This window comes from Tetrao urogallus, assembly GCF_951394365.1.
Source record: "Tetrao urogallus genome assembly, chromosome: 6".
In the NCBI taxonomy this organism is placed as follows: Eukaryota; Metazoa; Chordata; class Aves; order Galliformes; family Phasianidae; genus Tetrao; species Tetrao urogallus.
The window spans coordinates 21,877,312-22,021,490 of record NC_136819.1 but is presented as its reverse complement, the minus strand read 5'-3'; the positions used below and the strand labels follow the sequence as shown (position 1 = coordinate 22,021,490).

Genomic DNA, 144,179 nt, shown 5'->3' with positions numbered 1-144,179 from the left:
AGCAGAGTCAAGAGTCATCTCTTGCAGTATGCACTCTGGCTGGGAAATGTTCTGTCACATCTGGATGTTCCACCACCTATCCATGGGGTTTCTTCCTTTCTCAGTGGAATGCGTGGACTTTGAGCTGGTGAAAGTGAAGGACTGGTGGCTTCACAGATAAGCAGGTGCTCTGAGAGGTTCAGATATTTCTGCCATTTACCTCAGACATAACTGACTCTACCCCTAGTGTTCTGGCCTTGTGTTACGTGGCCAAGATTCAATTTGTAACTTCCAGACTGCTGTCTCAACCTCAAGCCCCCAGAATTCTCAGTCCCAATGTGGAACTTTGCTTGACACAAGTACAGCTCCCTGGGGTGCTGTTCAAATGTGCCAGGGAAGAAGGACATAATGAGAACCCACGGCAGGACATCTGCTATTTAAGCCAGGACTGGAGCCTAGACCTTGGCAGATGTCTAGGAGAATCTTGCCCAAGTGTGCTTGTTTTCCTCCTTTCTTTTTCCAAGTGTTTGTTTCCCAGTTTGCACTAAATTTTATTGAAAACATCAGGCTAATAGCAATGGGGAGAGTGGTTGAGTAGATTTTGCCTCTTTTTCCCTTTTCTTTCTGGAATGCAGCCATCAAAATAAACATTAAATACAAAATCCTGGGGCTTGAGTTATTACTTGTGAGGGTGCTGGGAGGGAAATTTATAGCAACATTACTGTGTTTTGCTAGAAATCTCTTAATGCACCAAAGTGGAGAGGTGTGTGTGTTTTTTATTAAAATGTTACACTCTATAAATCTGAGCAGCAGGGAGGACACAGGTGGCCCTGGGGCTCAGCTGAGTGGACTGTCACTGCTGATGGGAAGTTCTGGCTGTCCATCCAAGCATCGGTGCAGCCACAGTTCCTGGGATGCAGTGGCTGTGGAGGCACTGCTTTTGTTTCATAGACATTATCATTTTTGCTGTTGGTTGTGCTTCTTTTTTTTTCCATCCTTCTGGTCTGTAAGCCACCAGAACGCAACAGTTCATAGCAAGTCATTGTTCCTGCTTTGGAGGTGGGTTCGCTGGTGGTGTCACTCAGGCTTTCCCTCCCCAGGCCTTTTTAGTTCCCTCTTTAGATGATGGGGAGATTTCATGGGTGGATGATCCCTATGAGCTGATGGTGGCTACTGATGGACAGAAGTCACTCATTCCCTGTGGCTGAGTGAGATTTCTGGCTATGCAGTTCGGAGGTCAGCTGCACATAACCAAGGTTTCTGACTCAGCAGTATAAACCAGTGTCCAGCCATCCGTCTGAACTGCTGCAGCTTTCTCAGTCTCTAGGAGAAGTTCTGGACCTGGGGAAATCCCAGCCTTCTGTGTTCCTGCGAGTCTCAGTGCTCTTACACCCAAAACTCACCTGTGAGAACAGTTGATGCTGTTTGCTCATGGGATGGAGCTGGCAGAGACCAGCAGGACTCCGAAGAGATTTTCCCAGCAGACAGCAAACTCTGTGGCTCTGTGTGGGTTTGAGCAATTGCTTGCCTGAGCTTCACTTTCCCTGCCTCAAAACGAGGGCATGAGATTTTCCAGTAACTGTCATCCCCACGCAATGTACATCCAGGCAATCTCACTGCCTGCCTCACTGCCAGCAACATTTACTGGGTGCTTTCCGTAAGAAAGAGAAATCCTGAAGCATCCTGTGGAGAGGATCTGAGAGCCTTGCAGATCCACATCCCCCCATTCAGCACAGTACTGACACTATCAGCACTGATTGGATTTTTTTTTTTTTTTTTTTTTTTTTTTTTTGTGGGAGCTCAAAAACAAAACAAAACAAAAAAACGGAAAAGCAGCGTTCCTGGAAGGCTTAAAAAAATAAGCAAGCAAACGAGTAACAGAAAAGCGAAGGTCGTAGCTTTGGTCAGAAGGCTCCAGGAGCGGCAGCGAGCCTCGCTAGGAACCCGTCTTGGGACGGGATGGGGAAGGGGGCGGCAGCTGGGCAGCAGAGTGTCCCGAGAGGAGCCGAGAGGAGAAGTCGAGCACGTTATTTCCAAACGCCCTTTGCATCCTGGCGCTGCTCCTCTCCCTTGTCGGGACATTCTTGGACGGGGCTTTTCGACGCCTCTCCTGACCTCCTTCCCACGCAAAAAAAAAAAAAAAACAAAAGTCCCTAAAAAATAATTCCTCTCTATTTATTCCCTCCCCGATTGAGCCCGATGGGAACCTCGAAGAAGCGGGCGATCCCTCCGGGGCTGCTCCGTGGATCGGCGCTGCCCGCAGAGGGGTGAGAGCAGCACAGTGCCGCACGGAGCGGGCCCGGGCCGTGTGTGGGAGCTGCTGTGGCCGCTGTGGCCTCCCTGAGTCCAAGCTCCGGCTCAAATCGCACAGAAAATTGTTTGCCCTGGCAGCCTGGTATGTTGCTGTGATTTCTCTTATGGGAATAGAATTATAATAAGAAAAAGAGAAGAAAAAAAAAAAAAAAAAAGGCTTAACGGTTAATATTCTTAGCAGCGGGTTGAAAATTTCTTTATTCGTCGGGCTCCCGTCGTGTTTGTTCTCGGGATGATTTTCGGTAGTTATTCGGAGATTACAAGAAGAAAGGCGGATTTTTTGCGAACGACCCGGGAGGAAATAACGGTGCGAGATGGGGGTCAGGGGAGCCGCGAAAGAGACCGCCGGCCGAGGGGATGCAGCCGGGGCTCCGAGCGGGGCAGCACGGCAGCGGGGAGGATCTCCACGAAGCCCGGGCTCTCCTCCCCTACCTGCCTCTCCGGGAGAGCTTTCCGTCCACCCCACAGCGGGCACCGGCTGCTCCCGGCCGAGGGATGCGGGTGGTGGGCGGCGGCGCAGGGGCCGAAGCAGAGCTCCCTCCCCGCTGCCCCTCCACGCTTCTCCCTCACTCGGCCTCTTCTCCCGTCCCGTCCCGTCCTCCCCCCGCCGCGGGTCGTCCCGGCTCTGCCCGGCTTGGAAAGGTCAGGGGGAGCCGCGCTGACAGGTGCGCCGAGTGCCGCCGGCTGCCTTGCGCTCGGAACCCCGTCCTCCGCGACCTCTTTGTTTCGTGCGCAGGGCAAAGAGGACATTCCCATGAGGGGAAACGCCTCACACACGATACATCGCGGCCCCTTCGGGGGCTGCCCTCGCCCCGTGCCCGGGACTCCGTGCCGAGGGTCCTGAGGAACCCAAGGCGGTTCCGTGCCACACATGGGCTGAGGATTCGATCAAAAAATAACCCCTGACTTCAGAGAGAGGTCTGACGAGGTCACGCGCCAGTGGAAAGTGTCGAGGAAATTAATAGCAAGTGGATTTTTGCCTGCGGGAAGGAATTTGCAGATAGCCACTGATAATTCCGCTCCTGCGATGCCCTCCCAGCTGACGGGCATTGGTGCTCGGCAGCGCACTTTGGCTCCCCAGGCCGAGCCCTGCGCTGCCCACCCGCGTCCCGCAGCGCGGAGAGGGGCGCGGGGCCGCCCCTACGAGGCTCTACCATTGGCTCCCTCCTGATGGCGTCATCGGGGGCCCCGTGATGCCAAAGGCGCTGATTTTCGGTTCCGTGATTTTCTGAGAATAATGGAGGTGGGGAAAAAGGGATGGAACGTTCGGGCTGGGCCCGGGCACGGCATCCCGGGAGCAGAGCGTAGAGAAGGGTCCATAGTTTCACCCTAGAGCGACTCGGCCTTGAATTGAAAACGAACAAGCAAAAAAAACAAACAAGAAAAAAAAAAGAAGAAAAAAAAAAAAAAAAAAGGAAGACTCAAATAAATTATCATTATTAATAATATATATTTTTTAAGTTTTGCTAGGAACCGGGGCGGGGCGGGGCTGGGGGCCGTGCCCGAGGGCTCAGGCAGGTGCCAGGTTCGGATGCACACAACGCAGACCCGGAGATCAGTCCGGAGCACGGAGCTGAGATGCAGCGGAGGGACTTCGGAGTGATGAGGCACTGTGTCTGCACGACCCCAGGGGGGCAGGGGCAGCTCGGCCCGGCCCGAGCCTTCTCTTGCTCTTTCCCTGGGGTCAGCTCTATTCCAATATAAACTCCCTCATGCCGCTAGGAACGCGTTTTAATAATGATCGACATTGCACGGATAGAGGCAATGTGTGTATTTTACGTGTACCTCCGAGCACAGCCCCGCCCGGAGCCGGGTGCGCTGCAGAGCCGAGAGGTGCAGCGGGGCTGTTGCTGGGCAAAATCCGCTCCTGAAATAAAGACTCGACCTTCGCCCCTCTGGAAAAATAATAATAATAACACTAATAATACAAATAACACTTTGGGAAGCCTAGCACAAGGACTTTTTCCCCTCTCTCCTCCTTCTCAGTGCCGTTATAAATAGGCCACCTTCAGATCTCGGTCCGGTACAAAAGGAGCCCGCAGCTCTGAAGTGACCACGCCAAATAACTCAATGAGAAAATAAACCAGAGACGCGGTTTCCAAGAGCGAGGCTCTGACAAAAGGCGGGGGAGAGGGGTGAAAGGTGCCCGCGTCTCTGCAGTCCTTCCGGCGAGGTGAGCCCGCTCCTCGCACACCGCGAGGGGCTCCAGGAGGGAGCAGTGGTCCCGGAGCGGCCCCCCGACCCCCGCGGTGCCTCACCCTGGGATTCCCCCGGCGTGAGCTGGGAAAGCGGAGGAGCGCATTCCGGGCTTCTCCCCACTTACGCGGCGGCACCGGCGGGCACTGCGGCCTGCGGCCGGCCCGTGGCACACGCCGGGGTGGTTGAGTGGCAGGAGACGGGCTGGGGTCGTTTTCGCAGAGGTCGCGGTGTAACATCCACCCGCCATCGCCCGCCATCGCCCGCCCCTCGCCCTGCGCCTCACCCCGAGCTGTACCCGCTCCTGCACCCACGGAAAGCGAACGGCCCTCGGGAAGGATCCTGCGGGGCTGCCCCCGGCAGCCCGCTTCTTTCGGAGGTTTTGCCGGGAGGGGATCACGCACGGTCTCCGAGGAGGACGCGGTGAATGGTCCCGACACGGACCGGTCTGGGGACCGCTGCCGCTCGGAGCCGGATCGCTCCTACCTGGGCGTCCCCGTGCGGGAGGTGACCCTCGGGAGTGCCGCCTCCCAAACCAGCAGCGGTTATGCCCGATCTAAAGCACACACAAAAGCACGCTTCGTGAATAGCCCAGCGGAGCTCAGACTTTTCGGCCGCTCTTCCGCTTTTCCCTCTTGTACGTATTCTTTGTAGGGACAAAGCAGATTCGGAGATACTCGAAGGAAGAACGATGGGATGGGGTCGCGTCCCTCCCGCCCCGCGCCACCTCTCGGAGCCCCGCACAGGGCCGTCCCGTGCGGGATGGGCGGCGGCAGGGAGAGGCGCCCGGCGGCCGAGCGTCGCGATTCTGTTTGCGGGGCTCAGCGCACAGGAACGGGGCTGGCGGGTCTTCCTCAAAAATAGCCGGGGGGGGGGCTTCAGAGAAAACTCACCTCGGGAGAAGGAGAACTCTCGGGATAAGCGGTTTCCCGTTATTCCCCACCACCACCACTCTGCCAGGTATTGGCGTACGCCTTTTCTCTCGGTAACGATTCCCGTGGTAACCGCCCGCTCCCAGAGGCACAAATCGGCCATTAGAGAGAGGGGTTTATTGCATTCCTTTCCGTGCGCTGCGGATCAACCTCCGTCGGGACCCAATTTAGTTTTCGTTGCAGCCCGGGGCTAGGAGGGGCCGCGCAGCGTTCCCCGAACCGACCCGTCGGTAGCCCCGGAACCCGCACCCTGGCGCTGACGAAAAGATAATAATAAAGGAAAATTCATTTCCATCGTTTCCCGCTCCATCCTGGAATCTCCCCCTCTCTCATTTGTTGCTGTTATTTCAGCATCAGCTTCGCTGAACAGAAATCGCCACAGATCTGCACGGTTTCTTTCGCAGAGCGGTGTCTCCAGAGCCGCACAGCCCTCACTGCCCGCACAGCCCTCACTGCCCACACCGCCTGCACTGCCCGCACGCAGCGCGCACGGCGGCCCAGGAGGTGCTCGGGGCTCCTCCGGCTGCGGGCAGCGGGCATCGGGAGCGCCCCGCTGCCGCCCGGCTCCAGGGCTGCCTGGCAGTGGGGAAAAAACGGCGTGCGTTACGCTGCTTTGCTTTTTATTAAGTCGTGGAGAGGAAGAGAGGGAGCTGCAGTGGGGGAAAAACCGGGAGGTAAAGAGAAAAGCGGAAAAACGAGGAAAGAATTAAGCAGGTAATAAAGAGAATAAGGAGGGAAAATCCTCTGGAAGCTGTCTTGGAACAGAAACCTGAGGGAGCCCGGGGCGGACGCACGGCTCTGAGAGAGAGGAATGATTCGGGACCAAGCGCGGGTGGCGCGGGGGGAGCTCCGTTCTGTCAAGGGCAGCGTCGAGCGGTGACCCCCCGGCTCGCTCCGTCCCCTCGACTGCTGCCTCCCCACAAACACCCCGGGGGAGGCGGTTGCCTCAGCCCGCCGGCCCCCCGAGCCGCCCCCCGCTCCCCAAATACATACAAAGAGATGAAAGCCGAGGGGCTGCCCCTCTCCGCGCTGGGAAATGAGCCGGGGGCAGCGGGGGGACACGCGGGCTGGGCTCGGGGGGGACTGCTGGGGACAGGGAACCGCCGGAGCCCCCGATCCCAAAGGAGTTAAGGGCCTTCTTCTCCTTCCTTTCCTTTTTTCCTGTCTTTTTTTCTTTCTTTCTTTTTCTTTTTTCTTTTTTCCTTTTTTTTTTCTTTTTTTTTTTTCTTTTTTTTTTTGACTGAAGAACTGTGGATGCAGTTTGCGTAATATCTTTATTACCGAGAACTTCAAGGTAAGTGGGCAATAGGAACCAGATGTGGGGCCGGGAGGAAGGCAGGGCGAGGGGACGTGCGAGGGGCAGCGGGAGGTACCCGGGGGAGGGGGCATCGCTTTGGCTGCTGGGGGGGGGGGGGGGGGGGGGCGGAAGGTGCGCACTGATTTATTTGTAAGCCCCTTTTGGGCCGCCATTGACCTCTCGGAGAAGTAAGGCCCCTTCCAGACTCCGCTCCTTTGCAAGTTCACGTCTGACCATCCCAAAGCCTATTCTGTGCTCTCGGAGGCCCCGTTGCAGCCCCTCCCTGCCCACCGCTTCCCCCCCCCCCTCCCCCCCCCCCCCCAGTTAGTTACACCTGGAGAGAGCGCGGATGTCCGGAGGTAAAAAACCACGGCCGGGTACCCGCTGCCAGGAGACGGAAAGATTCCAGGAGAGCAGGGAAGGGGTTAACGGGGCTAGAGGAGGCCCAGAGGCCCGCGGGGACCTGCTGTAAGGAGCCCAAGGGGGTGGGGGGGCGTGGGTTAGGGTTGGGGGTCCCTCAGCTGCGCCGCTCGGCCCAGGGTAGGAACAAATGGAGCGTGGCAGCAGCGCGAAGCCCCGCGCATCCCCGCTCCCGTCCCGAACCGCGTTAATGCCATGTCCTCGTCTGCTTCGTTTTCTATTTTTTAAACATAAATAGCTTTATTTTTTCTAATGAGAAAGATACGACCCCCACCCCCCTCTGCCTCCACACCCCCATCCGCATCCACGCACACCCCTACCCGGGCCCCCTCCCCTCCACTGTCATCATCTCCATATTAATTGGGGGAGAGGTCTCTCTTTTTTTTTTCTTTTTTTTTTTTTCTTTTTTTTTTTTTTTTCCTGTGCGTGGGGGGGAAAGCGACGAGAAGAGCCTCTTTGGGCGGCGGAGAGTTCGGAGGGAGAGAGAGTGTGGGAGAGAGGGAGGGATAGAGGGAGGCAGAGCCCCTCTGAGAACGGATCGGGGCCGGGCGGCAGCGGCTGAGCCCTCTTACAGCTCCCGGCCCCGCTGTGGGTGTGCGCGTATGCGGGAGGGGGAGAAAGAGAGGCTCCTGGTGCCCCTCCAAGCGCATTAAGGACACTCGGGCCTTTTAATTTTAGGAATGAATGCTGATACTTGTGTTTCTTATTGTGATCCGGCTGCCATGGATTCCTACTACAACGCAGCCTCCCAGGGCGCAGACGGCTCCTCGCCTTTTAGGGCATTTCAAGCGAGTGACAAGTTCGGCCCCGCTTTCCTGGCCGCCAAAGGACAGAGCTTCGGTGACAGCGGCGCGAAGTGCCGGAGCCGCTACAGCCCGCAGGAATGCCCGTCCCTGGACGGCAGCGGGCAGGCGCCGGGCCCCGCCGCGCCCCCGCCCGCCTTTAGCAAATACCCGCAGCCCCAGCAGCAGCCGCCGCACCTCTACATGCAGCGCGGCCCCTGCAAGACCCCACCGGAGAGCAATCTCAAGCTGCAGGAGAGCGGCAGCCACAACGGAGCCTTGCAGGTCTCCTGTTACGGTGAGTGCGGGCCGCGCGATGGGGCCGGGCCGAAGAAGGGCTCCCGGGGCCGGGGGGGCTCCGGGGGCGGCCGCGGCTACCCCTCGCCTCGTTTTGCCGTGGTTTTGCGGCGAGCGCCGGGGCGGGAAGAGGCAGAGGCTCGAGGAAATTCTGGTAAATGGAAGAGAAAAGCAATGCGGAGAGCCGCTCCTTGCCGAATGCCACCGCGGGATGGCTGCGCTGGGGCAGAACTTGGGGCGAATGTCTCCGCGCTCTGCCCACGCCGCCACCCCGTCCCTCTCCCCCCACGCTGCTGCCCAACGCGGCCGTGAGCCGGCCGGAGCCCTGGGGCCGCTCCTCGCGCGTGTCCCGAGGGCTCTCCGGAGGGGTCGAGCTGTGCCCGGGAGGTCGGGGAGCGGAAAAATAGGAAAGAAAAAAATAGGAATAAAAAGAAATCAAATCCGCGACCCTCTATTTTTTCAGAAGAAGGGAAGGTGGAAATGAACTTCTTTCCCGGCCTCTCGGTGCGCTGCGGGCGGAGCGGGGCTGCGGTGCCCCTGTCCAGGTGCGCCCGCCGTGACCCTGCCGGGCAGGCACGGGGACGGTGACACGGACAGACCCTTCCGGGTGCGCTGGGAGCACAGGGAGGGAAGCGGGGAGGGGTGGGGGAACGGTATTATTGAGCGGAACTCAGAGATTCCAGGTCCCGCTTTCCCGTCTCCCGCCGCCACATCTACGGCGACTTCTGTACCCTCTTTGCTTTCTCTTTCTCCCCCACGCACCTTCCTTTCCCTCTGTGCAGGTGTACGAGCGCGCAGACTGACCTCCCCAGCCCCATTCACCCTGAGTAAAGCTGAAGGGATCCCCGCACCCCTCGCCCCATGGCCCCGGGCACAGCTCCCCTCTCAGCTGCTCCCCCGTTATTTACTCTGCGCCAGGACCGGCTCCCTGGTGCCAGCCGGGGCCGCTCCCGTCACCCCATTTTGGGGCTGCACGCCTTCCCGTGGGAATGGGCCGAGACCGGCGGGTGGCCATTCCACATCCGCGGAGGAGCAAAGCGGGGCGCGGGGGAAGGCCGGTGCCGCCCCACCACTAACCGGCTCTCTTGTTTCCGTAGGCTGAAAAAGCCCCGGGCGCCAGCTCAGCTCGCGAGGGCGTTTTGCAGCCCAGGGCAGAGCCGCCCGAATCTGCCCCCGCCGTCACACTAGCGGGCGGCCTCAATACATCTCTTAAGGGGACTTCGGATGGAGCCCCGGGTCGGGAGCTGATGGCCCGGCGCGGCCCCGAGCGCAGTGTGGTGCGACCGGGATCGGTGGGGCTGTAATAGGAGCCACATGGCTCCTCGAGCATAATTAACAGCAACACTAATAACGAGGGCTAACGATTTAGGAGGGCGTCTCGTTAATAGTAGCCACGTTCAGCTTCCTCGGAGCGAAAGCAGCGATGGCGGCAGCGGGCTGAGCTCCGCCGGGCGCGCACCGCGCCGGGACCCTCGGGGCGGAGGCGGAGGCGGCTGCTCTGCTCCCGCGGATCGCAGAGGACGTCGGAGCGGCGGCGGTTCGCTCGGGATGGCCGGGATAGGCCGAGGCCCCGCGGCTGCTCCGGCACTTGTCCGGCTCTCCGAGCCGCCCACTGGGGCTCGGTTCTCTATTAAAATAACCCCACTCAAAATAAAATAAAATAAATAAATATATGTACGCATATATATAATAACAGAGCGAGAAAAGCACGAGGCCGTGGAAAACGGAGCCTCTCCCCGGCGGTGCTCTCAGCCTGCTCCTCCCAGCTCTCGTTGTACTGGGGCCGATGCCCGTTCGAGCCTCTCAAACCAGCCGGGGGATTTCTTCTTTAATTTTAATTCCTTAATAAACACGTTCCGAGCTATAAAAAGCCCCCGCCTGCCGTTTATAGCTCCCGGCGTCTATTTCCAGATCGAATCCCTTCCATTGCATTGTACGGATAAATATAGGCAGGGAGGGCAGCGGCCGCACATCGGCGCAGGAAGCGAGCGGCGGTTCTCGGGGTGCTCCGCGGGGCTCCCCCCGCTGCGGACGGCCGCGCTCGGCTCCAGCTGGCACCGCCCTAACGGGGGGCTGCGGGTCGGCCTGCGGACCGGCAATTAAAGAGAAATCTTCAATAAAGCCCCGGAGCGGGATACATATCGCGGTTCTCAGATGATTGATGCGCCGCGGTGATTGAGCTGCTATTTCTACAGCGCGGAACCGGAGTTAAGTTGTGTGTCCTGAACTTATGTGCGTCTATACCCGTACACGGCAACGCGCGCGGAAGTACGGGCTGGAAAAAAAGCTACGGGCGGTGGAATATGATGGGAATATGATGGGGACGTGTACCCGCGGGAGGCAGAGAGAGGAAACGGCCTTCTTCGTGCTGAGGAAATCTGTAAGTGCGGGGTTAAGCACATAACGAGCATTTCTTGTCTTTAGAGAGCGGCAAAAAGCGCAGTCTGGAACGCGTTGTTGTTAGCAGAAAGCGAGTGCCGTAGGAATTATTTGTCCGCTGCGCACTTTATTACTGTTGCTATTATTTTAATTGACACTTCTAATGTTTTTCTCCTCCCCTCCTCCCCCCGGTGCACACGGCAGGCCCCCCGCCTCCGGGACACGTCGTGCCCGGTGCCCGCCTCCGCTACCGCGGTGGCACCGCTCTCCCGGTGCTCCCTTCGCCGGCTCCAAGCGGGGCGATGCCGCGCCCCCGCCCCGAGCCTGGTTCCGTCGGACCACCGCCCGCCCCGGTGCGCGCAGGGCGTACGGTACCGCGGGGTTCGGGGTGCGCCGCCGCCCCCGTCCCGGCTTCTGCCCCGCGGCCGAAGGGAGGCGGGCGGGGAGAGGGGGAGCTGCCCGCACCCCAGGGGCCGGGAGGGGTGGGGAGGTGCTGCCCCGGCCCCCCGCTATAAAGGGATGCCGTCGGGACGCGCGGCGCGGCGCCAGCGGAGCGGGGACGGAGGAAGGAGGACGGAACCCCGGGGAGGAGAAGGGCGAGCGGCCGCGCCGGCGCTCTCCTCCCCGCAATAGGATCAACAAATCCGCCGCTCAGGGAGAGGAGGGAGCTCCCGCCGGGAGTCAGGCCGAGGCGCTCGGCGGTGCGGGGTCTCCTCCGCGGGAGCTGCGGGACCCCCTCGGCCAGCGGCACGCCAAGGTAGGGCCCCGCTCGTCTATCGCCCTCAGAGGGGCTCGGTCACCGCTTTTCGCGGAGCTGCGGCGCGCTTCGCGTGGCTCGGTCGGAGAGCTGGCTGTGGAGACCTCGGTAAAGATCCCGGCCCGGGTTGTTTATACCGCTCGTGTGTCAGCGGAGAGGAGCTCCCCCCGGGAAGGTCTGTTTTCACGGGAGCGCTGTTTGTTTTCCATTTGTCCGCTGCCGAGCGGATTTAGCTCCGCTTTGGCCCCGCGCTGCTGTTGCGCACAGTTGTAACCTTACCGGAGACGGGACGGGTGCGGAGAGAGAGAAAAAAAGACTTCGACTCGTCCTTGTCTGAATTGTTTCGAAACAAGATGGGAAAAATACCGATGGGGAGAGAGATTTGGAGATGCTTACTGCGTGCGTCTTTTCCTAAGGGTTTGATGTGTTATTAACAATATATGCTGATGCCAGATAGCGCAAACGAGCTGCTTGTGTGTTATCTGGGGCTGCAGGCTGTTTATTTTGTGCTCCCTTTGAGTGCGCTCTTGGTGCGGTTGCATGACTAACCGGCTGCAGTGATTCACTGGCTGCTTTCTGGGTGATTGCTCCAAACAAGTTGTGAATCAAAAGAGAGTTCCCTGGCTGTGGTTTCTAACCTCCCAAGTCAAAACCCGGAGCGGGTTTAAGGGGAGCTGATGAGCAGTCTTCAGTCCTTCAGATCTTGAAGATTTATCCCCCTTCCAAGCCCTGCATTCAGAATCGTGATGAGTTTCCCTTGTAAGAGAGAGGTGGTGTCTGGGAGGCTCGTAGCCAAGCTCTGCGCTGGAGGACATCTCCAGCCACAGCCCTTCAGCCCAGTTTGAATCTGTTCAGAGTCTTTCAGCAGCTGTATAATTCTCAGGTAAGAAGCATGGTGCACTTTGGGCAGCAAGTGACTTCTCATCCCATTTTTCAGCTGGAAGAACTGAGGTTCAGGATGCATGAACAGCTCGTGCAAGGCCAGGCTGCCACCACGCAGTGGCATCAGTGCAGTCTTCCTCAGGCCCAGCTCCAGCAGCAGGACTTTCCCACAGCTGGGGAAGGATTGGTGGAGTTACTGCGAAAACTCAGCAGGAAGAGGTCCCTCAGTTTGATTTTGGAGGGGGTGAGCTTGGCTTTCCTGAGCCAGGCCCTTGTTTGGTGCAAGCAGTTGTAGCAGTCGGTGTGTTCTCATGTGTCTGGGTGCCTCAGCACAGAGCAGAGGCTCAGCCTGCCAACCTACATGAATGGGCTCAGCTTGGGCAGCTCAACGAGAGATGGGTTGGTCACTGCTTTTCAGAAAAAGCGGAGAGATCCCTGCCCCAAGAGCAATGTGTTTCTAAGGCATTTCTCCTATGCCCCTGGAGGGGAAAAAAAAAAAAAAAAAAAAAAAAAGAAAAAAAAGAAAAAAGAAATCCTGATGTAACTGTTAATCGGTTTGGAAAGTAAAGGTCTTACATATACATAGAGATATGCCTCCAAAAGGAAAACAGGCAGCTCTGGATGAGGAGAAGACTGAGCTGTGACACAGCTCATAGAGGATGCTGTGATTTGAGAATCATTTACAGAGGGGTGGATAGGAAGAGTTCATATGAATAAAATGTAATTTACAGTTTATTTACAGTTGACAAATTCACAGCTGTTCTGTGTCTGTCTGCTACCCCAGCTTCTTAAGTAAAAGTTCTGAAGTAAAAGAGGAAAGCTAACATATATATGAAATGGACAACCTCCTCTTTATTTTCTGCGTGAGTTCAGGCAGATCAGCATTATTACACACATTGACTCTGCTGGGCTGTGCTTTTGTTTGTGCTCACACACAGCCTTTGCATTTTGACTGTCACTGCTACAGGCACAGTGTGAAAGAGAACTTCTGGTCAGCGTAGTGTTTTAGGGGCACTTTTCTGTTGAAGAGAGATGGAGGGAGAAGGGATCAGAGACAGAAGAAAGGAGGCAGGGAAGGGGGAGCTGGGAAAATTCAGAGGAGTGGTGTGTGGTGGCAGACAGCTCTGTGCAGAAGGTGGCCTGGGACTGATTTTATAGAGAACACAAACCCATCAGCGTCAAATTCTTTATCTCTCCATTGGGGATAGCTGTGATTCAGCAGTCAGTAGCTGCTGCACTTGGGTCCCTGCAGGGTCTGACTATGACAAGCTGATATGTCATAAACTGTGGTCTAGCTTTGTTTGCTAAAGACTTAGCTCAGTGGTTTAAATGCCTGTTGAATCTGATAGTTACTTTTTGGGGGAAAATGTGAATTAAGGTTTTACCCTGTCAATGTTTATCTGCTTGGTGGAATCAGTACCATTTCTAGGTATGTTCCTTATTAGCAAGATCTGTATTCATTAGGTGTGAGGCAAGTGCTTTAGCAGGTACCAGAGCTGGAAGGGCAAGCTTTTTCAGTCAATGATAGGCGTGCTGTACGCTGAGGTGGTGTGAAAATGTCATGCTACCTTGAAGACAGCATCTGCCTTTGTTTGGTAAAAGTCTGTGAGCAGGGATGTTGCTGCAGGAGGGAGGGACTCAGCAATGAGAGCCACCATGCCAAGCAGAGCCACAGAGGGCTGTGGGGGCCTTGAGATGAGGAGGTACAGCAGTGCAATGAGAAAGCTCATGCAAATCCTCCACACAGTTCCACACGGTGAGATATATGCATGCATATAGGGCAGAGGGATCACAACCAAAACCAAATTTGAGGAGTCAAAGCAAGACAAGGATGATTATTCAATGGAAAATGAGGAAACTGAGAGGACAGAACACTTTGGGCAGGCTTCTATCTGGGGAAAATAACAGGCACTTGTAATATCACGCCTAGAAATGACTCCTGTTCATTCCTCTTGCATTTAAGGAGACAGACAGGGCTTTGCGTGCAAACACCACTGCACTGAAGAAGTACCTCAGGTCTCACCAGTTTCTCCCTGCACAGAAGCAGCCTCCACAGGCCCTCAGATGCTGCTGACTGCTTCAGCTGAGACTGCTAATGCTGGTATCAGGGTAGGGCTTGGTTTCCTAAGGGGGAAACAGGGAGCTGCATATTATTCTGGTGCGAGAAGGATCAGGTAACGAAGGTGCATACTGAAAGCCGAGCTAGTCGGAAGCAATAGGAAGTGAAAGGAATCCAAACAAGAATAAAAACAAAACAAAGCTGTAAACTTCAGCGAGTGAAGGGCAATGTTGGGAGATTTCCCAGCAGTGGTTGAAGACAATGTGAGAATGATGTTCTGCAGGGACAGTGTGCAGGGAGACCCGTGGGCCCGGCTGCAGGACTCCAGTTTTCAAGGTGATGTGGAACTTGGGGAAGGGGGGAGGTTTTAATGGGACAGAAGAAAGAGAAAAGTGCTGTTCAGCCTCAACCACAGCAAGGGCTTCTGAAGGAATGGGAAACTATCTCACACTGCAAATTGAAGGATCACCAAGATACCGGTGTGCTGGTATTGGCTGCTGGCCCAGTGCCACTGGGCTGTCATGTAGGGGTTGGTCACCCATAGGATCATCCATTTCCAGCATGTGTGCTCTGTAACACAGGGAAACATCAGGGATTTCCAGCCCCAGCAATGCTACTGGCAAAAGGACTCTGTAGGAGGTTATCACATGTCTATTCTCCAGCTGGATGGAGCCTGGCCTGGCAGCACTGATCCACAAGGAGAGCATGAGGCTGAGCACTGAGCAGGTGTGAGCTGCAGCCCAGCCCGCGTGCTGATGTCTGGGTCAGAAGGCTGCAAGCCCTCCTAGAGCACTGAGTGGTTCTGTTCCAGCCTCTCCTCTGATGGTGCATGCCCAGACCTCATCCTGGAGTGGAGTCAGGAGCACAGCTGTGGCAAGGACCCATACCTGAGAGCTGAGAAGCACTCAGTTATAGACATAACCTGGCTTATCAAGATTTGCTCTGAACTTTTGTAAGCAGATTGGAGCCAGATATCAGTCTGAGCTAGACAGGACACAGCCAAATGCTAGAAGGCAAGAGGAAGAGGAGACCCACCTACATTGGCAAAAGACCTGCAGACATTTTGTGCTCCCCACGTCTCCAGATGCCAGTGAGGACTTCCAAGATAAATAGCCGGTGGACCAATTGCTAGACATTTAGGCAGATTGTGGAGAAGGAGGAGGCCAGAAACACTCCGTGAAGCTGTGGGATTTATGGCAGTTAAATATTGCATTTCAGCCCTTCAGCAGGAGTCAGAAAGCTGCTACTGGAAGAGAGGGAAGCTGGTTTCTTTAAGTCATGCAATGTCCTGTGCTGGGGAGAAGAGTATTTTCATCCAGCTCATACCACTTCAAACTATTAGAAGGACTTTTGCAGGATAGAGAGCAATGGGAGGATTGGCTGCAACATCAAACATGAGTGCAGCGGCTGGGTTAAGTGTGGCTCTGGTAGGGAGTGGAAATATGGGGAGGCTTGTTGTAAATATATAGCTAGTCAGGACAGAGCCTCGTAAAACCTACTGAAAGGCCTAAACTCCGCTCAGGAAGCAGGGGCACCTGGAGCTGTGCATACTGAGCTGGGTGATGCTGCTTTTAAGTTAAGGCTGAGGCTGCAGCAAGGCTTTGTGGTGCCCAGGGCCGGATATTAAGTTTGTGTTCAGACCAACCCTCTTTTAATTTCCTTTTAGGAGGGGTACATTTGTGGCTGATTCTATGAAAAATCCCCTTTTCCTTGGCCTTGGTGGCAAAAAGTGGTGTTCTTGATAGTATATCCAATTTGCCTGCATTTGGCAGTGGTCCACTTGAGAGGGAGGTCCATGCAGGAACCCAATCTGCTGTAGCAAGAGAAGGACTGCTGCGTGTGTGTAATGTACGGGCATTGCAGATGCTTGTTCAGGTTCTGCAGTTGTTAACCCAAACTAGACAGTGGGAGACAATGGGGCAACCCAAAATGGAGCAATTCATGGGTGGAGGAGAAATTCCAACGGGAGACTGAGCCTGTGGGCTCCAAGAGAGATCCCAGCAATGCTCAGAGTGTGGAGTGCTGAGGGTGGTGTCTGATCACAGAGCCTTTCAATGCCTAAAGACATTGCTCGTGTGAAAGAAAGAGGTTTGGGCAATGTTTGTAATGCTTGCTTCTGTGGGCAGATCCCTGAGCTGTCTCTTTGAGCTACCAGCCAGTTCTTGGGCCTTGTTTCTTGTCCTCATTGGGAGAAAGGCCAGCAAAAACTTCAATGTGTAAATTATGTTAATCAAAGGATGCTTGTGCCTTGCCATTAATAGATAATATCTGGGATGTGCTGTACTGGGTTCATTTTGGTTTTCACAGTGGATCTGTGGAGGTGAAAATGGCTTTCATGCTGGGACAAGTGCATAGCAAAACTGTGGCATGGGTTCCCCAGCACCTGTGTGTGCTCAAGAGACTAGCAGAGCAGGAAATGCATGGCTGGCCACACTGTTTCTGAGAAAACTGAGGGCATCTCTGTAAATGGTGACCTTCCAGGGGAAATCCCCAGTGTGAGAGAAGAGCGACATGGCACTGGATATTTCCCCAGCCTTCACAGCCCTCTTGGGCACCAACCCAGCTGCCAGGGTGTCATCTGCAGGCCTACAAGAGTCACAGAACACCACATACTTCTTGCAAGAGGGGAGTTTCTGCTGCACACAGATTGGGACAGGCACTGCGCTGACATGAGACAAAGTGTATCTGACTGCAGGTATGGAAGTGAACTCGTGTCCTGGCATCGCATGGAAATACGAAGTATTCTTATTTCTCCTTTCTTTCACAATCTACAGAAAACTCTTCTGCTTCATCCAGTAGATGTAGGATTACAAGGAGGTTCAAGGAGCTACAAACAGCCCTCAGAAATGCTCCCAGTATCAAAGCAGGGTGCGATGCAAAAAAGATTCATTCAGCAGACAAGCCTGCTTTGTTGCGTCTATTCTCTTCAGAGTAGCTGAGGAGAACCTCTCTGGGAAAGCTTAGAATTTGAAGACAAAATATTGTATAGGAGACAGGGAAATTGAAAACCGAATGATGAGTGCTCATGAGAGCTCATTGTATTGGAAACTGCCCAAAAATAAGAGGTTCTGAGGTTTTGTTATGATATCAATACCACTACATCCCTTGAGGTTGTGTTCTCTCTTAGGCCAAGAGATAACTGGTTGCAGCAGAAATGCTAAATCAGAGCCCGAACCAACGATTGAGCACCTGGTGGAAGGGAGGGCCAACCCAGGGAAGCTCAGGTGAATGCAATACCCCTGAATGACTGCACCCTTCCCAGACCCCATTTAAGGGTTGGTAGTGGAGGCAAGAGTATCTTGGAGGTTCCTGCATACCTGAGGTCTTCTGTAGGTAAGCAGTGGCTTTCCTTTGTTTCTGTAACCACGGCAGTTGCATTTGAGCACATCTTCACTTGTTGCAGCCTAGAGTTGTGCTACTATGCTGTTATTGCTGCCCATTCCATTGCATTACACTAGTTTTGGGGAAAGCATAGAGAGATAATGGATAAATGCTACAGGAAATGTGATGAGTTTCTTGGAAGGGCTGTATCTCAAAATAGGTTTCTAAAGATGAGGAGAAATCCTATTGAGCTGTAACTTCTGGGTGCATCACTGCCATTTGTTGCTGTTGATGTTGTTGGGCTTTTGCCTGAGATTGAATCTGACAGACAATATTTGTTGGTAGCTATGGATTTCTTTAGAAAATGTCCTGAAGCTTACCCAAAAAGGAACCAACAGGCTATGATAGCAACCAGGCTTCTAAGGGATGCATTTTTCACCGTATTTGGGGGTATGGACATGAAGAACATGGAGCAAAGCTGATGCTTTTTGGCCAAAGTATTTCATCAGGTTTGTTAGATGCTTAAAAATGTAGTAGGAGTATTCTATGGCTGGAGGCTTGGGGAAGATTTGGCTAGTGCTGGGAGGAGACACTGATTCTGGCTGCAAGTTCCTCATGCTGGCACAGATGTCCCCTTGTACGCTGCCTGGACTTCTGGTGCTGATCTTAAAAGGTCTGGGTTATCTTGCATAGTACTAGGAACCCAGGAGTGGGTTACCTGAGTACTTCACAGAAGAACAATAGAAGAACCAGGACTAACCCAGTCCTTGGTCTGTTCTGTTTGTTTTAATGACTTTCAGAGAAGTAGAAGGGAAAAGCACAGCCTGATCCCAACTGTCCTCTTCAACCATTACCCAGGAACCATAGCATGCTCCTTACAAGCAGTTCCTGAATTTGGGCCATTTGGCATGCCAGTCTGGCCTACCTAGACTTGCAAAAATCTCCCAGTGGAATGGTTTGGGTATTTCCAGAGGAAAAAGTGAGTTCTACCTGGGGTAGAATAAACAGTCTCTGAGGTAGGTTCATATGTGGACACCTGGTTGATCCCTTCCCATCCCTGGAGATAGACAGCTCATAACTTCATTTGAGCTGGAAGGGACCCTTTAAAGGCCATCTAGCCCAACTCCCTGCAATGAACAGGGATACCCACAGCTACATCAGGGTGCTCAGAGCCCTGTCCAGCCTGACCTTGAGCCTCTCCAGGGAGGAGGGGAGGGGCCTCCTGGCCCAGGAGGATCTGTCAGAGGGTGCTGGGTGTCCCCTCCAAGCCATGAATGTTGAGTCTGATGGGAATTATTTCCTTGCTGAGGGGATAATGAGGAATGGCCAGGTTCATCTAGGGAGATAACAGAGAACAGTGATTTTTCTTTTCTGTTTAGCTGAGGTTATGTTCTTGACAAATTGCACTCTCACACACCATCTCTCTCAGCTGGTAGTTATTTACAAACAGTTATTACAGGGGAAGGTTATTTATTCCAGTATGCACTACAGCCTAAGTGAACTGGACTCCATAGCAGTTGTGAGATCCATGTTTATAGGCACCAGCTTCATCTGCTGTAGGAAATGACTGTGGGGTTTGACTTAAGCTAATTCAGAAAGCTGCGGGCCCAGCCAAAGGGCTTTTTGACCCCTTCTTTGGGTTGGAGAGCTCTTACTGCTTTTGCTTGTCACTAATGCCTTAATGCTAAAGCCCCAGCTTCTTGCAATCCACAGGAGTTTTGTTGCTTGGAGAACCACTATTTACATCTGTGTCTTTTCCTGAGAGTTTTAAGAACGAAACAAGTTGCTTCAGCAATTGCATGTGCCTCTTATGCGTGCTGCAATGTTATGACCAAAATATGCAGTCAGATAGCAAATCTGAGAAGGTGTTTTGTAGGAAGCTGAATTTGAGATGAGAAGGAAGAAGAAAGTAACCTGCTGTGGCCCAGCAAGGTCTCCTCGCAGACATCTTTTCTCATCCAACCCAAAGGTTAGAGATGCCCCAGGAGATGAAGAACAGCCAGTTCTGTTCCCTGTAGCAGATGCCCTGAGTCCTTGAATGTTGGAAACTGAAGTGATCCTGGCTCTACTCAGCAGTTAGCACATTAGTGTTGATGGGTTTCTGACTCATGCAGCCAGAAGGTGATTTGTATTGGTAAGCTGAAGGTGGGGATGTGATGGACTCATGGAGTCTTTTGCCTGGGTGGGTAAGCATCACTGCTGGAAATAGATTTCTGGGGCAAATTCTCCTTTTCACAAGTTCCTAAAAACAATTTCTGTAAATATCTGCTAATGTTTACTTGACATTTACAGTCACGCATGACAGTATGATCCTATTCTGGAATGTTAACTGGAAACAAGCACGAAAATGGGCATGAGCACCGTTGATGTGAGTGCAGTTTTTAATTTAGGCTGATTTTCATGGTCATCATCTTTCATATAATGACCCACTTCTGCTGAGAATTAGTGGTGCTGCAGGAGTTTTGCTGTTTTGAGGTGCTGTGATTTTTGTTGTTGTTGTTCTCTGTTCAGAAGCACGATACCAGAGTCTCTGTGTCTACTGTCTGATACTTCCTATAAAAAGCTGCCTCCAAGTTGCCTCTAACTTAATCTAAACTTTTTTGATTTAGGCTAAAATACTCCCACAGTATGTTTGCCTCTGCCTTTTTTTTTTTTTTTTTTTTTTTTTATAATACTGAAGTTTTTAAATTTCATCTGAATCTACTAAGCTTTTTCCAAGAACATAGCTAAAATTAAGTGTATTTTTGTTTTCTCCATGTCAAAAAAAAAAAAAGGAAAAAAAAAAATCTGACACTGCCTTTTGTCAAATGTGGTACATGGTGCTGTGGAGCACAGTGTAGCTGGGATTTGGGTAGACTGTGTGCCTTCTGCCTTTCCTCTGAAAAGCTGTCCAGGAACAAGACTGAAAGAGCTGTGGTTCTCACTGGCCTAGTAATGACTGATCTTTGACTCTCACACCTAAATACACAGCAGGTTTCACGTGCTCTGGACAGGGTTACAGCCAGCTCTGAGTGTACTATTCTTGTAATGGCCATTTCCTCCTGTAGACGGTCCAACCTTCCTCAGGCCTGGGTGTTGTAGGGGAGCAGGTGAAAAAAGCTGTCCCTGGGGAAGCAGCAGAAGACCTGGGATATAAGATTTTATGGAAAAAGCTTGGTCTGAAGGCTGGGGAGTGTACTGCATTGAATGGGGGCTTTTTTCCCCTCCTATGGCTTGGGTTGTGCAGTGCTCTGAGTTATGTGATATGAGGAGTTTACCCTTTCAACAATTTGTGGCTCCCCTTTCATAAGTAAGAAACATTTCTGTTGAGGCTTTCCTTGTTCAGCATTACCTAATGGATTTTTTTCCTTAATAACTGTCATTTGCCCTGCGCCTTGCTATTCTCAAATGAAAATGAAAAATGTCAGTTGCCAGCTGCGAACAGCATTCATTATTCATTTGCTAAAGGAATCTCAGGCCCATTCATCCAATTTCCTCTGAATGTCTCATCAATAAACCTTTACCTTGCTGCTTCTATAAATCATTTTCATCCCTTTGCTTTGCAAGCTATGTGCTTGAGGTCTTGCACAAGCATCTCACGAGTTGTGGGTCACATCGGTGGTGGTGGTGTTTCTACTCCTTGGTCAGCTGGTAAAACTTCATGAAGAGGAAATCATTGGGCTGCACATACATATGGATGACGAAAGCATTGTACTGAAGCAAGCAGAGAAGTTGGGCAAAAGTTTCATCCATCCTTGCCTTTCTCTTCATGACCCCAGTGCGAAATTTGTGTGGCTGATGTTGTAGCAGCCTTCTTGGCTGAAGGCACGGTTCTTCCTCCATGGAAGGCTGAGTGCTGCTGCCGTGTCCCTGCTGCAGTAGATACTCTTGGTAGAGGATGCTGTTGTGGTACATAGGTACTGATGTCAGGGTGAGGCAGGGCTGGCAGCCACAGAGGCCAAGATCTTATTAAACTTCAGTCAGAGCTGAAATACGTTCTTCTTGTGCTGGGTAGCAGAGGTTAATGGAGCCCTTCTCATAGATGGTTTTATGACACTCTTTTGGGATGCACGTAAAAGGACTGAGACTTTTGGAGCAATTTAACTAAATATTTGCTTAGGCTGTGTAAGGAGCAGCTTGAGTTTCCAGGCAGGTCAGACATAAATGGATGTTCGTTTATCTCCCCTCACCTCTAGGAGCTGGGGTGACCGGTCACTGTTGTGCCTGTAGCACCATCCCCTGATCCCATGGAAGGGAAGATGTTTGGCAGTGGGTGAGCCAAGCAAGGAGGGGTCTGGAAGCAATCGACCTTTGCTGCCAGGCTTACTGTTATTTCATCTTCATTCTTGGTCAGCAAGTTCCCATTCCAGCTATACTGCTTTTTGCTTCAGTTTGTGATTTTGCTGCCCTGCTCCTCTCTGCCAATAGAATTGATCCTTGCCTGCCTCCCATCCCCACTGACTGTGAATTTTGGTTTGGTAGCCAGAATTCTAATTTCATTCTGGAGTGCCTACAAAAGCCTGGTGGAACGTTAGCAATTCCCAGACCTGGCTGGCCCTGAGTTTTGTGATGTGCGGTGAGAATGGAAATAAGTTCTAGTTGTGCTTCCAAGAACAGGCATGTTTGGTAAGGGCCGAATGTTTTCCTTCCCTCATCTGTGCCTTTCTTTACTAATCAGCTGTATAAAATTGAGAAGCAGCAGAGCTGTTATGCTGAAGAACCTGGCCCACACTTTGGTCCAAAATTTAAATTCAGCCTTTTCTGTGGTTCAGTGAGGTTCAGCCAGCTTTGGGTGTTTTCTGTTTTTATTTCGGCTTTCCAGTTTCCAAGCATCTCACAAACTGGGGAGCCCAGCTCACCTCACACTGGGGTGCCTCACTTACCTCTGAGGGTCTGTGGACCCTTTGGGGATGAAATCCAAATAGCTACTGGTGGGTGTGCAGGCATGAGTCTATGACTGAAACAGTGTGGAAATGCTTTGGAAGAAGGAGACCATTTCTACAGGTATCAAATTCAGGGCCAAAAGGAATCTGCAAGTCTTTCCAAACTGTCTGCAGGTCTTTGTCTGCCTTATCTCCCTTCCTGAGCAAACATTTGTTGGTGATGGATAGGTTTAGAGTGGCAGGGTAGATTTTGCTACAGGTGCATACTTCTTGGAGGAGATTGCAAGTAGGATGTAGCACAAATCCACAGACATTCCAGTTGGACTTTGCTTATAGCCTGGAATACTGGGGATGTGGGTTAATGGACATGATGGTGAGGGATTGATGGTTGGACTAGGGGATCCTAGTGGTCTTTCCCAACCATTATGATTGTACAATTGATAGCCTTCATCATTCTAAGCACTGAGCTGTCTCTGTGGGATCACCTGGGTCTGGCTGCCCAGAGCCACACACTGTTGACTGTCACTTCCCTCCACTGCCACTTGAAAAGCCATCCTTCCTGCCCCTGACAAGGCAGAGCAGCATGTCCCCAGGGTGCTTTTGTCACTGCCATCAGTGTAGGTGTTCCAACACTAAAGATAAGAGAGCCTGGTCAATGAGAATACACGGACTCATGAAGGAGAGGCAAGATCCCCAGCTCCAGTATCTAGCATATACCTTCATCTCCTTTCACCATCAGAGGTGAAGCAGCTGGCAGGCAGCCCAGCAGTTTCATACGCTCCCAGCAAGGGCAATGGCTGTGCATTCTCTTGCCTCCAGTTCTTTTCCTGTGCTGCATTCTGGTAGCCAGTAGGAGAGCTGCAATGGCGGCAGAACCATTTCTGCGCTTTCCAAATCTGCTGTCAGCTCTTTCCTGCTCTTCAGATGGGTGTGCCTCACAGAGAAGGATTTGGGGCATAAACTGTGCCTTTTTGCTCCAGCCACAGCTTCCATTCAGAGGTGATGGAATAGATTTATTTCTGTAAAAGCCAGTTTTGTTAGTGTCCTTTAAATATCATGAGAGAGGAGCAGGCAGTGCGTGGTGCACTCTTGGAGCTTATGCTGAGCTCTGTGTATGTAGCCAAGGGGTGTGCAAATTCATCTGCTCAGGGAATAAAGCACTGTACTCACATGCAAGGCTCTGGTCTGTGTGATAGGTGGGTATACACATGGGGACTGCTCAGCTTCATGCAGGCTCCAGGGACCTGCAGGCAGGCTGGGCATAAGGTGCTGCGCTTGTCCTTATCTGGAGTGGGAATGGAGGTGTTCCACTCAGTTCCCACCAGTAGCAAGGGCACTGCAGTTGTTATAGTGGTAACTCCTCATGTGGACTTCCACCTCTTGCATTTAGGAGAGGGATGATGCTTAGTGTTCCACCTGTGACCCAGTGTGGAGGTTTGGTTACTTGCTCACTGCTAATAAAATCAGTGATTCTAGAGCCAGACACAAAATTCTGCATCTTCTCTCCATCTTTGAATCCATCTTTCTATCTGTAGACCTCAGAGTGCTTGCTCCCTTACAGGAATAAACCTCAAGATTCCTTCCTCCTAATGAAGGATAAAAAAGAGCAGCTGGGCTTCTTTATTCATATCTAACCCCAAATGTGAATATTTTTTTAAATGATAGCCTTGTGCTTCTTGGGCTGCAGCAGCAGGCAGGAGGCTGCAACAGCCAACCTGGAAAAGCAGCAGAGCAGTTTCACCATGTGTGGAGAAAGATACCAGGATTGTAGCATTGCTGCTGCTGCTGGGGTCCTGAAGGTTTGCAGTCTGAATGGTATTGCAGCTCCTCCTCAGTAAGAGATGCAGCCAGTGCTGCCAATGCTAGGACTGAACTTCAGGGCTGCTACTGAAGCATCAAACCACATGCTGCCAACAGAGTGCACTAGGGAAACAGCCATGTGCCAGCAGTGTTTGTGGGTTGTGCTGAACATGTAGGTGTCTTGCAGCCTTGTGGGGTGCTTTGCTGTTTCCCCTTGTGGGGATCTGCCTTTGCTCAGAGAAATCCCAGCAGATGCTGTGTGAAGGAGACACTGCTTTGAGCTGAGCCCAATGCTGCTGTGCACACTGGAGACGCCCTGCTCTCCCCTGCCATGTGGATGTGCCAAGCTGAATTGACTTCAAATTAAATTTCATGGTTCTGTTTGTATACAGAGAAGACTTTACATCCTCATCTTTCCAAAACAGCCAGTTAGGAACAATCCAGATACGTGCTGTGAACCCACAGTGTGGCTAGAAGCCTGTTCCTTGTGGGGAGGGATCAATGGACATACTGGGATCATTGCAGGGTCACCTGGCCACCACAGTGTCCAAGCACACAGTGTGCTATGGGTTCTCCCACCTGAGGTCCCATAAAAATATGTGCTGGCACCAAAAAGACATTTCCCTTTGTGCAGGGATCCAGAAAGAAACTATGGCAGAGCATCTCAATGCTGGGAACACACAAGCCTGGCTCTCCCATGCTGCCTGCTGGTACCTCTGGTGGGTGACTCAGGCATGGCAGTACTGGTGGCACTGCAGATAGATGAGGCACTGGGAGAAGACAGCAAGTTTCCTTCCACCACAGTGAGAGTGAGGGAGGAGCCAAGAGTAGCAGAGGAGGCACTGAGCAGTTCTGTCAGGCTTGTAATGGTATAGCAATGCACGCATTACCTTCTTGTCATGGAGATCTTCATAATATGTAACTCAAGGTCTCGTTAGATTTGATTAGAAACAGACACCCCGGACTTTGCATTGAAACTTTGAGGCCATCTCCAGTTACAGGAAGTCTGGACATATCCATATGCAGATGTATGCAATTTGTTTCACTTCAGCATTTAGCATGACTGGTTTGAGGTCAGGGATCCTGTTCCCAGGGAATGGCAGTTGCTCCTCTGGATGTGGAGCAAAGGGAGATGCATGCCATCCCTGTGGGCCACCTCCTGCCCATCTTCTGCCTGTGGACAGCCAGTGGCTGAGCACTAGAGGTGAGAAATAGTGGGGAGCCACCAAGGGTTGGCATCAGGGCACGTGTTTCTGCTGCAGGGGTCTGGGGAGCACTGGAGGCAGCCAGCACAAAGGCATGGATGGAAATGCGCCCAGCTTCATGACCTACTAAATTAAAAAAAGAAATGAAGGTGACAGTGGCAGTATGAGAGAGAATGACTTCAAGTTGTGACAGGGGAGGTTGAGGTTGTATGTTAAGAAAACCTCTTCAGAAAGAGAAGTGAGGCATTGGAACAGGCTGCTCAGGGAGGTGGTGGAGTCACCTGGAGGTGCTCAAGAAACATGTAGGTGTGTCACTGAGGGATCTTGTTAGTGGGCACAGTTGCGATGGGCTGACTGTTGGACTTGGTGATCTTAGTGGTCTTCTCAGGCCTTAATGATTTTGTGATTCTATGAATTAACAAGTAACATTGGTATAGCATGTGACTGATAGACTCAGTGCCCAGCATGATGAATCCTCCTAAGAACCAGACCAAAGCACGGAGGATGACAGACAACATGAAGCTTGTTTAAGCAACTCAAGAGTCTGAGAGAGCAGCGATAAATCCTTCTTCTGAAAATCCATTACAGTGGTAGAGGCAAATAGCTCCTACACCTCCACCATCAGTGCCAGTCCTGGCCACTTTTCTGCACTAATTAGGCAATTTCTTTCTCAAAGTCCTTTCATGTCTTATCCTCCCATACTCAACTTTCTGCCTTTATGCCCAAGAGCATTAGCCACATTTAATCCCAAACAGCAAAACTACACATAAGTGATGAATTAGGCTGAACGAAGTTATAACAGAAGATAAATGCTGGAAAAAAAAAAAAAAAAAAAATAGGGATTTCCAGACACTTTGGCAAAGATTTCTGGATAAATGACCTTGGAAGTGACACTGCAAAATTATCCCAAAGGAAAGCTCCTCATAGGGTGGAATTGTTTCCCAGAAAGGTTGTTCCTGGGCACATTTAAAAGCAAGCTAATACAAAATCTTAAAAAGAAAAACAAGCAAGGTGTTGTGTTCTTTCATTGGTAAGGAGGGTTTGAGCAGAAAGCATTCCTGCAGCCTTTCTCTGTAGGTTCTGCAGGAGATGAAGGTGAAGGCAGTGTTTCTCTATCTTGCACCAGACTGGGGCTTTCTGCAGGTGTCCTACATTAGCCCTCTGTGTAGTGATGGGCGCTGCTTTGCCAGTGGCAGTGTGAGTCCTCACAGCAGGTTGTGGGGTTGCCTGGTGTGCAACCAGGATGTGGGGACATGTGGGGACATATGCTCATAGTGTAGCACCCCTTGTATCCTGTCCCAAACGCAGACTCTAATTTTCCCTGTGTCTTCTCCCTCTCACCTTCTGTTCATTTCTATTAAAGGCTTTTCCCGTTGTTGGAGCTCTCAGTCGAAACAGTCAATCAGCCATAAGGTTTATACACATTTTCTCCTCTTTCTCCCTCCAAACAGGTAAGGAGAGCAGCTTGGGAGAGGCTGACTTGCAGCCCAACGCTGACCCCTCGGGCATGGACAGCAGCTACCTCAGCGTGAAGGAGGCTGGAGTGAAAGTCCCTCAGGACAGGGCCAACACGGACCTCCCCAGCCCCATGGACAAGGCGGACTCGGAGAGCAACAAGGGCAAAAAAAGGAGGAACCGTACCACCTTCACCAGCTACCAGCTTGAGGAGTTGGAAAAAGTCTTCCAGAAGACCCACTACCCAGATGTGTATGCCAGGGAGCAGCTAGCCATGAGGACAGACCTCACTGAGGCCCGAGTACAGGTAACAGCAATGCCTCGGGCTGGGATAGGGGTAGGTGAGCCTTGAGCCCCTTGTCTTTGAGCTGAAGGGGCAATGGGCTGGGTGAATCCCTCTGCCTCAGAGGGCCAGGAAAGATGAGTGGCTGTGATGCAGTCTCACAGCTGCCACCAGCAAGGTGTCAGCACCCTGCTGCTAACCTGGGTGTCCAACCCAGCCAAACCCCGAAACAATAGAGTTTAAGTGCTTCTCTTTCCCTTGAACTAATATTAACCCAAAGGCTTAGCAGAGCTTAGAAGCATAGGCAAAACAGAGAACCACTGCTCAGAGCAGGTATCTATAACTCATGTTTTGATGGCCACCTAAGGCTGCTGGGAAGCTGGGACATCATTTTGTCATCTGGTTAACTCTGTGACTCCTGTATTCAGGTGTTCATTGCACCACCACTTCTACAACTCACATTAGCATCAGGAATATCTGGAGTGGGAAGAAATCTGGTTATACCTCTCAAACCTGGAATCCTGCTTGCTTTCTGCTCTGAACCCTGCAAGCACTTGTCACAAACAAAGCAGCTGGGCCAGCATCCCTGTGCATATTAATTCTAGGTTCATTCCTAGCTGCAGGACTCTTCTCACCCACTTGTCCAGACCAATCTGCAGGGCTCCATGTTCTTCCCTACAGCTGTTTCTCCTCATATCAGCTGTGGCTGTGTCTCAACAGAATGCGGAGAGGCTCCTGTTAGTTCTATGGGCTGGGGTGGGCACGTAGCAGCATCCCCATACTTGGCTTTCCTCCATATCCAGGCAGTGCTGTCCCTCCCCAGCAGCACCATTCAGAGCCCTGGCAGAAGGGATGGGGCAGGATGAGATGATGGGGATTCGTGCCTGGGGAATGCAATGCATCCACTACCTCCCTTCAGAGCCAGCACTCCCATTGCTAGGACTGCTAAGGAGATGTTTTCAGTGGTGCCCCTGTGATGCGGCAGGGGCTTGAAAGTGAGAGGGAAATGTCAAACTTGGCTGTAGCGAAATCACTGCCTTGGAGAAGAAAAAAAAGAAAAAAGAAAAAGCAAAGCAAGAAGTAATATATCTTGATCCCTTTTCCCCCATAAAACCCTGGGAGGCTGGTGGAAGGAGCGGAAAGACTGAGCTAAGCCTGCAGGAAATTAAACATGAAATGAAAACAAGCTCAAGTTATTCAGTTCTCTCATCCCAGGCTCCAATTTCCCATTCCAGGCCACTGATAAAATGGTGTCCAGTTTCAGCACTCAGAGATGAATTCTGGCTCTGTTCTTGCAGGCTGGAAGGCAAAGGGCTGGTGACCATCTCTGGCAAGAGAGCACACAGCCTGGCCATCAGCACTGGGATAGGCCTGGAGACAGACAAACAGCAGAGGCAGGAAAGGGTAGAGATGGGATAATGGCCACTGAAAGGGGAAAATAGGAGGGAGGGTAGCTTGCTTTAATCTTTCACTTGGCATTAGGACTGAAGCAATGGGCAGCTGTGGGGAACTCCCAGGCACTAAGTGGTGTTGTGGCTCCAGCAGCCCAGGGGGCAGCCACACAGCAGCACCAGCTGGGCAGTGGGGAGAGCAATGCATTTCATTTCTGCTGTGCTGCCTCCATGGAGTGTCAGAGTGCATGCATATGGAGTGAGGTACCAGCATATGGCCGCATGTTTATGGAGACACAAAACATTTTCTGTTCTGTAGATCTTTATAGGACTGATTGGATACATTGGGGCTTATCAAAGCACTATCTGCAGGAGTCAGATCCATGACGCTTGCCCACAGTCCCTCCCTACTCGTTCACACCAGGGTGCAGTACAAAAGGAGCATTCTCGCAAGCACCCTCTCCCCACTCATAGACATAGCCCCAGCCACTGCGCCCCTTGGTGCAGGACCATCTCTCAGCTGAAGGTGACAGGTAATGAACAGAAAATGCACACTTGGTGTTTTTCAGTTTTTTTTCTAGATTTCTTCTTTTGGTACCTTCTGAATTCAAGGAAGCCAGGGGAAATCCTACAGGAAGATACCAAGCAGCCTGAAAATCATTTATTCTCAAGGAAAAATGATAGCTTTTAAAAGTGGAACAACTGTTTGGAGCAGTTGATTGCAAGAAGCAGTGGGGCAGAGAGGGCAGGGAGCATCTCCATGCCCTGAGCCCCCAGCACCTTGCCTGCAGGTGCCCTTCAGCCTCACGGGGTCGGGCAGATATTTTGCCCTAGCCTCCCAGCTTGCACTTTGAGCCTGGTTTAAACCACTTTGCCTGGCCATTGCTGGCCCCTGCTGGGGTCAGTCCCTAGCAGGGCAGTGCAGGTGAGTGTGCTTGCCAGGAGGGATCCGGCCACATATGCTGGGCATATGTCAGCCCCAGCACCGTGCACAGCCCACGCCACGCTGCCTACCTGCAGGCACCCGCTGTGCACAGCAGGGCCCCGCCGCCCTGGGAAGAGCCAGGTCAGCACTGCTGGCTGTGAGCCTACAGATCAAAGCGGAACGATCCCAGCCAGCCCTGGGACTGGCTCGCAGCTGGGCTGGGGTGGCCGTGCCAAGATGAGGCAGAGGAAAAGCAGACGGATGGATGCCTGGGGCACCAGTGTGCTCCTGCAGGATGCTCTTCATGTGCAGCGCTCTCAGCTGGCGTGATATTAGGACTGTTCTGCTGAACTGCACCCTCTGGAAATCCTTGCGGGGTGGAAATTGCACTCATAGGCCATCCTCAGAAAGCACAAATCCTTGTGCTGGTTTCTTCCTAGACTAGTTTCTAGATGAGCTGACACTGCAAATGCTGTTCTAGTCTGAAAGCTGCACCATGCTCATTGCCCGGCTCACTGAGCACAGGAGCAGCCCAGAGGGGCTCCTCTGTGCTATCACTGAAGTGAGATGCCAGTCCCCCAGCTCCAGTCACCGTGCAAAACTTGAAGCAGAAGCAAGAAGCTTCCTTCATGCGCTGGCGTGACCTGCACACCCCAGCCCCTGGTGATCGCATGCATCGCTCGGTGCCTTCAAAGCAGCTCGTGATTGATGTGTTTCCCTGACTCACAGGCTTCAAGAGGCTTTGAAGACACTGGGCCAGGCTCTGATCTTTCTTATGCTGATGCAAATCAGGAGCAATGCTGCTGACAACAGTGCAATAATCCACACTGATGTCAAGCCAGTAAAAATAAGAGCAGAAACAGAGTTTTGGTCTTTCCACTGCCTCAAAGGCATCTGAGCAGTGCTGTGAAGAGCTACAAGACCTGCAAAGCAGAGGACATGCAACTCATAGAAGTGCACTTGTTTCCAGAAGCTAAGATGGAAAGGAGCACTGAAAACCCTTTTTTTTTCTTCTTTTTTTCAACAGTTAATGAAGACTGAGAGTTCAGTAGTAAATAGGAGTTCTCAGCCAACAGCATCTTCACAGCCAGGACTGAACCTGGGGAAAGCCCCAGTGCCGCAGGTCCCAGCCTGGCACAAGCACACACAGATGTGTTTGCTCCTTGTCTGAGCATGGGGGAGCTGGGTCATCCCAGGGCAGAGCTGGCTGCAGGGCAGAGGCCAAGGCTGGGCTCCTCCTTTAGACCAGGCTGCTCAAAGCTCCTGGCCCCATGGGCTCCCATGCCCTGTGCTCACAGCCCCACACCCCTATCTCCCCACAGGTCTGGTTCCAGAACCGACGAGCCAAATGGCGCAAGCGGGAGCGGTTTGGCCAGATGCAGCAGGTCCGGACCCACTTCTCCACTGCCTATGAGCTGCCTTTGCTCACCCGTGCTGAGAACTATGCCCAGGTGAGCACATCTCCTGCCCAAATCCATCTGTCTGTCTGTTCATCACTGCCCTGCTCCTGGAGCCCCCGAAGCCATGCTTTGCTCCTGGGGTTCATCCCCTTCCCTTGGGTTGGGATGCAGGAGCATGGGGTTGTGCCATTGAGCAGCAAATGCACAGCAGTTGTTCAGGTGAGTGCCTTGTAGTGCTCCTTTGAGCCCCATTGGATCACAGCTACCACAGCAGCCACCAAGCCCTGTTGGGCTTCAGATCCACTGTGCAATGTGTTTTCCAAACATCCCATAAGGTCCAGGGTGTTGTCCTTCTCACACCCTGATGCATCTCTTTCCCCACAGATCCAGAACCCCTCCTGGATTGGCAACAACGGAGCAGCCTCCCCTGTGCCCGCTTGCGTCGTCCCCTGTGAGCCGGTGCCCTCCTGCATGTCCCCCCACGCACATCCCCACACAGCTGGCGGTGTCTCCGACTTCCTCGGTGTCTCCAGTGCCGGCGGCCACGTGGGCCAGACTCACGTGGGTGGCCTCTTTGGCACAGCCGGCATCGGCCCCGGCCTCAATGGCTACGAGCTGAACAGCGAGCCGGACCGCAAGAGCTCCAGCATCGCGGCCCTGCGGATGAAGGCGAAGGAGCACAGCGCCGCGATCTCCTGGGCGACATGACAGGGCTGCCGTCCAGCGCCTCGGCACACCGCGAGAGCCAGTGGGGAAGCTGGGAGACCTCCAGCTGGGATTCCAGCCAGCCCTTGCCTCCTCGGGGATGTGAACGCAGCACTTTGAGCTACCCTAGGTGTATAGAGGACGTGTGTGAACGTAAGTGGCGTGTGCCCAGCACGAACATGGGAGGTCCCAGCCTCCCGGCACTGGGTCAGGGCTGTGGGGCAGCGCTGCTGTCCCCTGCTCTGGGGGTGTCCTCTGCTATCGCCACCCGCCTCCCCGGGGACTTGGATGCCTTTTCTCCCTGCTCCTTTTTCTGACACCAGATCTGCCTTTCCGGAGAGCAAGAGCCCATCAGCATCTCCAGCAGCTGCCCCGTCCCTCCACATGTACAGCTCTACCCTTCTCAGAACCCATCTGCCTTGCACAGGGGACAGGATGGGGACTCTGGCACCAGCAAAGAGACACTCTTCAGACTGCTCCTGCCTCATGGGAGCCATGGCTGAATGGGGCGAGGGGATATTCAAGGCCAGAAAGGTGGCAGTGCTATCCCACTTCCTTCCACCCAGCAGGAGCTGAAGTACGAAGCTTAGGGGCCTCTTGTGTAGGCACAGTGCCACCACTCTGCTGTCTTTGATGGCTCCCTAGCATATCCCTGTGCATATGAAGTGATGGCACCTTGCAGAAGTCACACCCCCATGAGCACTTAGAGTTTGCTCTGTTATAGTTGTGGCTGTTGCGTCGTAGCAAAATGTCTTCCCTGGCTTTTACAGGGCTAGGAGTCACTACCCTCTGCTCTCAAGTCCAACAGGGCCCCCAACGAGGAACAGCTTGAGCAGAGCACTCAGCCAGGGCTGTGTGAGGGCATCCTCACATTGTCCCTAGCCTGCCCCATGTAGCAAAGTCTCTTCCCATCGCCTCTCATTCTCTGCTTCCCCAAAGCCACCTGCCAGCACCTGCCTACACCTCCTCCAGGGGCAGGGGAGGGCTGGGGATCAAGGGTAGTGGCACTGCCCCATCTCCGGCCACTCCAGTTCACCCTCACCTAGCAAAGTGAAGGAAACACCAGAACTTGTTCTCTCTCCTAAAGTCCCACTAATGGTTTTCTCCCCATGTGCTCCCTCTTGCACAACTCTGTTTAGTACAGTCTCCTCTCCAAGGCCAAAGCTCTCTCAAGCCATTCAGTGGCGTCATAGCACCAAGAATAATTTCAGAGTTTCCTTCTGCCCCACCGCAGGTCACCAGCAGCCATAGAACTCAGCTCACATGCTGAGCTCCAGCTCAGTGAGCAAGAGAAGTACAGGGTTTTGCCCCATACAGCCATCGCATCATGCTCCATCCACTCTAGGTCCAGAGAGATTTGCAGCAAAGGGTTGCAAAAAGGCTACAACCAAATGCCATGATGCAGGTTAACTGCATGCCATATAAAAATATTTCTACAGTGCCTAGGCATTACCATACACAACATAGATGATTATATCAATGCTAGATCAAATGTAACACGTACTTATTGCAATATGGAAAGACCTGTAGTGCTGTGTCTTGTCTCAGAAAACACACTGAGATGCCTGGCTTGGTGCTCCTCAGGAACAATTTGCAGTCAAGCAGATTATGCAGATGACCTGGGCTTTTCCACAGAAGCAAACCAGACTCACGTCCCGGCCTGAATGTTCAGCTGAGTTATAAGACTAAAATGTGCTTCAGGTGCTGATTACTGAATGGCTCTGGATCACTGCCCTAATATCTCTTTTCTGCATGCACTGGCAATAATGTTTAAACTGCAATGAATACCACCTTGTACCTTACCCCAGACTTCCTCGCCCAGAGCCCTTTTCCCACAGTGCAGAGGGAAAGGCATCATTCCACTGCAGTGCTCAGCCCCCAGAACTGAGCAGGGTGCAGCAGGTTGAGAGGGTGCATGGGGATGGATGCTGCAAGGGCGTGGGTACTGCTGGCTGTCCCACTGTGTGGCAATGGGCCATGCTGGGGCTTTGCTATGCTCTACTGAAGCTGAAGGGCATTCCTGCCTCACAGGGCCAGGATTTCATCCAGGCTGCATAACGGCTCATGAGATGAAGAGCTGCTTCCTTTCCTCCTCGTGAATTGGCCTCAGACAACCCTAATCACTGCCACGCATGCCCAGCCCTGAGCTGCTGGGTGCACTGCAAGTGCAGAGCTCTGCTCCCGTGCCCCACTCTGCTGCCATTCACCAGCATAGCCCCTCTGCATCTGCCATTCTGCTGCATCGTCCTGCCAGCAACAGCCTGGACATGCAGCGACGCAGGCAGGTCTCCAGCTGTGTGCATCTGTAGTTACACATATTTTTTAATTAATTTAATAGTTTTTTTTAAACTAGCTGTTAAATTAATAAGAAAACCTGTACAAATATATATATACACACACTTAAATATATGTGTGTATAAATATATATATTTTAATCTAGCCAAACTGCAGCCAATGCATTTTTAAGGGTCACAGGGTCAGTGCTGTTCTCGCAATTTCAAGCTACCACAAGGATGCCTTTTTAAATAATAATTATTATTATTTTAATACCTTTCAACTCTATTTATGACTTTCTTCTCTATTTATTTCTTCTTTAGTATTTCACTCCTGTCCATACACAGAATTGCAGTTCCCTGGCTGGGATTTAGATGCCTGTGAAGCTGCAAGTTTTGCACCCCTCCTCCCCAGCCATGCTGTATCCTGCATGGTGCAGCACTGCAGCCTCAGCACCCTGAGCTCCCCTGCTCTCAAGCTGCCCTTTCCAGCCTTGCAGAGGGAGCAAAGGAGGCTGGCTTACATTGCCCAGGGCTAGAAACACATGCGACATCCCAGATTTTGGGGCTAAGAAAGGCAAGCAGGGAGAGCAGCACAGTTTCCAACAGGGGCTGATCGGTAGATGTGTGCTGCAGGCTGCCAAGTGCTCAGAGCAGTTGTGCATGTATTGGCAGCAGCTGCAAACCAGTGGTGAACATCCCACAGCTCCCCCAGTTGCTGTCCCCTCAGCCCTTTGACTCCTCTGAGCATCTCCTGCTGTGTGTGCTGGAGCACATGTGGCCCTGGGATACGGGCAGGGGCACTGCAGTAAAGCCACCCGCACGGACACCTCTGTGCGTGAGGAGGCAGAGCTGCTGCACACGTGCGTGGCACCCCCTGCAGCACTCCCCTGGGGAGAGGGATGCGGGGGGCACTTTGGCAACGGGGGCTTTCTGGGGGTGGGGAGGCCGGGTTCCATCTCACAGAGCAGAGCAGCGCCTTGTAAAACGTTCTCCAAACAAACAAAGCCAAAAAGGTAGTTTCCTGGAAAAGGATTTAAAAAACAATCAGGCAGACACAGAGATCTGTGTTTATTTTGCTGCTCTGACTGACACAACAGAAAGCAAACAGACCGAATTAGAAATTAAACCCAAATGGGAACAGGGGGAGGAATTGGGCTGAAAGTCATCCCCAGCCCTTGTTGGGCTGAGGAGGAGGCAGCCTGGTGCAGCCTGGCAACCCGCTAGCTCTTTGCTGGTGCCCCACTCCCCACATTGCTAGGTAGGTAGGTAGAGCTAGGACTTTCGTACTACTGATTTTTTGAAGGACAGTTTTCAATGTGTAATAATATATCGGTTTAGGTGTGCAGTGTTTGAAAGAGAGACTGGGAGAAAGAAAGAAAAAAAACCTCAATCAATATTATTGTTTTTGTTGTAAGATATTGTAACCTTGTATAAACACAAACTTTTTTTTTTTTTTCCTTTAGCTTAAAGGCCTGGGGTAGAACGTATTAAAACAAAATTTAAAAGTTTTTAAAAGTTCAGGAAAAAAAAAAGAATAAAAAAAAAATCATTAAAAACATTGCCATGAGAGGTTTGTGCCATGCAATGTTAATGCCTATGCAGCCGTGTATTAGCAGTTCATTACAGTGGAACATTAAAAAAAGAACAAACAGACTTGCAGCTTGGTCCTTTCCATGTTTTTTTTTCAAAGTAAGTTATTGCACTTGCAGCTTCCATTTTATTTTGTTTGTTTGTTTGTTTGGGGGGAGGGAAGGGCTGGGATTTCCGGGCACTAATTTTTATTTTTCCAGTTTTTTAAAGGGGTGCAATTGCTGGGAAGGCCCCCACTCCCGAGCCCCCGTGGCCGCGGAGGTACAAGCACTGTTGTTGTTGTTTTGGTTTGCAATAAACTCCTTCTCTTCTCTCCTCTCAACTGGAATCTGTCTGTTTTGTTCCTGACTCATGACAGATGAAACGCGATCAGAGGGGCCTCCAAAATCTCACGTTAATTGAAGTTGGCAAAAAATACTAACAGTGCCCTTTTGAACTGCTGACACAGTGCAGAATGGATTAGCCGGGGGTAGATTAACAACAGGTGGCAGCTCACGGGCCCGCTGTCCCTGCCCTACAAAGAGATGGCCGCCAGCCCGTAGCCTGGTGCGGCAGCATCCCAACAGCCTCCCCACGTCCACACCAGCCCACATGGGGACTTGCTGGGCTGTAGGCAGGTTGAACCCCCGGGCTTGGCCTCTCCCTCAGCCCCAGAGGTTCTCCGCACCCATTCCTATGTCCCACACCTCATCCTCAGGTGGGGAAAACTCCACAGCACTGGCAGAAGCAGATTGGGTAAAAGCTCAGGCCCCCGCATCCAGCTGTGTACCAGAATGTGCCCCCTGCGCAGGCAGAGCTGAGGAGGCACCCAGCAAACACCAGCAACCCACTGAGAATAGCCGAGCTTTCCATCAGCTGGTGGGGAGCTCCAGCTCAGTTCAGCTGGAACAGGACTGTTTTCCATCTCACAGAGAAGCGAATAACGCAGGTGCTGTTGCAAGCTTATCCATTCCTCTCACTTGCAGAAGAAAAATTCCTTCCCTCCCCAAGCACTCAAAGACAGATTCTCCAGATGTTGGCAAAGCTCTGACTATTGAGAGAATAAAGCCAGTTTCAGTAACATCCTGCTTGTATGGGTTTACATCAGAAATCGCTCCTGGCCTGAATGCTGCCAAAGAACTAAAAAGTCACCTCATTAACTCTACAGATGAGAAGCCCACCACCTTTTGCTGCAGCTACATTTTCCCACTAGCTTTACAGAAGAAGTTGCTTATAACACACGGCAACATTTCTTGCTGGGAGATGTGGCTACAGCACCCAGGTTAACACGTTCCTTACCTGCTGAAGAATATGACTTTGAGGCAGGGCAAAGTTCAGGCAGTTTTAATGAAAAACAATTCTTTCTTCCTGTAAACTAAACAGATTTGCCATTTTTTTCTTCCTTTTTTTTAAAAGCGGGTTATTAACCTTTAAGCAGATGTATGTACAATAATCTTCTCCGGCATGAAAGGTAACAGCCATGCAAGGTGCACCTATTTATGGCCAGATGGAGCCCACATGTAAAGGTGTTGCATTTAATCTGAGGCAAACAAGTGTTTATTATTTGTGAAAGGATCTTCCACTTTCGCCTGCTTGTCAGTTCGTAACTTACTCACAGGGCAAAGACACATGCTCTGAGTTAGCAATGAGCTCCTTCTGCTGCAGCCTCGCTGAATTCCTGGATCTCATTTCATGGTCCTTTCTGCTTCCAACCTTTTCCCCTGTCTGTCTTTGTATGAAATGTGGCAAATGGGGTATTGCTCCCCGCCAGTCCTCAGCTGTAGGCACCCAGAACTATCTATAGCATGCAGCTGAGACCTGGCCCTCTCTTCTGAAGAAAGGTGTCACAAAGAAAGGCCAGTGACTTTTCAGATGGCCAGACCATCAGGCAAGAAGCAGCATTTCTCTGGACTATCATCTTTCTAAGGGACTCATCACCCAGATGAGCGGTAGAAAGTGAGATGTTCATCCTGGGCAGGTGAATATCCATGAGCAGCACTTTACCATCGGTCCAAGCTTTGTCATTAACTTTCCAGGTTCTCACTGCTGCACAGAATAGGGGCGGGGGTAAAAGAGCTAAGATTCATCCTTAAAAGCAACATTAACAGCAACAAACCTCAATCACACACCAGAAAAAAACTTACATGGTTCTGTATATTCTAAGCATTTCACATCTGCCTGTCAAATGATCCAGCTTTCATCTTTTTCCAACCCTTCAACCAACTGATATTTAGGCTACAAATCCAACAGATGATATCATAATTCTTCTAGTATTTTCTTATAATTCTGCAGAAATAGTCACAACACCAATTATTTCTCTTTACAGATACTTTATTCCCACCTGCCCATCTTACCTGCTGTCTTTCCTGTTCACACAGCCTAGTACTGAGCACTGATTCAAGATTATAGACTTAATGAAACCATGACCAAGTTGCATTGATCTTAGACTACAGTTATTGTAGAGCTGTTATTCTAGACTGAACAGGAACACTTCCTATTTAGGCAAGAAAACAGGCAAGTGGAACAAGTAAGAGAAATTTGAAGTGGAATTACTGGATCCTTTTCCAGACAAATGAAAACAGCAAATAGGCAACTTTGCAGGGAATAACTTTGAGCTGTGCTGTCTGTTTTCAGTCGGAAAACTCCCTGTGTTCTGCTAGCTCCACGCCGCTCCACTTAATTGCATCAATTGTCACTGTTATCCTTTAATGGGAAACATAACTCACGTTCAAAGCAACCATGAGAAGCTGCAGACAGGGGAATCCTGAAGATCAGCAGAGGTGGGACTGCATTACAGCCTTTTCCATCAGGCTGAAATTACACAGAGTGCAGCAGGAATGTCTTTAAATGGCTTTAAGCCAGAACAGGCTGAAGCATGCTGACACTCTAAGTCAAGGCTAGCGGTCCACTACCTTGGTATTAAGCTACTCAAAACTCTAAACAAACATCCCAGACACTGTAGCAAATTTGCTAAAACAGAGGCTTAGGATACTGGTGTTCAACTCTGTTTTTACCCACACAACCTCCTAAGGCCATGGGTACACAACCACTTCTCTCCATTTGCTTATCTACAATACTAAGATACTGGTCTTATTCAAGCAGGAGGAGCGCGATGCTCCATTTGTCGTTCTGCTCATACAGCAGTGATGTGCATCGCAGAAACAGCTTACTTACACCGTGTATTTGTATGCTCACAACAGCATCAGATACAACCAAAACACTTTCAACTCATCAGTAAACCAGAAGGTTTCTGTTTCTGCTAAGCAAATGCACGTCTCCATGTATACCAAGGTTTGCAAGAGGGTTGAAGTGACCACGTGCTCACAGGATAACTTTCAGGTGCTACAGAAAGACACAAAGTCAGAAACACATATTCTGAGCCTAATAGTTGAAAAAAGAAGTCAATATAGGTGGAATACTGTCTAGTATTTACTCTGCTCTTCTCAACTTTTCAAAGGCAGTTAGCAATTGGACTATCTCAGTTTCCAGCACACATTTCTTCTATAATGGCTTTGCAGAACTTTCTTTTTCCTTGCTCTGAGTACATGGAAGAGACTCTATGACAGCAAGAACTACCTGTACAGCACAGATGGAGCTAAACTTGTTTACAAACAAATTAGCGTGCTTTGCAGTAGCTCCAGCAAAATTTTAACATGTGAATCATTAAGAATTGTGAAGAAAGTCTTATCACTGGCTAAGGCATTTAAAATCCTTCCTCTCATTGGTACTGTCAGTTTGTTTTTCTTTCTTGTGCTGTAGTCTTGTTACAACAGTAGCTTCCATGTGAAAGGGCTGAACAGGAGACTTATGCAGTACTAATTAACCATTCTGAGATTCTTCCTGATCAAAACATGTTCTACCTGTTGTAAGTATGCAAGTTACAAGACACTCATTATGGAGCTTCCAATACAGGGAAGAACTAGTTGCTGCAGTAAGGCAACTAGTGTTTGAACTGCACCACCAGAAACAAGATAGGCAGCAGGACATCCAAGAGCAGGAGATGGCAAAAGAGAACAATGCATGTTAGGGCTTGAATTGGCACATCCTGCAACGAGTCAGTGGGGCTGTGAGGAAGGAAAGAGTCAATACAGCACAGGGAGAGCTGGTGATGCTACACATATACTCTTAAGACTTACCATGACTAGGAGGGCACACGGGGCTGTCCATCATACCCCCCCTCTACGCACAGGTAGGAGGGGTGTTTCATTCATAGGCCATTTTGCACTATGCTCAGTACAGAATGTGATGGAACAAAGTGCTGCTACCACACCAGTGAATTCCACCATTATGATGATTCAGTCAAAGCTCTATTCTTGAAATCACAACTCTTCGAAATTTGCTGTCTCTCTTCACAAAAAGAGAAAGGGTCTGTTCCCTATTTCTTTAAGATAAATGCTACTGTCAAATCTTGGCAGAAAATCAGAGTAACAATGATTTGTTCAAAGAAGGTGACGGGGATATATTCATGCAGAGCAAACTTCTGCTTCAAAGAACCATCCATTCTGCTTATGGGCAAGACAAAATACCAACAGGTCTTGACGACATACATGGTGGAAATTCAAGTTCAACATAGACTTGTGTAGCAAATTAGCTCAGCACTGCAATTCTCCATTGTAAATGCATTCATACTTCCTTATATATACCAGTGCAGCTCTGAAAGTGAAATACAACAAATGCTCCTTGGATTTACCTTTTAATATATCAATATTAAACTCTTTTGATAAAATATATACAATGAAAAGTTAACAGTGATCTTAATTTAATGACTAGCAATAAAACCATTCCAGTTATGTAGGTACATCTTACCTTTATAGGTTTAGCATCAAGAACAAGAAAACAATTATAAATGAAATGAGGAAGTAGGTAATTTTACACCTTTTTTTTGTCTTCAGTCAATTGCCCGATTTTCTCCATGGCATCAGCAGAGAAAAACTACCATTTAAGTGAGATAGAGTTACTGGGCATTTCAAGGACAGAGAATCCACTCTGACACTCTGCGATGCAGACACAAATACCTGCTTCCTTTTAACTGACCTGAGACCATAGACCAGTTTAGAAGGGTTGGTTAGGTTGTCCCCACCCAAAAATATCTGACCAACCAGCTGAAATCCTCCATGTCTTTTTACACTTTGAGCAAAATGTGTAATATTGGCATTCCTTAAGAAAAACCAAAAAATCACAGCTCCACAACTCTGTACAATGTGCAGTTACACTGCTAAGCTGAGATCCAAGCCCCAAAAGAAAGACTAAAATTCAAGTCACCACTACACTGTCACAGCCACCCTTTTGAAGAAAATTTCTCAGAGGAAATATGCTGTTATCTCTTGATGCTCAAGCACCACGACATAAACAGACAGAAAGATGCAGAAAGAAACTTCAGAACACACAAGACTGCAAAGAAGAAATAGAGAACAACAGACATTCCTGTATCTTGTGATACCCACTGTGCAGCAGCAGATGTTGTCACTGCTAAAGCTATCCTCCTAACTCCCTAACATCCCTCTCACAGCAAGTCAGGAATGAAACAAAGACTACAGTGAAAAACATTTACTAGTAATTAAACGTTCCCAGAGATTTGGACGATGCAGTTTACAGGCACGTCCCAGCAGAGTTATGAAGTGAAGCATCCCCTCAGAGCTATTGTTCCAATATGATTTTCATTCACAGCATATCCACTGCGTTGGGCAATAAGATAAGTCTTAGTGGGGGTGAGACAAATAGGAGCAGATGTTTCCTGTTTCTTGCCTGACTTTCATTTGGTTTCTGTCATTGCTGCCTACCCAGCTTAGGAGAGGGGGTGAACTGTGATGCCTAACACTTGTCCTATTGTTTGAGGTTTGGCAAAATCTGAGAAATAAGGTTGTTCACAGTGGAATGGAAAAATGGCCCAAAGAGTAGGCTAACCCTGTAACTGGCAGCAGTGGACATTTCAAAAAAAAAAACAGTTAAATCACCCTTATCTGCTAACAGACATTTTATCTGTGGAGCTGGAAAAGAGATTCTTTTCTCAGCCCAACTTGAGATTATCTTTAATATCAAAGGACAAGAGGCAATAGTCCAGGCAATTTTATTTCTAATTTTACTGAATTTAGTTTTCTAATTCAAGTTAATTTCAGTGTTGAGAAATATTGCCAAGGCTTGCAAGAAAGGTAAGGGATCTCCAAAGCTCTATGTTTCAATGGCAGCCTGCAGCAGTGGGTTCCTTAGTTAAATTACAAACTAAGATCCAGCAATTTTTTTCCAGCAGGTTACAGTGTGCGTTAATAGTACCTTGCACATGCACATAACCCTGCACATTAAAGCTGTAAGTGAGAATTTCTGAAAATTGAAGTGGTTTACAAATCAGTATTAAAACAGACTGTTTGCTGAAGAGAATCCAAACATTAAACCTTTACTTTATAGCTGCTGTTGCAACATATGACCGTGATGTAAAATTGTTACCTGGCTGCTCTGATGAATAATGAAAAACAAACATAGAGAAAGACACGTTTCTTTCTGTACAATACAACTAGTTTTGACATAGACTCCCAGTCTCTTGCATTGATGCAGCAGAAAACCTGAGATTTATGCAGAAAGGAAGGCTACAGCAAGTGGAGTTGTATCCTGCAGCTCTCTGCATTAACGACCATCCTGCTGCGTGCCTCAATTTGCATAAAAAAGTAAGAAAATGCTTTTTTAAACCACGTAGCAAAATACTGATTTTTGTTGTTGACATTGTAAAAAAAATAAACATTTGTCCCACTAACCAGAAAAAAAACGTTTGTTACGTAGGTACGTAAGACCAAAATTAAGCAGAAGTCCACCAATCACCCAGAAAATAGGCTCTCCCAAAAAAGCACTACACATGCAGAGACAGTTGCTTCAGATGGATGGATGCTTACAAACCAGAGGGCCATAGCACACTGAATTGAAGAAGACAGTCACACCACAGAGAGAAACTCAGTTTTATTCTCCCAGGTGCACAGCCTCCTTTGCTGTTTGTTTGACAGTTCTGATAGGACTTGTCAATAGATTCAATCCTCTACGAGCAACAGAGAAGGAGTTGTCCAGCTTTCCACTACATCTTAGTGCAATATAAAAGGAGGACAGTGCACCAGAATACATTAATTGCCATCTCCCTCAGATGTAACCCACTCTCTAGCTTTTTTTTTTTTCCTTTTCTTTCTTTCAGAGCCTTATATTCTTCTTAGTACCTCTTCTGCTGGTGTTTTCAGTGCTCAGGTTTGTCTCACAGCTGCCTTTACAAGCTGCCGATATTGGGAAAGCTCTTCAGTTTCTCAGGAAAGTCATCTTTATACAGAACAGGATCAGCACGGTGCTCCACCACTTTCAGAGGCATGGTCCCAAAGACAGAGGCAAACTTATTGATGCATTCAGATCTGGTAAAAGGGAAAGCAGTGTGATTAAGAACCGCAACAACCAGGCTGGTTACCAGCTCCCACACCAACATAACTTGTAGAAAAATAACTCGGTAACCTTCCCTCATGTGTTTCGAAGTATTTTAGCCATGTTGGCTATCAGTTCTCTCATCACAGAGAGAACCGAAGAGAAGCTGGTGTTTTTTGATTTATCCATTTAATCACAGAGAAGAGCAAGGGGATGCCGGCAGCAGCACATGTGCACATGGAGGTCAAAGCTTCCCCTTTCCCTCCCCCTAGAATTCCAGTCATTCTTCAAGCCATGTACATGCTGTAAACCAGAACAGATTAACTGCCAACATGTCTCTTAAAGGGCCACTATTGGGTTGGTTTGGCTCCTAACGAGAGTTTTGCAAAAAAAACAAGTCTCCCTGAAAATGAATTTCTACAAGAAATCTCATTTTTTTCAGACTTCTTCAGAAGCTTCCCAGAAAAATAAGCATGCTGTATTCTATATGTGGCATTGATTATACTGCAACTCAAAGGTAAAGCTGAATAAAAACTAAAACAAAATCAACTAGCTTATTTTCCTTGTCTAAATAATGACATTGAGCAGTGAGGCACCACATTAGCACAAAGGAGATCAGATCACTGACAATACTTCCAGTTTTAACAATTTTAGGTGTCAGTAATGCTGTGAAAGGGAGCAGCCATGTGTTCCAAAAGCCAAGCAAACAGATGTTTAACCTTACAGTGCTCCTTTAGCTCTTTCACTGAAAGACGTGCTACCTGTGGCAGCAAGGCAAGGAAAATGTGGCTAATCTCACCTCAGTCGGCACTCAGCTAACATTACCTGCCTACTTCATAATGAAGCTGTTAAAAAATTCAGACACTGAGAACCATGACGACAGTCCCCAAGATGTAATACTACAACAACATTTCTGCTGCTGTTCGGAAACGAAGAGAGAGGAGTGCTCTGATTCAGCTGGAGAGGCTGCTGTGCTGCAGGCATCCTGGAGCAGGCCTCTCTCTCTGGAATCACTGCTTTCCCTTCCCGACCCCTTCGGAGGGTTAGGGGGTCACGATGGCTCCGAGATCACTTTCTTGAGCAGACCCAGTCAATCACACCAACTGAGTGTGACAGTTTTGTGATGGAGACTGCTCAACACTGATCCAAACACTCTTTTGAAGTAGATTGGGACAGCAAAAATGCTTTTCAAAATTAATTCCTCTGCCTCTCAGCCATTCCATGGCTCTCTCCTTAGCTAGAGCAAATGACTGAAAAACACAGAGTTCAAGTTGTTGAAGAGCTACATCTCCACACAGCTATTTTTAATCTCCTCCCTGGCCTGAGGAGAGTCAGAAAACGACGCAATGGGCGACACATGAATAAAACACTTAATACAAACAAATACAGATATTTCCCTTTCTGTTATCTTCTCGTGTCCTCACACTTCTTCCTACTCTACCTCTGGGTTCAAATCCTTGTGCTAAGAAATAACCAAAAAGGAGCTCAGAGAGGAAGAGGAAACCATGCAGTGGCAAACTGCAGTCAGAGCTGTTTCATAACAGGAAAGCCCAGACTTCACAGGCTAGGAGGTAGATGTGCATATGAGAAGCCTGCACAGCTGCTGTGCCTCACTGGTTTCTGGAATACAAGGCCTTTTACTTCTACTCCACTGGTTCAAATCTGCCTCTGCCAAGAATGACTGAAAGACATTGTAATGTAACAGCTGCTTGGTGGCCTGTGTGAAATGAATTAGTTATCTCAGCCTGCTGCCAGGTTGGCAGGTGTCCATGTCACAGCCAACATTGTCACAGGCGGAACTAAGCAGCATCCTCTGAGCAGAACATAAAACCAATTAGACAGTGGAGATCCAACTGTTCTCCCAGAGGTCACAAAACTAAATTGAATTTGAGGTCTTGGAGAAATACTAAGATGGACACCCTCTACAGCCAAAGTCATTTCATGGTAAGACCAGGCATACCAGTACAACATCTTTCACCAATGAGAAATCAACACTTGGTTGTTAAAGAAATGTTAAAATGAAAAAATGGCAAAATAACTACATTCTAATCAGAAAAGTTAGTCCTCAAGAAACATCAAACTCAAATAGCAGAGGCAGTTTTTTGGGTGGAAGAAACGTCGCACACAAACCACAACATGTGTTTGAAGGAAAGTTGCCTCTTTCAAGAAAAATTCATCTCCTTCACTGAACTAAACCACTTGAATGCTCAAGTATTTGCCACTTTCAGATAATATAAAACAGAAAGGACATCTAGCACATTAAACATTCAGAAACAGGAAGCCAAAAAAACATAATATGTTGTCTTATATGGAGTGTAGGTGTTTTTCTTGGCTGTGTTGTTAGCTCTGCAAATTCACACTAACAGAGGCATCTTTTCTTCCCACAATTATTCATTTTTCCCTTGCTCTGCTGACAAGGTGCAGTTGCACTCAACAAGGAATTCAGTTAGTGTGAACCAAGAAACTGGGAGCCCTGTTGTCCCTGTCAGACTGGATCAACTTCGTACCTGTTAAGGTCTCCCAGCTTCCTCAACTTTGCAACTCAAACATTTTTGGTGAGGGTAACTCCACAGCCACACTCTTTGGGTCTACTATCTGCTCAGTTTGCCTCTTGAGGGAACGCTGTACTATTTTGACTTCAATAAATAGAACACCACAGTCATCTTTGCTGCAGAAGCAGCTCAACTCTTTGCTACATTTACTGTACATACAGTCACCATCTAAGCTGCATTTTATAAAGTTCTTAATTTTTTTTGAAAACCAGGTGCAAAAATGCTAAATGCAGAAAACTTGCTGCTGTTTAAACAGCACCTGTACGTACAGGGATTAAAAGATCTTTCTAAAGCTTCTTCTTCGATCTGATGTAGAGGCCAACCTAGGGCAAGCAGGTGACTTGTTGTTCAAAGCTTTCTTGAGCTAAAGTATTTTAAGATGGAGCTCAATAACCCTGTGGTCTGAAGTCTTTTATTTATTGCAGAGAAATTACATAGCAGGAAGAATAGCTGTGTTGCCTTTCCAGTTATTCACTGTTAACAGCCATCTGTATTAGTGGAAAGAAAAAAATTTAAAAAAGAGAAAGTTCGTCTGTTGCCATCTTTCCTTTGTCTCTGCTGGGAGCGACAAAGCACTCAACAGAACCGACCTTCCTGGACAGATCTCCACAACTAAAATCTCAGCCCTTTCTTCACTTACAAAACAAATCACCAGGCAGTTGCTGTGCATCTCTTGCTATTTCAGAAACAAAAACCCATTTGTTTCGCAAACAGCAGGATGATCCCTGGATATCTGGGCAAGAAACTAGCTCAGGCTACTCACAATCTGCGAATGATAATAAACAAGAGCCAGGCATTTGGAGAAGCTGCAAGTGAAGCTGATAACTGCTCTTTGCCTGATGCCCCAGGCATTGTTCTGGGTATCCAACATTGTAATGTACCAAGTTATTGTTTCATAATATGACAAGTATTCCCTGACACATATACCTTTTCCATTTACCCTCTCAACTAATAGCAGAAATAATGTATTTATATGAACATTACTTAGGAAATTAGCTATTAGGAAAATTTGCTTTAGAAGTCACTACCATTTTTATGCACTTTAAATGAATAGTTAGCATAGAAGATGAAAGAAAAATATAAGAAAAAAAGGAAAAAAAAAACATTTCAAATTTTCAAATAACTTGCACAAGTTGAAGGCAGGTAAAAACAGCAATATGGGATGAAAAGCTGCTAGGTGTAGCGTGTACCCTTGGAATTTATGATTTTCACAATGAAGCATGAATACATAAACCGTATACCACCAGCTTTTCTCCTGCACCCAGACCCCATGGCAGTATTTGCACCTTTGAAAGGACGAATAAAACATGTGGTTGTGCAGTCAGTGTAACATTTCAGTTACATCTCAGTTACTGTCACTGTCAGAAACTACGGTGGAGAAGCAATGCAACAGTTTAAACATGGTCTGGATAAACTGTCAAAGATACTTTACTTTGAGAACACAAGAATTGTCGGAGACATGGAAAAATGACCTTTACCCTGCATCATAATGCACTCTGAGGAAAGATCGCTTTTTCATCTTCTGTTTTTATAGTGCTAACCTTAATGAGAACCTAATTCATGACTGAAATTCCTACACACTGTTGTAATGCTAATAGCATGATCATAGGAAAGCTTACCTGGGTTCTGGGAGTCTATTCTGCAAGCCAGCACAGAGCAGCTAGATAAATGACATCCTCCTGTTCTTCTTTCAGCTAGCATTTAAGAGCCTCCTGATCCTTTCTAAAGGAGTTCACTGCAGAATAATGTTTACTATCTCCATGGGTACCTTTTACAACTGACTTCCAGATTTTTATTATTTTTTTTTTTAAGCTAGCCTTATTATACATCCAGTCCAAATATCTAGGCACTAACTGTGGTAGTTACAGTCTTCAGCACCTGGCACCACGCTTGGTTATTAACCAGCCAAACTACGTTTGTACTTGTGTGCGCTGTGCAATGCGTGTTTATACATTAAACAGATGCATGCATATACTCTTCATACAAACAGGCCTCCAGCCTACCAACCAGTTTTACATTAGTTCACTGGACACATTTCAATATGTATCAATTCTATATCCATGACAAGTAGAATAAACTACTTGTTTCACAAAGAGCAGGATGGTCCCTGGATATCAGCACACGTAACTAGCTCAGCCTACCTGCTCACAATTCCCCCAGCAATTGTATGGCTGCACGAAATTTTTCCACAAAGCTTGTGGAGGAGATGCTACAGGCTAAGAAGCTTGAGGGGAAAAGCCTTTGTCAGCTGCTGGTTAATTTTACCTAATAATAATTAATATACATCTATTCTCAGCTCTTTTCAAACAGCAACTCAAAGAGCGTCGTGAAAGGGAGCGATGTTTTCCTGATTTCAAGTATTTAGTAGCCAGTGTAGAGGGAAGCTTAGTGCTTGGCCATGGTTAGGAAGCCATTTTACTATAAAGACAGAAATGGAACTCTTACAGTTATCCGTTTTCTTTATCTTATTTCACTAAGCATTCGCTGCCCTTTGCAAACACATACTTCATTTCAAAATAAAATTCTCACAAAATATAATATTACTGCCATTGTTAGAAAACACCACATGCAATTGTGCAGACAAGTGCCTTTCATTAATGGAAACAATGCAATTCAGAAAGATAATGTACAAACAACAATGCAAATAACATTATTAGCAATTTATATCCTTGTTAGTCAACCATTCTTCAGTAAGCAAGCAAACTGGCTGGATTAAAAAAAAAAACACCTCATATTCATTACTGCTCCATGATACAATTACATTCCGTGATAAAACAGAAACGTGACATTACTGAAAACACTGCAAACAACCTGTATTTCATATACGACCAATACACTTTACAGCAAATCTGCTAAAAATAGTACCCTTCCTAAGGTTCTTTCTTGCATTACTCCACTTTTCAGTGCCCCATTATGCACTGTGGGAATGACTTACGTTGATCAAATCCAGGAGACATTCTTTAAAAATAGTATTTTACAGAAATACAATCAGCGAGTGTTTTTGATCCTAATTTAATGCAACTTTGGATAAGATTCTAGCAATCAGAGGAAGAAACAGTGGTCACTCACCTTTCCACCATGTGTGTCTGGTCCAGCGATAACCCATCGATTGCTGTGCATTCTGGACATTTGAACTTCTTCCGTGGGGTCACCTGCATAAAGGCATGCCAGATACCATCAAATATCAACAGAAGGGACATTAATCTCCTTGCACAGAGAGCAGTGCAATACTTCTGAACATGCCTGCAGTGTAAACTGAGCTGTCTCATAAAGGGAGGGGGGAGGGGGGGGGAATTAAAAAAAAAAGAAAGAAAAAAAAAGAAAAAAAAGAAAAAAAGAACCACTCCATTCCCCCATTCAGCTCCATCTGGCCTGGCTGACTGCAAAATTCACAGGGGCCCAATAAAAACGGCTTGGAGGGGTTTTTCCTTCTGTAACTGAAAAGAAGTGGCGATGACAAGCTCCTTAATTCCTGTTTAATGACTGTTTTCTCACTGCCAAGGTCCCTGTATAAACACCATTTGTTCTTGCAGCCATAACAGCGATGAAATATAGCTTCCCATACTTCACCGTAACGTTAATCCAACAGACGCTCTTTTGCTCACTCCAGTTAATAGCTGACTGGCAAACTCTGCAAGGCTCTCCAAATCGCACAGAGGTGCCAAATTACTCTGCTGTGCCCTCATACAGCTCAAAAACTTTTTTCAGCAAAAACGCACGCTTTATCTTCTAAAGACTTTTCTAGGAAATGCAGCCACCAGTCCCAGTAAATGATGATGGACAGAAGGGAAAGCAGACCCTGCTAATTGAAGTAACGCCTGGTGGCCTCTAAATCTCATTCCAGGTTGACACACTTTGAAATGAACGTACAGAGTGAATGTCCAGACTTGAAAACGTGTCGAAACATGTCAGGAAATTAATTCAGGGATAAAAAGTTCATTTAAAGCTGATCTTGCAATTAACATTCTTGCAATTAACATTCCTATAAATCAGCTGTCGCTAGACCAGGACAGAGAGCTGCGGACAGTTGGCTGTTTTTTTCCTTCAGTGACCTCAAATAGTTAAATTGCACGCATGTTGGCTGGTGTGTATGTATATATATAGCTATCATTTAAATTACCTTCTTCATACCTCATCTGGTTGTTCAAAATAACCACCAGAAGCAAATGGTAAAAAAGAATTCTATGTTTCCAGTTAGCATAAATTTTTTACTAAAAACAGCCTTTCCTGCTATGGAAGTAGAATCAGGAACCATATCACAGGCAAAGGAGAGAAGAAGATTGAGTAATATACTCAAATTTCCTAAATAAACTAAGAATCACAGAAACTTTTGAGTTGGAAGGGATATTTAAAGGTCATCTAGTGCAACTTCGCTGGAATGAACAGGGACACCGACAGGTAGATTAGGGTGGTCAGAGCCCTGCCCAGCCTGACCTTGAACATCTCCAAGGATGGAGCTTCCATCACCTCTCTGGGCAAGCTGTTCCAGTGCCTCACCACCCTTATTGTAGAAAAACTTCTTTATTAAGTCCAATGTAAATCTCCCCTCATTTAGTTTGGAACCATTTCTCCTTGTCCTACCACAACAGCCCTGCTAAAGATTTTGTCCCCTTTCTTCTTACAGCCCCCCTCTAGATACTGAAAGGCCACTATCAGGTCTCCCCAGAGCCTTCTCTTCTCCAGGCTCCAGACAGCTCTCTCAGCTTGTCCATGCAGAAGGGAGGTGTTCTATCCCTTGGACCATTTTTTCTGGATGTGCTCTAACAGATCCTCAGTACGTACTGAGAGCTCCCCCTCTGGACACAGTACTCCAGGTGAGGTCTCACCAGCACAGAGCAGAAATGCGGTATCACCTCCTTCACCCTGCTCATCACACTTATTTTGATGTAACCCAGGATATCACTGGCTTTCTGGGCTGCAAGGGCACATTGCTAGCTCATGTCCCACTCACCATCTACCAATACCCCCAAGTCCTTTTCAGCAGAACTATGCTCTATCCTTACATCTCCCAGCCTGTACTGACAGAGGGGATTGCCATGACCCAGGTGCAAGACTCTGCACTTGGATTTATTGAACCTCATGAAGTTCACTCGGACCCACAGCTCCAGCATGTCTAGGTCTCACTGAATGGCATTCTGTCCCTCAAATGCGTTGCACCACACAGTTTGGCATCATCCAAGGTGCACTTGATCCCACTGTCAGTGTCATTGACGAAGATGTTGAAGAGTACTGGTTTCAGGACTGATCCCTGAGGGACACCACTTGTCACCGATCTTCATCCAGACATTGAGCCATAGACCACTACTCTCTGGGAACATCTCACAATCAGTTCCTCATCCGTCAAACAGTCCACCATCAAATCCATATCTTTCTAACATGGAGAGAAGGATTTATGAGGAACCAGTTGAAAAAACAGAAAAGAGTTCTGCTTCTCTGCTCATTTCCATGAGTGCCTGAGCTCAGAGCCTCAGCCTCTTTGTTCTACTGTGAAGGCTGCTGTTTTTTTTAATAATCAATCTCAAAGATTTAAGTTAGATATAGAGAAAAAATCTTTTACAGTGAGAGTGGTAAGTCACAGGAACAGGTTGCCTAGTCATGTCGTTGATGCTCCATCCCCAGACACATTCAAGGCGAGGCCGATAAGGCCCTGGGCAACCTGATCTAGCTGCGGTGTCCCTGATCACTGCAGAGGAGCTGGACTAGATGGCCTTTAGAGGACTCTTTCAACTCTAAGGATTCCAGGAAGGACCATGTCAAAGGCCTTACTGAAGTTCAGGCTCCTCTCTTGTCCACTGACACAGTTAACACCATCATAAAAAGCATTAAGTTTGGTCGGGCAGAACCTACCCTTGATGCAGCAGCTATGCTGGTTATCCCATATCACCTTCCTCTCTTCTGTTTATCAAGCATAGCTTCCAGGAGGATCTTCTCCATTATTTTCCATGATCTTCATTTACATGACTATGTACATGTTTTTGAACTTTATAGAGTTAAACTGTGGAATAGTCTTACCTTAATGACTGATTTGCCAGTGACATTTGCCACTAGGAAATTCATGGCAATATCTTCACAGTTCATATGGGCATCCACCCAATTCTTGATATCTCCAGGCATTTTGTAGGTGTAAAGATAGTTGAAATACTGCAGAACAGATGGAAAAGGAGAGAAGATAATTTTAAATACAGATGAAGTAACTATGAGACACTAAATCTTTCAGTCTCTCAAACAGCAGGCAGCTAAGGATGGATTATGGACAAACTGTGATACTGCCTTCAGCCAAGGACTGCTCTAGCAGATGAGAAACATTTTTGGATGTTTTAGGTTCATAATTATTCCATTCCTGAGCAGCACACTGATTCCTGTACAATTAATTGTGGGGTGGCAGTTGTGTGTGTTTTCTTTCCTTAAACTCCTAGTTACAAAGCTACATTCATTGCAAAATATGTTATATTCTTACTGGTCAGGCAAACCAACAACAGTTCTTCTGTATCTGTCTGAAAGTAACAGTTGTTTTTTTCACAGAAACAAACCAGTTGTTTCCACAGGAAGAGTAGCAGTCTTAGGAAAAGATGGCAACTGGTTTTCTGTTTGTTGCAGAACACTGTTATGGCACCACAAGACACAGAATACAGTTAAGGGGTGGTTCATGTTGTATACCATGAGCTGCATGTTACAGATACCTTGTGATAAAATGCTGCCCCAGTGAGCACCATTGAGACTTCATTGGTCCATTCAGATTCATATTTCCATTTGTTCATCTCATGGTCCCAAAGATGCAGTCGACCTGGATATCCAACCAACCTATCTGGGAACTCACGCCAAACCTAAAGAGAACAAGAAGAGAAGAACAACACTGTAGTAAATTTTCTTGCATAGCAAATGTGAATGTCCAGATGAAAATGTCTACTTCTGGGAGGGTGCCAGTACCGTGGGGCAAAGACCATTTCAAATCTCATAAGTCCTAATTCTTGAAATCAGAAGATGACTGGAAAAAGTACAAAAATCCCAGAGCTTGCTCTGGAAGGACCCAGCACTTCAGGGATGCTGTAGTTCAGAGCAAACAACCTCTAAGCCATATGACTTTCTTCTCGTAGAGAAATACAACCAATTATTCAAAAAGATTTTAACACTAATTAAAACCAAGCACGACTAAAATGGAACTTCTGATGTTAAAATCAGTAGATATGGCTGCAGTCTAACTACTTTCACAGCTGGCTTTGGATCTAACCAACCTGCTTCCTTTAATAGGAATAGGCTTAAAATCAACTTATGTTTTAATATTTCTGGTGTTCTTTAATGGGTGCTTGGATGGATCTACTGCTACATGGAGGGCCTCTTTGCCCTTGACTTGTTCCAAACAGCTGGATACAATCAAAATACCATCCTTGTCACTTCATACATTATTTTGAAGCTGACTACAGGATCAAACACAGTAGACAAGAACAAGGAGAAGGGCATCATTAATGCAACCTCAGTTCTCTACACTTCTGGCCACATTAAATAATGGATAATTTTTGCATAAGAAAAAAGAGAGAAAGGATTATAATTATTAAGAGGAGTCTGAATGCTGATTGCTTCCTAAATACACTGCATGCCTTTTAATAATCAATAGCAGAGTCAATATTTATCTGCATTATTTGTAGACAAATTATTCAAAACATGCCCTTTATTTTGATCCAAAGAACTGCTAGATTTGTTGGAAAAATGTGTGTCTGGACTCTTCAACACGCAGTGTTAAGCCACAAGAGTTTCTGTTTCAGATTGGTAATGCGTAAGTAAACAAACACATATCCAAATTTCACTGAGTATGCCAGATCAACAATAACAATTCCCAAGAGTCACTTTACATGCAAATTTTTTTTTTCTCTGAACAAAACACCAAGAAACCCTACAGTTGAATTTGTGGTAGAGAAAGCGTCATCTGGAATTCCACAATACTGCAAACCTAATTTTGCCCGCACAGTTCACTGAGGGCACTTGCCATGTGCCAGTATGTTTCAGCTAGAAGCCTGGATTGTATAGGACTCTGTGCAAGCGTATCCAGTCAAAGCAACACAATAATCAGCATTAATTTACTGCTTCTGTATCTATGTTTCTATGCTTCTGCATTAATATATACCTTTTCATCTACACATCTCAACACATTTTTATTGCTGTCAGTTAATATAGCTTCAGAATCCCGTGATGAGAGAGTTTATTATTTCAAACATACAGATGAGGAAACCTGCCAAAAATTGCATGGGAAACAAGAATGGGAACCAGATCTTCTGACTCTTTGTCTTGTACTTTAACCAGAAATCAATCTTTCTGGACAGTTCTAGGGCACAGGTACTGGGACAGTATTTAGATAGGGCAATCATCTAACAGATGGCTCTTAAAAGCAGAGACGATCTGGAACTCAAGAAACATTGTTATGTTGTTATGAATTGTTGCCACCAACTAATCATAAACCAAGAAACAATAATAAAAAAGAAATCCAGAGAAGACAGTGAGGACTTGAGATACCTATTGTGACAAGACATGACACTAACAAAGAGCAAAAAGACAAAGGTATAGCCACTCTCTTTTTCGAGATTTTATTCCTTACTCTCTAGGTCTAAAAATTTAATGGTTATATTTTGCTGGTTTTATTATTATTGATTTACTATTAAAACCCTCATTTCACAGCTGTTAGAAGACACCACCACCAAAGCTACTGAGGATCAGCAAAGAATTTGACAGAACACTACAGATCTGTACCACACCGGGCTAAGAATCCTCGTAAAGGGAATGACACGCATATTAAATGCAGCTGAAGGAAAGATTAAACTCAGCTACTGCTCCCCAAGGGACTTCAGTGCCTTCACAACACTCAACAGCAGATTCATATTCTTTCCAGTTTTAGCTCTCAGTGTCATCTCAAAGAGTCCAAACAACATAAAATAAAAGCCAATAAAATGCATGTTACTAATACAGATTCCTTTGTATCACCATAAAGCTCAACATTACCCCAGCTCTGGCCTCTGAAAATTGTCAGTTTGATGCACTTTAAAATAACTTAGTTGTATTAAACAAAGATTCCTTTTAAAAGTAATGCTATCTAAGTCAGTGGAAAAGCTTGGCTTCTTCTTAATGCTCATCACTGGCTCATTCAAAGCTAACTCTGGGAAAGGCTCCAAATAGCTGCATCCAGCTCACTGCCCAAACCCATACAAATGTTTTGTGCCAAAATTATTATGTACGGCTACTGCTTATAAGAAAGCTTTCAGAATAGGAAAAGTGGTAATTTTTCTTATACTACTCCCTTTTTTGCAGTTAATTTCCTTGTTTGATGGTTGCCTATAAATTTTTAGTCTGTTAGGAATACATTCCATGGCAGACAGTGATCTTATTAGCTTTCACAGGCTAAAGAAGGATGGCTTGAGTTAATACTGCTAAGGGACACAGCCAGGGAAGAACATATTGCCAAGTGAAGAGGAGGTATACTTCTTTGCAGACAGTGCTATTCAAAGACTCTGCTGGACAACAGCAAAATCAAATATTTTTGGATGAACCATCTCCCAGATTAAAAAAAAAAACAACAAACAATAGCAAAAAAAAAAACCTAATTGAAATTCTTAAATTTTCTAGTTGTATAAACTGAACACAGTCACTGTTTCCAACGCTACCCAGCAACACTTTAAGAATGGAACACTGGCTATCCTCCACAATTTAAAGAAAAATTGAGCTCTGAGACAGATAAGATCACTGAACGGTTTTGAACTAAAAGAGGGGTGATCCAGGTTAGATGTCAGGGGAAATTTTTCAGTCAGAGGGCTGTGAGGCCCTGGCTCTGCTGCCCAGAGAGCTGTGGGTGCCCCATTCCTGGAGGTGCTTTAGGCCAGGCTGGATGCAGCCCTAGGCAGCCTAACTTAGTGGTTGGCAAACTTTCCCTTGGAAGGGGGTTGGAACTGGATGATCTTTGAGGTCCATTCAGTGATTCTACTCACAGTAGGCAAAATGTTTCCAACAACAACAACAAAAAAAAAACACCAGAAATGTAGTAATGCACTAAACTATTTTCTCTACAAGGAAAACACACTCAACAATCCCAATTTAGATTTTTTTTTTTAAATATTGTTTTAATAAAAATACTTCGTAAGAATACCAAACAATAGCTTTGTAACTACCTAATAAGATATCTTCATGAACTTCGTACTTGGAAGCCATTATCCCCTTTTTCAGATTGACAGAAATGCTAGCAATCTGCCCTGGGGCCAGCTGAGGCTCAGAGGTGGGAATACTAGAATGCATGCTCTCAGTCTCTCATTCAAACACCAAACACTTTAGGAGCAGCCAACAATTCTGCTTTAATTTTTTAGGATTACGATATTTTACATACTTGCTCCTTTTCTTGGCTCTCTGATACTCTCTCTGTGAAAAACAAAGATTGGTAATTATGAAAAATGATCCAGCCCCAGCAGATTATTTCCAGTGCCTCAAGCTATGTCTGTGATTTCACTATGTAACGTACAGAAGTAGTCTTTTTTCATAAGTCAGAACGTCCCGAGTATTCTTATGCTACTTTAAAGCAGCAGCACACAGGGACTATTTTTCTGCTTGCTCCAATAGATTTATGCTCTGCAATAAATCACTGTACCATAATAGCTCACTTTTAACAAGTAAAAAATGTCTGACACTTTGAGTGTTACTATAATTTTTTATGGCTGAAAGTGTACCGAGATCAAAGCTTCTGGTTTTTTTTAGGCTTGCCCTGTACATTCAGACAAGTCTGTGACAGAGAGGGTTTGGCCATATGTTTAAATGTAAGGTCTAAGGATGTCAGGAGGAGAAGAGAAAATTACAAAATGTCACGTTTCCAACCCTTCTTGTAACCAAAGCAGAAGCAGAAAAACTTTTAAAAGAAAACTTTCTAGTAACATTATATGCTGCTACTGTTCCCTCTGGATTCTCCTGCAAATGAGTCAAGAGTCTGAGAGATACTTTTCTGGTAACACACATAAACAGATAAATAAATTATCACAGGCTGAGGACAATTCAAACATCTGGGAGCCAGCTCAGGCTTGTCAAACAAGTCACAGACACTCAGGGACAGGAAAGATCAATCTTCAGCCCCCGATTTCTGTGCCAGAGAGTAGGAACTACATCATTCACCCTTCTTAAGAGGAAAACTGTATATTTATAAAATAATCCACTGTGCTTCTGTATTCAAAGACATTTTTACTCATTTATTTTATGGGGGGGGGGGAGGAAGCAATCTCAAAATGTAAGAGTTTAAGCTTCCCATGGGTTTGTCTCGACTATCAATAAGACATTTCAATTTTCCATCTATGTGGCTGTGTACAAAGATAAATTCTCAAAATTAAAAAGGAATAAGATTTATAATAAAAAAGTTTTTATTCTGCCAGTGTAAGCAATTACGTGTCCAAGCAGACACCAAACACAAGGCCTGTTGCTCGGGCAGTGCCTGCAGCCAACAGAAGGTCAACAAATCAGCCAGCACAGCCCAGCAGTCAGGTTCAGGGACATAGCTGTCACCTTGTCACACTGGCCACAGGGCAATTCACTTCAACTTTCTCTGCCTCACCTTTTTCCAAGAGGATAACACTTTCCTGCTTAAGGCACCAGACTCAACATATACGAAGTCACAGATATTCTCATTAGAGGATGTTCTAATTAATGTTTCAGACACCTGAGCATCACAGTACTAATTCATTACTTCTGGCTGACACAACTGTAACTCAGCTGCAGTGCTGCAGTTGAAAATTCTGCTTCAAAGCCCTCCAAACCTGTTTTGCCAGTAGTAGAGATTCATTTGTAACTACTTACATTGTTGCTTAGGTTTATTCTTATTTACTTCGAGCCAGCTCTAGGAAAATCAAACTGGAAATGGAGCCAGAATTCACACAGCATGCACATTATGATTTTATTATTTTTTTTTATCACACCAGTTCACCCTCAAGGTAGTAGTTAGAAGCACCAACATGGACAAAAGTAAAGTGGCTTGCAGAACTGCCAACACTTCATTGCTTTGCTGCTGTAATGCAGTGCTTAAAATGTTCTGTGGTGTGACCAGAGTAGACAGAAGAGGCATATGTTGCCGCAAAAAAGCCTCAACTCAGTTGTCTTCCCTTCATTCCATCTTTCACACTCCATGCACTAACTCATTACTATTAACCTGGCAAAGGAAGTATTTCCTTTCTTGAGACACACAATAGATTAAACCTCTGCCTCCTGTTCCTAACATCTTTGTTATGGTATCAACATACCTGCATTACCACACGTAACTTCCTGAGTCCAGAAACTTGTTGCTTGCTAAGGCTCTTTGACTTGACAGTGAGAAGCATCTTACCACATAAATATTCACATTGAATACTTCCATCATTTCTGAAAAAATATCTTCTTTTGTTAACAAATGCATTTGAGTATTAGAAATGATACAACTATCACAGTTCATTTGTGTTCATTTGCTTTCTGCCCTTTTGAATAGTAGTTTCCATTATTACACTCAACTTAGGTAATTTTTTAATGTTCTAGCTCTCATACAAAGCTCAGTGTTGTTTTGCTCTTGATACTGCAGATACAGGTGTGAATGATATATTCTTAAGCATAACTTACATTCTGTAAAGTTTATGATTTATTCACAGAGCATGTTTGTCTTACACATGTGCAGGACAGTAATGTCGTATTATGGACTGTGTCATATACTCAGAAACTGAAGGCAAAATTTATTTGAGTCAAAGTTTTGCAAGAAATTAACACAGTGGCTTTCAGCAAGTGTACTTTTGGATGAACAACTAAACCATGTCTATGAAGACTTTCACCTATTCATACTGCTATGGGTAACTGATGTGGAGAAACCTTCTCTTCGCTGACATCCTCATTACAACAGCAGCTGCTGAAGCGTTGCCTTTTCAAGCATATGATACATGTATCTCCTTGACATTCTTCACTTCTTCTTTACACAACACTCCACCTTACTTTGGCATGTCCCCAAGAGACATCCTCTGTTCCCAACACTTAATCTCTCAAAATTGTCCTGTCTATCAATGTGATGGAAATGTACCCCTACCAACACAGAAAATGCTGCTTTACAGTAAAGAGGCCAATGAAAAGCAGTTATTTTTGTTTTAAGGTGTATGAATGTTAACAGCTTGATAATGGGACAAGCGAACAAATAATTTATTTTAAGAGACTACATCACAGCAGCCAGCAAGGCAGAGTCCAAAGGTATGGAACTTCAACCCTTGTAATCCCTGCTAAATCTCCTCTGAAATATCTGAAATATTAAGCTACACAGCACTAAAGTCATCATATCAGGAAACTTCTTGAAATTGACTAAATGAATCCTATTCACAGTTTCCAGACCACTTCCATTACAAATCTACACAACACAAATTAGGCAATGCTTTCTAGAAGCTCTTGGTTTCACTGCGCCAATTACTGAAATTTTTCTGTTAGTGGGCAGTGTTTTCCATGAAGTAATTGCAATCTGTAAAAACATGTCAGAGAGCATTGAAATGCCACAATAAACTGAGATGCAACAAATTGAATCAGCAGTACCCTTCCTTCACTTTAAAAAGACCGTGTTGCAATGGACAGTGTAAGAGAAGAAAAAAAGAGTTCTCTTACCTCATAGCCAAATTGGAGCTCATCTGAGGTTAGCATAATGATATCATCATCAATAGCTAACACTGCTTCTGTTTCGATCTCATCGTAGGGGAAGAAGCGGTTACTGAGTTTGTTTTCTGCAGTCCTAACAACTTTCAGAGGAACACGAATCTTTGGCCAGAGGGAATCTAGAGAAAAGCATTAGAGGAAATATAATTCAATATGATAACTTACTTCTAAACAGGTCTGCACTTCTACCTTTGTTTCTCCTTATGATCTACCTTGAACTCAAAAATGCAAATATACGAAGGCAAGAGATAGAGAAAACTCTCTTTTGTCCACTGCAGAGAGCTGCACTAAGCTGTTTGGGGGATAGCTTGCCCCAGACAGCAATCTGAGATAGTTACATAACAAGAATCAGTGATGCCCCATATTGATTTAGGATGTACAGCAAGAAAACATTTTACTCATCTGCAGCTACTTAACCATTTGAAGAAGCAGTATACAATCACCGGCTGCAGTCCAGACTCATAGAGAATGCAAAAAGCAATGTCAGTACAATTAAGTACTGACAAAATGAAATTTTATTTTAATAATTAATGACCTAGATGTACCTAAAATGCTAATCACTGTTAACAGTTTAGGAGAAGATCCGTGTGTGCGTGAGTGTACTTGAGTAATTTCTTTTATCTTCAAAGTTCTAAGTGACAGTGACAAATAAGCTAGTAAATGTATGAAGAGTCTTACTGTGCCTGACATCATCTTTACAAGTAGAACATAGCACTAGAGTACAGAGGGATTAAAAATCTCAAGTCAAATGGTGTTTTAATTAGTCACAAGAAATTGTAAATATAAAATTCACTCTAGAATGAGTTATATTTCCATTTCTTGCTGTTTTCAAAATGTATCACTTTTAGGGTTGCATTAATGGTCTCTGCAAACTATTAAATACATTGAAAAATTTCAAAATCATATTCTATTCCTAAAAAAGCATGACTGGAAGCTTAAGTATAAAGCACCAAGCTAAAATCAACAAAATAGAATAACTGAATATAAAATATTAATTCTAAATGCACTCATAATCATTTTCCAATACAAAATATAACAGGAGTTTTTATTACAGTTTGATTCATCACAAAAACATCAGCTCATCAAATGGTAGCTTAATAAAAAGATAGACAGCCATCAAGTACAAGAGTGATACGTTGATTTCTTCCTGCTCTCATAGTGAACATTTATTTCAATAAGAGTTTGAAGGAAGAGAGCTTGGGTATGGTAAGAGGAGCCTAAGTATTTTGAAAGGTACTACTGCAGACAAGAGACAGATGAAGACTTGAGTTTCCCTCGCTAGTGAAATGGAGGGGCTGACAGAATGGTATATGAGAAGAAAAAAAAAGAAAATACATTAAAAGAACTACAAAGAAACTACTAACAGATTTTGTCAGTTGCTCTCTGTGTCCAATCAAAATGTACATAGGTAGGGTCTGCAAGAACTGACACAGGGACTGAAATTTTCATCAGTGGTCTGAAATAAATATAAGGACTGGGGACATGAAAAATAGTGAGTACAATAAGGTCATACAGAGTACTCTGGACCACTTAATATACTGAAAAAAAAAAAAAAGAAAAAAAAAGCTTAACACAAGATTAAACAATAGGAAAGGCAACTTTTTTTTTTTCTTTTTTTTTTCTTTTTTTTTTTTTCCCCCCTCTAAAAGTAGCTACTGAAAAGAATTAAGAAGTCAGAATGGACAGCGTTCTCAGAGTGATCCTAGGGGAAAATAGACTGATGAAGCTCTTGTATGTGTAGATGGGTAAATAGTAGGAAATGTTGGGGCAAGAGTGGAAGGCAATTAAAAAAAACAAAAAGAAATCTGCATCTGTAAGAGTTCTTAGAAGAATGATCTGAAGAATTAAACAGGAAACACCAAAAATAAATGAGCTACAAACTGATACTTCCAATTCCGTAACAACCCAGAATCAGTTCTGTGTCCCAAAAAGGTTCGCCCTATTTCCACCGTCATCAGGAAGACAGACAGACAGCCATTTCTGGAGAAGAACAAGAGCTGCTTCATTCCAACACGTACAACTACCAAGGAGCAAAGTGTCCACACTCTCCCTGCCAGCAAACCCCTCAGATATAACTGCTTGCCCAATACTCTTCAATAAAACACAGAGCTACATGCTCCTTCAAGACTTTCAAGAGCTGCTTCACTAGGAAAAGAAAATCCTCCTTCCAAACCACAACAAGAGTCTTCAAAAGTCAGGTTTTTTCGGAGCTGTTTTTTAGAAGGAAGGATTGGCCCGTGCGGGTGGCCAGAAGAAAAGAGAAGAAATTGACTGATATTTAATGGCAATATTTTTATTCAGTCTCCTATCCTGGGGTTATTCCTGTGAGACTCAAAAAGTGACCATAAAATCTACCTTTATCTGGGTGGTTATGTAGACCACGGCTTCTACCTGACCGGCATGTAGCCTCTTGTTGAGTTTTACTCGTGTATTTTTCCTCTAGCAGAAACAGAACACTGCTTTCTTACTGGCTTGCCATACAAAATGCAAGCAGACAGATCTGCTAGACAGTCACAAGTGCCTTACAAAGACATATATCACACCTCAAACTCAGTAGACTGTTTAACATGTGCAAGCTACTTAAAGACCTGAGGCTAATTGCCAGTAATTATCCAATTATCAAATGTGTATTGATACAGAAGAATTTTAAGTAGCTTGTGAGATCCCCAAGAGATTCCCCTGCCAACTTTTCAGGAGCAATCAGAGCTGTTATAACCGTGTATACATTTGTACATATTTATTTATAAATACCAAAAACATTTCTCATTTATAAATGCTAATTAATTTTTTATTTGGGATTGTTTTCTTCCTCTTGTGCTTTCTACACATACGAAGAAAAAAAAAATGACAACCAAACTGCAACAAAAATCTTATTTCAGTGCAGGAACACTGTGAAACAAAAATTAAAACCAAAAAGCCAGTTAGAATGGGAAACAGTAATTCAGAATATCAAGCAAGCAACAACACTTTAAACTTTAAGCTCTTTGGGAAATCAGCTGCTTGATAACTTACTAACAGTTATGGCATGTGCATAAAATATGGCAAAAGAAGAAAAAAAAAAAAAGAAGAAGGTGAAGGTGTAATATAACTGTAATTGGCACGCATCTCAGATGTCAGCAAATCCTGTTAAATCCACATGATTTACCAAGGTCTTGGAAAGTCTCTCAAAATGACCAATTCTCAAAATGAGGTAAGTTACTCTACAACAGTTGTGCTTTGAGAAACATAATACAAAGTGTTCAAATTTGAACTGAAATGAACAGAAAATATCAGCATTTTGGAGCAACTCCGAGGAATACATTAAGGTATCAATTACCCTGCAGTATGCAAAAAGAAAGAAAGGGTCAAAACTCCTTGCTGCCTAGAGGCTGATCAGATACTAAATGTTGTACAGAGCTGGATGCGTATGGGAGATGTCATGACACAAAATAACTTGGGCTGCCACTATCCTAAGTACCTGAAGAAGAAGTATCATTACAAAGGACAGCAGGCTTCACTCAGAGATACAAAGTATTTCTAGTTCAAAATTAGCACTGCTACAGGAACTCCAATGTAAGTATGTAATCAATAAAAAGACAACAGTTTCTTCAAAAGCCAAAGTTTCCGAATTCATCAGGAAGGTTAAAATTGTCTATAATTATCTTAAAAGACAACAAAAGATGAATGTAATTCTCCTTTGTACACACGGGAGGAATGAGGCATAAGAAGTCTGAGGCAGGGTCTGACACCACATTTTTAACTTTGAGATCCTGCTTGGAAAGGCAGCGTCCTGAGAAACCGGAGCACTAGCAAAACACATATGGGAGAAATCCTCATTTTAGTAGGCTTTAATACAACCTAAGTAAAAGTCTATGCTTTAATGCTTATTGTAAGTGGGCGCAGTATCACTTAGCAGAGTACGACAAAGACAAAAGAAGCCCAAGATGAGAAGTGATGGGAAAGGCAGACGACACATTACAAGATGATATGAGGACCTTAAAGCATACAGAAGTAAAAATGCAAGTTTGCACCGGGAAATACTCTTACCTCTTTTAAATTTAGCGAGGGCTTTCTGTGAATACAGCAGAAGACAGAGGTAAAACATTAAAATACAGCTCCCTGGAGTATACAAAGTTTATCTGTACGTGGAGACTGAAAAGAACGACAGGCACCTCCTGTTGCGTATCACACTGAAATAATTATGACAGACTAATGTTCAAATAATACTCACACTTGCTCTTTGGCAACAAGACTCCGGGCATTCTTGGCAGTTTGCACTATTCAAGACTACTGATCTACTGACTGCAGAAGCTACCACAGAAAACAGCATGTGGTCTTCTGAAAACAAAATCAGCTCTTTCCACATTTTTCCAAATGCAGCTTCCACTTCTAATAGGCTTACAATCCCTAGCAACATGACTGCAGTTCTGGCCAGCCCACAGTTCTGCCATTAAGTCCTGTAACTCCGCATCTCACAGCAAATTTTTCAAGCATGATTTCAAGATGATTTCCACAAACTACAGGATTAAAATCAGTGTTTACCTCCACTACTCCAAGAAAGGAGTGCTGTAATTATGCTCCTGTTTAAAACACTCAATTAATAATGAAGAGCAACAATAAATAAATAAAAATGATAATTTAAAAATCCCCCAAATACACATTTTTCTACAATTTTCAATTACAGGAAAGAAATAGCAAATAGAAGGGATGACAGTTATGAGAGTCAATTTTCTCTCCCCCTATGAAGTTTCCTTTTCCATATCTCTCCACGTTTACCTTCTTGCCATCAGATGTCTGTAAGGAAAATGCACACAGGCTTGCAAAATGTGTAATAATGAATTACTGTTCTCAAATCCAGACCTGTTTCTCAGCTCAGAAGGAACTGTTAAATAATATATAGGAGAGGGAGATCATAAAAAAGATAACAGACAGTGATATTTCCATCTAGAAGTATTACCTCTTTTCAAAGAGTGATGGCAACAGCATCATTTACTGATTCCTCCCTTTTGAGAAACTGGTAAGTCTTTTAGCAGTACATGTGTTATTTTCTATCTTATCCAGAAGAAAAAAAAAAAAAAAAAAAAAAAAAAAAAAAAAAAAAAAAAGACTGTCTGCATAGGAAATTACTTGCTCTAATTTTTAGGGACTATCTAATTTCTATTTTCAACGTTCAACCTAGGGAACAAGAGTCACCTATTGTAAAGAGTTAAATAATATTTTTGGGACACTCACATTCAAAAATAGCAAGCAATATTTAAATGAAGATGGTCTATTGCATTTCCAGTTGGAAGGAGCAGATAGGGATAGTAAGGAGGAGCTGGAAATAGGACACAGTAAAAAGCACCAAGTAAAAAGCTCAAAGTAAAGCTCAAAGTAGAAAATTCAACACCTGTCAATAGTAAGAGCAATTTGACAAACTGAAATTTAAAAAGAAGAACTTATTGGGTAAAACAATGGCATTTTGATGACTTGCATAAAGGCGCTCATACAAACATGTTCATGCAAACATGCTCTGTTTTATTTTCTCAGTAAGAACCGCCAGGAGAATCTCATGACTGCAGATTACATGGCACCAGAGTATTAGTTCATACACAGCTCAGATTTCCCACAACTCCTAAGTAGTCCTCTGGGAACTGCAAAAAGGAAAAACCTTTCAAGTAGTTGTGCAAAGTAGACAAAGATCAATTAAAAAGCTGTCAGAAAACATCTCTAAACATGCTTCTTTGTATGTATCCGTAATTGCTCAGATGCTCAACTCTTAAATCTGATCTTTCACAAGATCTTTCAGTTGATAATCATTCTAATTGGCCTACAGTAGTCTGTGAGAATTCAACCACTTGAAGCAGATGAAGAAAGCCTAATGAAGAATGTTTTCCAGTCTGGACTTAAGGACAGAACTTAGCTGGTATCTGAAGTTTCAAAAAATTGTCAGAATTAACAGCACGTTACAACTATTAACTACCAGCATTCCTTCAGCAATGGCTTACTGAAAGTCTGTTCAGGTAGTTCAACTGCTTAGACTTAGAATAAACCACCTAAAAAAAGTTGCTTCCTACCAACATCTCTGTTTCTGTGTTGGTCTACAGTAATGCGCAGAATTCCTCTCATATATAAAGAACAGATTATTGGTTTCTGGGACATTACTGAGAGCCTCTCCTCTGGTTTTGTTAAAACTAAATTTCTGGACTTCTTTCAGAAAAAAAAACAACCTTAAAATGATTCATAGAAGACTAGAACAGTCCTCAATTCGTTATCTAGCTAATCAAAGAAAATGGCATAAAGTACGCTGTGAAGAAGACAAATTAATTTAAAGCCTAAAAAGAAATTCAATAGAATATTGAATTATCCTTAGTGCCCAGCATTAAAGGCACAGTAGGATAAGAGCTGCCATTTAAGGCTTCTTCTTTTTTTTTTTTTTCCCCTTAAGATACAGTGATCTATAGGGCCCTCAGGATCTTTATCCCCAATGGCTTATATCAGTGTTGTCTATTAATACTATCAAACCAAAAGAAAGACATGGTTACTGTGGTAATATACAGTCTATACCTTATTCTGAGTTCATCAACAACTTAGGTCCAGGAAACTGTGCTTATAGAACTACGCAGAAAATATACATTCTTTAAAATATACTTTTTATTCTGATAAAAATGAACCTAATGAGGAATCAAACTGTAGGACATGATTTCTAGCTTATTGTGCATTTATGAAGTGTAATGCATTTATATACCATTTATGTGGTAGACAAGATGATTTCTTCAACTGTCTGAAACGTGAAACACACGATGAAATGTTAGTGGAAATTACTATCACAGACTATTTTTTTGAACATCAGAACTAGTAATTTAGACAAATTCAAATGAAAGGGCAAAAGTATTTGGCTGAATTGAGAAAATAAAAAAAACATCCTGTCTACGCAAATATTCCCAGCAGCAGACACTTGGACCACAATGTTTATTATATTGGATGCAGAGTGAGTGAGAGAAAATCATTTTTTCCTATAGTATTTCAAAGCTTTTTTTTTTTTTTTATTAATATCATACATGGAGTCATGGGATGTTATGGCTGGGTTAACAGACTTCTTATACAACCCATATGGGTGAGTATATATACAAAACTGAGCCAAAGACACAGAACAGAGATCACATCCCCCCACATTTAGAAAACACTTAAGATTAGCAAATTTATTCCCTAAAGCACTAAAATTCTGGATTAAAATTATTATCATATGCGATACTTCCTCTCTGCTGTTTCACACATAAGATCCAACATTTTTACCGCTGGCCCTGTGAAAAATTGGAGATGCCTCCACAAGACTCCTGCGTTGCTCATACTTGCCTCTGCTGAAGCTTTTTTTTCTTCTCCTAAGATACCGCTCATATTTTGAGTCCAAACATAAAATTAGAGCCTTGATTTCCAGTCTCACCTATAGCACCGTGGTCCTATTTTGGTGCACACATTGAGCAATTACCTCAAAATATACAGTAAAGCTTCCACCTCTTCATTCACATCCATGTCTACACATTTCTCTCAGATAGAAAGCAGGGGAAGGGAGTGCTTTCTACCAAGCAAAAGAAAGACTTAATCACAAGACCTTCCTGAATCTCTTCATTGCTCTTGAGTTGAGTGATGGTGAAGATGTCACCTCTGTGACCTCAGTTTCTAAAGCTGCAAAATGGGAATAAGCAGTTAAAATAGATTTTTATTAACGCCCTAAAGGTTTTCAGACGAAAATCTTACTGCTTTCAACAGTTTCCTCTACTTCTTGATTTTGATGTAAAAGTAGATTACAATTACAGATTTCAGCATCTTCTTAATAATAATGCCATGAATAATGCTACTTACACAGCAGTTTTAAACTACGGATCTCAGTGTTGTATGGAAAACAATACTGTTGTATTCATTTTACAGCCACGGAAACTGAGGCACAGTAAAAAAAAGAGTTTCTCCCACTGAGCAGGTAGAACATGTGTGTCTGGTCAGTGTCCAGCCTTAAGAACTATATGCCTAAGAAAATTAATTGAAGCACTGTTATTCAGTGCTCACTAACTTATGTCTCAAAAATCTTGAGAGACAAGATATGTGTTCCTCATTGCATTCAGGTGACCACACGGAAAAACAAACTGGATTCAGAGCAGACAGCTAAGTAGCTAAAGACCAGTCATTCAAGTTTGTACTGGCCACCTTAAATTTCCTTCACACTCAGTGAAAACAAAAGGGTACTTCTGCAAGGATGCTTTATTTCATTGTAAAATAAATGTCATGCAGACTAGATGGAGGTGCTTTATTTTTTCTCGTTAATTATAAAAGAAATGTATAGTTGTTGTGCTCAGACTTGCACATGAAGCTCTTAAACATTTCAACTTAGGAGTCATCGTCACAAATTCATAGGACAAGGGGAAAATCGCTCTTTAATTGCTTGTGCATGTATGTGTGTATACATGTATACATATGTACACACTTTATCTCCAACTTAGAATTTTGTATTTTATTTGGGTGAAATTTTCCAGTCAAGTATTCAATTTATCAGTTGACCTTGTTACTTACATCAGGCAATGTGATAAAGAGTTTGCCAGTTTGTCAGCCATATCAGAGCTGCATTAGCCCCTCACACAATTAGATCTGAAAAGCGTATGCTTTATGTAGACCCCACACTCCTGCTTTACTGACAAATGTACCTCCTAACTCAAAATTTACTAAATATTGAAGAGAAGCAAAAAAGATTTCAGTCTTTATGGAATTATCCATTTCTTGAGGGGAGTAGCTTCTTAAATTTTATACAACGTTTTAATTCTCTTCTTAAGTTCTGTATTCACTGAATTTTGCTTACATAAAGGCATTATTACAAGCACGTAAGTATTCATTTTTTAAAAATTAAGTATCAACATGAATTCTAGAATTTGCAGGTGTTTGAAAATCTCAATTCCCAGGGACAGATTCTCTCTGTTTACAACACACACTTGTTCTGATAAAAATATCAAGTGTAACTGGTGTCATTTTCAATTATAATACTATTCCTGTGATGACACGGCAAAGGAGCAGCCCATGTCATATTTGTGCAGACTGTGCCAGCTCCATTTCAAGAGATTCAAATCCAATTCACAATTCACTGCCTATAATCAGTGCTAAAGACAACCTTGATGCTGTCCAATCAGCCCTCCCTCTTGTACACTTGGAACAAAAACAAATCACAAAGTGTTGCAGTGCCAAAAGCCAAGACTTGCTTCTGTACAGAAATGTCCTGTATATGTAAATGATCAGGAAATACAGCTCTGGGTGCTTGAGGAGGTTAAGCACCTCAGCTTTACTATAATCAATTAAAAGAAAATGGCCCAAAAAACGCAGATACTACTGTAGGGTAATAAACTAGACTTTATCAGTGACAGTGGTGCACATTACAAACTTCAAACTCATTCCTTGCCTTAATCCATCAGAAACTTCCTGGCTTTAACAGGCTATAAACAGCAGAAGCTTTGAAGTCCACGGATTAGAATCACTAATAGACAGACTGAAGGAGAGACTGGCTGAAGAGCCAAGTGGAATGCCCTGCATGGATCTGAAATGAAACAAGTTAATTTAATCAAACTGACCTCTCCTCAGCCATAGCCCAAGATAATAATGGTTATAACAGCAATAAGGAGACAAGGAGCACTGGAAACAAATGGTTATTTACTTCGATGCAATGCTTAGTCTAACATAAGGGCACAACTTCCTGGGCATTCAATTGCAAGTTTATGCTTAGAGGCAACAGCAGTTTTTTCTGAAGCTATTAGACTTCATGATAATTAAGACAGAAAAAATTAAACACTTCAATTCTCAAGAATTTCTAAGTTCAAGATTAATATGAATGATTTAACAGAAAAGATCTTGCCAACGTTTTATTTGTTTCAACTCTCCTATTCTTCTACTTTCCTTTTCACTCAGAGCAAAACATGGAAACAATCCATTTGGGTCAAATCCACCTGCACTCAGTAGATGTTCGCTCACAGCTTACATAACTGAATGAGTGTAACATTAAGCATTTCAACTTTCAGAGAAAAACTTCTAACTGCAAAAATTCCAGCATCAATTTATATGCAGCACTTCTCACTTCAAAAGTTTGCAAAGCATTTTATAAACCACTAAATTCTGAGATGTTTAGAACAGCAGTATTACAGAATGCTTTTCAAAGCAAACAATAAAGCTACTTGCTTTGAACTGCAACAAGATGCCAAAATGGCAAATGAGCCAAGTGGAGGGTTGCAATAGCTTGGCTCCAGAGAAGCTGTCAGAGCATGGCAGATTGAGACAAGTGGTCAGGGATTAATTTTTGCACTGCATCTTACCACTGTGCCAAATACCTAACTCTGAAGAGTGGAAAACTGCAGCAGCTGAAGCTTCTGCAAATACAGTTACAAAGCAAGGAGTCCTAACAGACTTCATTTGCTCCAGAAGACAGATGAATACACAAAGTTCTGCACCACCAAAGTTAGGATTTTTGAACACACATTCCTAGAAGAAGGCATTTATTCTTCCAGAAAAATATCACCTACATTTTCAGATGAGAATGACCAATTCATAGCTATGACATACAGGAAACAAACTCATTTACAAGTACTGTAGATACAGGCTTTCATTAAGAATGAGAAAAGAAGACTAACTGCCCAAAATAATGCTCATGTTTTAGTACCAATGTTTAGAACTTATGAAGATGGTGAAGGGCCTGGAGCATCTCCCCAATGGACAGTCTCCCCTTGAGACTGAGAGGGGACCTGATCCAGGTCTATAAATATCTAAGGTGTGGGGGGCAGAGTGGCGAGGCCGGACTGTTTTCAGCAGTGTGTGGAGACAGGACAAGGGGAAACGGCCAGAAACTGCAGCGTAGGAAGTTCCACACAAAGTTCTTGTGCGCAAGAACTTCTTTATGGTGAGGGTGACGGAGCACTGGAACAGGCTGCCCAGGGAGGTGGTGGAGTCTCCTTCTCTGGAGATGTTCAAGACCCACCTGGATGCCTACTTGTGTGACCTGATGTAGGGAACCTGCTTTGGCAGGGGGGTTGGACTCCATGATCTCTGGAGGTCCCTTCCAACCTCTACGATTCTGTGATTCTGTGAATGTCACTCTACATAGCAATGAGCACAAAATAAAGGTCTATGAATGTACCCTCATTTTAAAATAAACACAAATTTCAAAGTTGGAGGGATCCTGCAGCTTCCATCAGATTCTGTTGTGCAAAGAGAAACACAGTATCATATGTGTTGGAAACAAAAACATTTTAATCAAGGCCCATATGTCTTTCTACAGAGAAATAAAATCAAGCATTGACAAAACAAAGATGGTTTCTCTTTACCTCTCTCCAAAACAAAGGTAAGGAAGCCAATGTCTCTGCAACTACTTCATGTTACCTTTGACATTAAGCTGGCAGTAGAACAACTGGAAGGTTTCTTTTCATCTACTTTGGCCCTTCTCATTTCACTTTCAAAAGCGTCGCCACAAAAATCTCGGTTTACTGTTTTGAAAGTAACTACAGAACAGTTTTTGAAGGCATGTTACTCCCAGTTTCACCCTCCTCCACTACACCTAGACCAAGTCTTACCTTCAGGTGGATTCTTGTTCTGGTTGTTCCAGACAACGAGCAACTTGGACAGGCTGGGCACTTTGGACACCTCGGTGATGACTCGGAAAAGACTCTCCACCCTGTCATAAGTCAGAACAATTGCTGTGAATCCTTGGGACTGTGGTGGGATCAATGGAAGGAAGAGTGGATTGCTCACACTGCTCCATTTCTGTGAAGGAAAACAATAAAATAATTCAAATAAAAACAAGTATTACAGCAGGGAGTAATTCACATAGTCAGCATTCAAGCATCGGAGGTGAAGTAGGCTCAGAGTAGACAGAATAATTCTCTAATTTCAGCAGAAGTGAACTTCAGCAATTTCTCAAAACTTTCATTCCAGCTTCTCTGTTAATTCAATTTTCATTTTTGCCTACAGGCAAAACTGCATACAGGAGTGGTTTTAGGGAAAAATCAAGTGGAAGAGACAGATAGAATTTGCAGAGAAAGAAAACTATGGTAAATTTTGAACTCAGACACCAAGAATCAATTCTCATTTACTACTCACTATTTCAAACACTTATATTTACAGTCAGAGCTCATTAAACAAACAGAAACCTAATCAGCCACACAGCTTCAGAAGTGAAAGCAAACAAAAAAAACAACCAGCAAAAAACATAAAATGGGAATCAAGGAAAAAAAAAACCCACCAAAACAGACACTAGGAAGAATAATGTACTAGCTCCCACAAAATTTGGTTTGTTAAATGGGGTGAGAAAACCTATTCTGCTTAAAAAAAAAAAAAAAAAAAAAGCATGAGATACAAAGATGAATTTCAGAGAGCTATTTACCCTTCCTGAATTTTAACTAGGGCATCCCTCTTAAGACTTTAAAGGTCTTATTTCAATACACTGCCAGCATAAGGAAGCCAGCTCAACTGGCAAGAGACAAGACAGTGAAATTCTCACTGCGTGTGCCAACCTCATTTGGAACCAACAACGCAGGGGAGGAAGCAGTGAAGGGACTGCTCAACAGGAATGAAAGCGTCGGTGTTCTAGTCTCAACTTTTCCATTCCAGCTGACGTTCCAAGCAGATACCAAGGGTCAGAGAGAGAAGCAAAGGGAAAAATAAGACCCTTTGGGATGAGGTGAAAAGCAGAGTTGGGAAAGCAGAAACTGAGCAATGCTGTTTTGCAGGGAAGTTCTGAACGCCAGCCTGTAAAAACTATGAACACTCATAAGCAGCCAGTAACTGCCTGCAGGTTACAGAAACCTTGTGAGGATCTCCAGCTAAACTCATAAGTCTGCTTTTGTTAGGAGGAAAACAAGTTCTTGTTTTTTTGTGTGTGTTTTTTTTTTTTTTTTAATTTGTAACAAATCAATAAATATTGCAATTTTCCGTGTTCTGATTTTGTCTTTGGGCTACTTTTCTTCACATGCTCTACAGTCACCCTCCTCATGCTCAGTGGTAAGACATTTCTAACTAGAATGTTTTCTAACTACGAGGACAGGGAGAACTGAGCCTATTTTGCTCAAACAGATCATAGCATTTTTGACCATTATAACAAAGGAAAAAAAAATACAATGTGAATACTATTTACTTCTACATACATATCAGCATGGAAGGGAGGATAAATACATGAGATAGAAAAGCAATTTTAATTTAAGCACAAATATTAGCACACTGTTTTATCTATGATGGTCTAAGGACATGTTCCAGGCAAGAATCTGTCAGTAGGAGTAATATCAATTACTAAACTTCTCAAAACAGCTGGAAAGACAGATTAGTCCTCAGCTGCAGACGCCCTTTATCATGTCTCGTGCAAGTAGTATTTGGTATACAGTGTTGCTGAGGTTCCTAATGGAAAAAAATGCAGTTTTTAGCCCACAGACGTAATAGAAATAGTAACAAATGTATTCAACTTCAGTTCACGAAAGGGACGTGGCTACCTATGATAGCAGAGTACTACATTCAGTAACTCAGAATATACATATTCATTGTTTTAACAGTGGATACATGCTGAGACAAATTTTGCATGCCAGTTATACAAGTGGGCTAAGTGTCTGATTTTATTCCAGTTTCAAAAGTTCCTACAGCAAGTCACAATCACAATGCCAATAGAGCAAAATCCATCCCATTAAAGCCTTACAAATTCATTTCCACACAACTAACCACCACCCCAAAATGATCCTTGCATGTTGAGAAGCTCTTTGAAACAACATTCAGAACCCTCTTTTCATTAATACTTGTAGCTGAGGTTTAACTTCATCGTCAGCAGGCTACCAAGAAAATCTTATGTTTCTGCCCTACAAGGAGAAATAACTGGTAAAGTAATCTATGTATTTATTCTGTATTCTATGTATTTAATCTGTATTTATTATTTACAGGTGGGTATTGCCACTTAAATTAATAGTCTCCGCTTTTTCTGTGGCCATAGCATCTGCTACAAAATTACTTGCTATAATATCCCTTGAAAAGGAGTATACTGTTTATATCGTTCTAAGACTATTTCAGTTACTCAAAGAAAAATTAAAGATGCACATGTACATGTAGCTACAGAAATTATCATAATTTCTCTTAAAAACCTGTGTTTTATGTACATTTAAATTCCTACTTTTACTACTTTCAGAAAGGCACAAACATTTTCCCCTATTGTTTATAACTTAGGAAAAATAAGACAACATTTCAGGTGTTTTTGCTCATGCATCTACTACTAGATGATGGAAAGGAAAAGCCTGTAGACCCACACTAATGGATGGGAGAACCAAGCCGCTCATTTGAGAAAAAACATTTCAAAAAGGCAATTAAGCATCTCTCAAGTGCCATTAAGAGCCAACCCCCTGCTGCCTGCCTGAAGAGTGTGTCTACAGTCTGAGACCTATTGACCCTGCTTTCTGCAGGAAATCGGGCAAATTCAAGCCTCCATAATTTACTAAAGTCTTCCAGATTTCTCCTCGGGAAAAGCAAACCATGCAGGCAATTAATTCAACAGCAATCTAATTAAATCTCCATTATGGCAGCAAAGTATGAAGTGGATAATGACACAGGGATGGGTTTTCCTAGTTGTTGATCAAGAAACCAAGGGTGAAAGAACATTTGCTCCAGACCCATCTTTATTAACACTCATGATGGAAATTCATAGGGACTTTCACTCTCAGAAAGAAGAGCAAACAGCAGCATTGGACTGATTATCCATCACCTCTCCTTGACAAAGTGCTGACATTCAACTACGGATAAGACAATCCTTCACTCTTGCCCTCACAGCTAATATAATTAGAGGAGCCAGGATAATGAATCTAAGATTAATAGGTTGTTTGTTGTGAATCATTTTTATGGGCAAAACAGATCAAGTTCAAACACCAGTTTCCTTAGAGTAATTTCATGTCACTTAGGTTTGGCGGCCCTTTGCAGATCACATGAACAGCCAAAGTAGTGGGACCTGAATAACAGCAAGAACTCTGAGATGGCTTAATGCTGGGGAGAGAGGAGATTTCAAGCTTGGATAAGTATTACAAGGAAGGATTCAGGCTACTGCAGTTGTGCATGCATACTTGTATCTTAGAAATAAAGCAAGAACTTCCCAGACATTTTTTAGTGGGAAAAATCAGTAACAGCAGTTTGGAATGAAATTTCACTGTTACCATGAACAAGACAGTGGGTTTTCCTCCCTACATATTTTATTTTCAATAACCAGATTTAGTTCTTGTTTTAGTCAACATATTTTAGAAATCATACAGCTTGAATGACTACAATTCTCAGTTAAAAGCATAGAGACAATGGCAATAGAATGCTGAACTTATACAATAGCTAAGTAGTCTGTCTATACATCTAAGTAAAGCAGAGATGCATCCCTTGCCAATGTAAGGCTTTTTCAGCTGCTTTGTTCAGAATATCAATCCTAACCTCAATGTGGTTTCAATTATGAATCACTAGACCAAAAAGGCCTTGATTTATTCTATTTTTCTCCAATTATTCATGATAAGCTTTTATTGAATACTTTGAGAAAGTATTTCATCATGCTTCCCATCCTCGAGTGGTCATAGGGCAAAACCGAAGGAATTAACCTCTCTCCTTCTCTGGAGCCAACCACAGCACTTATGCTCCGCAGAATCACAAGTCAAGTTGCATGCCCAACATTTCACATTCTGATGAAGGTTACAAACCTTCCCCAAAATCATTTTAGCTATGAGGCACACAGGAGTTTCTATCTATTCCTACTTGAGTGATGAAATGTGACACCACGTGAATTACAGATTACAAATGCCAAAATATATCATGCGACTATAATGCTAAGTTATTCAGCATCTTTTTTTTGCTTAGCTGCTTAAATTTTATCAGCTGTCCGAGCCCTTCTGACACTGAATCTATTGGCTGAACACATCTTTTGACATAAAAACTTTTCAGGTTCGTTTCTTCAACTCTTTAATTTTAACAATTTTCAGTGAGAAGAAAAGAATTATCAAGAATAAAATTTGCATTCACGCTTTCAATAAGGCGTGTAGGTTGAAGAATCAAAGGGTGACAAAGATGGATTAGAGGGCTGGAGCATTTCTCCTTTGAAGAAAAGTTGAGGGAGTTAAGCTTATTCAGTCTGGAGAAAAAGCAGCTTCAGGGGGACCTCACTGTGGCTTTCCAGTACTCAAAGGGAGCTTAGAAACAGGAGGGAGACCAGCTTTTTACATGATTTAATAATGACAAGACAAGAGAGAATAGTCCTTAATTAAAGTAAGGGAAATTTAGATCAGACGTTTGGAAGAAATTCTTTAACTCAGAGGGGGGTGAAGTGCTGGCACAGGCTGCCCAGAGAGCTGTGGATTCCCTACACCTGGAGGTGTTCAAGGCCAGGTTGGATGGCAGCCTGGGCATTTCTCATTTACAGGTAAATAACTTTTATAAAAGTGTATATTAATATTTGGTTAATGTTCTGAAGATACCAGGATGTTAGTACAACTATAATATTGGCATCATCTGGGGAGTATGAGCTATAACATTCTAGTCAAAGAGCTTAAAAGTAGTTTTAGAAATCATTTAGAAAGTGTGATCTGCCTGGTAATTGGACAGAGCCCACAAATGAACATCCAGCATAGGATTTTCTAAAGCAATGGCATTTGTTGCACAAAGTTGTCTATTTGTTTTAGTTTAAGCCAAACGATGGTTCTGTTTCCTGTCTCACTGGGAAAAACTAAATCTAGTATGTTTAATAGTATGTGAGGCATGGTGATATTCTCAAGTGATTTATTAAAGTCTGATCTACATCACCCAAGGTCAAAACTCAAAAGCATCTACTTACAAACAAAACCTAATGTTTTATAGGCCTATGTTATAAACAGGCTTAAAAGAATTTCAGCAAAAGCAACTAAATAAAAACTGGAAAAAACTCATCTGACACATTTTCCAGAAACCATATATGTTAGGAAGGTATGAAGTACAGTAAAAGGAGAACTTAAATAATCACAAAATAGCTAGTTTGTGAAGTGAAAAAGTAATTTACCCCCATTAGTGCACAACAAAGTTCTTAATTGAAGATAACAGACCATGTCTCAAATCCACATCATTAGTTCTAATCCAGCCCAAATTGGTAACAATCAGAATGAACAGCATATAAGTCACCATTTTCTGGCTTATTTGAACATAATAGATTGCTGCTACCCCATGGATAATGGCCAACCAATACAAAACACCACTTGCCCTCTCCTCTAAAAGGCAAAAACATAGTATACTGCTATTGAAACTACTACTTCATTATGTATCAGCACGTTATACACTCACTGCTCTTCCACTTCCTTAACAGTATGAGTAGGAAACAATAAGTAAGAAAATCATCCACTTTTCTTTAGAAAAGGACATCAGCCTTCAGTCAAATGATATGAACACATAAAATTGTTTGGATCCCATTGCTCACTCAGTGTATTAATATGCAATTAACTGCACATGCATTTATCTTCTGCGTACCTTATATCCCCTTCTGCTAGAAAAACACCCTCTCACTGCTGCTGTGCCCACATGGTGGTGAAGACACTCAGGCAACAGTCTCACTAACATTTTGAGCCAATATAAGCCAAACTCATGCCAAAAAAAGCAGCCTTCCAGACACCCACTCCCTCCTTTGTTCCTCCCCATCTTTCTTTTATTTTGCTGGGTAAGTTTTACAGAAGGAAACAGATTTCAGTTAATTCACCACAAGTGATTTGGAAAACTCAAGAAGGAGGTAGCACAGGGAGAGGAAATCATCATCCAAATGTGGAAGAATGCAGGACTGCTTCTTTTGGCAACAGTATCTGCTTGGAGCAGTTGGAGTGTTTGGGTGACTACAGATTGAATACAAGGTGGTGGGATGGTGTTTCTTTGTGCCGAGAAAGGAGGAATATCTGGGGGTAAACTCATATGCGAACCTGCTTATGAGCATGCCTCGTTCATTTTAAATGCATGAACATCACTTCCATGCTGACTGTCCAAATTAACAGCCATCCCCTCAGATAAAAACACCAAAGTAATTTTGCTAAAAAGAGAAAGTAATCATTATTACGTTTGTGGATTTTCTAGTTCCTGGTACCAGTTATCAGTCACGGTAAAGCAAAGAGAAAGTCTTCAGAAAGCAGTCGCAAGTCCTTAACAATCCTGCTTTGCAGACGATGTCAAACTTGAGGCAGCCCTTTGTGAATGATGCACAGCTTCACCTTTACAGCTACTGTAGTTCCATACCTAATCAAGTATATCAGGCCCCCAAGAACCTTTTGTCTATCATACTTAGAGGCTAACTCAAAATAGGCTTCATTCAACTGCACTATAATAAAAACAATAAAAGGCCAGCAATATATAAAATCACAGGAAATAGACCGAAATTAGATGACGAATCTTGTAACAGGGAAAATTCATGAGTTTGCATCAGCTCAACAAAATACAGAGCATAATACATACCTTGGACAGTTATGAGTTACTCTAATTGTTGAAGCAGAAATGCTTTCACTGCTTTATTTTACATCTGAAGCAGTTGGAAGAACCGTGCAGCAAAATAACTAACAACCAGGGCATTTTATTGAGCTCTAACTCTGTTAGTTTTCAGGACTTTCTGCTAGAAAGGGGTCATTCTCCTAGCAATTAAGCACACGTAACAATTAATACAAGCCATTTCTGTCTAAATATTCCATAACCAAACCTATGCTGTCATTTTCAAAACCTTATTGCTTTGAACTCATTAACAGCTTTGTACTGATCAGAGGAATCTCTAACTGAAGCAAGCCTGTTGCATTAAAATTGTGATTGTACCCTCTGCACCTCCTGCTAATCTGCCTACAGCTTTTACATACTCTTTCTGCAACTCTGCACTCTATTCCTATCTAAACCATGTAATGGGAACAAGAGAACATATACAAGCACTACATTTAATCCTTACTAACCACAACATCACGGTGAACAACAAGGAGAGCTAGAGAACTGCATGCTGAGCCAGCCTAGTTCAAAGGGAAAAAATAAATGACAAGTTCTGGAGGTACAGTTCTGGCCAATAACACAAGAATTTTTGGCACTGAGTTACTTGCACATTTCACTGTGATATTAATGTTAACTTGCAGGTGCTTCAACAGTTACCTATATCCTGACCCTGAGGCCAATGTGAAATAACTTTTCTTTAAATGTTTCAATCTTGGAGTTTACCTAGATATGAATATAGCAATTTTCTTGCAAATGAGGAACACATTCAAGTCATCTTTAGTTATTTTGTCTTCTTATCAGAGTTTGAGAATACAGTTAACATCTTTGACTACCCCAAAAGCACACATGTACCTTCTTTCCAACTACTATTTTTCATCCAGGCTAACTAGAGATCACAACAGTGCTATGAGTCCACATTAGGCACAAATTTAGATGAGAAATATACTTGGGCTCAAGTAGATTCCTTTTTCTGCAATGAGCAGAATTTTGACAACTGAATACCACAATTATTTTTTTTAATGTTCTAAAAGATCTCCACAACTTATTAAATTTACTAGCAGATATTGTGTATATCATCACCTTCCAAACTGTCTGAATTCAGAAATATCTGAGTCCTGGAGAATATACTCCCTTATAGATCGCAACTGCAATACGTTCTCATCTCAAAGAGATAAAACATAATATATTCAACTAACAAATAATCTCAAAAATGGGCTGGAAAAGGCTCCTGTTATTCAATTCCATGGAAAGAACATGGTTCAAGACCCAACAGCATTAGTTGGCTAAAAAAAGAAAAACACCACGAAAAGAGCCTGATAAAATGAAATTTTCATGCATGCTCAGAGCAGCTATCAAAAAACACAGTTAAAGATATCACAGGGTTGTGCACTTCTGTTCTACAAATTTAACTGCTTTTGAACAATTCCCAATCTGAATTCTATTTTCTTTAACTGACCCCATGAGAAAGGGTCACAGGCACACTGTGCTGCTGGCTAATATGGAGCTTACACAGCCCATAAAGGAACTTTTTTATGATGTTTCTGTTTCATATTGAAGTGAGAAATGTATTCATGCACATATTAAGCAATTTTCATAGACTAGGATAAATATCAAATTCTTTCAACTAAGACATAAAGTCACCAAGGAACTGACCATGTATGGCATGAGATTCATGATATGAGGTGTTAAACTCCAATATGCTGGACAAATTCCAGCCTGTCTAATTGCAGTCAGCCCTCTAACTTTTCTTAGCCATTACATATTGATAAAACATTCCTGCTTACTCCCCTGCTGCCCTAGCATGACACTGCTGTTATGTGTTCCACTGCAGCTTCAGTGCTCTGCTCTACACCATGCTCTGTCTGTGGCAATAAACCTGCCTAAGAGAACCTCTAGGTTGAAAAGCTAAGTATAAATATCTTTTTTTCAAAGTATGTATTTAAGAAGGATTAGAAAAAGCCTGCTTGTTGCCCAGACTTAAGTATAACTTCTCCAGAAATTGACCGGTTTCCAGAACAGAAGAGAACCATAAGAGCTTTTTGTATTCCTTTTAAAGCCTCCCTAAGGATATCCTCTTCATTTTACTAGATGCTTCAAGATGCTTGACCTGCTAGCATAATCTGAAGGTGTTAAGATACTTTGACTCCCCATTTATAGAACACATTCTTCTTCTGCAGCTAATTTGTTGCTTAAGAACTGACAATTGTCACATTTGTTCTCAAGTCAATGACAAAAGTAGACCAATGCCTTTGGCTAGGCAGCAGAAATTTGTCTTCTAGCCCTTCCTAACAACTGTTCACACTCAATCAGCCCGAGGAGTTCGAAGTAAAACACGCTACTCCTGAGCACTCCTACACAGCTTCCAGAGAGACTCTCTTTAACTTACCATAAAGAGAGACAGTTAACAAGTTTGTTTTTATTAGTAACACAGAACTATTTTTTTATATTTTAACACAGAGAAAATTAACTGATTATGAGTGAAAATCATCTGCAGCCTTTATATGGTAAAAAATCAGAACCAGCTGCCTGGTGCAGAAGGTTAATTAATTCTCCAGCATTTGTTCTTAACAGAGGAAGGTTCAACCAGTGAAACATTTAAAAAATACAAAAAAAAACCAAAAAAACAAAAAAACAAAAAACAAAAAACCCCACAACCAACACCCCAACAAAACTTTGATCATCGGTTTCTGTTCGAGAGAAATTATGTAGAAAAAAGCACGGAGAAAATTGCAGGCATAAGACTAATCAGCTATTTCAGCAAAATTACGTTAAGGACTCTTGCAAATTAAGATCGTCAGTATTTCCACTGACTATTTCCACTGCAGTTATTCAATCTGAGAGTTCTAAACTGACCCTAAATGCAAAATAAATAAATGTGTGTACGCATGCATGAAAAATAAATAAATACACAAATAAATAAATAATCAAGCATGCAATTTGGAGTGCAATAGCCAAAGTTCATATTTCACAGCCAGGACATAAAACAAACTGCTAGTTATTTTGCCAGTTGTCATAAAAATATATTAACTTCATCTGTTGGAGTTACCAACACAATGCATACACAAACACACAGAGAATTATTACCAAGTCTCATTCCACATACCTCTTATACGAGGAAGAAAAAGTCATTTGTTTTATGAGTGAATCAAATGAATTTACTTACCACAGCTGGGGGATCATTCCATTCTTCATAAGAAATGGCAGCATATGGATAAATTCTATCATTGATAATCTGAAGAGTAGCAAGAGCGATTGCTTTCATCGATCGAAAATATGCTTCCCAGAACCACCTTGCCTGCAAAGAGAATAAAATTCACTTTCCTACTGAACAGATCCAGCACACAATAATCAGTTCAGGCTTGACGCATACTATCTGCTCAGTGTAGTCAACAAGTCAGGTGGAAATTAAATTAGGAGGCATGCTTACTCCTACTAGGATATTTCTGTAGTGCCAGCAGACTTCAAACTCAGTTCCACTTCCATGTAAAAGAAGACTTACAGCCAATAAAAGGAAGCAACAGCATTACTTCACAATTGATCAATAAGAATGAAAAACCTTGCAAATCCTCAAAGAAATCAGTCACTTTCACATTCTTATCATCAGTTTTCCTTTTGAAAAAACAACAAAAGCAGTTTGACCATTGAAAATAAGTTACTGTTATACTCAATTTTTCCAAAGCAGAGGGACCCACCGTGCAGCTAACCAGCCTAATAAAGGCATGGAGCATAAAAGGTGGAACTTAAGTCACTTTTTAACTAGATCAACTGGAGAATTTTAGTATTCATGATCTCCATCAAATTAATAAGTCCCCTAAACTGCCAAAAAAATTATAAAAATAAATATCAAGATCTTTCATAACAGTCCATGCACTTTGCTTATTAATAACAAACATTCATCTGGACTAATTTACAACAAAGGAAGTGTAAAATTGCATGCTGAAATGAAGCATGTAATTTCCTTGTACCCAGGCACACGGGGTTTCACAGAGAAGTCATTCTCAAGCCCTGTACGGTAAGTTTAAATCTTATCCCAGTTTCCACATAAGACACAAACGTTTGAAGAAAAATAAGGTTTCAGAATTGAAAATGCTCACTTCTCTTATTTTCTATTAGAGATAAAAACATATTTTTAAAATGCCTAGAATCATCAAATGATCCTGAAGGATCACTTCCAACCCAAAAGGAAATACGCACTGCCAATAAAAATAGTTCAAGTGTTTTGGCCCAAGAGACGTGACATTTTCCAACCTGATTTTTCTCCAGGAAACTCCAGCACCTTGAAGTGTCCAGAAAGTAATTTAATTTAAAATCTCCCTATGGTTCAGTATCAACATTTGTATCTAGATGGTAAAGCAATTAGAGGAAAACAGAGCAGAAAGCAACAACTGAAGGAAAAAAATGTACAAAGTTGGGCAAATGCTATTTTACTGTTACGTATTTCTTAAACTGCACAAAGACTCTACAGAAAGGCCAGTTTTAGACATGCGATCTGAGAATATTATTATTTAGAATATTGTATTACTGAAGGAATACCAAGCTTTTGGAGGTACAGACTTGAAGATATAAGAAAACTATAGCTTTAACTATAACTGTAAGTCACTTGTGGGTTTATGCAGGCTGTTGCCTTTTAGTAGAAGACAAAGAGTGGTTCCTGCTTGTATAATTTGTGCTGCAGCATCCCTCAGCTACAGAGTGGTGCAGAAGAAAGATTATGGAGAGGGAAAATGCAAAAAAAATCTTTGGCCAGGATAGTGGCCCCAGCACCCTGCTCTGTGGGGAGTCTGTAAGACAGGTTCTTCAGAATAGTTTTGGTAAATATTTAAAAAGAAAAAAAAAATCACGTTCCAATTTTAAAAAACAGCAACAGCAAATCTGACAGGAAAAGGGAGAAGCGTACTCGAGCACTGTCTTTATCATGAGAAGACATAAACATACAAGCATGCACCACAAAAGATGATTTCAAAGTTTTACTAAAGGTGATAGAGGAACATATCCAAAACGTTACAATTCTCTCTGCAACTCATCATCCAGAGAAAATGCAAAGCAGTTTCACTCCAGAACAGAATCACTCTCTCTTCCCTTGATAAGGCTTAGTAGCTGGGTAACAACCTGATAGAGTCTGACCAAGAACACACTTCAAAACAAATATTATGTCCAGCTGTAATAGCAGAACAATTAAATGAACACATTAGAATAAGTTACATCTGAACCCTTAAAATATCAAAAAGACAGTAAATAAAGCAAGCACCACATTCTAAGAAAAAAAAAAAAAACAAAACATTCCTTTATTCCTGCCCCATTTCTTAATAAACCATATTATACACAACTCACTGCATGAGACTTGGAAAGAAAATAAAATATAAATTGAGAATTAAAAGTGACCAGATCAGCAAACTGAAGAAACTGAAACACAGAATGAATAGAGATTCCAAATATCATTTTTATATGAGACAACAGCTTGAGAAAACTGCTGCTATAAGCAGTGCTGATCATGAAGTGGAAATTGTTTTATGGAGTCTTTCAATACGCAACTTTGTGAGTAGATGGGAATGTGTATTCCATGTTACTAAATGACAACATTCCTAATCAGTTCTGAGATTATTTGTATTGTAACTATGATTATCCAGCTTTGTAACAATCAACTCTTTAACTAAACTAAAACTCCTTTAGCACAACTAGGATGGATCTGATGTAGCATCTCTTTGCTGAAAGAATGTTTGTAATATCAGGTAAGACTACACCTTAAAACCAGAAGCAACAGTGGAGAAGAGGGCAGAGGGTATTTATCTTTTAGGGACTAACATATATATAATTAATTTTTTGTAAGGAGCTAGAAAATGTTCCCACAGTTGGCGGTAATTTTTTGGAGTGCGTTTCTTTAAGGAAGAACTCAAAACCTTCTAAGGGGATTCTAAGTCCCCAAACAGATGTTTCAGGGTCTCATTACTTCCTCCCCACCTTGTTTGCTTTTATAAAGCAGAATTGATTAACATGGTTTGCCAGTCTCTGCTGCTCAGCATGGTGAATTGCTAAACATTTTGGGAAAGCTCTCTATTGGGAAGATGTGTGTCAATTCCATTTGAAATGTATTTTCTGCTCTACTTGGTGTGGTTGAAAAGCTTATGTTGGAATGTAATGAATACCTGGGGGAATAAAAATCCTATGAACGCAGACAGGGATATGGGAGAGAAAAACAAGAAAAGCAGCACTGAGATCTGTTCCTGCCTCCTATGCCAACTTTCTCAGTATTTTTACACAGTTTTTCTGAGCTGTCCATTTATCTTTCCCTCATCTGTGAATTCAGGAGGACAATAGTTACGTTCACAAGAGTAGCTTTAATATACTGGGAAATAGTTCTAAGTTTTAACAATTACAGTGCGTTGATTGTTGTCACAGCTGACCTGAAAAGGCTTAGAGAATCTTGCAGTAAGTGATCCACATTTACAGATCTTGTCTTTCACACAGTATTGATTATACAAGGTCTGCAACTAAGATATGGTCAGGATGCTATTCCTTTCAACTTGACTGAAATCAACTAGTTCTCTAGGAGCCTGCTTGATTAGGCTTTGGAACTTTCTGAGAAAACACCTTATGTGGACCACAGACTTGGAGGAAATGCTAAATTTGTATACACCTAAATATTGCTCAGGTCACAAGCAAGCTAAATTGTGAATAGAGATCAAACGTATACTTGGTAAAACTGCCAAAACAGCACAGTTGAACACATGCTAACCTATAGCATTTTACTCTGGGTGTACAGCTTATCTGGAATTGCAAACAGGTATTTGAGAAACACAGCTTCTTTTCCTCTTCTGAGTTTCTAAATAAATAGAAAATATGGGATAGATGCAACACAAAAGATGGAAAAGTACTGTTTTCTTTAACTGTTTTACCAACATGCAGAAGAGTCAAGAAGGGGGGCTGAAATATGTGAGAGGTCCCTTCCAACCCCTACAATTCTGTGATATGGAATGACTGACTCGGTAGGGAGTGAGGAATACAAGATATTATTGGGTTGCCTGATGGGTTTGAAGTGACTAGCACATCATATGAGACAACAGATTCCCCATGAAACTAACTCATCTGAATCAGGAGAAAATTTCACAAAGCCAAGACCACCTCACTGTAGAAGCCAAACACTGAAGGTATTGGAGACCAAACCCTCACCACTCTTATAGAGGTAAGATCTGCAGATCAAAGTCACAAACACAGGCAAGCTAGGAAGAAACGGCTTTAAATTGTCTCTTTTTCCCCTTGCTTCTTTGAAGGATAAAAATGCTTCCTGTAATGTAGAGGTATTAATGTATCTCTACAGCTACATGTATACACTTTGAGTAACAGTTGCAACATCCGTAACAGTACTTAGGTTCTTTTAAGAAACTTGCAGATAGACTGAAAAACGCGGCACTTCATCAAACAAATCTTGTTGTCAGCTGCAGAGTTTTGTACAGGTGGGATACGAAGAGACCAGGCAGAAAATACTGAGCATATACCGATAGAGGCAAGAGCTTGGGACAGAGCCATTTGCAGCTATTTTTGTAGGAGACAACAGGATAAGTGCAACAGGCATCAAGATTGAAGCCTAATGACAGAAAGTAACATTTATTTAGTTAAGGTGTTATTTTCCTTAGAAATAAACACACTTGGGGGCCTAGCATCTCTTTATAAGCTCTTTACAAGCCAGCACAGCATCAGGTTACAGAGTCCATTCATATAATGTTTATAAGTTCTAGTGTTAATGCTACTAATGGTGCTCCAGAGTAGAGTGCAAGACAGATCAATGTAAATCTTCTGATTGGTTTGTGGAAAGAAAAACACTAGGAATAAGGAAAGGAATACTTTTTGTAATGTTTAGATTAAAAGGAAAAATATTCCACTAAGCAAACTTTTTAGACTTGTTTTTTTCACAGCCTATGACTTGGTGGGAGTTAGGAAAGTTAGTAAACAAGAAAAAACAAGATTCACAAAAGAACAGTAAAAGTTAACTGCCTATAAACCACTACTTTTCTCAGCTTCTAGGTCAGGAGCCATGACACCGTAAGATTTTGCCCAATGCAGGAATTCAGTGTTTCCAAAATGCCTTGAAAAGGTTTTTATGATGCCTTTGAACATTACCATTTTCATACTACCTGACGTGACTCTCCTTCAGTGTTTTTCCTTCTTGATGGCTCCTAGTGTTCCTGGTTTTCACACCCTGACCAGTTGACTTAGTGAAGTTCTGGTGAAGAGAACAACATGATGTAGCTGCTGCAGTAGTTCTGGCCTTGAAAATCATATCCAGGTGATATGTGATTGTCTTTTCCATCTTGGTTCTGTTAGTTACTTTCAGCCAAATGTTTCACATTCATTTGATCCTTTTCCTCTACTTCAGCATCTCAGCAGTGTGTCTAATATCCATCTTAGAGACATATTGAGATGCAACTTTTTCAGACCTTTGTAAATTTGGGATTGGATAGAACCCAGCTTTATCCTTTCATTATTTGTAAAAAGAAACTTGGAACTAATAAAAATTATGTTAAGCCAAGCAATGCTTCCAAAGCAACTGACTGCTGCAGCCCACTCACAAAAAATGTATATTGGCAGCAAAAACATGCAGCACAGTCAAAAAAGGCATTACAAAGAAATACCTACATCTCTGCTGTGTATCTACCAGCTCTAGTCATGGAAGTTCAACCACAAGGACCTTCAGGCTCTAAAGCTGCACAATACTGTGATAAAATGGAATGCTTTTTAAGTTACCAAAATCTAACTAATTATTGCCCATTAAGTAAGCTATTGTAATTGCTCACATGCACTTCATACCCTTTCTGTTGTGCAGTAAGATCAGATAGGTGACTGAGGTTCAAGATAAACTGAATTATATATTTGCCTCATAATAAAGATGCATATGAGCATAGCTGATGCTATTTAACAATCAGATAGAAAGCTTGAGTTCTCACTCCCCCACTCCAGTCTATTCCCTCAAGGTAAAATCAGACTGAAGAGATAAGACATAAGATCTTTTGCAGAAACAATCATTTAGTGCATAGGTTTCTAAATGAGATCTTGGGTTCTGATGGAGGACTCCAAAACCCCAAATTCACACATTTTTGTTTCCTCTTTCTGGACCACTACTTCAGTGTGTCCACAGCTGGTTCCCTGCTCCAAAAACTGTTTTGCTACTCATATGTACCACTTCTTCAGCAAAGCTGATACCAGCTGGGTCTCAACTAAAAGTAGAGACATCCTTGTTTCTTTAAACAGGTTTACTGAAACACACTCAGAAGACTTCATGCAACTAAGAATTAGATGGCAATGTATTGTTGCTGTACAATGATAATGATAGGAATTTGATTCTGAATGAGTGCTTGCTTGGTAGGGCCCTCGGGAGCAATATCATATAATCAAATTCAACAAGTCTAAAATTGGCTGGATCACTCTTCCCTCTCACCAGTGGGGGAAAAAAAATGGGTTCTTCTGAGAGAAAGTGAGAAGTCTGGTGCTTTGAAATACATCCTGGACAGTCTGTGCCTCTCCTTTTAAGTAAGTAAGAGAGGAGGACAGAAGTAAGCAAAAAATTCAAAATTGCAAAATTTATCAGGACACCTTTTTCCCAGGTACACAAAAAGATTTGACGTGAGGAGAAACAACAATGCATGTTTGTCAAGCATAATTTATGGAAGAGAAAAATCAAGCCAGCTCTAAAATCATGGGAGTCTTTTGGAGTGCCAGTATAATTATGCCCAAACTCAAGGTAAACCCTTTAGAAAACACAATCTGAAAGTGAAGATTTGATTACTGTCTCTACAACCAAGAATTTTAAGGAATTCTGTGGAATACTGGTAAGCAAGCACTCTTTTATATCAAATTGAAAAACTGTCCAGATGATTGTTATGTTTTATAGCAGATTGAATTAAATGCCTTTTTCAACTCTGACCTATTCTTATTGTATAGTTGCCATTTTGCCAGCAAGTACCTATCTAAAAAAGTAGTTGCGTATTACATGAAAAGCACTCAAAATATCAGCATGCCATTTTAAAGGATAAGGAGTGGTCGAGAGTGTCTAATTTCAGGGAAAAACTAATCCTCAATTCAACACTGAGTTTTGCCAAACCTCAAACTAGAGGGTTCTTCAGAAGTAAAAAAGACAAATGATACTAGGATAATGCAGGGCACGTACATTTGTTTCCAGATAACTAAGGTTTGCTTCTATTGCAACATGATGTTGTTCCTTTAATATTATTCTGAAATTCCATTCTACTTTTGTTTCCTAATTGTGCTTGACTCCCAAGTAAACCTCCTCAAAATATTCATCTATTTAACTCATATAACCTTTATGATATGCCTATGGAGAAACATTTGTTAATGAAGACACTTCTGCAGGCTCACCAAGCAAAACATTCATATCATTACGGTCCTACATTTAAAGAAAGAGATTCTGGATGGACATTTTGAGGTGCTGCTTGTCTATCGTAATTCAGTCTCAAAAACCATCTCTTCAAAAGTAAAATAGTCTGTGAATTTAATCCCTAAATTAATACTCTCAATTGTAGTAATTTCAAGTCCTAAAACAAGCATATTTGCCTACTTCAGATACACTATGAAAAGTAGAACTAAATCTTTCCACTATCCAGATTTTTTTTTTTTTTTTTTTTTTTTTTGAAGCTGCCAATTCATAAGGGAACAGAGGCCAGAGTTCAAAATGCTAGTCTTACCCTTCAGATACCAGCCACTTGGGAGAAGCTCACTTATACAGACTCTCAGTTTTATTGCTACTAAACTACTTGACAAATGCTGACTCACAGGAGCTAAGGGTAAAGGAAAACGTTAGTGCAAGAATAGATATTAATGTTAAGCTTCTTGTACTGCAGTTTTCTTCAAATTCTCCTCTTTGGTGTTTTGAAAAGAATCGCTTATTACTTATAATCTATATGTAGAAAAAACACTGTATGCATATGTAAATGGTTCTCTGATGCACACCTGTTAAAGTTAAAATTTCAAGTCTTGCTTCCATACTTGTAGATAATTTGTGGCTTGGTTTCTATTTCTTAAAGTTTTCATCTGCTGTTACGAGCAACAGCCTGCACTGCTCAAAATCTCACTCAAATATAAGACAGAGAAGAAGCTATTCTAATAGAATGAAATAGTAACATTTTACATGGTTTTGAAATCCTACATCACTAAATAGATTTCCAATATTTCTGGTCCCAACAATAGTAACTGGATTCTAAAATAGCAAGAACGCAAAACTTAAGTAGGTAATAATACCACTCAACACTGATATTTTTCCCTCCTACTGCAGATTTCTTCAGTTCAAACTTGCTTTTTGACTAAGGATTATGTCAACCTGATGAATCTGTTGAAGAAGGCAACATTGCACCAGCCAGGAAACCTGATTTTTCTGCCCTGGCACCCTATAAAGCCATTGTCAAAATAAATTTCAATGATGGAATCAAGAAATGGATATCAATGCTATGAGCAGCACAGAACCCATCCAATCTCAGCTGTAATTGGAAATACTGTTGCAAAGCAGGGAGACAATCAGTAAAGAAAGGAGCAGGTTTTAAAAAAAAAAAAAAGTTCAGATTAATGGAGCACTTAGAGCTTTAAAACAGCATGATGCAAAAATAACCACCATTTATTCCATTCCCTTTGCTCACAAAGAGTGTTCAGCGCTGTCCTCCTATTTACAAGTCAAGATGTGTTGTCATAACAGATATGAGAGAATAATACAGATGCTCAACTGGTTTCTAGATATCTGTATCTATATAGTCATTGATAATGATGTAAAGACAATCAGTTCAGTTTCCCCTTCAGTTTCCAAGATTTTGTAAGGCTCTCTAATGACTCCAACTTCAACAGGCTGTTACTGTGAAGGGGCAGGCATACCTAACCTGAGGAGCAGACAAAATGACTTGAGTGTGTGTGTCATCCTTTCTACAACAGCTGGTCCTTCGTACACTCCCTGTTAACTGCATGAAACCAAACAGTGGTAACTTAGGTTTATGCTACCATTGATTCTACAGCAGTCCAGAAAAGAATAGAGAACAAATATGTGTATGCAATTGTAGAGAATATTCAACTACACTATGTCCAAAATTTGGGGGCTGCAGGAATGTTTTAGCTGCGTTTCTTGACAAATGATGGACAGCTCCTGAAACTGAAAGCAATAGGTTTCTAGTCCCAGTGGTATTGCCTTCAAATATGTCTATGTTCTCAGGGTGGATCAGTTTTCCCTGCTGCAGGCATCCTGCTGAGAGGTGAGGTCCCCAGCAAAACACAGGAATCTGACTGCAAGCCTTTGAGGTGGCAGGAGCCAAGGGGGGTTCAAAGACAAGGCTGGCTGGTGGGCAGCACCTCTGAGTATTGTGGAGGTTAGAGGTTAGTAAAGCAGGAGCCACTGGCCAATAAAACAGTGTTTGGAGAGCCCACTCTACAGATAAATTGGGGATCTGTTTACACCTTTCCCAGCTTTCTGAGTTACACACACTGACGCTTCCCACTGCGATCTTGTCCTACGTCCACTAGCATCTCCCCTTCTCAGCAGCTGCCCTGTTCTCTGCTGGTTGGCTTTGTAACATGGCTAAAGGATGCTTGGAAACTTTTAATCAGCATCCAGCATCAAAAATAAATAAATAAAAGCACAAGCGCTTTTATTTGTGTCAACTGCTGCAACAAGATCTGGCTTGTTTGATATTTCCCATGACTGCTGTACTAATGCTGGGAGAATAGAAGCTTAAATTCCCTTGATTAGAGAATTTAAACATAAAGCAAGCCCAATGCCAATCACACACATGAAAGGACAGCTTTCTGAAGCAAGAAAAAAAATGATCTAGGTAGAGTTACCACCACATTATAGCATTCAAAAATCAGTGCATACCTCACTTCAGAGCTTAAGCCCTGTATGAGGAAGAACATGTCCTTTTGATGAAGACACGTTTTCATGTTTCCTGTAAGCTATATAGCTCTATTTTAAGTGAGCATAAACATATATATACCCCACTCAAACAGTTCCAAACACTGAGCAATTTTAAGTGAGCGTTACTGCTTGCTTTGATTCAATACAAATGTGGCTTACTAAATTCTCTGAGGATAAAACCTGAAGGACTGGTAGTCATGTCATTTATTTTTTTTCCTCCCCACTGTGCATCTATAGGAAAAAAAATCAGTTTACAACTTGGTGTTGACTTCTTCCTCAACATCTTAAAAATTAAGTGACATAACCTTAAGCTGTGTGAACACACTTCATCCTTTGTGACTCCATAATTGCTGGCTGTGTTAACACTGTCAGATGGTCACATTGCAAAGGAAAGGGGTTGAAAATAATTTTACATAAACAAAAGAGTTGATAGACACCAACTAGAGTCTTTCATTTCATCTTGGTGAACATCTGAAATAGTGTGCTACAAGAGGAATGTTCCTTACTACATGAAGCGGAGTTTGGAGAAAAAAAAAAGTAATCATAAAGATAAGCATGAAGTCTCTTCACAGAGTCCCTGCTATCTCAAAATAAAGATGGAAAGTACACCGCTGACCTGTGTTTGACTATTTATTCTGCATTAGTAAGAGTGTCAGGAAGTAGCTATTGTTCCCCTCTTGACAGATATGTAACGGGGCATCTGCAAGAGATGGAACTCAATTCTCAGGGGATTCCATAAAGCACTGGTTGCTAAACACAGGTAGCAATAGATCAGAAACAAATGAGTAGTAAGAGGAAGAGTGCACAGCCCAGGTTTGGTGCTGCTAGCTTACTGAAGTATTTCAGACAATTGGTTAACAGGTTTTTCACTCATTCTCAGGCTTAACCTAATCACCAGATTCAGGATCAGGAAAGTTTTTAACCAGTATCTCAACCAGGACCATTGACATTTTCCTGTTATTGTTTGCTACAGTGTTGGGAAGCATCTTACAGTACACTGTGCTGTGTGAGGGAACAGAGATGATGTATTCCATGGATCCTGTGAGACTAGAATTCCCTTACCCAGCTGAGTCGAGTTGCAGGAAACTATTTTTGAAGCTTAACAGCACTTTAACAAGAGGAAAGAACCAACCCTCACAAGTATATAATACAAGTTATACTGCTTGTCAGCTAAAAGGCATTACAGTATATTTCTAGCACAGTCCACTTCTTCAGTCCTAACAAAGATACACACACAGACATCTAAGAAGCTCTTAGATACATCTGCACAACTTAGGAAGACTAAAGGAAAAGGTATTTAAAGATTATCTGGCAGCAGTTTGCCTCTACAGAACATGCAAAGACTTTGTAACTTAAAGCCAAACATTTCCACTGTGTTGCAAGATACATTTGATGTAGTCATTAAAACAGGATCCAAGACTTTTAAGTTCCATTATTAACACTGTAGTTTGACCTTGGGAAAGTTATTTATATCTCTATCCACTCATCATGAAAATGGATCCAAGACAAAGTTGTATTTACTATTAGCGTTTAACACACTCAAATGCAAATACTACAGCAATACAGAGCATTTACATCCTTATTTGAATAACGAAGTTTGAATAATGAAGGAAAGGTTTAGAGAAGCAAGGAAATTTGATAAAGAAGTGTGATGTGATATAGACTATGCAGAGGGAGAACAGAGAGTAGTGAGAATTAGTGGAACAACAGGAGAAAGGCTTAATCATCTACAGCTAGCTACTTTATTGGTACAAAACAAACCATTCTCTAATACACTTTTAAAAGAAGTTCATGCTTCTCCAATTTTTGGATCACCTGGGTTTTCTGTAGGATATTCAAGCTGTGTATAGCGATCTGCAAGGGGTAAGTACCACAGGCCTACTTTACAAAAACATAAAGACAAACCTTTAGTCTTAAAATAGCATTATTTTGCTTCTACAGTTCAAGTTTAACCTTTTTTTGTTCAGAGGCCACAAACCTAGATACTAAAGCACCACAACTGCATCCTAGAAAAATTACTCGATATGGTGTTGATGGCTCTCAGTTTTCAGGGCTCTTTGTCAGCTATGCCATGAAGCCCACTCTGTAATAAGGCAAGATTAAAAATAGTTTACTTCGTTCAAAAAAGTAATGGCAGAAGAAACAATAGGAGAAAAGTCTAGGATAAGAATACTTGCTACAGCAAGTGAAGGGCAGGGGGGGAGCAATGAAAGTCTCATACACAAATGCCAAGGATTCTACAACTCCCCTGGTGACTCTGGCAGTAATCCAGGAAAAAGTTTTCTCTTTCCTTTGCTGTTTGCAGCAACAAATCTTTCCTCTGGAGGAGGGGTGAGAGGGCTGCAGCTAACTTCACTGCATCTGATAAGATGGCAAATTGTCCAGGTCTGACATTTATGGAGGACCTGGAGCTCCACTGAAGCACTCTGGGAGGATTAATGCAGGGTTAGCCTCTCCAATCACACTCCTTAAAATGCTACAAATGGCAGACAGATGAAAGTTCATTTAAATTTGATAATGATGAGTCTAAAGAACCCGAGACAGAAGTTGTCCCCTCTCAGGGAAAGAGCAGCAGCTAGAAGTTGAGCATTCTCACTAAAAGAGTTGTAAAACCTAACCATACTTGAAGAACTTCCAGTGTTTAGATACTGGAATGAGGTTCTGATTAATTGATTAATAAGAATTAAATCCCACCTCCTTCATGTGAGCTGTACCACCCACAAGAGAATTCCACCATCCATTTGCCTTAACTCTATCCAGGACTGTTTCACTTGAAGAATGGGAAATTTCACGCGCCTGCACTCATTGCCTGGAGCCAGCAGAAAGGCTCATATAGCTGTCAGCAAGCTGATAAGAGCTGAAATTACTCTGCAGAGCCCTCTTTAAAGAAGAGCCAAAGAAGTACATTAAATGAAAGGGAGGAGGGGTCAGAAAAGCCAGCCACTCATGTTGTCTTAACGTGGCACTAAAACAAGTCATTGATTTATGGATGTGTCTTCAGCTCTGCTTGACCTGGAGTCTGAAATTTTCTTTAAGTCAGGGCTGTGGGACATGGCACAGGCACTAGAAAAAACATAATAGCTTGTCCAGATATTCTGACTGTGGGAAAAAACACTGCAAAATATATGATTCCTATTCCTAACTTCCCTTGATTATTATATTATTTAAATTGCACTTTATTTAAAAACTAAACTTGTATCTTTTTTGAGCTTTTAATTGTCTACCTAGGCTGAAAAGACAAGAGATTGGAATCATCTAAACAATTAATCAAAATCAAGAATGTCATATTGCCATTATTTGAGAAAATACCTTGAGGGGCTTCAGGAAAGTGAGTTACTGATTTACGCAAAGGAGGAGAACAGACATCACAATCAAGATTTTTTGTCACTGAAGTGCCTGACATTCATTGAAGCGGAGATACATATTTTTTTTTTTTTTTTTCAAAAGAAAAGCACACTGAAAATCTGCAGAGGTTATTCCACAAGGCAACACAGAACCAAGGTCTCTGGCAAATCTGAGCCCTGAAGCTGGATCAGCTGCAACGCATCCAGCTGTTCCCACATTCTGACAGCAGTCTGCAGCAGGTAGGAGCTCTCACCTACAGGCATCCCAGGCAAAAGCCACCACTTTCTTCCTAAGTACTCTCTAACTGCCAGAAGTTTGCAACTTATGTCCTCTGGCTTAGGAAGTTCCTGTCTTTGCATTCATCTCGATTGATTTTCCTTCCCTGGATTTTTTCATTCACTCCCCTAAGCTGATTAAAATCCTTCACTCACAAGGTACTGAAGCAACAAGTCCCACAGACTACATTGAAGTTCTGTGACAAGGCCATCTCCTCTCATGTTTTTAATAGAGCAGATTCCCAATAGTAAAATCCTAGGGCATGTCAAATGAAATTGTATCAAACAATGAGTAGTCTTGGCCATTCACTTGACGCATGGCCCTATTTTGCACTATATTTTAGCTTGCTATCTTATCCCCTATCATTCATGTTCAAGATGAAGAGTCTGGACTACTTAATTATCCTCTCATGAAAACTCTCATTGCCCCTGCTCTCTCATCCAGATGGGAGAACTGTAACTACTGCAGCCTATTAAGGGTGCAGGCATTCAACAGATTAATTCTGTGGTGTTCTCTACCTCTTTTATAAAAATTCTTCGTAATTTTTTTTTTAATCACAGCTGACCATGGAACTTGTATTTTCATTGAACTGCTTATCATAGCTATAAGAACTCTTTCAAATGACTGCACCCAGCTGAGAGGCCAAAACTGCATATATGACAGCTATTCTTCCTTGCACATTTATTCCTTTTTAAATCTACACTGAATTTCATTTGTCACTTATCATTCAGTTGTGCTGTACTCTAGCTTCTTTGGCCTAAGGAAGTACTATTTCCAAATAAAATATTTCCCTAAGAACAGCCATTCATGAGGAGGATGTGCAAAGAGCTTTTGCTATGAGCTTGAGCTGCAAGTTTTTCCTTAAAAGTAATGTGATTCCAGGATGCTTACCTTGCACAAAGTTACATAATTTTGTGGAATTTCTTATCTCCAAGATTTCCACCACAAAGTAAGATTGGAAGAAATCAGGCAACAATAGAAATCCAAAGAGGAACGAAACAGCATTCAGACACTATGATCATGCCCTTGTTTCCTCAGGAAACCAGGATGAAGAGACTTCCTTCCTTCAAGAGCTCTAGCTAGCTCTTTATTCTTGTACTGCTAGAATACATGAAGTCATTCTGCCTTCCAGACTGGATATTAATTCAAAAGTTTTAGTTCTGGAAGGTGGAAAAGTGTTACAAAGTCACTAAAGAACACACTAAGCCTTATTTGGAAAACAATCTCTTTACCTGAAAACCATTTTCCAAGAAAGAACGTCTAAATACATGAAGGAACGACTCTTCCATTCCCAACACTTGACTGTTTTCATATTCTGATCTCTTAACTTAATGAGGCTTTCCGTGTTAAAAGACTTCCAAGTAGGCTGATATTCAATGGGGAAAAACATTAACAAAACACCAGTATGCTGGGACATTTATTTCAGAAAAAGAAAGGGGATAAAATGAAGATGGTCAAATTTAAGGTGTGGAAAACTGTTATACAAGTTGAAGACATTTCTGTATCAGTGACAGTACTGAAGTATGTTTCTGTAGATTAGCAGACTTTCGAAGCAACAGGTTAGAAATATCTTAGCTGACAGGGAAACTATACAAGGCATGGGATAAGCAGACATCAGCCAAGTTTATTTTTGCCTTTTCTTCCCACCTATGTCACTCCTACTGTTCAGGACAAAGAAATTTCTGTTCTCACTCTATTACACACATCTACAACATCCACTTCTATTTCTTATCACTCCACTTCTAGGACTTTGCTATTAAGTGGGTGCTGCTTTGTGGTGCAGACAAAATGAAAGCATAAGGATGTAGTGTCAAGTCTGTTGGGTCAGTAGCAGCGCAGCTGAGTTGCTCATCAACTTGCCTCTGGACATTTCAGCCAGTATTTCAGATTCCATATGGAACTACTTGTGAGAGGGGGAACTGTTCAAGGAAGCTTCAAAGAAAACGAGTATGACAACATTACTGTACAAAGGAGACAAGACAGCAGTCCCAAAGATGGGCAGATTTCATCCAGACTGCTATTAACTTCAGAAGCTCAAGCAGTGGGGACTTTTTTCTGATGCTCAATGCATTGGAGAACTAAAACATGTTAGCTTCCAGTTTCTAGGAAATCAAATCAGGAATTGTTAACAACAAAATGCTCCGCAAGTTCAAACAGTAAAAGCATATGTTAACATGGTTAATCTTCAGAGAACTCAATACAACCATGTATAATTGCAAGATTTCCCACACAGTAAGCTCTGTTCAAATCACTAAATGACACTTACTCTTTTTCTGAGCTGATACTACACACTGCCTCACAAAGCAACTGGACAAATAAAGTTGTTCTATAGGAAATCACAGCCCAGGTCATACCTGAAGTACATCCTCGCAGGTAGCTCCAAATCTAAAGCACCTGCATTAAATCCTTTCCATGACAGTACTTTCTGATGCTCATGGATCAGTGTAGAAAATGCAAGAAAATCTTTTTGAGTACGGGTTCCTATATACTGCAGTGGCTTATCTTAAAGTGTCTTCTTCTTTACTTCAGCAGATGCATGGCTTAAAGTGTTTCCAAAAACAAAGCAAAAATACATAACACTTTACTCCCTAAAAGCAGTCAGTCTATTTTAACCTAAAACAAAAAACAAAAAAAAAAACAAAAAAACACCAATATTTGTATATATATCCTTTTGAACTAGCCTAAGCACCAGTCTCTTCAGAAGTTTCATTCCAATTCTAAATTCTCTCTCCTCCTAGCATCTAGGATTTCATCTTTAGACTATGAATCTTTTTTGCTTTGTCCCTGTACACTGTCACAGAAATAAAGTCAAGACATTGAAAAAAACTGGTTGGGTATTTTGGCCAGTCAAAACATCCTACAACATTTTTTTTTTCCTGAGTCATTCAAATTGTAAAAGAGTAAGTAAGACATGCAACTGCTCCCTATTGTGAGGCTGATGAGGAGGAAGGAAACAAATCTGTAGCACAGGTGGAATATTACTGCACATTTATCAATGAGGAAAAGCAATCAAGTTATTGGTAGTCAGCACAATATCAGTCTGTAAGTAGCTTTTCACCATATGAGATTTCTAGGACATAGAACCATGTACAGCAAGGGAATTTCACAGGTACTTAGACTGAGATTCCACCTTGTAAATAGTGCTGACAGTGCATGAAACATATGGATAACATGCTCAAGTATTCTCAGTATACAGTCAGAAACAAATTGAGGAAGACAAGAGGAAGACAGACCTTATAATTTCATCGCAGTATTCTCAACACCAAAACATAAAACTATATTCCCAACTAAAGCATCAAGATGTGAGAGCAGGCTTTAGAGATACTTCTCACCTCCAGTCAATAGAATCAGTGTTTCCGTTATATTCAGTGATGTTTTGGATCCAATGACAGTGACCAATACAAACCACCTACAGTTCACAAAATTCTCTCCAGAAACAGACCAATATCATATTCTGCTTATTAAATATCTTCTATTTTAGCTTAAGTTCAGGAGTTACCAATGATACAGACAATTTACTTGAATTAAGGTTGCTTAATTGGTTTGCTACAAAGCATCTGAGAAACATATATTGTAAATGCAAAGGGAAAAGTGAAAGAGAAAAATATACAAACTAGTGAAGTTTCCTGATTTCACACTTTAAATTTACTGTTTAAAGCACCTTCTCTGTAGGAGATCTTGATCTGATTATTTTATGACATTAGTAAAAAACGGACAAGAAAATCAATGTATGCTTTCATGAACTATTCACGTCAGTTCTAGTTTTATCAGGCTAAACACCCCTGCGTTAGTATTTTTATGTTCAAGTCACAGAAAAACAAGAAAAAAAATCAAGCAAAATATTGTTTCTAGGAGTTGCAGTTATGAAGCTACTTCTGCACTTCTCTGCAGCCAATTAGTGCTGCCAATGGGCCCTACCAAAACAGTTCATTTGTCTGTAGGGACTAAAGAGAAAGGAGACCCCTGATGGCTGATACGATATTTGCAGACACTCAGAACAGAGAAGTCAAGCTGGCAAAAAATCTCAGGCATGAAATATAACTACATTTCAGAGAAGTTTCTCCACCCATATCCATTATTAACGTAACTATGCAAATTTTAGCACTGCCTAGGTAGAAACAATTACACTAGTATTACAGGCCACAGCCTGAGAAACCATGCCTTGGGCCACCTTTTACAAGAATCACACAGAAGATGACTTCATCAGTGACATGCAAAGGGATTTCAGAAACATCTCCAAAGCACGTGGAGAAATCTGAATACAGAAATCCCATGCATCTTTAAAAGTCATCTGAAATCAAGGGGTTTCATTTTTTTCCCCACATACCCAGCACTTAATTATTCTTTGCCTCAGCTCCTCATCACAAAACCAGAAGTCCCCTACCATGCACTAAACGTCTATCATTCCAATAAGGTGACGAGGATTACAGATCCTAGTTATGCGTTTACAATACATGCCAACATCTTACTGTATTCATCTCTGGCCCCAAAATGTGATCCATATAGCACAGCGATCAGAAGAACATGGCTGAATCCATGTAATTTGACAACAAAACTTTTCACACCATGAAAACCCTCACAGTGCCAATTCTGTTCAGACAGTGTTGATATGTATGAGCTCTTGAGTTAAAGGAGCTGATAATGGCTGTGTCCACAGAAGCAAAGTTTTGACAGTAACAAACAAGAATCAGCATCAGCTGGAGCGAAATAGTTTCTTTTGCCTCCAACTACGCACAATTCAATCACAAGTTTGGACAATTTAAGATCTCTGCTCTTCAAATCACAAAATAAGTAAAGTCTCCCTCTCACAGCAATCATCAATTTAGTTAAAATATTTTAAACATTTTTCACTTGATATATCCCTCACATTTTGGAGGATTAAAATTTATCTGCAAGACAAAGCTCCTGGGACACAGGTAGACTCAAATACTGTCTTTCAGACAATTTAGTTACTATGTAGAAAAAATACATATATGCTATAATTTCATCAAAAACATGTTAATAAATTAGAGTAGGTATTAAGTCTGCCCTCAGGCAGAGCCTCCAGTCCAGTGTGTATTAGGAAAGCAGAAAGGAAAACAAGAAAGAAGTTTCTGAAAGTTTAGTTTGACTGGATTGGTAGGAACATGCATTCCCCACCCACTGTAAAAATCTTCATATGAAAAAGCAGGTTGTCAAAACATCAGTTTCAATTTCAGATGTGCTGCAACCCAGGATGGGGAGGCTTTGATCACTGTGGATACTGAGAATCCTATAATATATTTCACAATAGCATGTAAATTAAAATAGGTTGGTGAAATTCCAATCTGAGTAACTGGAATCTGCCTACTCAAGTGTTCTTCTGCAATTGCAATCACATGCAGTATTCTTAACTTCCTGACCTGAAGGATAATGTAGTACCGCTCAACAGCTGCTGTTTAACAGATTTAGCTGAATCAGTGAAGGGTAAAGATAAAATATTGAAAAATAATGGTGAATGCATATGCTTAGCATAAAGAAAGAAGGTAGAATAATCAAAATATTAACATGAGAGAACAATCAATGCCTCAGCATTCCAACAAATTACACAGTAAGGCAGACATAAACCCACATTAACTGCAAATAAGGGATAATCTAAATACAGTTCATTATTTTACCTGTCTTTGCATCTCTTCAATCTGTCGTTGGGGAACACTTTGCAGAATACTGTACATTTCAGGCATTTTTTCTTCAGGGATGACTACAGAGGCCCTATAAGCAAATAACAACCAGAAAAACAGTAAGATGAGAAAAAGTACATTCCACATTAAAAGAGATCAACAGCTCTTTTAACACAGAAACTTGTTCCACATCTAATATGATGTGCTCAGAAGATATCAGTAGAAATAAGCAGTATTGTCCTAGTGTAATTTATTATTCTGTAGCAACACCCTCATGACCACGGTCAGCCTGCCCACTACAGAAGTCTATGGACTGATCTGCAAATCAATTTAGAAAATATGGAAGGGATGGAGACACGGAATTCCTGAAATCCCATCCCTGGACTGCCACTGACTTGCTGACACCTTCGATCTTTCAGAGTGACAACTGATAGCACCTACAGTGTTATGCATACTAACTAGTAATTTTGTATGTATTATCCTAAGATCACATAACTGAACATTGTGCACATATGGAAAAAAAAAAATCTAGACTCTTAACACAATATACACAACTACAAAATAATTATGCTTTTCAGTCTCAAATGAACTTAAGAATCATGATAAAGTATAATAAATTTAGCATCCAGATGATGCCATTTTTTGGCACATTCTGTTCTTAAGAGTCTAAATGCAGATCAGTCATCATTAAATGCAAGCTTAAGAAAACAAAGCAAGTCTGCCTTGGAAAAGATATCATTGGCTACAGGATAAACAAACAGCTCAATCAACTCTGCCTCCTTTGTTTTCGATACATGAATACATCAAAGGCCAAGACCACATCTATCTTATTCAGTATTCTCTTCACTGTAACTACCAGTGCTTTTGACTTATTGTCTCTTAGGTGCAAACTGGATGTACAGCAGTTATGGTACAAACCTCTTCCAGTCCAGAACCTCAGAGAAAGGCAGGATGTAGGAGTCAGCAATAATGACTGGGACACAGCCGGCTTGAAGAACATCACTCAGTACAGCCTGTCCGAGGCGGGCTCCACGTAGAACAACACAGAATGTAGCTTCCTGTCAACAAATGATACGCAACACAATGACGAGGGAAAAAAAAGCAGTATTAGAGTTGAAGTAGGTATGTACATATATGCCCTTTAAATTGTCAGGGGGGGAAGGCAAAAGGAAAGCAGACTTGCACTTGCATTGCGCTACCAATGTATTCTGAGTCACCAACAAAACAAGTTTATCTACTAGTGGCTCATAAATATTAAGTGGAAAGCAGAGAAATCAGCTAACAAGATTATTCTAAGCTTTACTTTAGTGTTCTAATTTCAGAATTCTAGTTGAGAAAATTCAGGTGGAAAAAATAAGTTTGAAAGTTGGCATAACAAGATGAGCAAAAAGCAGTGTGAACTTATCAAGTGCAAAATGTACAATGCCAAACCAACTTTTTCCACTAAAAGGATAACAGGGACATAACAGATTTCATAGGCAATCTTAAAATGCACTTAGCATCTGATATTTTCATAAGGAAATTAAAAAAATATATATCATGAGATTGATAAAACCCTTAGAGGCTTTATAGTTACAGAATTCTACATAAAAAGCAGTTAGCGGTGGCTCACAGGTAAAAACAAAGTGATGAATCAAAAGAGTTCAAAAAAAATTTATCCTAGTTGCAGCATCCAAAATGTCTCTTAGTTAAGGGAGGAGCAAAATTAAGACTACACTACTTATTATATGTGATGATGGTTGACATTTTTTGGAAGATTAAGAAACATAATGGATAACAAGATTAGAGTTTGCCACTACATGGAGAAAATGACTAAAAATACACATATAGCCTTCAACATTTAGGTAAAAATCAACAGCACAAATGTAGAGCATGAAATACTGGGCTATGTTTTGCGTTTTGCAGAGAAGGATATTTCATACAAAAGGTACGAAAAGAAAGGATATTCATGTGCAACAACATTACAACCGTACAACTGTAGGTTGTAAAAGAAAGCAGAAAGAAGCACAACCTAAGAGAATGGCAGTAATCTCTCATTCACTCTCATTCTGTTCAGTATTGCAGGACCCCAGACATAGCAGCATATTTAGTTTTAGGCAATGCACTTCCGGGGAAAATAAGTATGATAACTTATCTCAAGAGCGTGACCAACAAGACTCAACAAGACTACTTATTCCAAAGGGGTACAAATGGGAGGAAAGTGGCTAAAGGGAGCTTCAAAGATATAAAAAGATTCCACAAAAAAGAATATTAACAGCTTATTCATGCCCACGGCACACAAGATGAAAAGCCACAAGCTGAAACTCCAGCAGAGAAGGTATCTTGGCTATGCTGCAGATACGGTATTTAGTTCACTTCAACATTACTGAGGAAACTTGCTACAGATTCAAGGTGACAAAAAAAACATACTTGGAGAGTTTAGCTCTACAAAGAAAAACTCCAAGTCAGTATTATTCCCGAATCTAAGAAAGAGAAATCAAAGTTGACACAAGGGCTTGCACAGATAAGAAAATATCTTTCCAGTTAGCATTCTGTGGCCTGATGAAAAGGAGCCAGGAAGGCAGGGTAGAAGAACATGAAAATGAAACTAGGAAATACAACAGAATTTGCTGGATCTTCACTCGCTTCCTAGTGCAATTGTGAGCCTTGTGCTCATATTTGTAGAGTACTGAAGAGTCTGAGAATCCTGTCCAAGAGAAGAGTGCTAACAGGAGGCTTTAGCAATCCAGAAGTCCAAGAGCCTGGTTAGAAAAAAATCTGTGCAGGCAGTGCTGGAAAGGATGAACAGGGATCAGTCCTCAGGCTTCCTCCTTCCCCTACTCCCAGACAGGAACAGAAGGAAAAGAAGGGTGGGGGAAAATGGAAGGAGCAGAGAGAACAAACACACTTTAACCATTCACTTGCTGGATCACAAAGAAACAGGTGGAAGAAATCCTAGCAAGGTCAGGGAGAAGGGGGTGGGGAAGATAAAGAAGAGCCCAGATGTGGACACACATGCTCATCTGCCCAGATAACCATTTTTCCTGTCTAGACAAAGGTTACTATAAATACATCTCCTCACATCACCACTGTTATCAGCCAGACATTCCAAAGGGAGATGCAGGGCTCTGCTAAGGAAAGTATTTTAACAATCTCTGCATGTGCCAGCTCTCTTCAGAGATATAAAATAATACATAGCAAGATATAGATACAGATCCTCTGACTTGCTATCCTTGAGCTATCCAGTCAGTATTTAAAGAAATACAGCAAAGAGATTTTTTTCCTCCCCTTTTGACTGGAAGTTTAGGACTCATTGTGACCCGTTGTTCCCTCTCCCTCTCCCCCTCCTCCCCAAGGAATTTTAAACATATTTCCTTCAAAACATAACAGGAGGGGTGGAAACTTTGCCTTTCTTCAGCCTGTTTGTTATTTTATCATCATTTGTTGAAGTTCAAAGACAAATTATGTGCTGGTGGCCACAGACAGAGCACAGTGGCCTATGGCATAACTCACTTCATCACACCACATGCCAAAGCACCTCTCTGTTAGAGAATTGCCAAGAGACCCAGGGGTCTGAGAACGCTACCTAGTTTTATCTTCACTGACACATCAAAAGGCCTCTGGAAGTTGGGCCAAGGCCATCAAACACATTTCACCTAGATATTTTCATAGTTGCATGCTGACAAGTCTTCTAGCTCAGTCCATTGTGTCTATAGAGAGTTTTTTGTAGAGTTTAACTACTAAATTGCACACAAAAAAATGCAACCTGATGAACTGTATTTGTAGCAGTCCTTTTTTCCCCCCAAAAATAAATATATACATAAGCTCTGCAAAATTCATTTTAATCTGTCCTGCAACTAACAAAGCAGGCCACTGCTCTAAGCTCGATCTAACAAGACCCGAAGAATCGTTAAGAAATCAATTTCAAACTCATGCCTACTGAAGGTCACTTTACCAGTCATTCTGGAGGTGTAGATTCTAAAGTTCTTCCATAGTTTTAAAGCAATCAATTTTGCCTGACCTTCAAAATTTTCACCTCTCATTACAGCTGAATTTTGTGGTATCTGCACATCCTTATTTAAGTGTACACCATGTTATCGTGTACTACCACAACCACCATGACCAACCCCATTAAGTTGTTACACTTAAGCAGTATTTCAGACTGCAGTGTATCCTCTATACCAGCTTGAGTACACGGTTCTTCATTCTCTTAAAAAATCAGAACGAAGTTGGGATATAACATCCCAGCTGATCTGATGAACTGTGCATTTGCAGAACATTAAATGAAATATAAGCAAGTTCTCTATCAGGGCTAACTAGGAACAGCTCCACAGCTAAGACAGTCACCAAGAGAAAGAGAAATCTGCAGAAGAGACAGTCTTACCTGAAGCACTTGAGGATAATCAAAGATTTGATTGTTGTGACAGCGTTTGCGAACAGCAGGGACCCCATCTGACAGATTTGTACATTTGTCAAGGAGCAGCACCGATTCCCCATTCTCAGCCTGAAGAGCTTCCAACTCAGACTGGTATTCTGGGTGCAGAGACATTTGAGATGACAGAATGAAATACCTGCGGGGACTGAGAAAACACAGCTAGTTTACTTGACAGCAATGCAAGTTTACTTCCAAGGTGCTCGGCAACACACCTTCCACTCTAGAAAAGTTAACCTCATTCTGCTAAATGTACACATAGTGCCAAAATCGGATTTTCAGGCAATGCAGGAAAGAATGCAATCTAATTAAAATTTTGATATTAAATGGCTTAGCATTATTTACAGTATCAAATAAAATCATACACAGAAGAAGTGCTTGTATGAATAGGTATTTGCATTATAACCTCTTTTATAAATTGAAATTAATGTTACTTATCTACATAATAAAACAGCTTGCTACTGATGCTTGATGTCTGTGCACTGTTACAAAACAGACAGGACACCGAATGCTGCTACTGCTTTCTCCTCCCGTATTATCTTTTTTTTTTTAATCAATTTTAATTGGAAAAAAAATGCTGAACTGTCTGATCTTATTCCCTCTTAAGTCCTACCACATCCCAAAAACACGAATATTCAAGATATGCTTCAACACTGAATTATTTCACAGCTTTAATTAGACCTGTAGGTAAAACACACAACAACAATCACAGTTTAGAAGCTCTCTCCTTAAAAAATGGGATTTGTTAATGCTGGAATATATCATGTCACACAGATGTTATACTCATTTAGTCTGATTTTTTTTTAAGCAGATCGGATAAGTCAAACTACTCTACTGCTTCCCATTCGAGGGAACACGCAGTGAGAGCGTGCCCTCACACAGCCAAAATAACGCAGGAAATAGGCGGCCTGAACTTAGGATTCCAATTCTGCTCCACATGATACTATTTTTAATTTACAGCTTTGAAAACACACACAAACACACACTTTATAAAGTCAGACCTTTCCTGCTGCTCTTCTCACCTCTTTTACTTATTTCCCTGCTGGTCACTTCAGCGGATCCAATTAGCAGAGAAGACTTGAACAGAATTTTTTTAAAGCCACTCTTGTTCCTAAGCCTGCAGCTGCTACCATCTTGCTACAAACAGTTTTAAAGAACGTATGTTTCTTGCAGAGTTGGATTTAAAATGTTTCAAATTATCCAACTCAAAAGGCCAGTAAACCACAAACTCTCTGTTCAACTCTGTAAGAGGAACAAAAATAGGATTTGCCTTTAAAAAAGGAAATGCCACCACACACTAGTGATAATGGACGTTTACGACCAGTGAAAGATTGTGTGGGATTGATTGGGCATTTAAAAATCAAATTTTGCCTTTAAACCATCATCATCCTATGACACCCAAACCCAGCTAACAAATCTTGTTACAAAAGAAAGTAGATTGCAGCTAGCAGGCAATAACACTTCAGTGTAATGGAATGTGATTACTTATCCCAATCAAGATTGAACCTGAGCTTTGTTCTCTTGTCACTGTCTCCCAGCATAAAGCAAAGAAACCTGTGAACATTTCAATTAGTAACGCTAACTGGCCGCTAGATGGTACTCTGGAGACTGCAGTCTGTTCCTCACAAAAAGTTGCATGTGTTTGAGAACACAAACCTCCCATCAAAAATGGGCTGACACAGCATTTGGTTGACTATATGGACACGACCAGTATGACAGCATCTCTCTCTGCAACAGATTCTACACATGCTGAAACTTATGATCATGTTTATACCTTCCAGATAGAAATACAAAGCATGCTCTCAGTCTACATTGGGCCATAATACTTGAGACGTGATGAATCAGTTAGGATTCAACCAGGTGTCCCTACACCTGCCAGGTCCAGAAGCATTATAAACAAGAGCATAACATGTGTGGGTAAAACAAATTTCTACTGTACAGCTTTGTCCTGTACAGTAGTCTCTAACTACGATTCCTTGCTCTGGAGCAGCCCAGAGCAATAGCAAGAATGTTGCCCTTACCAGAGGAGACAACTGTAGCCAAAGCTCCAGTTTTTGTCTGTTATCAGCAGCACCCTTTCAACAACAGTTTTCAACTCTGATAAAGCCGTATTCTTTAGAGGACGCTGTTAGAAGAAATTCCCTAAGGCTTCTGCGTTTCCAATCTTGAGATTCATAATCAGTAAGAGCACATTTACCCCACTGCCTCAATCTGCTCAGCTTTTAAACAACAACACTGGTAAGAGCCTGCTACAGGGAAGTTTTCAGCTGTGTAATTAAAAGGCTTATTGAAATGCTTCTTTTGTCTTTGCTATATATACAATTTATTGTCATCAGTTTGCTTTTAAGTATCTTAAGTGATCTGAAGGTATAATTTACTAGGGAATCAGTGCTACTTGGAATTACAGCTCTGCTTTACCTAAACTTTAAAAACAAACATGAACAACTATTTTTATTTATTTTCTGTAAGTTGAAAATATATTCTAGATATATTGAATCTAATGCTGCTAGAAACACTGTTGTCCCGTTTCACAGTTCAGTTTCTGGAGTGTATCACCAAGAAACATTGTCAAACTATCACCTACCACACTTTAGTCTCTGAAGTGGGAAGACAGAATAATCTCCCCTATACCCCCAGCTCATAGGTAACCCACACCCTGGCAGATTAGCCCAGGCTACTAGCATCAGAACCATCACGTATTTTAACAGGAAGAGCCATACATGAGCCCAACTCTTACACAAATTGACCCAGCCTGCCAAGAGGCTAGCAGATATGTTTGTATTTTATTTGTATCCATATCACATGCAATATTCAATGTACTTTGCCAATTCATTGGAATCACTTTACCCTGGTCCTCTTTCGGGCAGATCCACTTCTGCAGACAGAGGGCTGTACACAGGAATACTGACATCGTAGCCTTGCCGGTAAGTCCACGTGGAAAAGCCTCCACCAGCTAGCAGAGCTCTGAAAAATACAAGAGACTATAAACACAGAATGTAAATCATTCAGACTCAGAGCATGATTTACTGGTTATCATTACCAGAACAGCAATAACAGTTACTGAGATAACAGTTTTTCTCCCAACTTCTGTCAGTGGAATTTTTCATGCAGTTTTTAGATTCACTTCAGCCTTCCTGAACCGGGCTTACTGCCAGACTGGATACAGTCATCAGTGGAATGTTTGCAGTGGCATATGATCACTGAGGAAAGGACCATTTTTGCATTCTTATAGGGAAATGGAATCTATTGCTGTCATTACAATCACCCTACATTTTTTCAAGCTTATATGCGTCAAGCCCATTTTAATTTAAGGAAATACTTTCTTGATTATTTATATCAGTTAACATGTTCCTCAATGCCTGCCCTAAAACAGTGCATAACACAGCTCTCAGAGTGTCAGACAAGCTGTATTTCGGGTACAAGTCCAGATAAAAAACAGCATTTTGGCAGCTTGTAACAACTCAGGACTTCTTTGGCAAATAAAATTAGTTTATATTTTGTTCTCAAAGCAACTGCATAAACTTTCAAGTTTATTTTCACCTATCACAAGAAGAAATGGTGTAAGCAGAACACACCACAGCGAGAGCTCAGTATGCTCTGAATCCAATCTCCAAGAGTAGAGGCAGCTTGGGACACTGCTAGAATGCATGAGAATAACCAAGGATGGATAAACTAAGATCCATTTTAACTCTTTAGAGAGATGACTCTGTCTGTGGCCTTTCCTAAATGGGACAACCTTTCATAACATAGAGAGAAAGAGCTTTCAGAAACAGAAGAGAACCATGTGTACAGAAGAAAGCAACACACCATTCACAGTGCCAGAAGAAACTAATGTGTTATTATCTCTTATCCCAATTCTAGCTTCTTTGAACAAATGATTAGAGGCCAACAGCTTTTCAGTTACATTTCATCCCCAGTGACCAGGTGGCACGCTGAACACATCATCTGATTCCAAAATATGCTTTCATCCAGCTTCTTCTGAGACTCCTGAAACGTCTGATCATACTTCTAGTCCTTCGTCACCAACAGCAACGTGAGCTATTCCCAAAGTTGCCCTAGAGACAATGTGTTTGTCTTAATTACCACTTAAAGTAATTTGCAGAAACCTGTGTCCAGGCAAAGAAGAAGAACACAAATACAGCTCTACTCTAGGCAACACGGAAAGGGGCTTGAGGAACTGTACCCATTGCAGCAGCTACAATTACAGCCTGCAGCCTTACCACAACCTTGCCCACTGTCACAGTTGAGACTGGAGCAGGCAGGTCTCATCAGTAACGTGAGAAGAACATCAGTATGAGACCAGATGAGATGCTAAAAACACAATAGGTGAAGTAGTTTCCAGCTATCACTGAATTAAATCCTGCCTGGATGCCTACCTGTGCTACCTGGTGTAGGGAACCTGCTTTGGCAGGGGGGTTGGACTCAATGATCTCAGGAGGTCCCTTCCAACCCCTACAGTTCTGTGATTCTGTGATTCTGTGATTCTGTGAAATGCACAGTATAGTGTTCAGAGCAGTTTTTCTATTGCTCTTATACAACAGATTATGATTTTACTTAGTTATCATCCAAGACTAATTATTTTTTCCCCTCAGAACTCATCAGCCTGGTTAAACACCAGCATGTTCCACTTCTTCTAGCTCCCTTCAAGGTGTTCTGCAGGATAATTCACTTCCTGCTTTAAATTGCAGCGCAGCCGTTTAGCATTCCTATATCCCATTTTGGTACAAATAAGACTTCACTAAATGTCATTTCAGAAGCTCTTGGAAAACCATAGGCTCTGGATTAGAGACATATTTCAGTTCGATGACAATTACAAACTCAAACACTTGCCTTTCATTACTCTTCACTCAGAACACAAACCACTTGTAGACGCAAACTATTTGTAGCAGCAGAAATCAACTTGAGAACAGGACAATAAATCAAGAACGCGTCGAGTGAGAATTTACGATCCAAGTGCTTATTTGGGATTCCTTTCCAGTGCCTCCCCTTTGGTGACATATATGCGTTATGTGTATATTATGAGCAGGTCTCACCCTTGAAGCTACATGTTCCAGGGCTTATCCATCAACTCAACTACCAGCCAGGAGAAAAAACTGGCTTAGACATTGCTGTTCTTGCACTTTACAACCTCCTCTTTTTATAACCCCCTAATTGGGAAACTACAACCAGATTGTTTTAATTGGATCCGGTGAAAACATGACAGCACCTCATCAGCCTTGAGAAAGCAGGTGTGTCATACAGACATTTACTTAAATAAACCCGCAGGGAACCAACACCAGCTAAATAACTCCTCTCAGATTTTCATTCTATGGTGCAGTGAGGGAATAGAGATATTAACTCCTAATATAGTCAAGGTGAATAACCTTCAAACAGCACTAAGCAATGAGCCTGTTTGAGAGCAACTTTTCACCACTTCTCAGATACTGATCCTGCTTGCTCTCCAGGAAGTGCCCCAACTGGTCTGCACTCTTAAGTGTTTCTGCCCAGCTGCCAACATCACCAGTTTTCTGCCAGATCTCACAAGTCACTGAAACCCAATTTGTCAGCTGAAGCAGAAAGAAAAGGTATCATCATCCCTACGTTCAATTCTACGGCTACAGAGTGGGTCAGAAAAAGAAGTCTCTTCAACCACACTACTATACTAGATTTAGTAATACTTATTAACAAATAAAGGGCTTATCTTTTAAGCTTTATGGCAGGAGATTACATATGTTACAGCAGCTAATATCAGCAACATAGGCTCCACACCCTCAAGGCAGACTTGCATTGTGGAAATTATGGAATAAAGTGCTTTTATCTGTCTCCTAGTAATCAGATTTAAAGATTTAATAAACAGTCAACTTCTCAGTGAGCTAGCTTAGCTAAAGACTTCTACAGACATAAAAATAATATATAAATTAATTCCCTTTTGTGCATAAGGCCTTTACCTGGATTCACATTCTGCAGCAAATCAGCAGAACATGATTCTATCACATCCATGATCCATTAGCACTCAGTATGAGAAGGCGGGCCACGCTCCCTGAGCAAACTTCACAGATACTACCTGTGTATTTCACCAGTCACCCACAAAATCCCACACACCCACTAGTCCTTATGGAGCTCTATCTGTACAGTTCAGGCCTGTCATTCAAAATCCATCAAACTCTGCCACAATACATATATTTCAACCTGCAGCCTCACACCTCACAGCGCTACCAGTGCTGCATACTTTGTTAACTACCTATTCTGTACTTTGTGGATGTATTCAGATGAAGAAGGCATGCTGAGTTCTCCTGTTCTGTTAAATATGAGGTAAGGCCTCCAGAGGTCTCCAAAACCATACTGTAACCACATGTGACAGCACTCAGGCCCTTCCAGAACTAGATCCTCACAAGTGATTTTGTCACAGATCATTTATTTTCACACGTGTGGCCAGGATTTACACTTAGTACAGTCTGACAGCTGGCTGCCTACAAAAAGGTATTTCCACCTTTTCTACCTCTCAAACGTTGTTGCCTCTCTACTGTATTAGAGCTAGTGGTTATGCAGCTGCAGAGCAAGTCAACTTAGCAAGCTATGGCAACAGCCGCTTCAGAAAAAAAGGTGGTTTTTTTTTTTTTTTTTTTTTTTGGGGGGGGGGGGGGGGGGTTGTTTTTTTTTTTTTTTTTTTTTTAATTCAAATGACATGAATTCCTGTGGTAGCTTGGGAGACACTTACAAAAAACATCTACCAAAATAATGTATTTTCTGCACCCTAAGCTAGGGTCAGACATAAATGGACATTTGACACAATTTTATTTTAATTGCGTTGTGTAGGAAACCTCCTGCATTCACTTAATAAGTCTGCTTTTTCTATGGACACAGGCATGCAGTCCAAGAACAGTCCATCCTGCTGAAAAGAACACTGTTAAAAATGAAAACCCTTGTTAAGAAATACAAATCTTAAAGAGTTTTGTAGGAACAGATATACAGGTTTGGTTACACAAGAACAGTGCTTGGCTGCCCTCTTCAGGATAACCCACATCCATGTAACATATTCCATACGCTGGCAAAAACTAAGAACTCACTTCACAATCAGTGATGTGATTACAAAGAGTAAACATACTCTTCAAACATGTCAAAAAAAAAAAAAAAGCCAACAACCAAATGTATCTCTTCTGGTATTGAGGGATAATGTTTTAAATCATCTTTGGTGCAAAGAAATCAAGATAAGCTCTACACTCAACATTCTAAGTTACAATTCCATATCTCAGGGAAGATTTTGTTGACAGAGCATTCAGCAGAAGGCGGCTAACCTTGATCTTCAAAGGAAGGACTGATTACATGGGATCCAAATCAGCAAAGCTAAACGTGCATAAGCTAATCCAGTAGAAACATATTCAATAACAGCTTCTAAACTAATAAAGTTTCTCTTATTCCAACTTGCATTGCCTTACAACTTCCTTTTCTCCTTCAAAAGTAAACTGTTCTGCAAGTGAAAATTAAGCTCAGGAACCTTTTAAGCTCCTGCCAGATATCTTAAAAAGACAGAACTATGAGAAATTGCCCAATTACTAGTGCAATGTAACTGTTGAAATAACAAGCGTTAATGAAAATCACCATAGTTTTAGTTTTGTCAAGTTTTATCTGTTTTAAAACATCCCATGTAAACGTTCTGACTTGTATCGGAAAGTTGAAGCTAGGAGCAGTCTTTGGATTTCTACTTTGCATCACATGAGACATTCTGTAAATACATCAGGTTCTGTAATACAATATACAAGCCTAAACTGAAAATTCTCCACCATTACAGCAAGCAAAAGAGCTAAGACAAACAAATGCTACTGATCATATTGCCTGTAAAACTGAGAATGGGAATAAACTGCTGGAGCAAACACTTGGCCTGTACAAGACAGGGACTTCTCTACTTTTCTTGACAAAGCCATACTTCAGCTTTGTAAAAGCTAAGGAGCTATCAGCTACAGTTCTGAACTTGCTGCTTCTCCAAAGGCATTTAAATAGAGATCTCTGCATTCAAACACAGTAAAACTCATACCTATCTCTAGGAACATCCAGTGCAGTGTTGTAATCTGGTGGCCCTCCAGGCAGCATATTGAAGAGCAAGTGATTTGTGCCTCGATCCCATCTAAAGCAAAAGAAAAAGCAGACAACAATTAGAAAGATGTTATCTATAAACAGATGATAAGTTCTGTCCAAGACTAGCTCCAGCACTGACTCACTGGATCCTCCCTCCCCTCCAACATAATTTTATTCCACTTGAGTTCTGCAGCGTCCTATGTGGAAGTTTCAGCAAGTACCTGGACAGCTGTGCCAAAGCCTGAGCTGTCTCCTTGATACGGAGTGTGTTCTGATTGAGGACATCTATGGATGGCACAAAAAGGCAGGCTCGGTTGACATCATCAGTGTAGTATTCACTGTCAGAGATGGCAGTCAGCAGCTCATTGTATTCCCTGGAAATAGTATTGCTCACTGACGTCCCATACTCATCCACATACTTTTTCAGTGAGTAGATGTATACTTTGATTTTGTTTTTGGGATTAAAGCCACATCGATAGACATCAAAGCAGGTGTGCATCCGGCAGCTGAGGTCTCCCCGCTCAGGAATGGGGCTGTCAGCAGGAAGCTTGACCACAGGCACATCATGGACACTGCGTTTTTCAACAGTCCAGTCACTGGACGACTCGATGGAGTGAGGCCAGAACTGGAACACTCCTGTGGCAATAAGGCCAAGCAGAACTATGGAAAAGAGAGTGATGTAGTAAATGCGATGCTTGGTTTTCATTCTTGGGATGAGGGCTGGACCCCGGGTGTTATATTTGGCTGACGCACACATAATGGCATCAATTATCTCTTGTCTCTGCAAATTAGAAAGAGAGAGATTTAAGGCTGAGCTCTGGAGGAGACACAAAGTTATCATTGCGCAGAGAAAAACATTAACCCATTCAAGACAAGCTCTTTGCCTCAGCAGATTTACAGTAAAACTCCTTCAGATGCTCACGTTCCTCTGGAACATAAGATGCCAATGGTTGGTTATATGTTGTGACTGCCACTTGGCAATGACAAGAAGCCGACCTGAAGCTCTGATTCTTCACAGGCGGCACTCTGGAGTGCACATACAGTGAACACCAAAAAAACCATCACGCCCAGCCTAGATGTGAGTGAAGAGACACAATGTGGAGAGCATCTAACAAGCAGAACTTGACATCAGGATACTGTTTCTAACACCAAGTGACCTTCAAATCAAATTGCATGTGTTCGACCACAAAAATGCCAAAGAAAACCTAGAATGGAAACCAACTCAAAATGAAAAAGCTTTACAGAATTCAGACTAAATGATTGTGTTCTAAGATCCTCATCCATGGAGACAGCCAGGTACACAAGCTTATTTACCCATAGCTGAGGCTACCTTAGAACTGACATTTTATCTCCCAAAAACATCCGTTTGTGCAAGCAATCGTATTCTGGCACTGAAATAATTACTTCTGGATATCAGTTAGGAAAGAGGGAAACCTCACACATTTTAACAATCTCAAACCTCCACTTCCCCAGAAAGAGTGAACATGCATGCAATTACTACTACAGGCATTATACCAGCCAAGGGGGTTAGTTGGCTGTAGTCTTAGTGACACTTTTTTTTTTACAATAAATACGATGTAATACAAAGTGTCACAAACACAGTCACATCACTGCTGCCACTGCTGACTGTTCTTTAAGCTTTCACATGCAGAATCACAGTTCCAGCTGTATGACTGAAGGATCAGCTACTTGTAGCATGCTGAAAGCTGCTCAGGTCATCTGCTCCAGCTTCCACATTAAGTAAAAATCCACGGCTCCAAGCTGCACAGCTGGTATGCTTCCATGCTTGAAGAAGAATGCAGGTGATGTAATTATACATTCTGGACAAAGATGGGACATTTTCTTGCCTTGACAGCAGTCAATTGCACAGCAGACAACAAATGTGAATAAAAGAAGTACCACTAAGCACAAACAGTCATAATGAAATCGGTTGACACACTGATCTGGCAGTTGTTGACAAAAGGCTGTCAGGACAGAGTACGCGAGCCGCGAAGCAGCTGTTAAAGCCCACCGTACAAAGTAACATCCCCGCGACCCCCCGTCGCGACGACCTTCGCAACCAAAAGCTTTCCGTATGCTTCTGACCGCTCATCCCGTTATCCCACGCTGGCCGTACCGCCCTCGTTACCTTCAAGGCCACACGTCTGCAGCAAGCTTTGCGTCACCCGACCCCACAGCCGCGGCACCTCCGCTGCTCCTCGCCTATCCGCGGCTCGGGGACGCGGGCGGAGAATGGCAGGACGAGGCAGGCCGCGCCTCCGGCCCAGACTCACCTCCGCCCGCAGTCTCTCGGGTGCGAGCAGCCAGCCCGCCGGCTGCCCCTCCGCGCCGGGCGCGCCGCCCGCCGCTCCCCGGGCCCGGACCGTCGCCACGCACGCGCACGGGCCGCCGCCAACTCGGAGCAAGAGAGGCGCCGCCCTGCCCCGACGCTGTGAGAGCGCCTCGCTGTGGCGGGAGGGCGCCGCTGCAGCGGCAAGGCAGGCTGCCGTGGAGTTCGTTGAGGCTTGCGAAATTGGTAGCGAAGAGCTGCCGCCGCCAGCCTGCTTTTAAAGCTGTCAGCTCTTGCTCGCACCTTGTCCAGAAGCGTATCGTGCTTCTCCCTCAGGCATCTGGAATTGTTATTAAGCACTGAAATAGACTCCCCAGGGTGGTGGTTGAGCCACCATCCCTGGATGTTTTTAAAAACCATCTGGATGTGGTGCTCAGGGACGTGATTTAGCACAGGGTTGTTTGAGTTGGGGTAGAATGGTTAGGTCATGGTTGGATTCGATGATCTTTAAGGTCTTTTCCAACCTGAGTGATTCTGTGATTCTATGGTCTTGCAAAGGAAGGCCTGTATAGGAAGTGAGTGGAACAAAAACCCCTATCCCAAGGGAAACCATGAGCTCCCCTCCTGACAGGGCATGATGAATCCATGGCACAAAACTCTGTGCCAGAACCACACACACTGGTGGCATGCCAAAAAACAGGTGTCAATGAATTGCCCCTTTGCCAAAAACGTGTCAGTGCTGCTATATCCCCTTGCATGACCCCCCTTGAGACCCTGTCACCCCAGAGCCGTGGGGACAGCCCCTGGCAGAACCACATCCAGGCCTTCCCCTCACCCCTAGTGCAGCCTGCTGGGGCCCTTTGCCCACCCATTCAAAATGGCAGCCCAGAAGCACTTGCTGCAGCCCAGACACATGCTGGCATGCTGCCGGCCCCCTGGGCCGTGTGCTGCAGCCCATTCCTCCCTGTGCCAGGGGACATCTTGACATGCAAGGAGGCTTCAGCACTACAGGAAAATTTGGGTGGTAGTGCCATTTTATTGAGAGCTTAGATTGAACAGAATGCAAGCAGCATCAGCTTTTTTTTCTATCCAAACAGCAAGAAAAAATGGAGGACGTAGTCTGTCTACCTCAGGGAGCCCATTCGTATGCTGGTGATGCTGCTCAGCCAGACAAGTCTGCAGCACGGCACTATTTTTAGACTCTGTTGCCATTTATATCTGGTAAAAATATTCATCAGCATCTTGGGTAACAGGCTATCAATTTTTATAAATGTAGAAGAGAGGTGGGATATTTTACCTCACTTGCTTTGCCCTCTTCTGTCTCACCTTATCTGACCCTCCTGAGGTCGTGTGGGGATTTGTTGCTGAGTGCTTTTCCATCATGCCATACATTCACTGTCTGTCACACAGCCCCACGGATTTTCTGCTAGGACAGAAAGAAATGGCTGCAGAGCCTTTTGTGCTGGGTCTTCTTTCACTCAAGGCAGCTGCAGGAGAGGCTGCGAGGTACCTGGTGCAGCCAGCGCTGGAAGCAGCACGCTCTGAAAAACCCTTTTCAATAAAAGATTGTGCTAAAAGGGAAATACGAAACTCAGTGTCTTGGGGACATCTTTTCCATCTTTGCTTTCATTCTATGGCATAGCATAAGTAAGTCATAGCTCATATTTCATTTCTGAAACACTCACTAACGGCTACAACAAGGAATCAAGGACCTGGGATGAATGAAGCAATTTGGCTCTGGCGTAAGAAAAAGCAGGATTTTGTACCAGCCAGAGCATTCCCTTTCAGCTTATGTCAGAACTGAACAATGAGCTCAGTGACGGAATTCAGCTGATGCCTGGGCTGAGCAATATCTGCATCCAGCATCCACCCGCACAGCTGCAGCCTCCTGAGCCATCGTACACCTCCAATGGGGCTGTGCTGTGCCTGGTAGCACTGAGCAGCTTGTAACATGCCAACCTCTGTAACCTGAGGTCCAGCCTTCCCAAACCGAAAGGAGAAGGAAACGTGAAGAGACTCCAGCAATCTGCTGCTACAGCTCCTGCAGCAGGACGCGAGCTATGAGGAGATTCGTTCAAGCAAGCGTTCCCTGCAAAGAAACCCTGCTGTGACAGAAGCGCATGGATGGGGATGCTCTCCTTGTGCTTCCCTGTCCCCAGAGCCCTGAGACGTCATGCCGTGCGGAGGCATTCATGCTTCACCGAGCAGCACTCCCTGCACCGCGCTGCCTGCCTGCTCGCACCTCACTGACCGGCAGCGCCGAGGGGACGGAGCTGCTAAAAACAGCATTTCCTCACGGTGTTTTTCCAGACTATTTTTGATTCCCCATTTTGATAAGGTCGACTGGCTCACTGCTAAAAATAACCAGTCCTGGCAAAGTGAGGACAAAAGACAGAGTATTTATAACCACCTCTGAGTGAAGTGCATTTGTCGCTGGCCAGTTGCTGGTTTTATGTAAGCTGCACAGAATTAATTGGAGTGAAGAATGAGCACACCTTGCTCCTCCGAGCTTCTCCAACAGGATACGTGTGTTTTTGTACATATCCTCGTAAGCTACCTTGTGCTTCACAGTGTAGCCTGAATTGCCTCAGGAAAAAATCCAAACCAATCCTCTCTTATGGGAGCCTCTCTCACTAAAATGGCTGCATGTATAAAAGCAGCTGGATTTGTTTGCATGCTCAATACTTCAGATGCAGATATGGCTGGGGAGGGATTCACACAGCTTACTCCATGAAGAAGGTTTTTTTCACTATCTTTCTGATGAAATATAATCCTGCCAATGGCAGAAAGGTGTACTGTGCAGGAAATTACCTCCTCTAGCTGGAAAATTCTAAACATCTCCGTGGGATAAATGTGCTGGGAGGGGGGCCGAGAGGCTGGAACTGCTCCTGGCAAAGGCCAGAAACCATCTAGCATCCTTTCTCTGCTCAAATGAGTGGAAACAGGAAAACAGAAATTATAAGCAAAGGCAATTTTATCACTTATTAGAATTACAGTGGATATAAACATGAAGGCTTATACTCATCTTAATGTGTTATACTCAACTTGATGGCCTTGCATGTTTTATATTAAATGTTGCTTTATTTATTTATTTTAATGTAGCTCTGAGCAGCTTTATCATTTCAGATACTGCTCTGTTTGCCTATTGCTGGAAAAAGAAACGCAGGGGGCATTCAGACCTTACTCATTTCTGTATGTATTTATTTATTTATTTACTTCTGCCATGCAGAAAAGAAACCAAAAACTGTTACTGATGCTAAGGAGCAATAGTGTGCACAGCACATATCTTGCGGGGAGGCAGCAGAGGGAAGGAAACAGTGACCAAGGAGCTCTCGCACAGAGGAGCCCTGCTGCAGCTCCCTGGAGCAGCAGCCATCCTGGCAGGGCATTCAGGTAGCAAGCAACAGCCAGCCATTGGGATGACTGAAATCTATTCCAGCAGTAGTCTCCTAATGCCACATTTCTCTACCCTCATTTCCAGTTATATTCCGAGTTTCCATTATCAAGCTAGCTTTACCCAGCAGGGAGTTCGTCAGGGAGTTAAAGCTGAAAAAAAAAACCATGAAAAACAGTCCAAGCAACAAAATATTCATCTCCCCTGCTAATTTTAGTTGCCATAAGCTCAGATAGAAGTGGCTTTGCACTGCTGTATGGTAGCTGTGAGAATCTTGAAAATGTATTGCAGCCTCTGCACTGCAGAGAGGTGTGTTTTACTAGTCTTTTCCACATGGAAAAGTACAAAAAATCCACTTTCTGAACATTAAAACTCTACATCTAAGTGAATGCTGGATAGCAATACACTCCAACCATTGGGATGAGTGGAAAGTCTAATGAAAAGAAAGGAGGGGGCAATTAATAGTTTGAATTTGTCCTAAGAGTCCTCTAAAATGCAGTTTCAGCAAATGGCCGTACAGTCTGCCTTTGTCATTTCAAAGAGCTTTCTCCGTACGTTTTTGTTGCTCAGATCCTCCACAGGATAAATAAGGGGGCAAGTCAGTAAGTCCATTTGCATTTTGGCTGCACGTCTCACCTCCCACTTGTGTAAGGACAGCTGCCACATGCTATATCTTTCTCTGTGGACAGTCAAGTGCAAATGCAAAATAAATGATAATAACCTCAGAGTGTGCTTAGAACCATTTTACATGGAAATGTAACAAACTACTAAGCAAATATGATGATTCCATCTCTCCACTACCCTTGCCTCCCCTCACTATTGTTGGAGATGGAGCAGTCCCTCTACCCACAGCACTGCTTGCTCCTCAGCCCCTCACTTTCCCCATAGATACATCACCAAAGTGCAGCTGCAGCACTTATTTGCTACCTATGCTGTGGTAATTCAAATTATGATACAGACACATGCTTTTGTCACTTGTTACGTGTCTTTCTGCCCAAACCTACAAAGCCCAAGAACAGAATCAACAGAACCATAGAATAGTTGATCACTGACACATTATCTCACAAAATAATTGTAAAAGGAAAGCTCTTTTCCTTGAAGACTGGACCAAAGAATAACTTGAATTATTTTTACTCTGAATTTTGTCTTTCACCTCTCTAACTCATTATATTCAGACTCCATAATGCTACCAAGATATAACTCGGTACTGCCAAGTCATAGGAGGAGTCATGCGCTTCCATTCACTTTTAATGGACCATTTCCTTTAACTCTAAATTAATAAGAATGCAGAAAAAAAACTTCCTTTAAGATATCAATAAAAGTAACATTCAAGAAACTAAACATTTCTGCATCTGAGAAAGAAGCTTTCCAACAAAAGTTCTTTGTCATCATCATACAGTGTCCTTCAGAATGGAAAACAGAGGAAGGACAGGAGACCAGAGAATACAGTTCAGTCAAGAAGGCTACTTTGCCAAATGATAGACTTAGTAGTTCAGGTAACAGTGGGAGATGCCACCTTGAAAGCCTGTGGGCATCAAGTAGGCATCTAACACATGAATAATCCTGTGATTAAGTCCTGTGAATAATCTCACTGGTAACCAGAAGGGATGATCTCAGGAGTTGAGAGGCTGCAGAGAGAATATTGTCTTTCCATCATCTCTCCACTCTTAGTTCTTTTGTGGACATAGTGGGCTAAGAAGCCAATGGGCTTTTTTTATTTATACGAAGTGAAGGACAAAAACAAAAACAGGCATTTTACCAGCCAAGGGGGTTAGAGACTGTCTGACCTGAGAATAGAATGGAAACCAACTCAAAATGAAAAAGCTTTACAGAATTCAAACTAAATGATCGTGTTCTAAGAGCCTCATCCACGGAGATGGCCAGGTACACAAGCTTATTTACCCATAGCTGAGGCTGCCTTAGAACTGACATTTTATCTCCCAAAAACATCTCTTTGTGAAAGCAACCATACTCTGGCACTGAAATAATTATTTCTGAATGTCAGTAAGGAAAATGGAAACCTTACACATTTTAATCTCAATCTCAAATCTCCACTTTCCCAGAAAGAGTGAAAAGAGAAGTGTAAAAAAAACAACACCACAACACCACAGGACCTTATAAGAGAGTTAAGAGCATATTCATTAGAAATGAAATACAAAATACAATGATGCAGCAGGATGAGGGGCAGCAGGTGAACAAAACCCCCATCATTCCCTACCCTCACCCCAATCCAAGGAAATCACCAATATAATACAAATCAGAGACATCAAGTGGGGTAGAGGAGAGGTTTTACAAAGTGATTTTCTTGCTATACAGAAAATATATTATTTGCTGGAAGTCAATGCTGAGCTGCTGTTAGGGGCCCAGGGCCATTAGTGCTCAAGAACATGCCTAAAGGTACACTGGCCCCTACTGCTTTCCCATGAGTTTGTTGAACATGCTGTAGATCTCTGGCTTTTTCTATGCAAGCTGTTCTGTATTTTTCTGTAGCCAATCAGATGAACGCATCTGCTGCTGCAGGAGGCCAATAAGGTCACTGAGATTGGAACTACCAGCACAGGAAGATTCCTGGTGGCGGGATACGAAAATGACTTCATCTGTGCTATCTGCTTTGCCATCCTGATCTGACTGACAAGGCTGCTCCTTTTCCTCAGACAATATCTCTTGCTCTCGTTCTTCCAAGACCTTGCGGATCCGCTGCATACCTGCAATGGTAAAAGGAAGGGAAACATTAGTGGGTAAGTCTAAGATACAAGGGTCTCCAAATTTCTATCAGATCCAGAAAAATTTGGAGAATTGAAGGGAGAAAAAATGGAAAGACGAGAGGATAATAATTATAGGGTAGTTTAGGACTAAGGAGAGGAGGAAATGGTGCTGCAGATTCTCTAGCGGAAGGAAAAACAAAAGAAAGCATCACTCACCCAGCTGTAGCCGGTGGGTCTTGTCAGCAAAGATGATGCGGAACCATCCAGGTTCACTGCACTCAAAGGCTTTGCCACACGACAGGAGGACCTTGTTATCAAGAAAACGCCTCCAGAGCAGCATCTCCTCCTCAAATGTTCCTGTCCTAAGGTACTAGGAGAGTCACCAGAAGGGCCAGAGGTTAGTCACCTATAGGCTAATTCACAGAGACCCTCATCATCTGTGATTCCCATGAGGTCTGCAAAGGCCAGGGGAGACACCTTTTACCTCTGAAATACAGCAGTTGTGATAAAAAGGAAGAAATGGAAAGGAGAGTGGCTTGAGAGCAGTAAGATTCCCGCAAGGAGGGAAATGTACAGGCAGAAAAAAAGGAAAAGCATGCACAGAAATACCAGGCCACCCGTCCCTCTGCTCATCAGACAACAGATGGGGCTTTAACAAAAAGCTTATCAACAATATTGAACTTTCCCCTGGACAAAGCTGCACCATGAGGCTGCCCTCAACCCAGGAGAAGCCTCCTTTCCTAACAGACCAACCTTTCGGAAATCAATCCAGACAAAGAAGCCTGCATTACGGTTGAGGAAAGGAACCCCAAGTGTCTTCAGCTCATCTGTCACGTACGTATGGGCAGCTTTCAGGCGGGCATGGTTGGCTCTCAGGTATACCTGGTTGATCCATTCTAGCCAGGAGATTAAAAAAAAATTAATCACAAAGTGACTAAGGATAACAATCACCAATTGACTAAGGTTTCTGAAACAGTCACAGGGCCTTTTTACATTTCAATCTTTTACAACTCCTTTTTTGTTTGCTCAAAAAGCAGAAATGGAGACAATAATTCTGTAGCAGTTTCATGCATGTACGTATCTTCTTTACCACTCTGCTGCTCTCATGGCTGGAGCGCTAGCACCCCAAGACCAGGACAAAGCTAGAAAGTCCCCTCCCATTTCCCTCTTCATAGAAGGTTGAGTTCCCTGCTCTGTACAACATCTGCTGCTTTTACACATATAGCTATCACACTTCTTCAGAGCTGCTCTTCCATATCTGCTGATGAAGAACTCTGCTGAGAGTTCCTCTGTTGTTGAACTGTCAGCCACAGCTTACAGAGGCAGCTTCAGGATAATGGACGGCTGCTGAGCACACAAATAAGAGAGCATTGGGAAAGTAAAGGGACTGAATCTCCTGAAGTACTGAGATAACAGGACGGCATGAGGATCCTACATTAGCTACCAACTCACCTCTGTCCCTAAGCAGCCGTGCAACTTTGTGCTGGACTGGTCCACAGACCCCATGGAAATAACACAAAGAAGCCACTGCATTAGCAACATCTTGGTTCTCTGTATACAAAGTACCAAAACGAATCCCAGAGACAGCAAAATCCTGCAGAAGACACATAGAAACTACTGTACTGAACAGGAAGTTCAAGAAGGAATGGGTTCCTACTAACACTATTTTCTTCCTTATAACCCAAGGAGCCTGAGGACAGCAGTAAGGAAGCCAAAGCACAGCAGCAACTGGCACTCACCTTAGTTATTCCCCACATCACGTGAGTCCTCTGTGGATCAGGCAATCTGTATGTAGAAGGATGCAGATGGGCAATTAGTGTCATGGGTGCTGAAGTTTTGGATCACCAGTGCAGCATTGCAAAAATAGAGAGGCAGCATTACACAGCGGCAGTGGAGCACAGATCATCAATCAAGCAGGGAAAATCCAAATCCAACCTGCCCTCAGAAGTAAGGAACTCCCAGGAACTAATTTTAGACACCATTTTCAAGTATTTCAGATGTAAGTACTTCAAATACTCACGTTAAGTGCTGTATTTTTTGCACAGATTTCCTGCACATACAGAGTTTGCAAATGTAATACTAAAAATTGATACATTTTCTAAGATTTTGAAGTAATTTTCTTTCTTTCAAACAATAATACCTTGAAGAAGGATATTCATAGTCACAGAATATCCCGAGTTGGAAGGGACACACAAGAATCATCATTAATACCTAATAAAACCCATTCTCAAACCTCTAATAACACTGTGATCAGTCACTACTGTACGAAAACAGAATGTAAACAGCAACAGAAGGTCTTTACAGTCATCAACAGAAATAAGAGAAAGACGTAGCAATACTGGGGTAGGAAAGAAAAAGCCTCACTTTCAAGGAATGAAACAGCTATTTCCAATTTTTTGGGGACTGTCACAAGTGAATACGAAAGCACACACTAAAAAAAAAAAAAAAAAAAACACAACAAACCAAAACGTACCATAACAGAAAATTAACCCACCTTTTTCTTGCTAGAATTTTCCCTGCACTTGAAAAAAACGCATCTGCCATTCGGAAATTATGAAAATAAAAAACACAAAAAGAAGCCCACGATATAAGGCAGATTCAGAATTTGCTAGCTCACGACTTAACTTCCAGTCACAAGTTCTCAGCAAGGCATCATGTTGAATTGTCACTGGAAGATGGCCAGGGAAGTAGGAGCTGATTTTACCTGTCCATGCCCAGGACACTGTGAAACGTGGCTGATTCATCAAAAACTGACAGCATGTAGATCTCATCTACTATCACATGCAATTCGTGTCTGCAAAAGGACAAAATGGAAGTTAGAAAAGAATTCTCTGGCTGAGAAGCAAAGAGAAATTCACAACCCTGCAAAGGCTACCTTTATACATCAAATTCTGCAACACAGAGTATTTTTTCACAACTCAGAAGGTCTATTATATTGAACTATGTACACTGAACTGATTGGAGATATATCCAGATAATTGTCACCCACTGCAACTGTATAATGGGATAAAATTTCAGTCATTTCCAATGTACATGTGAAAATTAACTCCTATATGTATGACCCCTCTAAACTACATTGTGTTATTGTCCATTCAGAATTGGCCAAATTGCAGAGAGAATCCAGTGGTGAAGATGGGCAGCCATATTCAACTATTTCTTATTCTCTGCACATACAGAGAAAACGTGAGGAAAGAAAGTCAGTTTCCTACCAAATAGCACCACAGCATTTGCTAGGACTGTCAGTAAAACTGCTAGTATTCCTTGATGCAAATCGCCTTGTCCCTCCAGCCAACTGGATGGTCTGCACTCCCTTCTCCCCACCAGCCCACTCTCCTCTCTATGTGAGGAGAACAGGTGTTTTTTTTTTTTTTGCCTGACTGAGAAGATATTCACAGATAAATTAAGGTACAGCAAGTAGACCACCAGGCTCTGAAAGCCATCTCTGCCTCTGGTATCTCAGCCTTCCAAACTGGCATACCTTTTAGCAAATTCCAGGTAATCCCATAGCTCTGACAAGGAGTAGACGTCCCCAAGGGGATTCTGGGGATTCAGAAGAATTAAGGCCCTTACAGTTACACCCTGCAGAACATAAACAACAGGATAGGAAGAGAGCATTCACCATGGGATAAACTTTCAGTCTCTCCAAGGCGCAGTGAGCATATCGCAAGACTCCCCTTCAGCCTCTACTATGACATTTCACCTCAAAAGTGAGATTTGTATGAAAAAGTTGAAGGCACAAATGACATTTTTATAATGATGGCACTTGCAAAATGAACTGAGGAAAATATTATAGAATGAATCTGTGAGTTTGAAAATGGTGAGTCTGCAATCATATGAGAATGTGCCTTCTCATATTCTCAGCATAAAAGAGAATTCTCTCTGATCTGTATCAGCATTGTTAAGTAGCAGATTACTGAAGATTGCCCATTAATAAGGCAAGAAAAATAGCAATTTGAGGTACATGGATGTGAATTGCTCATAGATAGAGCACAAGTGGCTGGAGTCAGAGCTGCTAATGATCTAAAGATGAAGCTAAACATACACTGAGTTTAGGATAATCTCAAAACTTACAGACTAAATATTCAGATAGGTAGCACACATCTGAATTTACCTTCTAGATTTGCCCCTCACTACCTCCTGCAATTCGTGCTGTTCTTAGCGGATAAATCTGCACTGCTGAGTAGAAAAGTCCATTTTGGGTAACCCAGCTGGCACTCCTGAAGGAAAAACCCTGCAAAGACCCTACATTTTAGTGCATGCCAAGGTATGCATGATACAGTGGGATTCCTCCAGGAAGTGCTGCTGAATATTCTTCCACAACAGCAGGCAGGACTTGCAAGCAGCCTGACTTCAGGTCTATAAGGACCATGAGAAAGCCAGGTGCTAGGTTTTGAAAATGTTTTGCTCTTCAGGTCACATCTGAGACCAGCTATCTCAAACATACTATAGCCTTGACCAGTAAGGTGAAGCTCATCTATGCTCACCTCTGCCTGGGCATCCTGCAAGGCCTTTTCCAGTTTTTCCACAGTAAGCTGGAAAGGCCGAGTGCTTGTTCCAGTAATCTGAAACACACCACAAAGATAAAATTAAAAAGGCCAAATTATTTCAACAATCTGTCTCAAGTCATTTCACACAAAACAAAATAAAAACCCAGCAATAATGACTGGCATCCATCCCTTTATCCTTTTATACTACAGAGAGAATAAATACATAAAATCAAAGACATTTTCACCATAGACTGGTCACATTCAGAGAATTCTCTGGGTATCCTTAATGACTAAAGCAATGTCAGATAACCATGCGTTCTTACACCTCTGGGACACACCATCTCCTATAGGACAATACATACGTCTGACACCAAAATGGTCATTTTTCCCCACCAGGAGTCATTATTAGATATTTATAGGGACAAGACACAAGAAAAGGACAAGACTGGAAACTAGATGTATGGCCTTCAACAAGCTTCTTGAAAACAATGTGTCCAGTTCCCCAACCATAAATGAAACCACAGGCTGCTGCCTGGCCTTGTTTTGAGTCCCCAGAGCTTGGCACTTTCCTGTGCCAATTGTTTTTTAACTGCGGAGGTCGCTATTCCCGTTCCTCAACTCTTACCTTGCTGTCTAAATAGGCATACACCAGCTTGACGTTGCCATACAGGAAGACGCTCTGGGTGATGCCACCATAAAAAGGAGTCGCAATCAGAACAGCTTCTGGAACCAAGACAACAAAACTTGTTAGCAACAGATTGCTGTCCTTCCTTCTCCTCTAACGGACTTCAGTTGAGCATGAAAAGCTTTTTTTACAGTTATGCATTTTGCAAATGTTTTAATGTTACTATTCTTTTCTCCAATTTCTTTCTATATCAATTCTACAATCTTCTGCAAAAACTGGGACACTGTACACCCACCCTCAGTATTCCAAGTAAGCATAAGCGTAGTCTACATTTCAGTAGATCAGTGCTAATTCCACACTACTTCACCTCCACAAAACAGTATTTAAACTAAGTAACACATTAATTTCCGAGCAACAATAACAAAAAAAAACATTTAAGATATTTTCCAGCAAACCACTTACCCCCTGGATCACACAGGACTGTAGCTAATGCAGAAAACAAAGAGCCACAACCGTTCAGAACGATCACCTAGAGAAGAAAGGGAGAGGCTAGTGATAAGTATGTCCACAGAAACACCACCGCAAAATTTCTGACAAAACCAACTAAATATATTCTCTCCCTAATACTCAAGCATGGATGTTCCCAGAACTTTCCTGCTGACATCTCACTTCTATCAGAAACAACATTAATCCTGGACTCTGTTTCATGATACTTAGTCCCATTGCCTTTTTATTATGTGTTATCTTCTCTTTGTGAGAATAGCAGCTCCTACCTCCTGCCAAATTTGTGCAATAGCATAAACAGAAGCACAGAGAAGCAAGTCTGTCTCCTGTTTCTAGAAGACTGATGCACAGAGGCCCCAGGAGTTTCAATCCAAGCGTCAGGTAGAATCTGCTGCCTTGGAGAGGCAATGATCAGCAAACTGATCAGTGATGACTTCAGTTTATGTGAGACAACAGTTTCTGCTGAGTTACTGCAGCCAGAAGAGCAGCAATAGTACTGGATCCTGCTGCCAAGAGCACTCAGCAAAAGCAGGACTCATGCATGCACCAAGCCCAGCCCGCACCCCTCCCAAATCAGAAAGTCCTGCAAAGACTCAGGTGTCGACACCTTCCTTATAACACCATCACAAGTTCTGAAAATATCTGTTCTTGCCAGGTGAAACTACCATTGGCTCAATGACAGATTTTGCCCTGAGATGCAACAGCAGAATAGTATGAAAGTAAAGTCATCAGAAACAATGGGCATTCTTTGTCAAGGCTGAGGGACATGAGCGCAGAAGGTCCCAGAGCTGAACGGAGAGATAAAAACACAAAGCCTCACTGGGAGCAATGGAATGAGGAGCTGGCACATAGAAGTAAAGAATAAGGCAAATACGCAGTAGAACTGAAATGTTTTGGCTGATGTGTGCATCAAAAGCAACTAAAATGGCTATGATCCAATCTCATTTACATGATAAAAGGCTTCATTCTACAAAATCATTTGTTTAAAAAATAAAATGAAATTGTTTGATAACAAATGGCAATACATTAGAATATACACCAACGGAAAGTGGGTTACCCACATTTTCTGCCTTAAGAGGTGCAGGGGCCTTGCAGTAATAGGTCAAAAATCGAGCCACTTCCTCCCGTAAACTGAGAAAGACACAAAAGCAAATATTGATTCAGCTTATTCTCCAAGAGGCTGGGCTTCCCCAGGTCCACATCTCAGGAAAATAAAGCCAGGGCACATTAAAGTCTGATGCAGACAGCCCATGTCACAGATGTGACTGCTACACATGGCAAAGGCGTCACAGACAATGGCTATGGCTGCACAGACATTTCTGAAGAGCACTAAAGAGAACTGAAGGATTAAAATCCTCGATGCTAACAGGGCTTCAAGGAACTTTCCTGAGTTAGCTCATCTGTTAATATATAGAAAATTAGCATCTTCTCTTACATAAAATGATTTTAAACTGGATTTTCAAAGGATTTTAAGTTGGATGACCAATTACTGTTTTGAAAATAAAAATATGATTCTATGACCTGGAAGAAGTTTTAACTACTATGTAAGAGAAGCAGTTCATACTCATCCATTCTGTTTTCAGGCAGGTACTCAAACAGAGAAGCATTACAGAAATGAGAGGACTTACAACATGTGTCCCTTCCAGTCAGGATACTGAAGCAGCAGCGGCTCCATGAGGTTCATATCGGTCTGTGTCAGCTGTGAGCAACAGGAAGACACATTAAAAGCACAGTCACCAATTTCGGAAACAGAGAGAGACAGAACCCAGGGGCAGGCACATTTCTGCATGGACGTGCACACACAACACTTCAAAGCCTTAAAACTGGACTGAGAAAGCCAATGGGCCATCAGAATTAAGGCAGCTTGGAGGGGCAAAGAACAGCAAGCTGACCAGTGATAACTTCAGCTTATAGGAAGTGGGGGCTTCTGCCAAATTATTGTAGCCAGAGCTTCACTGCGCAGAGATCTACAAAAAGGATGCCAAATAGTTCATTTTGTTCTTAAAGTCAGAATCACCCAAACTGTGTGAAAGCTCCACAGCCCCTTTTTATATTTATGTTTAGATAAAGTATGCACATTGCTTTTATCTAAACATTTTCAGGATTGTAATTTTCAGGGTTTCACATAATCCAGTTCTATGAAGTTGCAAGAGAAAGCGCAGTCATGATCAGGGAATAGAGAAGAGGACATTTTATGTGAACAAAAAGGGAACAGACAAATGTTATGTACAATGTACCTTGCAAATATTTGATAACTACCAAGTCTGTGAGTTAATACTAAAAGGACATGACAAGTAAGTGACGGTGCAAAAGGAGAGGGATATTTAACATGCAGTGCAAAAGTCTACCACGTAATAACAAATCCACAGCATTCTGTATCAGTGTTTAATAACTTGTGCTAAGCTCTAGTGTTCAAAGACACTGTCCCCATCCCATCCCATGCAGAACTGCAACCTGACATATGAGATTAAAGTTCTTTCATTCACCTGCAGATGTTCTTGATACCTGTGTAGCACAGAACTACTTCTCCTTAGACCTCCCCCCTAAACTTATCTAGATAATGCAACACAAAACTATCAGCAGACTTGGCCAAAAATGTCCGTGCAGTAATGAAGAGAAGAATCCTTAAGGATAATTGACTAAGGACTAAGAAATCAGATGGGCCAATCAAAATGAAGATTATCTGAGATCTCATACCACAGACTGTTAGCCAATTTAAGGGCCAAAAGTTGAAGGCAGAAATCAAATACATTACTTTACTCTGTGGAAACTGAGTACTTACTGTCCCCAAGAGCAACAAATTCTTTCTTCTTACAATCTCAGCTGATGCTGAACTCAGTGAACCCTTTCTGTAACTCTGGGCTGTGATGAAGAAACTGGAAGCAGTAACTTCTTGCCACGTGCATGACAGCTCATCACGCTACAGCTCATTTCCACAACAAGGCTAATGAAGACAAGACTTGCTACTGTCTCCCTCTGCACTACTTGCTGCAGACACTGTGTTAGTTTAGGGAAAGGATGGTGAAGGAAGGAAGGCACAATCTATGCAGCCCATAGGGCACCTTCTGAGAGCACAGCCACCAGGCAGCAGCTCTGCCTTACCTGTTCCTTTAGCTGGAAGGCCAAGCGGTGGGGTAGCATCCCCAAGTCAGTGGTGTGGGGGGAAGGAATAAAAGGAACATTTTGAGGGTGGGAATTGGTGGAATGGGAGTAACAGTGAGTTTCAAACTGCAGAGACCAACTGTCAGACACTCGGCTACCTTCCCCCCCTCAGGCAGCTGCAGCAAGGAAAAGGGCAGCCTTCCCATCCAGGGGGCTGAATCTGAGTAATAATCTTAATGAAAAATCGAGAAACACCCCGGGAAGGCACAGCTCTGTTGTTGTCTTTTGCCTTTTTTCTTAATGAGTTATGCCATTTGTTTGACGGAACTGAACAAACTGTCCAAGTAGCAGCTCCCCAGTACAATTTCAAGAGATATCATGAGATATCACATTTGCTGCTGCCATCCTCTCAAACTTTAGCTGAGTTGTGAACTGGGTACTCAAACTGTGTACCTTCACAATGGACAGAATCAACGTGCTCTGTCCCAAGCTGTGAAGATTCTTGAAATTCAGCAGAGTCTGAAGTAGTTATCTCCGTATTAAATAAAATACTGTCAGTAAGAGAAAATGAAATGCACCCTATCTTCATTTAAGTACTGAGTCTTAAATATCTCAATGAGCCAAGTATACCCCTCCAGGGAAACGCAATGAAAGGGAACAGAAAACTCCCTGTTTCTGTTCTCCTGGGAAAACAACATCAATAAGTGTACAAATAGCTGGATTCAGAAGTGGCTTTCAATAGTAAGAAATTCATGAGGAAAAATTTTATCAGAGAAACCTCAACAGCAGCAATAACCCTAGGAAAGACACCGAGGAGGAACCACATACTATATTTGGTATTCCTCTTAGGAACAGGACTTACCCGTTTGGACATCAGGTCAAAGCAGAGCTTATTCTCACTGGTGCCAAAATTAATTATACCCTAGAAAAAGAAATAGCGTGTCATTTATGGACACACACACACACACAAAATCAATGTCTATGTACACCATCTTAGCTATCATTCCACTGAATTGCCCCCAGAAAGCCTACCAAGGAAAAGTCACAGCACAGTTCATGAAATAGAATACAATTAGAGAGGTATATATGCAGGTGTGTGCTCACAGACTTATCTCAGACACTCCAGCTCTCAGGCAATAAGCTTTCTACAAATGGTAAGTACTAACAGTTCATTCTTCTTTACAGAATGTTTAACTTATTCTTGAATTCACTCATCAGTGTGCATCTAACTGCAAATACATGTGAAACAGTTCTGAGAAAACTGAGGTTTATGCTTCTGCAGTGGCTTAAAGAAATGTTTTTGAAACATTTCTTCACCTAAATTTAGTTGTTTATCAGTCCTGTGCCACTCCACACACTCTTTCAAATGTCACATAGCACACAGTCATGAAGAGTGGTTAAAACATTAAGTTTTCCCCTCTGGAGAGGCAATTCTGTGACTGCAGGGCCAGGGTCTGGCTCTGCTTATTTAATATGGCATTGGATGCTGAAGAACTCCAGTAAACCAGCACATGCTCAACACTGGAAGAAGCTGGATAAACAAATTAAAAATGTACATAAAATGAAGATTAAACAATCGGACATGAATGGTGCTACTAAAAGTCGAGTCCAAATTTAGGTGTTTATCTACTTTTCACATTGTTAGTAGAAGTTAGTAGAAGAGCTAGCAGTTTGTGCCTTATAACACATCTCTTATCAAATAATTACTGTGCTTTTGGATCTTAATCTAGTTTGCACCCCCTCCCCCACACACACCATGACTGCAGTTAGGGGTCAGAATGAAACATCTTGACATTTTCAAGTTGTTCAGGATGGAATGCTGGATCTGTTTAAAAGTAATCCCCAGATAAATCACGATTTCCATTCACTGTATTCGTTACTCATTCAGTACCGAACATTAACATTCAGCCTCTGTGCCGCCAGGGGGTGTGCGAGGAGCTGCGTACCGAGCAGCGGAGCTGCAACGGGCAGAAAAAGTGCCGAGCGGTAGTTAAGAGACTCACTCACGTTGGGGTTCGTGTCTTCATCATACTTGTCAGCGTGGTACGCTTTGTACCCCTCGTCGTCAGAGCCCCGGAAGATGTTGGCGACGTTACCGCGAGCGGAGAGGTACGGGCTGCGCCGGAACCCCTCCGGAGGGCAAAAGCCACTCACGTCACCCCGGCTCACGGCCAGAGGGCGGCTCACGGCCAGCCCTCTGGCCCTCGGCCCCCGCTGGTCGCCTCCTCCCACCCGGCCCGTCAGTTCCGACAGCATTTGGCTGAAGTCCAGGCCTCGAGGCACGGCAGGGGAAGGGGATGCGCCGCCGTGGCTCCGCTTCAGGATGCTGAGCATCTGGGCGAAAACGTTGAACATGCGGAACTCATGCTCCCGCTCCAGCTCAAAGCGCCGCTGCTCCAGCTGCATCCGCCGCTCTTCCACATCCAGGTCCCGCTGGAACCGCCGCTCCTCCATCTGCAAGAAACGCTCCTCCATGGCCCGCTGTGACGTCAGAGTCTTCAGCAGGAGGTCGTCGAGTGGGTCCTTCACGCGCTGGCCTTTCCGCTTCTTCCGCAGGCGGTGCAAGGCGGAGAAGCTGGGCCGAGGAACTGTGTTCTGCATCCGGGATGAGTTGGCCATGCTGGGCTCACTGAAACCTGTGGTTGTGTGAAAGCGGGAAAAAATGAAACACGAGGCAAGTTAAATGGTGTGGATGTGCTTTGCTGCTTCTCACTACCTGACCTAGAACACACTACAGCAGGATCTTTAGGAAAACAGTGAAATCAGTCAAGTACATCTTGGAGTTTGTGACTTTGTTTGCCGTCTTTGACTTCACATGGCAGGCTCACCACTGTGCTGCAAGCCACTGATCTGGCTCTCACTTGCTTTCTGAATTAACCCCAGTGATCACTATTGGGGTTAATTCAAGGATCCTGCCCTTGGCTACCCACGCACTCACCATGGTGAGGAAGACATAGCTGAGAATGACTTGGGTTGGAAGGGACCTTAAACAAAGTTTGGTTAAGATCACCATAGGTGCTCTTCCTGATCTCAAAAATGAGCCTCATACTGACTATCACTTCTCTTCTTCCCAAGAAGGCTGTACTCTTCCATCAACCTATCCTAGACTGGTTGGAAATCACCACAATCTCTACAGTCTATCTTTCTGTGCACCCAAATAACGGCCAAATGTACTCCCAGCACAGAGCTCTCATCTCCTGTAAACAGATCAGCTGTTTCTACCAGTGATTTCCAAAAGTGTCTTCTTTCCAAGTGCTAATTAGCAGATTAGGAAGCCAAGCAATGATTATTCCCAAATATTCTCTGTTGCTGACTATCCTAAAAGATGAGATGCGGAAAACATTCAAGTAGAACATAAGAGAAGTTTCACCTGCAGGTTTACAAGTTGCAATGGAAGAGGAGGGTCTCCTGATACAATTCAGCATGAGGACTGCAGGCAGCCCATGTCGCATTCAGTCAATACCAAAAAGCTTATAATTTTTCCTTTTTTTTTTTTTTTTTTTTTTTTTTGAATAACACATGTACTGTCTGCATTACACACAGAGATCTAGCACAAATGCCTATCCCAGCTCAGAGTAGATGCTCCAGTCCTTTGGAGTTCATATGCAGTATTTAGCCTAGAGCAGTAATTTTAGATTTTATTTACCTGCGCCAAGACACGTGTCAGGAACTGCCAAAAGACAATTAATGTTGTTACCAGCCTTCTACTTTAAAGCTTTTTGGGGCACGAAAAACAAGGATCAGTGCAAAAAAAAACATGTCTTTCTGTGCACCAGAACAAAACCCTCTCTTTCTGGGAAATAAGACAGCAACCCTATGCTGGAATGCAGAAGTCTATCCCTACCTGAAGGTGAAACACTGGTTTCAATGGGGATCTCCACCCTGGAGATGGGAGAGTCATTCTGGGCCCTTTCCAGGAAGGCTCTCTCCATCTCGTGCTCTTCAGGGCAACCCTGCTGGTAAGAAATGGCTGCCGGGGGCTCTGGGCTCAGGCAGTGCTCGTCAGAATTCACCTCCTCGCATTTGATCTCCATCAGTTCGGGGTGCTGGGAGTGCCCGAAGGGCAGGACAGGGGCAGCGAACTGGTGGTGGTAGCCATCCACCATGCTGCCCGGCAGCACCTGGCTGGCCATCACACCGCCGCCCATGGGCCCGTAGGCCAGCGCTGGTCGGTTGTTGAGCACTCGGTCCATCACGTCGTAGAACTTCCAGGTGCGGCCGCCCCGCGGGGCCTTGCTGTTGTCCTTGATGCGCCGGTACTCCAGCTTCATCTTCTTGATCTTCTCGCGGCACTGGTCCCCGGTGCGGTGGATGCCCTTCTCGCGGAGCACCTCGGCGATGCGGTTGAAGACGTGCTGGTTGCGCAGGCAGCTCTCCAGCTCCAGCTGCACCGACTCGTCCGCCCACAGATGGAGCAGCTCCACCACCTCGGGGTCCGACCAGTTGCTGCCGCGCTCGTACTTCTTCCCTCGAAAATCCATCCCTCCCGGGGCCGCGGGCTCGCCCCTCCTCCCGGCTCTCGGCGCCCCGGGCCGAGAGGGGCCGTGCCGGGCCGGGCCGGGGGTCGCTGCCCGACCCCTCGGGGCTGCCCGTTGGCCGGAGGAGCCTCTCGCACCCGTTCTCTCACGGTTCCTGCCCGTCCTGGCCCTTCGGTGGCCACGTACGGCCGCCGCCACCGCGCTTGGCACGGCTCGGCTCGGCACGGCTCGGCTCGGCACGGCTCGGCTCGGCACGGCTCGGCTCGGCCCATCCGCTACAGCCGGGCGGAGCGAGCTAGTGGGGAGCCGGGCCGGCATGTTCACATCCGGGGTGACAGCACATGCGTGCAGCCTTATTCCGGGATAACTTTAGTCCGTGCCAGTCTCTCGCCGTGTTCCCGAGCCGCGCCGGGCTGAGCGCAGCGGCACGGAGCCTTTTCCACGACCCCCGCCTTCCTCCCTCGGCTTGGCTTGGCTTGGCTTGGCTTGGCTTGGCTTGGCTCGGCTCGGCCCGGCTCGGCCCGGCCCTACCCGGCCGGTAGGGGCTGCGCTGAGTCGGGCCGTTCCAAGCCGTGCCGTGCCAGATCCGCCCCGCCCCGGGGAGGTGCCCGCTCTCCCAATCCCGCCCGCCGCCCCGCCCCTGCGGCCCCGCCCGGCCGTGCCAGGCACGGCTCGGCTCAGCCCGGCCCCTATGGGGTTGTACGGAGCGGCCCGTTTTGCTTCGAAAAGGAACCCGGCGGACATCGCGGGGAGCTCCCAGAAGGAGCCGCGCCGTCCGCGTTGGGGCACGATGGAGCTCGGAGTGCAGAACGGCGCAGAGAACCCGCGCGGCACCTGGCCGTGCTCCTGGGGCACAGGGTGCTTCGGCCGGGCCCTGCAGGGGGTGCTGCAGCCCCGCAGCGCCAACCCCACCCGGCCCGGCGGGATCTCAGCGCCCCGGCGGTGCCCGCGGCCGCCGTCAGTGCGGGGCTGTCCGGGGCTCCGCGCACTGCCGCTGTGTTAGTGGGCAGAGCTTCTGACCGTAACCCTGAAATCACAGAGAATCCCTGAAATAAAGCACACCGACCAAAACGACTGCTGGACCCGCGTCCCCCAAGGCAACCCTTCCTATTTTTTCACTAATTCTTCCATCTCTGCCACGCAAACCTTTACAGCTGCCTTCTCTAGGCTCCTTATTACGTCGGAAGCCAAAGCAGGTGTACCGTTTGCCTGGTGCTACCAGGTACCTATTTTAATAAGCAGACTCAGCATACGGCCGTGAGAGAAGCCGAGCTATGTAAGAGGCTCTGTTCCCGACACACGCCTCGAGGCTGCCCACAGAGGGCAGCAGGAGAGCCTCCAGAAACCTTTGTAAAGCAGAGCTGGGCAAGGAAGGGAAGGGATAGAGAATCGTGGTTATTAAGCACCTTGTTATCCCGAGACAGACTTCGGGGGGCTGGGGAGAAGGAGTTAATTTTGTAACCAATTAAACAGCACGTTGGGTTTTCTGTAAGTCCGGGGCAGGAGCGCAGGACGTGCCCAAGTGCTGGGCGTTTCCCACCTTCACACTCAGTGCCCTGTCTGCACAAAGAACAGGGGAACAGTGTTTTTCCCATTTTCTGTGGGAATGACCACGGTAAGAGGCAGGCCTGCATACTCACACAATCCCATTAGTGCATCCCACTAATGGGGTTACCTGGAGCAGGAAGCAGTGGTGCTGTGGGGGACTGTGTCAAGGGCCTTATTGGAGTCCAGATAAGAGACATCAGTGGCTCTTCCCTTCTTCAAAGACATCTAGGTATCTCTTTCAAAGCTACCTGGATTCTTGTAGGTCCAGCTGTCATAACAACATTTCTGTGGGTTGTGACTGACTACGGGGGAAAGCCATGATGAAGAGAGTGGAAGAAGGTAATGGCTCTTACTGGTACATGAGCACTCTAAGCTACTTCCCTCTTGACACGCTGTTTATATTAGCCCCTCGTGCATTTTTATTTGTTTGGTTTCTTTGCTTTTTGGCCATTGCTTCTTCTCAGGCTGGATCCGGTCAGTACTGCGAGTACTTTGCAAGGAGACATGCAAATGTTTTCTCCCTGTCCACTGCCAGAGAATGATGCGACCAGGTCAGGGCCCACAGACACAGCCAGAAGCTCCTCAGCTGCGTGCAGGCCTTGAAGCCAATAGCTGGGGATCTCAGAAATCCCAGCTTGATACGATAATTTGATTGCTCTAATCACAGAAAATTGTGTTTTCTGACGTGGTTATCCTTTATTTGTAAAGAGATACTAACACACTTGGAAATCACTTTGGGAACAGTGACAGCCTGCAAGGATATACGTGTTTCTTTGCTCTGCAAAGTCACGACATGCTCACACTAAAACTGCATCACTGAGGCAAACTCAAGTGATAAAATTTCATAGGCAACCATGCAACAAACCCAGGTCTCAGCCTTTCTCCCCCTCTCTGGCTGCACTGTCACTCCACTTGCTGCAAGATTTTGCCCCTCCAACTTGCAAGTAATGCATACTAAGGATCTGTCACCATTTGCCTTAAAAGAGAAAAACGAAAGGCGAGGAAAGGAGCCAACTAACTGGCCCTTATCTAGTGTTAAATATAGACACAGTGATCTTCCTTTTTGGTCTGGTAGGGAAAGCAGTTAGATATAACCACGGGTGAGAATCCTCCTGTATTTTCATTTATAACAACAAGCAGTTTACATAGCTCATGTAGTTATTTCAGGCAGAAGCTGAAACTGGGATCGTGTTTCCTGTAGCACGACCTGAGCAGGACCTGTTCATCCATAGCCTTTCCTAACCGGGGGTCAGAAATGCCAGCAGCAAATATTTTTGCAGGGGAAATTAAGTGTTTATGTACAGTGGGAAACTGAGTTCATAACAAAACCTTTCTCACACAGCTGTAACGCTGCCAAGGGTGTCCTTGCTTTGCTCACGGCTCAGTGCAGCTCAGCCCCATTCTGCTGCAGCCTCGCTGCACTGATGGTGGATCGTTGTCCTCATCCTGACATTCTTTTCTGCTCTGCCAGGCCTGAGAAGAACACACTACTCATATTTATGGGTAGCTTTGTGCCAGAGGCTGAGGCCACAAAACTCGTATCACTGTTTACTCACTGAACAGAGAGCTGTGGCTGTAACATGCATGTACCCATCAAGCTCAGCTGCACTCAGCTTCTTCCTGATCCAGGTGCAGTTCCCAAAAGATAATATTCCCCTCACATGTTGTCAGTTCTGGCTACCTTTCTGTCTTTTTCCTTTTTGCTTTTATTTGTGGCCAGACAGTGAGAGCTGCAGGCCTTTCTGTTCTCCCTCCCTCATTCTCCACATCTTGTGCAACAGCTTCAGTGATGTTGCCCTTCTGCAAGAACTCTGCAATTGCTCTTTGGATTCTAGGAACATGGTCTGTCCTCCTGTAACTATCAGGGCATTCAGAAAGCAGTCTGAATTACAGTGAGACAACATGGTCCTGCTGACCCCATTACACCATCTGTACGATGTGTTGGTGCCTCATCCAACTAAATCATGTTTTTCCAAACTTGGTGTGGAAATTCCAATCTTCATAAGGCAAACTTTTCAAGGAGGTTTGGAGAAATCACTGCTGAGTGGTTGTGCAAAGGACAGAATGACAGGGAAGCTTCTGAACTGCCTGAAGTCAATTTCTAAGCAAGCATAAAGTTTTTGCCAGCTTATCATTTCAGTTCAATTAACCACACTGAATTGATTGCTTTCTGGAAAGTAGACACGACCAAGAGTTATAACAGCATCAGTATCTGATGCCAGTAAGTAGATGTTTGTCAGTCTGGATTCTTGTAGAATGAAGGGAATATAGGCTTCTAGCAGAATCTGCAGAGTAGTGTGTGAACAAAAAAAAACTGATTGTGAAAGGAAACACAGAACTGGACAGGATGGAAGACAGTTCTGTCAAGACTGCAAATCCTTCCACTTTTCCTTGTGGATGCAAAACCTGAACCTGACATTCTTCTAAAGACAGGAGCTTCCAGGCACTTAAATTGCAGCAGATGAGAGGATCCTCTTGCCCTGATAGACATGCAACCTGTCGTTACTATTTGGAAAGTAAAATAAGGCTGAAGTCATCAATAAATGCATGTAGGTACCTCTGCTATCTTTGTTTCCAAAAGAGCTGCAAAGCTGCTCTCATTACAGAACATCATCTCCTGCCTCTTCTCTTTGTTTGGCAAGAACCTGTAGTGGTGCAGCCCAGACCACTGCAAAGCCAGATTATCAGCAGCTTGAGACTGGAAGAGGAACCTTTTGGCCCAAAGGACCGTCTAGTTTTTGCAGCTATGCTGTCTACACTCTCTGATGTGCTCTCTTGTTATTTACTTCCCTACCTACAGCAGCATTACTGTGACACAGTTCCTGGAAGACACAGGCATTTTGTATCTTCAGTTAAAAACTCCCCAGTCTCCCTAAGCAGTGTACTCCCTGCTCAGTATACTCACTATGAGAAAGGTTTCCTAATGTCCAGCTTGTATGTCCTCCACCACAGCACAAGGTGTAAGGGAAATTTCTTGTCCTATCTACCACCAAGTGAAAAAAGTCTTCATTCTTTTGCAGCAAGTGAAGAGGTTAGCATGCAGTTTTCTCAGCAAACTCAAAAAAAAAAAAATAAAATAAAATAAAATGTAGAGATAATCCTCTCTAGACTTCTGATTATTTTTGTTTTTCTTCTCTAAGCTCTCTCATAAACCAATCTACAGCTTTAGGGAAATGTGGTTGCTACAGTCAAGCATAATACTACTGACAGAGCTGCATCAGTACTAAACAGAGAGAAGAGGCTTTTTCAGAGACTGCACTAATGTCCATCTGTCCAAGGATAACACTGATCTCTGAACAGAGAAGTACATTCATATTGTGACCTGTTAAGACCATTAAAATCTAAAGCCTTCCTACCTGCTCTCCTACAAGCTGTTCTCTAACTTGTATTTCTTCAGTGGATTATGTACTTCTGTGCTGTGCCTGTCCGTATCAATTCCTTTCCTGTTTGGTCCCCCAGCTTCTGAAGACCACTTTGACTTCTGATCCTGTTCCCCACGCGTTCCCCATTCCTCCTGGCATGACACTGTCATCAGGCTCAATGAACATCATCTCTGTTGCACTTACAAAGCCACTAACAATAAGACTGACCAACCTGGGAGGGTCCTCTGCAGCTATCTGATGCAAAACCCTAAGGACTTTCTTGCAATTAGGCTGCTCTTTGATGCTGTGCATCCATATTCCACCAGTTTTACCCAGAGCGTGTATATATAGCTGGTTTATGAATATCATGCAAATGAGTGTGAATAGCCTTACTGTAGTGGGAATAAAGGACATCTCCTTTTTCTTCCCTGGTTGCTTACTCTGTACGGAGGGAAAAAAAAAAAAAAAAGAAAAAAAAAAAAAAAAAAAGGAAAAGGGCAGTCTGTTCTGGTAGGATTTCTTCTTGACAGTCCTGTACGCCTGCAACTTATCACCTTGTTATCTTCAAGACTCTTACGCACAGATCGTTTGTTCTACTTTTTCCAGGAACTGGGATGACTTCTGTTAGGTTCCTTTTACCTCTTTCTCTCTCTTTTCTTCAAAGGCAGTTATTATGTGCATCCTTTTCCTACATTTTGGAATCTCATTCATTTCCCATTATATCTCAGCAATAATTCCTAACACTTATGCTGGTGTCTCAACCAGTTAGTTCCCTAAACACTGGACTTCATCAGGTTCAGTGAATATGAAATATCTCAGCAAGCTCCAATCTGTCAGAGATTGTTCTCCCCAGTGCTGCTTCTGAGCCAACCCATTCCTCAAAGCAGAACACCACACATGTTGGGTCTGATCTCGTTACCTTTTCCAGACACCACTGTTCCTTCACACTCGCACTGAAGAAGCAGCACGCACTGATCAGCAAGCAAAGACTTTGCATTACAGTGGTGCAAACCCACGCAGGAGGTTCTCACAAAGTTCTGCTGATCCAACAGGCAGCTCCTGCACCCCAATACCCAGTGTGTTCTCCCCCACCAGCCAGATCATGGTGAGCTGATTAACAGTCATCTGACTGCACTGGTACAGTTCCAAAAAGAAGAAAAAACTGACTCAAAAATCTAGCTAGTCATCCCAGTATTGACTTCTACTTGGAAATACCTCATGAGTACTTATGAATGTAACCCAACAACACAGCTGTGCAGCTGGTTCCCAGCTTACTACTATAAGAAAGAGAGGCATGGAGCAATTCAATCACTTTCCAAAAAGGACATATACAAAGAAATGCTGATAGAAGATGCTGGTTGTTTTGGCCAAGTTCACTGCCCCAACTACAGCAGACTCAGTTATGAAGATCCAGGCTACCCCAGAAATGAGCCAGACCTGTTATCTAAACCTAACTTTATTAATATTTCTTAACAATTGGAGCTCTAAAGCAAGTCTCCTAGAAAAGGGGAGGTCAGGGTGAATGTTTGTAAACATTTGCTAATTTGTTGTCTAAAGCAAACCAAAACATTTCCCAAACCTTATAGCTGAAGCAAAACACAGCTGGAGTAACATTTTGCTCTTACCTGTGGACTTAGCCAGCAAAAATAGGCTGTCAGTAAGTCAATCAGTCAGATGTTCCCCTAGGATCCTAGGCACAGCTCCTGTTGTATCTCTGGCAAAAAGGCTGAGGAAATGCTCTTTTTCATAGCTGTTTACTTTGTCAGGTGTGCTCATTAGACCTGGATTGCATCAAGGAGCTCCCAGAACAGCATGTGGGAGAATCACACCCCCCTCGCAGGCTTTTCCCAACCAGAGGGCATGTCCTTGTGCCCTCAGCTAGAGTCATGTGCCTTGCCCTATTAAAGAGCAGTATGTGCATTAGTTATCAATCAATGGGCACAAGCTTCCTGGGGTGAAGGGAACACTTGGAAATTACAGCTATTGCTAGAAATTTCTGAAAATGATTCTTCTCAGGCTGATGGGGGGTTTTATTGCATTAAGTAAGAGGACAGAGTTTGTGTTGCTGCTTTTGGCAAACCTTCCCTTTAAGAACTCTGTTTCAGTTCAAGCTGTACTGTCTTCAGACATTTTAACTGGATGATGTTTACTGAGCTGTTCTCAAGCAGTGATTCATTCTGAAGAACTTCAGAAAAGTTCTAAAAACATTTAAGAAAACATTTCTAGATTTTCAAGTGAAAGGCAGTTGAGCTGTTCTCTGGTCCAGACATCAACAGCAATCAGACATATGTGTCCTGAGGAACTCCAGCACACGCTCTGCTTGCCACCCCAACATTCAGATTTGCAGCGATCTGAGGGTTTCTGTAGAAATCTCTTCCTAGCCTGAGACTGCCCCAGGCAAATTACTGTTCCAGAGGTTGAAGCAATGCTTGAGACCCTGGCTTCCAGTGCAAGTTGAGGCTTCTTTGCAGGGACTCTCAAGCCTGCTGAAAACCAGTCCTCACTGCTGACATGCTGACACTGTTTTTCCAGTGCAGTACATGGTGGCAAAAGAATCTGCTGTTTTTGTAAGTGATTTTTAAAAATAGTTTTTCTGTTAGTGAGTCAGGGTCATCATGCCCCAAATACACCCAGAGGAGGTGTGCAATGCTCAGAAGCAAATGGAAACTTTCCCCTGTCATTGCTGCTCATCTTGGTACGGGTAGGTGACTGCAAGAGACAAAAGAACATTTTCAGTCTCTATTTCAGTCTTCAGTGCATCTGGCAAAGCTTCTGAGAGGCTTTTGTGCCACAAGAGTTGCACAGTGGGCATGGAACAGAGGTCAGCTCCACTCAAATCCCCTGTCTGGGCCACCAGGAGGTGGCCAAGATCTCACCACCAACTTCACTGGCCCAGAAGAGGGAAAAGAGAACACCAGTGTTAAGAGCTGAGTGGCCTCAACATGGGGCAGGTGTCTATAGCTAAGCCTGTCCTTACAGGCCTTCATCCTTCCTAAATTAAGGACAGGTGAGGAGAGAAAACAGTCTGACTCACGCTCCTATCAAAGCCTTGCAAACAAAAGCCTTACATCACATTCCCACCTTCAAATCCTTTGGTCAGTCCTGTGCACATCAGGAGCATATTCCCCACCTTTAAGAGACCTTGCTTTAACGTAACTCACATTTGAGTTGCCCTTAAAAGATCCCTTGCTGGCTAGACTTAGTTCATTTCCCTTCACCCTGTCACCTGTGGTTTTGAGTGCATTGCAACAGGCTGAAAAGTATAGTTATCAATAAGGTAATTACACCTGCAGACCTTCCCTTTGAAATGTGTGCGTTATCACCATCTTGCTTTCCTCTGTTTTCCCATGTTTCAGTTTGGCTGGAACTGCTTCAGTTCAGAAGGGACCAAGATTACAGTAACTTTTATGAAAGAAATTAGTTACATTGCAAGCCAGCTATTTAGAAATGATGAATACCACACAGAAGAACCATTAAGACTGTTTCTGGGCCAGAGGTCGTGACTGAAACAGGCTGTTTGTCCCACAAGGAAACCTGTTTTTTTCCCACTGGAAGCAAAAACTATTTTGGCAAGCAGAGGCATCATACATGGAAAGGTATCCTGCCTGTGCCCACACTCCTTCAGTCTGATGGATGGGATTTTACTAACTCAGTCTCCATGAAATTCCTTAAAGTTCACTGTATTACAACATGTGAAAACAGAGAAATCAGAGTATAATTATGTTCAGAGAGACAACAGTGTTTTTCAAGCCAACTCTCCTCACTAGCATGCTTTGAACCTCTTTGCAGACAGATGGACGCATTTTTCAGGAAGTGTCGGAGTCTGTTTAAGCTACCAGCAATCTGCTTTCATTAGCTGTAGCCAGTTATAGACCACTCCAAACCCCATTTGCATCACCAACCTTTGAGGCAGGAGTCTTTGCTGAAGGAACGTCAGTAGTTGCTTGGTGCTCAGGAGGCAGTGCTGTCTCTTGCTTACATGTCTCCAGAGGGCACTGGGGTGGCAAACCTCCCGTCACGCTGGAGACACCTCCCAGCCATGTTGGCTTTTGCTCCAAGCCACTGGGGAAGAGTGAGAGAGAGCAGTCTCCCCCCCGAAGTCAGGTCCAAGCCACGTGGCTGTCCCATGTGGAGAACACACCAGATGCTCCCCAAGTGATGCTGGGGAAAAAGCACAGGTGATCTGCTGAGTACACAGTCAAGGTCTAGCCTCTGGTCCAAAACCAATCGTAGTTATTTACGGAACAATTTTCAAGAAGGGAGGAGAGAACCAAGTTTTACTTATAGCTTTTTGTAGATTTTTATCACCTCCACTATTAAAATGAAAACTGTAGATATTAACACACACAAAAATATGTCATTCCCTGAGGTCTGGGTATCATCCAGTCTGATTCATAAAACCAGAAATTAAAACCAGCCTGTTTTCCACCGAAGACTTTATTATCAGTATTATTGAATTAGCAGATGTTTAGAAACAGTCATCTTGACCCACCCTTTTCCAGAAGACTTGCTTTAAACTTCCTTTTTTTGGGGGGTGGGAAATGATAATAAAGTTGGGTTTTTAACTCAGGATGTTAGTGATTTTAGGCTCACTCAACTTCTACCTTCATGCTGCAAATACCAGAACTAGGAAGGCACTATCATAAATGTAAATTAATACACACTGATATGTCTACGGAATGGGGGCATTAAGAAAAGTGGCAACAATCACAAGGATGATGGAAAAATCCAGTCTGGCAACCCAGAATAGGCCTGCTTCCTTTCCTGCTTGTGTTCAGTCAGGCTGTTGACTTCAGTCTTGTTCTTTCTCTCTCTCATTCACTGGGAATATATGTCTGTGTATCGACAAGCTTCAGAGACTAACCCAAACCTCTGGGAGATTTTTCAGAGTGGTCTGGGGTTAGAAATGAGTTGAGTAGGATGGTGGCACCTTACCTGGAATGAGCATAACTGAGACTATATGTTGATCACAAAAGTTGATGGTTTAAGTATAGGCCTTTCTTAGCCTGCTCCAAGACTGCGCAAACTAAGTTCATCTCATTCTGTTCTGAGAGATGCTCTGAGCTTTTTGGTGACGCATCTTCATTGCTTTCTCCTAAATATTTAGCTGTGCAAGCTCATGTTCAGCTCCAGAACATCTCAAGATGGAAGAGGGAAATAAGCCTGTCTGGAGCTGAGCCCAACGTTTCTCTGGCAGATGTACATCAAATAAAACAAAACATTTTCAGACGTAAATAAAAGATGAGAGATCAGAAGGGAGGAGGAATAGGAAACCCAAATCTTTCTTCTGCTGTGTCCAGCTTCAACTCAAACGTAAATACTAGAGTGGGAAAAAGAGAAAATGATACACAGGCAATAATATGAAGAAGCTCTGTGTTCCAGCACAATCTCATACTTGCCAGGAAGACCATTGAGAATGAACAGGTAACAGTGTTGTGTTACTTTTATTGAGAAATCTTCCAATTGTAGGAATTCTCTTACTTTCTGTATGGCCGTGTCTACCTGGTCTTTCCCCCAACATTGGCTGATTCTGGATTCACAGATCCTGTCTACAACTAACC

The 144,179-nt window shown here is 43.6% G+C and overlaps 2 protein-coding genes across 2 annotated transcripts; one reads left to right on the top strand and one right to left on the bottom strand.

The window, feature by feature from the left end:
- Window positions 1-7,817: 7,817 nt before the first annotated feature.
- Window positions 7,818-31,643, top strand: ALX4 (ALX homeobox 4; the record flags this gene model as incomplete). Its single annotated transcript, XM_079536687.1, has 4 exons — window positions 7,818-8,217; window positions 26,933-27,243; window positions 30,858-30,986; window positions 31,320-31,643. The coding sequence occupies 4 exons, from the start codon at window positions 7,818-7,820 to the stop codon at window positions 31,641-31,643; spliced, it is 1,164 nt and encodes a 387-aa protein (XP_079392813.1).
- An 11,082-nt stretch (window positions 31,644-42,725) lies between these two features.
- EXT2 (exostosin glycosyltransferase 2) lies at window positions 42,726-112,901 on the bottom strand (the record flags this gene model as incomplete). Its single annotated transcript, XM_079537188.1, has 13 exons — window positions 42,726-42,864; window positions 48,493-48,575; window positions 51,436-51,564; window positions 52,104-52,247; window positions 59,035-59,201; window positions 70,635-70,824; window positions 80,687-80,818; window positions 99,679-99,772; window positions 100,600-100,739; window positions 104,045-104,240; window positions 106,940-107,056; window positions 112,104-112,193; window positions 112,366-112,901. The coding sequence occupies 13 exons, from the start codon at window positions 112,899-112,901 to the stop codon at window positions 42,726-42,728; spliced, it is 2,157 nt and encodes a 718-aa protein (XP_079393314.1).
- Window positions 112,902-144,179: the final 31,278 nt, after the last annotated feature.